This window comes from Puntigrus tetrazona, chromosome 7 (assembly GCF_018831695.1).
Source record: "Puntigrus tetrazona isolate hp1 chromosome 7, ASM1883169v1, whole genome shotgun sequence".
NCBI classification, from domain to species: domain Eukaryota; kingdom Metazoa; phylum Chordata; class Actinopteri; order Cypriniformes; family Cyprinidae; genus Puntigrus; species Puntigrus tetrazona.
Genome location: NC_056705.1, coordinates 19,681,013 through 19,816,757, shown reverse-complemented (window position 1 = coordinate 19,816,757; position 135,745 = coordinate 19,681,013). Strand labels below are relative to the sequence as shown.

Below are 135,745 nucleotides of genomic sequence, written 5' to 3'. Positions count from 1 at the left end.
ATGAATAACACATGCTTAACCTAACAGAAATCTTTTTAGAATTAAAGCAAAAAAGGGATACGATATAAGATATCATAAGATTACAAAAAAATTATTTCAAACAAATGCTGAAGTTTATGTTTATAGAAGAATCCTGGAAAAATGTATCAGTTTCCACAACAATAATAAGCAGCACAATGGCTTTCAACACCAATATGAAACTATTTCTTGAATACCAAATCAGCATATGCGATCAAATGTAGCATTGGTGAACAAATGACGCTTCCTTCAAAAACATTACATTTTTTTACAATATTATATAGCATTTTCACAAATAATAATATCTCTACATGTTCCCGAATGCTGGTTTATGTATTTAGCTCACTTCCAGGAAGTGCCAAAAGTATAGCTAGGTATAAAACACATTTCTTGTCTTTGTGACCAGTTCTTTCTATCAACTAGTTGCGTTTTGGCATGCCTATTATTAAAATCTTGTCTTTTTATTACTTACAAAGCACATATTCAGCATGAACATATTCCCTAACACCTAAATTGACCAACTACCTCATTAACTAATTATTAAGCGGCAAATTAGGAGTTTATTGAGTCATATTTAATGGTTTGTTGATAGTAAGGATTAAACCTTAAAATAAAATGTGACCGTGATTTTACACTGAAATGAAACCTTTAACATATAAACAAAAATGTATGCATATAAACAACACAGAGATCCCACCACGCACAAACACCGCTTCTCAGAGTTTCACAGAACTAGCTGTTGGCAGAAATATTTGTTTATCTTTCAGTATCTGTCACTCACAACATACTGTCACAAAGTCATCGCGCCAGACCTGTTTTCCGAAATGATTTAGTGGCATTTCTTTCCATCTGTCTTCTTCAGCAGTACACTTCATACGCAGCGTAGCTATCTTGTTAACAATGTCAGTGCAACAGAGAAAAACATGTGTTACACTAAAGAAATATTAAAAAGGCTTATATAGGTTTATTACTTAAAGAAAGAAAACAAATCAGTGCTGTTGTCCCGCTCTGTGCTGCTGTTTTCAGTTCTTCTGAACACGTACAGATGAAGCCGAGATCATTGCTTTCCTCCAGCTGTCCTTGATCGTACTGATACTAGTATTGTGTTAAACACTGTTGATTAGACATGAGCTTCATCTTATCACTCTAACACATGTCCTCCACTGGGACGTAGTTCTCCCCCTCCGACCCTCTTTACCACCTTGTAGCTCCCCAGGGTCTCTTGAGTCCAAGTATGCACAATACCCTCATCAGCCATCAGATTGTATAGGGCCATTACTCATTCACACAGCCTTCCCTTTGTGTGTGAGGCAATTCTTTAGACGAATGCACACACGCGCACACACACACACACACACACACAGACATATATACCCCCAAATCCCCCACTTCACATCCTTCTAGATCCCATCTGCCCCCTACCCCCACACATCCTCAACTACAAGCCCGCTAGGCTCTGGACTTCATCCCTTCCTACACCCCTGAACCAGCTGTCCAGGAGCCGAAGCCCCTGAGGGAATAAACAGGTGCTGAGCTCGTGCTGGCCACTGCAGTCAAGCTGCACATTTTAATACTGCCAGCCTCCATCCTGCCACACGCTGTCATGCAGATACACGATAAACATCATCACAAACGCACACACACACACACACACACACACACACACACACACACACACACACACACACACACACATGCAGGTTTGCTTGGCTAACTAGCTACATTAGGATTTATCATACAGACCTTTGTAAAACTATATACTACCATACCTTACCAAGGCAAACCTGAAACGTACACACCCATTACTCATTTATTTTTATTATAAATGGTGAAAATGGGTGCGCTGCCTAATATTTCTGTGTAAACTGCACACCTACATTTTTCAAGATGCTACGGTGAATAGAAAGTTCAAAGAATAACATTAGTTTGAAATTACTGAAACTGTTTTATATCATTACGTCTTTAATGTCACTTTTGAACAATTTACAGCGTCCTTATCGAAAAAAAGCATAAACATTATTTGCTGACCCCAAACTTTTGAATGGAAGTATGCATTGTAGATGCACATTTGTTAAATTGAATCGCACTGAATGAACGACGCAGTTTTTCAGCACACAATCTTTTAGATTCCTGAGGTTGTGTCATGCTGTGAACAAAAAGACTGTCTGTTTATACATCAGGTTTGAGTATATATTGACCATAAATGTGTAGGAGGGCAAAAAGAGAGGAAATTCTATAAAAATATACATAAGATATTCTTTAAAAAAGATAAAAGATAGAAGCAGTGCCACACTGAGCTGAGGACCAGGGTATTTTTAGCACAGCCAGTGAACAGTTTTAATAATATACTAAAGGTTGCTATAGATAAATGTAACAAAATGTGTGTGGCCAAACTCTATTGAAACTGAAATTGTAAAAAAGGCCTTGAAAATCTGGAAGTCTGTAAATCGAACCTGCACAATTCTTACTCAATGCTTTCTTCTTGCGTAATGTGTCTTGTGTAAAGGGACAAAAATCCTGGGCTCAATCTGATAAGGATAAATCAAATTTGACTAGTGCGGGCCATTGTGTTTTGATTTTGTATGTAACAGCTGGCCCCTTGGCTGCACACACACTTCTCTTGACACTCCTGACCCAAACTCCCACTAGCATATGCTCATGTGTTTGTGTGCTTGTGTTTGTGTGTGTGAATACCCAAAATGATGGCCAGTAATAACTATATTTACAACAGACACCAAACGAAGAAACATTTGTTTACACCGTCATAACCATAAAAAACATAAATAATTATGATAATGATAAAATATTAACACAAGGCCACACGAGAACTAAAAAGTGAGAGAAATGTTATAATATCGCATACAGTTGTTAGCTCATCTAGTATTAGCTAACTGTTAGCACAATAAAGTGCTGTAGACCTTCTGTTCAGAAGACCTATTTGTTGAGACTCATTTATTGTGCTTTCAGCGAGTCTGGTGCAATGTTTGTGTATATATGAGTTTACCGCTCATTAGGGACATGTATGATTGCATGTTGTTGTCGTCATGCAGAGGCAAGGCCGTTGCATACTCAGCGTTGTGTCTTTCATCCCCACTCCCTCACTAAAAAAGAAGCCCAGTATCAGATTAATTCATGTATACTCAGTTCGGTGGGATGCCTCCTTCACTCAGACTGACCTACGAGGAGAAAAAAAAATGGGGCTTGGAGAGTTAGAGAGAGTAAAAGAGAATTAAACTGCAGTCGCTTTCACTGATCTTGTGAATGATAAGGTTTTGTACAACCCGCTTCCTGTGTGTCACTGTCTAATAGTGGTTATAGGGCGGGTTTTTATGACCGTTTACAATAGCACAGAAGGAACAGACCTATAAAACTTCAGGAGGTTCAGCTTAGTCCTCAAATTAATGACACTGTTCCTAAATCTATGACATTCCGTACATAAGTCTTTGTGTATGTGAGTTTAGGAATGTGGCGTCAACGTGTAGCTCTCAATAACCATCATAAAAAGTGCTTTATCAATATACTGATATATGACTAAAGTCCTTGTTTCATGTGATTGTACACGATTTTAAACATTCATATTTACAAGTTCTACACGTTTCTTTTCGGGGTAAAACTTTTTGACGAGGAGAAATGACTAAGTGTACCTTTAAAAGTAATCGCAAAACGTCACAGAGAGCCGCAGCACACTGCAAAGCGGATGACATTCAACTTGAGTAAACCTAACGATTTAAACTGTGACTGCGCAAAAACATACACATGTACGCAGACACGTTTACTGCATTGGTCATTTTAATATATATGCATTTTTTTTTAGAAGAAAGTGTTGTTAATTTTGTCTAGTCGGGATGAAGGGAACTATTTCCTCGCGCGGAGTGATATGAATGGCCTGTGCAGTGGTGTGTGGCGCGCACTTATGCTTGATGATCTCGAGAGACAGACGGAGCGAAGCTGAGCGCTGAACTTGAGACCGTGTCTCGGTCACGTCTCAAGTGCCTCTCACTTTTCTCAATTTTACTATCGACCGCCGAGCAGTTTATTTTGATTTACCGCCTTCGGATTACGCGCGAGATAAAAAAAAAGTATCCCGAATTTCTCCGAGTTGCGTGAGGGACTGCGCAATAGAGAGGGACGCTGAACTGAATTCAACATGTCAATTTTACCGTTCACTCCGCCGATCGTGAAGAGGTTGCTGGGCTGGAAGAAGGGAGAGCAGAACGGACAGGAGGAGAAATGGTGCGAAAAGGCCGTCAAGAGTCTGGTGAAGAAGCTGAAGAAGACGGGACAGCTGGACGAGCTTGAGAAAGCCATCACAACTCAGAGTGTCAACACCAAGTGTATAACCATACCGCGGTGAGTGCATTTAAAAACACCCTCGACTCGGAAACATCGGCTCGTGGGCTGTTTTACTGTCGTGATTTTGGCACTAGTCCACATAGGCTTAAAGTGAAGCTAAAATGCCTTTGAAGTACACGGTAAAGTTGGAGGCAGTAGCAAAGCCCCCTTCTGTTGTTCGCTAATCAACTCTAGTCTTGTGCTTCCTGCAAAGATCATAAACGGCATCTCCATCCATGGTGCGCTAACTCGCATCTGTTTATATTGTCAGATCGCGACCTTCCTGTTGATTTATTATAACTTCATACTCTCCCCTGCTTTCACAAACCCACATTTGCCTCGCCTGGGGTTGTCGTTCGGGTTGTGATGAGGTTATATAACCCGACCTTAATCTGGGGAGCGCTGGAGCTGCTGTATCTGGGCTAAACGGTGTGTTATGAATTCAGCGCTTATATTGTGCACGGTGGGGTATATTTGGCGCAGGGCGTTTAGGTCTGCTGTTCTTTATGAATGAGCGAGCGTGCATGTGTGGATATAGGATGAAGGTTGTTGTCTGAAGTTGTTTTTCGTCTTAGTTTTTGCGTTGACTGGTTAATCTTGTTATGTCACAGTGCGATGCTGGCCAACTGCTCACAGGTCTCGCCTCTACGAGCCACATGAGGGTTGCCTACAAACCCTTACTCTCAGCAGATCTTCAGTCTCAGCACTTTAGTACAGAGAAACATGACATAAGCACTGGTTCTGTCAGCCTGTTTGTTGAGGTATTTAAACGTGCAAATCCAGAACTTGTTTATAGAGACCACTGAAGGGCTGTTGCAAATTGTGGTTTTCGTTTCTTGTGTTTTCTTATCGAAAGACTTTCCTGGTTTAGGCTTAGATTAGCAGATAAAGGTCTAGTCCTTAAATTGCGTTTGGTAATAATAAATTTGCATTCGAGTCAAAGTGACATATTTATAATATGATTATGTTGTAAATAAAGGCTGTCCTTTTGGCCGTTTCAGAAACAATGAGTATCCGTTTCCAGAAAAATAATAAGCAACTGAAATGTTCCCTGAGCAACAAATCTGCAGAATTGTTTCTGAAAGATCACATGACGCTAATCACTAGAGTAATGACTTCTGAAAATTAGAATCTGCCATCACAGGATTAATTTACATGCATTAAAAAAAAATCCAAACTCAAACTTTAGAACAGAAATCCAACCCAAGCTTTAGTGTATATTGTGATTATGTTGGTTTGGTAGTTATCATGATCTCTACATGTTGTCTCCAGCATATACATAAACCAAACAATATTTAGCAAATATTGAAAGCACATGAAAATTTCCAAATGATTTTGTCAGTCTGGTAAAGTAAAACCAATAAACTGTTGTACCACACAACCCTATTATAATTCTAACAGTTAACAGTGCTATGGAGATTAGATTTCGATTTTAGTGACAAAAAGGGAAGAAAGCTTCCTCTTCATGGACGGAGAGAGAGAGAGAGAGAGAGAGAGAAAGTGAAATAATTTATGGGATGTTGGTTTTTAAATCAGGTCACCAGATCGCAGTGTCTGTTGTCTTTTTCACATTATAAGATCAGAATGGTTGGAAAGATTAAATGAGCTCTTGAAAGAAAATCTTTTTATAATTTATCACATTAACAATGCAAGATTTGATAACTAGGAAGATAACTAGAGCATGATTTACCACCAAGTCTGTCAAACCGATGGATAATGGTTATATTTAAAGCAACCTCTGAATGTATTGCCATTGAAAATCTCATATTTGTGTAGATTGCAATTCAACACTTTCACTTCATAATTATTATGTTTTTTTTTCACAGTTTACAGACGATAAAGACAGATCTTATATATGTTGTAAAGGCCACAGATCTCACCTATCTGGAGTCTTCAGACTTATAATCACAGGTAGCTGTCTGAAATGGAACCAGATGCTATACTGGTAAATCTCTTAGGAGAGTTTATTCATGAGCTATATGCCATTGCTTGGACACATTTGGGTTGCTTGACTAAATTTACCATATTTACGAAATTGGGTTGCCTAACGGAATTTAATTCAAAACTAGAAGACGCAATGAAGAACTAGCCTACGTAACCTTATAGTCAACATTTACATTTATAGACATATAAAATAGACATAAATAGAGTCCCTTTGAGATTTCCTTTCCAAATTTGAAGTTTGCATAATTGTGTGGTGTTACAGGGCCGAGCAGCTGTTGTCCAAGCCTGCAGCGCTATTGTATTGGTTGTTGTTTCCAAACAACGGATCGCTCAGTAAAAGCAGGGCGCCCAGCCAGAGTTCAGACTGAGTCACCCCAGAGTGAGTGAGGGAGTTTGAGTCTGTGGCTTTGTGGTGTGACCCACTGGTGCTTCTCTGGTAGAGCTCGGTGGTGACAGAAAGCATTACAAATGAAGACTTCAGCTATTGGGATGTGTGTACCAGGTTAACTCGGATTGAATGCTTTTGTCCATCAAAACCGCTTATACTTCAGTTTTTTCCCCTTGTTGTTAGAGAAGTGTAACATGAATCAGCACAGCGTCCAGTCCAAGACTCTATTCTTGGCCAGATCTGTAGATGGTAGCCTACACAACACTCCGCCTCACCCTTCTGAAGGATCCAGATTCCTCAGACACCCTCGACTCGCTTCAGGCCACACAATCATGTTTTGCCCTCACATGCAGCTCACACTGGAAGCCTGTCCCGGCCTGCTGGAGATCCAGAGAAAGAGTGATAAAGAGATAGGAAATAGTAGAAGAGGACATGGAGTTCAAAAGAAACAGCGGAAAAAGGAGATAGAAGACAGATTGAAATGGTCCAAGACAGGATACGAAAAACATAATTATACCATGGTCACACTTCCTTCGCCTGCCATACACCTGTCGAAGCCCTATCGGAGTCTCCACATAGACTTCCTGAGAGGATGTCTGCTCTGCAGCGCGTCTGTGTTCTAGGATGCCTACTATATCTCAAGCCTAAGGTCTTTGTTTGCTTTTGCACTCCATGCACAATGACTTCAAAGGTATCTGAACTGTGAATAAAACCTGTTGTCCATTGTGTCTGCGCATTCAGCTGATTTCTCAAACAAGTCGCCTATCAGCTAAGAAATTATATGAGCCAAGGCGATGGAGTTTATTGTTGGCATTTGAAACTGAAAGTGTCTGCGCCTTGAAGAGATGTCTGGCTTTACGTCTGGCATCCTGAAACTCTATACAGTATACAGTGATTCAAAAGCGCTTTTGATAAAACATGGAGATTGGATGTCATTGGCTTGTAATTGATGTGCCGAGGGTTGTTTTGTTTCGGCTGGGGTAATGCCTTCAAAGCACCGCGCATCTGAGGGAAGTGAATCTGTCTGATGATTCAGAGTTATTATGTGGCAGCTGATGGAAAGAGAATGAAAGACAGGGTGACAGAGTTTCACAACTCTTTGAAGTCATGGCTGAAACTAACATAAATGTAAGCGCCATTGGCCTCAGACCTGTCATTGTCTTTAACACTTTTTATCTAAAGCAACTTTGCTGTACTCTTATTACAGGGACTGCCCCGGGGCGACCTGCGGTTAGGCTTAATAGTGATGATTCATGGTAGGGGTATGTAAAACTACATATTTTTAGTATTGATTAGTTTGTGGGTTCACTGAAGACTTGCCCTGAGGCCTATTAGTCTGGTTTGGGGTTTACCTGATCCTAATGTGCAACTGAATTCAGCCTCCAGTATGCTGGAGACCAGACACACTTTTTAAAACTGGGATTATTTTTATAAATGCAACATTTTGGTGAGGCACTGAGACACAAAACAACCCATGACACAACGCAAAGGCCAAAAACCTCTTGCCTGAATATATATATATATATATGGCTGTATAGGCAGTGCTTAACGTTAATGCAGCTCAAAAAGTAAAACATGATGCTAGTAATTCCAAGGTCATGATTTCAAGGGAATGCATGAACTGATAAATGTTTTATCTTAAGCGCAGTGCAAGTCACTTTGGATAAAATGCATTTACATAAATATAAAAGTTCATTACATGCAAATAACCGTCACAATGTGTTGAAGCACAGCTCCTATATTATAAAAATACACACATGTAGAATCTAGATAAACTGCTAGATAGTCCATCCAATGCAATCCATCCCTACTTTAGCAGCTAAAAATATAAAAAGTAAAAATTATGCACAATTGTTGAAAGAAATGTATACTTTTATTCCGCAAGGGTGCGTTAAATTAATCAAAAACCTTATAGGCCTCAAAAATGTCAACTTTTATTACTACATATGCTGAATCTACATATGCTATTCAACACCACTAATCAGTTGGTAGACAATTAATCAACTGTTCAGACCTACTCAATGCAGTTGGCTATTTAGTGTAAAATGTAATGCTGTGTGTACATGAAAGTTGCGTTTATATTTGTGTCTTGAATGAGTGATGGCGTGTCTATAGGTCTTCGTGGATTCCCTGAGGGTGTTTTGATGGCTGTAGCACCCAAGTGATGGAGAAAGCCAAGTGTGCCAAGTCTGACTGCGGTTGTGGTGAAGATTAGTGACACAGTTTGTCGTCTGTGAGTGTGTGCGCACTACAGTACGTGTTTGTGCGTTTCTATGTTCTGGAAGTGAGTGCCCTCATTGCGTGCTGTATGTGTATGCGTTGTTGTGTCTTAAGCAAGTCTGTGCATTGGGAGCAGGTATTTGAGCGTTAGCCTCATGTGTGCTTGTGTGCGTCTGTCCTGTGTGTGCGTGTTGTTTGAGGCGGGGTTAGTCAGCCCTCAGGAATGCTTCGTCTGCCCAGGGGAGGGCGTGGGCCGCTTCTGGGTTTGTGGCTCCTGCCGGGGTTGAAGGTTTAGAAAAGCTCTGTGCCGCCTCCGTATCTGCTGGAATAATAGACACTCTGTACAGCAGACAACAAGACTGCTTTGTGCTAGTCTGTCATCACTAACCCTACTGCTGACCCTCGGACAGCTTCTGACCACCGTGAGAAAATAACTGTCCTTCAGTCATGAACTCTGGGGTTTTTTTTTCTAAGACGAGCGCCTGTGTAGACTTTGCGCAGGATGTTTTGAAGTTTGTCTGAGACTTTTGAGAGACTTTAAAGTCTGCCATGAATGTACACTGACACTGATCCAACTTAATCGCTGTGGTCTCTAATTTTAAGACTGAGGTGTTTTATCTGAGGTGGTTTTGTAGACTTGGACCGGACTTAGGGCTGGGAGATATGGCAAAAGTAAAATTTAAAAATTAAATCGGCAATAACATCATTTACTCTAGTAACATTTTCATATCTAATTTTATTATATTATTTATGTAGACATTTATTAAAAGATTAATGGAATTTTAATACAGTATTTGTGGTTTAAGCTGTAGTGTTTTAGTGTAGTGTGTATTACTGTACTGTTTACTACTGAATACTGACTCAAGCTACTTCTATCAACTCAAGCTAATGTCAAATGTGCACTTTTTATAAAGAGATTGAAAAAAAAAATGATATTGCAGTTTGCACTGCAATTGTGTGTCATCAAAATCAAGCAACACAAACCTGTTTCATGATTTAAAATCATATCATTTTTTAGTACTCGCAGAAACTAAAAAAAAAATGAAGACGCTTTATTTTGTTAAAGAAAAATGACTGAAAAAGTGTGAAATGTTTGTCACGTTCCGACCATAAAGAGTAGTTTAAAACCACAATTAGGAGTCTGGTTTTGCCTTTAAAAATTAAAGAAATGTATTATTATAGTTTTTTATTATTATTTATTGTAATTGTTTTAGTAAATCATTATGTTAAGGGAAGAATATAAACACATTTGTTCAGGGTAAATGTGTCATGAGGATTGGGATCACAATTCTCTTACGCAATTCTCATTTTGAAAAATTTATTGCACTCAAGTACGAAAAAAAACAAACAACGAAAAAACATTCAGTATAGTAAAGTTCTGGAGTGACTAAAATAGTTATTTTAGACCCCTTCAAGTGAAATGTAAAAGCTTTTAAAATAAGTCGGTGAGCATAAGAGAACGTTAACAATACTAATTAAAAATAACTAAATAGAACCTGTGCTTTTTCCTCCAATTGGCACAGAACACAGAATTCTGGCACAGAATGTAGAGATTAGTGTTAAGGCCAAAGTATACTTCGGCTGTCCACGTCCATGCTGCGGACGTCCTGCAGCCCAACTGTATATGACTAGTAAAACTCTACGTTTACTTCAGTTTTGACATGAACATTTAGTGTATGCCTAAAGCTCCAGTGTGCAGAGATAGTAGTGCAGAGTTTTATCTGTACCCAGTACCTTCACTATTTCTTACAGTTTTGTGCAATTAAACATGTTGTACAACTGGTTGTACAAGAGTAGAACTTGCAATTAAAAACATTGGACAACCCCTTACATGCAACTCTATCCCCTTACACTAGTTCTCGTCACTGCATGTCTATTGGTTTTGCCATGTCTAGAATTGGTTGACTCCTCCATTTCTTTTATTGAAACAATGCGCAAGAGCCTGAAATTCAGTACTACTCATGACAATGTGAATAATCTGTTTTGCTGGCTCTTTGTCTTTATACTGTCTTCACTGTGCTCTGTGACATTTGGCGTTAAGCATCTAACCAGCTTTAGCTATGCGTTTTCAACAATTCTCATCACAATTTTGAAAAGGTGGAATGGGAGGATGTGAAGAATAGGCCGGACATAGCAGCTGTCTGTGGTCAAGCCACTTCGTAAGTGATGCAAAGGCTCTAATTGTCAAACTGCATTTGCAGCATTTTGTAAGAAATGCTTTCCACACTTACTTTACAGAGGTGTTGGTTACCAGTGGTCAGAGCCTAGTTCTGACAGGATCATAAGTGAAAAAGCATATCGCAGAAAATGTACCTGTCAAAAAGTAATGGTAAAGAATAATAATAATATGGACAGCTACACAAATAATGCTGGGGAGAGAGGTTCAGAATACATTGTCATCAAGTGACCTTTACTCCATTTTGATTTCAAACCTGGAAGAAAATATCTTTGTCCCCTTTAATGTTAATGTTGCTTTTAAGCTAAAGGCTACGTCCACATGAAGCCACACTTCCTCTATTCCTTTCTTCTCAAAAAATATCCGTGTCCACACACAACCACCAAACCAACACAAAACGATGTTGACCTACACATGCCAGACCATTGTATGGTGCTGTAATTCTTCTAGTTTTATAAAAAAGGATAAAGCAAAATTTTAAATGCTAAAAAAATAGATAAATATCTTGAAATGTTTAGATTTTCTTGCTTGCAGCGGCAGCATCATATACTTGCCAGTCTCACTGAAACACCCCCGTCACAAAGACGCATGGTGTTCTGGAGTTAATGACAACAAAGGAAAAAACTGTTGGCTTCCCTTTCCTATACTTATAATTTTCCACATATAATTTATTATACGACGCTTGGCAGTAACAGTTTTTTTTTTTTTTTTTTTTTTTTTCAGTAAGCCATCTGAATCCGTCTGATTCGATCGGTTCACTTTTACATTATTTTACACAGCCATTTAAACTGTGCAAGATAAGTGAATAACTAGAGTGTTAATTTGGGCCTGTGCTGCATTTGTATGATGGTGTTTCTGCTGTAGTCCCGCTCGCCTGCTGAGAACAGGCCCCCGTAACCACATCCAACCACCTGCACATGAGACCCCTGCAGGGCTCTGTTTACTTAGGGAAGGCCTTAATGACTTTAGCAGAGGGAGGAAAACCAAAGCCTTTCAAAAAATAATACAAGTTAAACGTGATATTTTACCCACACGCACATTACGAAATAAAGGACAAGCAGGTATACTTGGCTAAAAAAAAGGTTTCCATTTGAGTTGGATTTCCTTCAGATATTTAATGCAGTATTTTTACAGTCCGATTTTCTATATTATCAGCTTCCAGATGTTATCCCAATACAGATATTATGAGCAGTCAACCCACTGTTGAATTACTGTATGTTCAGACATAAAAAAGCGTAAGTTGGTTTAGCTTTTATCGTCAGCAGTAACTGTGCGATCAGGTATGCGTCTGTCATCACCGCACTGCACAGTGTCGTTTAGTATTAACTCTGTACCGCTGCGTGCCGTCTGGGTTTAGACTGGGGAAGGGGGGAATAGCAGTGGTCTTAAAGTGTTTTTAAAGGGGGGCTGTGGGGGCTGGGTTGGGGTACGTTCCACAGGGTGAAATGGTCCCACAGACAGTCTGGACTGATGTCGAAGTTGCTTTTGTCCGTCTCTCCCTCTGCATCAAATTTGCATGCATCACAGTTCACAGAGTTCATGTTTTGTCAAACTCAGTGATTTCAAACAGAGAGGCATGCGAGTTCAGCTTTACAAACAACCACGATAAAGGCCCTTTCACACCAAACGCAGCATGAAAAAGCAAAACGAAAGTCGAAAGATGGTTAGGAAACACGTTTGTCTTCTTGGGCGCCAAAAACAAATGCATCATGTAGAATCAGCTGTAGCTTGCCATTGGTGTTTTTGTTGCTCTGTTTAAATTTGTGTTTAAGCAAAACTTGTGAAAGTTCATGTGAAGTTAAGAGGCAGATGGGTAGAAATGATTCTGCTTGCTGTTATGCACTGAGCAACGCTCAGAAGCGGCTGGTAGTGTCACGGTCAAGTCAAGAGTGCATTGGCCGATCTTGAAATTGCCCACTGCAGCCCACGGCGTCTGTGTTTTACCCCCCAGATTAAATCTGCCCAGTGTGGTTCAGCCTGTGTCAGAGCCCTCCATCCCTCCAGCTCACCCCTCTGCTCTCTTTCTCTTCCTCACCCCCTCTGTTCCAGTCTCACCCCTCTCTCCACTCAAGTGACAGCCGGCATGCGGATGGGGGGGGGGCGGGTTAGACCCGCCCTCCAGGCTGTGTGTGTGTGTGTGTGTGTGTGTGTGTGAGAGTGCCGCATGTCTGTGTTTCTGTTGGTTGGATGTGCCTTGCTGCTGACCTAATTTGCCCTCTGTAGCTCAATCAATAGTCATTCAGTACTTCCTTTTCATATGTGGTCTGCCCACGCTGCAGCAAACACAGACTCGCTCTCCACTGAGCGCTGGAATGTAATAGAAAAGTGAAGAACTGATGGTGGATGCAATATTTTCAGACTGATACAGCTAATAAATGGCAGAACCCAAGGACTGATCTCATCGTAAACTTCTGTGCCATTTATTAAATTATCTTAATTGTAGTTACCTGTCATATTTCTTTTCGTCTATATTAGACTTTGTGTGTGTGTGTGTGTATATATATATATTTTGTTTCTGAAAGGACACATCAAAAATGTCAGTAAGTCATATTTATGTAATACATGCTGTTCTTTTAAGCTTTCTACTCATCAAAAAAAATCACAATTTATTTTCACAAAAATATTAAGTCTTTTAAGTCAATTCAGCACAACTGTTTTCAGTTCAATTAGCTATAAATGTTTCTTGAGCACCAAATCAGCATTTTAGAATGAGTTCTAAAGGATCATATGACTAAAGACTGGAAGCATTTTGCTTTGTCATCACAGGAATAAATTACATTTCAGCAAACAAAACGGCTTGAATTCTAATAATATTTCACTATATTTTTTGCTTAGGGTTAGGTCATGCGGCCAAAAGAAAATCCCAATATAATATTTAATATTTCAAGTTTAAAGACAGATTTCTTCTCCTCAGTAAAAGTTATAGAAACCAGATGAAGATTTCACAAATCTGAGTGAGGTGCAAATATTCAAAATATTTATAATAATAAAATGTTTTTCTACATCAAATCCAATTTTCTGTGTATTTGATTAAAAAAAGCAGCATAATAGGAGATCTTTCATAAAAAGAGTTTAGAATGAAAGCAGACTATAGAGAGCGAGTTTCAGAACTCCAAAAATCGTTAATTTCTAATGTGAGAAAACTGAATGTCATGGCACATGGCCGTTATTTTCACATGTCATTGACACCTATTTTGATAATTACGCCGTGGCCCACCTAGTCACTTTGCGGTCGCAAGGAGGAAGAGGGAAAGATATTATTCCTAAACACCAGATAAAGTGTTATTTACAACTGTCACAAAAATAAAAAAAGGTCAGTAGTGACTTAAATACTGTATACAAGTTGTTGCATGAACAGGACGTTTGGAGAGTCAGACCTGTTATTAGTATCAAAGACAGAATGAATACAGCTATAGAAATATTCAAGACACAAGTAAAAAAAAAAAAAAAAAAATGACCCATTTGATTCTAAGCATCAGAAAGAGGAAGGTCATGGAAACCGCATCATGATCTGTTTTTAAGTGCAGTACAACGAACAAAAACAAAATGATGTGAAATGTATTATATGACCCCTTTTAGAGGGGTCTGGTGAGGAAAGTTCACACCTCTTTTCTCCTTTCTTTTCATATCTCTGCTTTATGGAGTGTGTATAAGAGATGAAAAGGGTGTTATGAATGGTATCTGTGGCCTGGATTCCTCAAAGGGCTGACCTAGTGTACAGCCCTTCTCTCTCTCTTAGCACTTTGGCTGCTGTTGCATATTTCAAGTACACAATGTAGCAGTCATGTATAATAGAGTGCTCTGAGAGGTTTGGACCGTACTATACGGCCCCATTTTTCATCACATTGGAGCAGGGCGTCCGTTGCGTCGGCGTGTTTGATCTGATCTTAATCACGAATGTACCGTTATAGGAGGCTGCTACGATAGTCATCACCTTAAATGTAGGCGTAAAGAACGAGGCTAGTGTGAAAATGTGTTTTGATATGATGGTGTGCTCGATTGTGTCTGCAGAAGTCCTTTGTTTGGACCGGTGAACAACTCGCCTCAGATGTAAAAAGTTCACTGTGCGGTTGTTCTCTCTTGCTCGAGGCCTTCACTGCATTATTCTGAGATTATTATGCCTTTTTCCTTTTCCACATGGGGCCATCCAAAGAAAAGTCTGAGTTTATTTGCCTGCAGTTAAAAAGTGAAGCAGGTAAAAATACGATGCATACTGGAATGTTTTTGTTGTTCTGTTTGAATTCTCTCCTCTTCTTCCACTCTCTCTCGTCTCCTTTAGGCTTAATGTGTGTTTGACTGGTGGGTTGTGCATGTGTGAACTGAAGGAAGTGACTCTGTGTTATGCCTCTGCTGTGTGAGGCCCGCGTGAGCTTGTGTCGAAACCATAAAGCGAATTGTTTGTGCCTAAATATTCTTGTTTATTCTTCAGATTTTATTGCGTAATATCCTCTTTTTTTGGGGGGTGTCTGTGTTTTTTTTTTCTGTCTCTCTCTCTCTCTCTCTCTCTCTCTCTCTTTTTTTTGTAAACACACTTTCTCCATGGGGCGTCTGGATTTTACATCATTATTTTCCCTCTTGCAATCTGCCCGTGAAGCGAAAGCGCTGCAATGAAAAATTAAAAGCATATTTAGCTGCTGGGAGAGCCACAGAAGGCCTGGGGCAGGCCAGCCTGGCCCGTGCCGCTGTCTGGGCCCGGATCGGTGGGTGTAAAAAGAGGAGGGGAGGGGCTCTGACAGACATGCTTTAAAGAGCTTTTGGGATTTGCATTATTTGGCCAGCATTACATTTTTTTTGTGTGTGTGTGTGTGTGTGTGTGTGTATGTGAATCTACTGTTGCTTTCATATGGCTATATCATATGAAGCTGTTGTTAAACTAGAGCACACTCAACCCCCCTAAACACACAAACATTGTTTTGAAATACAGTTTTTTTTTTTTTTTTTTTTTTTGGACTTCCTCTTCCTCTTTCTTCACCTCATTCACATCGCATGTGACGTGTAAACGAAAGCACCACATTAACAGGAAATTGGGCCACTTTTACTTCATCTGCGGTCTCACATAATACCTTATCCCTGCAAGTCTTTGAGCAGTGAGTGTTTATATTTAGTAATTTAAGGTTTTGCACAATGTCCTTTACTCGAGCAATAATAACATTTCCTCTATTCCTGCTTTTGATTTTTGAGAATGAGCTGCCGGGGTTGTTTCTGCTGCAGTCATCATTATTAATGCCTATTCTTTTTCTCTCTTTCTCAGATCACTAGACGGTCGGTTGCAAGTATCTCACAGAAAAGGACTCCCTCATGTGATCTACTGTCGTCTTTGGCGCTGGCCTGACCTGCAGTCTCATCATGAGCTCAGAGCCATTGAACTCTGCGAGTTTGCCTTTCACATGAAAAAGGACGAGGTCTGCGTCAATCCCTACCATTACCAGCGAGTCGAGACGCCAGGTAATGCAGCCTGATATTTCTGAAAGCATTGAGCACACTGCTAGACAATATCATTTGTTTAGACCTGGGATGATCGTATTACTGTGGAGGTCTGCCAATTATTATACAATCTCAAACTTTTCGCTTTTCATGAAAAAATGAAATAAGGAGTGGTGACATTAGATTTTGAGAATTCAGAGATTTTTTGGAGAGTGTGCATCCGATGGGATATGACTTTTCAAATCTAAATTTAACTAACTGAGCATTGGAATGCTTTTTGCTTCTGATTTCCTGTATTTGTATGCGTAATCGGAGGAATGAAAAGTGTAATATGGCTACACAATTAAACCAAAAAAACATATGTAACGTATTTATCATTGGGACTATGTGATTAATTAACGAATAATGCATGATTTCTAAACCACAAAAGCATGATTTTGTATAAAGCCAAGTTCTAGTGCCATCATGAAAAAGACTTTTGGTTATGACTTTGAGAAAGCACAAAAACAGGGCACTTGTGTGCTGTCTGAGATGGTCTTCTGTGCACGCACCCCAAGCCCCTTTTCAGAATGTGTACATCAAATTTAGCTTTCTTTCGGAGCTTTCTCTGTTTAGGTCTTAAGCTAACATAAAGAGTTTAGTTCACCCAAAAGGAAAATTCTATAATTAATTACTCACCCTCATGTTGTTCCAAAACTGTAAGACAAATTATGATTTTTTTTCTTTAATAAATCCATGAGCCTTTTGACCATCCATAAGGAGCAATCTAACTGCAATGTTCCCAGACCCAGAAATGTAGTAAGGGCCTTGGTAAAAGTCCAATGTGACATCAGTGGTTCAACTGTAGTTTTACGAAGCTGTGAGAATACTTTTTGTGTGGGAAAAAAAATTAAAATAAAGACTTTATTCAATAATTGTTTTCCTCCTTTCCCAAATAATTCTTCTTCTAACTTCCGTTGTCATTGTTTCAATGCTAATCTCAAAAAAGACAGCAAGGAAAAACTCTCACTGCCCTTGACTGAACAACTTTTGTATCTTTTAATAGGGATTCATCTAAATTCATTTATACAGTGGAGACTATGCAGACTACGTTGTTTAACATTTGGTTATGTCATTTCTGTAAATGGTTTCTACTTTTAAGAGATCATCTGAAATATTTAAAGTTTTATTCATTTGTATCTTTACTCTATTGTTTGTTATTTCTTGTAATTTGTTTTGTTGTTTCTATTTTATGTTTTCTCTTCAGTTATGATAGAAATTCATACTAACTTGCCATCTAAAATGTTTTGTCACACATGTATGTATGTATATGTATATGTATATGTATGTTTCTCTCTTTCTAATTCTTTTTCCCTTTCTATCCTTCTCTAAAGTTCTTCCTCCTGTGCTGGTGCCTCGTCACACTGAAATCCCCAGTGAGTTTCCTCCTCTGGATGACTACAGTCACTCCATCCCAGAAAACACCATTTTCCCTGCTGGCATCGAACCCCAGAGCAACTACATACCAGGTAGGAGACAAAACCATAGGAGTAAAAAGACTCTTGGAGTTGATCATAGTCTTATAAAAACAGATTTGCCCTTAGATACCACAGAAAAAACAAACCAAGTAACATCAAGCTGCTTTTAAATTAATATATCGTCATCATTGGCCACAAAAAGGCACAATCTGAAGCGTTTTCCAGGTTTAATAGAGTAAGTTTAGTCTGTAGCTGTAGTCCCAGTGGTCTAGTGGGCTGTGGGTGGATCACTTTACTGGAAGGATGTAGGAGGAGGAAAGAGACCAAACACACAGATACAGCAACAGCCCTGTCCTCCATTCAGGCAGAAGCAATCACTACCTCATTGTGTTACAGGGCTGATGAAGCTCCAATGAAGAAAAGTAAATGCATGGATCAAAATAAATCTGAATTTTAATTAATGTCATTTTCATGCTAAATTATTTTAGATATTTATACCTGTATTTATTTATAACTTTAGATGTGCTTCAGTTGTAGTTTTGTGCTTTTACAAATGTGGTTGGGTGCTTATTTTCTATTGGAAATTTTAAAACCCTTGTTTTGTCTAAGTGGTTGATTTATCGGTCAGAAGGCAGTCACTGACTTTTGTCCTACACCTACATTATTAATAAAGTAGTCATATGCAGTTCTGACCTATATATATATATATACACACACACACCAATGTTTAGGGATAAATTTATTTTTAATTTTTTGTGAAGAAATTATGTTTTTCATAAAGGGCTTGATGTTTCATTTATAAGATGCAAAAGATGACTATTTTAAATAAATGCTGTTCGTTTGATCTCCTATGAATCAAAGAATCCTGAAAATATTAAGCAGCACAACAATTCTCAACATTGTTAGAATGATTTCTGAAGAATCATGTGACTCTGAAGAACAGAATAATGGCACACACTCGTGTTTTTAGACGCACACAGAGCACATGTGAAAGCTTGATTGTACACACAAGGAACTTGAAAGAGAAAAAGGGCGTAAACAATCACACACATTTATTACTTAATCATGTTAATCCCACCTAAAGGCCTGTTTTCTTCTTTTCCGACCAGTAAACAAGTGACTGCTTTGGCTCCGTTATTATATTTGCAGGACTAATCAAGAGACGTTTAACCGTTGTTGCATCAGGCAGGCAGACACAAAACCATTTATGCTAAAGTGATTTAAAGACTTGCTTTTGGCTACATATGGGGAAGATTATCCCATGGAGTATGTATGGAGTGGCTTTGGCTGGGATTAGTTCCATCAAAATGGTATTTGCGTTAGAGAGGCAGTCTGTTACTGTAAAATAGAGTGATGTGTGTTGTTTCATATCCTGCTGCTGAACTGAGCTGACCACAGCTTTCTAAATCAGGTGTCTTAATCTGAGGGGAAAAATAAAACCCTTGTGAGTCATTGTCTCTGTTGCACCTGCTAGATTTTGCCGGATGTGTTTGCTGGTGTTCCTAATCCTTCATCCATCAGCTGGGTCACTGTGTAACGAGTGTATATGAATTGTGTTTATGCAGGCTAACCCGCATGTTTATGTGTGTTACAGAGACGCCCCCTCCAGGCTACATCAGTGAGGATGGAGAGACCAGCGATCATCAGATGAACCGCAGTATGGACACAGGTGATGCCTGTTATACCACCACTGTGATGTTGGGTTCTTTGATTGGTTGACGTGTTGCCTGTGAAGTAGTTCCAGTTATGTTTGTGGTATTTCAGTTCCATATCACTTTTTCTGCATTGTTTTTGAGTGGCTTTCTGATGCTCAATCAGTGGTGTAAAAACGTGGATCAACGAAGAAGAACATTTAGGGATGGTAACCTAAAAAAGTTGATAAATGAAACAAACAAATGTGATTAATGTGATTAAATGGAAGTGGAATAAGTGACTTTGCACACTTGAATTATTCAAAATCTAATCGAAAGTGATTTAATCAAAATGTGCCGTGTACATTCATACAGCATTAAATAATTGATCTGTCCTTTTTGTTTCAGGGTCTCCAAATCTGTCACCAAACCCTGTTTCTCCAGCCCACAACAATTTAGGTAACTCTTCTTAAATATGAACATGATTTACTAACATTTGAGCATCAAATGGATTATTTTTATCTTTCTGTCTTTATCAGGGTTGTCGCTATATCTATCTGTCTGTCTGTCTATACAGAGAGAGAGAGCGTGAAAGAGAAAGACATTTTTGAAAAAGCAACAAAATTAAATAAAAGTTAAATTCACCTTTAACTTTGGTGTTTTCTATTTTTTTGTGAGTTTAGGAGTTACAGAGTTTGTAACCACAACTGGCCAGTAGTTTTTTATTGAAATGCTTATGAGTATTTTTCCAAGTTTTTGGGTTGCATTAACATTTCTTTCTCAAGATTCAGATGCTAATACAACAGAACAACTAAAACTGATAAAATACTAAAATGCCTAATGTTTCATACACTACTATCCGACAGAGCTGCATTGATGCTGAATCTACAGAGCCATGATAACAAAAAAAAAGATGCTAGCTGGGCAAAGACTGACCACTACATAATAAATAAACTACATACCTCACGAATACACAAACATACAGCACTGATGGTGTAGAATGACTTGAATCAGTCAAAACAGTCTTGAACTGATGAGTTAACTCTCAGAATCTGTCTAAGGACTAGAGTCACTAGTTCTCATTCGCTTTAGTAGATAGTTGGTAAAAATGTGTTTTCTCAGAGGAAATGGATTGCTGAAAGAATTATTTGTTTGTCACCAAAACAACTTGGATGAAAACCACCCACACTATACATCCTGTCAGTTACCATCTTACCAAGGGAGGGCCCTCAGTTGCTTTTGTATCAGATCCTGCTTTTACAGACAGCGCTCAGATCCCACAGCGATCTCACTTCTCCACAGCAGTGGTGTGTGCGTATGTGTCAGAGAGAAATGCCAGTGCCATAAGCCTGTAATTTTGAGTCCAAGTGATGATGGTATTTCCCAATTCAGCCTTTATTTCTGGGAAGTAACATTTACTCTTGACATCACAGTGTCGTCAGTTCCCAGCCCCCGTGCTCGGTCTCTACGGTTATCCCCACCCTGTTGTTTGTTTTTCTTTTTCCTGTCTTTTTTTTTTTCTATTTCTTTTCCGCTGCCTATTTGTGTACATGTCTGCGTCTTTCGGATTCTCTCTTTTTATAGTTCTTTATTTCTCTTTCTATCAGATCTACAGCCGGTGACGTACTGTGAACCAGCGTTCTGGTGCTCTATTTCTTACTATGAGCTGAACCAGAGAGTCGGTGAAACTTTCCATGCCTCTCAGCCCTCGTTAACAGTAGACGGCTTCACAGACCCGTCCAACTCGGAGCGCTTCTGCCTAGGCCTGCTGTCCAACGTGAATCGCAACGCTGCTGTGGAGCTCACACGCAGACACATCGGTACACTCAGTCATTCTAAATCGCTCATTCATTAGACAACGTTATTTAAGGATTCATATTTTATTTTTTCATCTACTTGCTTACGTGGATAATGTCTGTTTTTGCAGGCCGGGGTGTGCGTTTGTACTACATTGGTGGTGAGGTTTTTGCTGAGTGTCTAAGCGACAGCGCCATTTTCGTTCAGAGTCCCAACTGTAACCAGCGTTACGGCTGGCACCCCGCCACTGTTTGCAAAATCCCACCTGGTAAGACGAAATAAAAGACCCTCAACAAATAGCCCTCATTAAGAGAGAGTTCAACAAATGAGCTAGAGAAGAGCTCAACTAAATACAATTTAGCTTTAATTTAGCTCACTTCTTGATAGTTGCGTGACATTCAGTTAAATCCGTTTTTTCTTTGAATTTTACGAAATGCGTTTCCATTTGCTTTGTTTCCATCTAGGCTGTAATTTGAAGATTTTTAATAACCAGGAGTTCGCAGCTCTGTTGGCCCAGTCTGTGAATCAGGGTTTTGAGGCTGTGTACCAGCTCACCCGCATGTGCACCATTCGCATGAGCTTCGTGAAGGGCTGGGGAGCCGAGTACAGGTACAATTACTGCAATCACTTCACTCTTTCCATATCTATCAGCTCGCTTGCCACTCTTGGAATATGGCCTTTATTTGACTCGCTCAAAGATTTTGAATCACTTGTGAAGTGGTGTTACCCAAAACCACAGAAGCCACCCTCGCTTCCTGTTAAATTCTCTGAGTTTGATCGTCGTAATCAGCTTTTTGTTGAAAAGGATTATGAATACTGAAAAAACACTAAAAAATAAAAAAATGTAATGATGTAAATATTTTTAAACATTGACTTGTGAGTTTTAGAAGATGATATTTATATACAATAGGTTAAATAAACATGCACAATTACATTTTTATAATTGGCTGATATATCACCAATAAGGCTGCAAAATATATGTACTATATTTGTCATCAGCCAGAACTAAGAAATATTTGTTAATATATTGCTATTAGTTTATTGTTGGAAACTTTAATATACTTGTTCGTTTAAATTACTGATTTTAAGTGTCAGTTTTTTTGTTATTATAGAACAATAATATCATCCATAAGAATTCTCTGAAATGTATTAACTGAAAATGATCAGCTTTTTGGGATCAGCCAGTATTTGATTAATGTCAAACTGATAAAGATAAAGTAGAAAATCTCTAATATGAACAGATATAAATAGTAGTTGCTAATATAGGAAGCCCAAACCATTTTACGGCTCCATAGAACAATGGGAGGACATGTGGTGTTAAGACTATTTAAGTATAGACAGGGCTGCAGGGTCAAGGCAGGGTCTGACAGGCTGTGTTTTTCCTGCTCTGGTGAGGAGCTCTGACGTAGGAACACAACCCGGGGTCCACCAGCTTAGCGTGTCCGTCATATAAACTGTTAGGTCTGTGCTGGCAAATCATTCCACACCAAACAGACTCGCACATGGTGCGCTTCAAACCTCAGAGTTTCCTGGTCTCTCTCTCTCTCTCTCCCCCTCTTTTGCTTTTGAGTAACTTCATTGTTTGAGCGCAAGGAACCAAGACCCTAATCAGAAGCAGTTGTAGGTTTCGACCAGGGACATCTGTAACGAAAGCTTGAGAAGAAAGTAGGAAAGAGTAAGACTGGTGTGAGAGAGAGAGTGAGACTGTGGTTTCCAGACAGCTTGGCGTGTGGAGACACAATCTGAGCTGTGTCGGGTTTCGGCAGACACCCACCCACTCTTTCTCTCTCTCTCTCTCTCACTCTCCTCCACATCTCCCCACGTTCAGATTCACCTCTTTAAGTGCTGACAAACTGTCCCTGTTGCAGTTTAAAAATGCCATTTGAGCACTTTGGTTGGTTGGACCCTGTATTTACAATCACATCAGTGAACATCATGAAGTAGAATAGCACTGTGCCTTTGTCTAAGTTCAGCTTTATATGCTTTCAGTTGCCCCAGATTACTTGTTGAAAACGACACTTGATTTCAGTACTGCTCTTTTTTTTTTTTTTTTTTTTTTTTTTTTTTGAAAGCGTTTTCTGTGCTAATCATTTCACAGTATCTGCGTAGAAGAGGTGACTATTGAATTTTAAAAAAAGCCTTCCTCACTCTCCTCCTTTCTCTCTTGCGACTGCGGCCTGTGCTTGTGCTGTATTGCAGCACTAACCTTATAAACAGCCAGAGGTCTATTCATTTACTGAGAAACTTATGTTGAAGAAAGAGAGACAGTCAAACGATCAATACAAGAAGTTGCGAAGAAAGAAAACGGTGGGCGGACAAATCATTGTTGGAGCTGCGATGAAAAGGGTTTAAAATATAAAGGTTTGAAAAACAATATTACAATGAATTTTTGAACAAAATCTTTGAACGAAAGTATAGAAAATATTTTTTTTTCAGTAGAGATGCAGTAAATTGATCAAAAGTGACAGCAAAGATGTTTGTTGCAAATTTCTTTTTCGAATAAATGCTTTTATTTTTAACTTGCAGTGAAAAATTTACTGAGAAACTCATGTTGCAAAATGAGAGAGAGTCAAACGATCAATACAACAAGCTGCGAGGGAAGAAAAAAAGTGGGCAGACGCGTTATTGCTGGATAGGGCTAATGAAAAGAGTATGAAACACAATGTGGCAGAACAGTTTGAATCACCCAAGTAATTAAAAGAGTTCTCCAAGAACTCGCACTTTACTTTCTTTTTAATCACATTACGGAAAACATTAGATAAACATATATTCAACCATTTCCAGTGGATTTTTCAGTTATTTATAGCTTAACAAAGGATTTATTTTGAGCTTTCTATTTATGGTTTTAAGAAAGATATTACGTTTTTTACAATGATAATAATACATTTCTTTGGCTCCAAATCAGCACATTAGAACAATTTATTAAGGATCACGTGACACTGAAGACTGTAGTGATGGTAGTAAAACAGTGATTTCTAAATTGGTAATAATATTTCAGATGAGCCTATGAGACAAAATTTTATCAACCCCAAAGTTTGGAACGGTGAAGTAGGGTAGTCAGTGTTCATTGAAAACTTTTTTTGTTTAACAGTAAGTATTGTTTTCTTTTGCCCTCAAATTGATTGACACATATCTGCTCATTTGCTGTTATAAATATCTAACAACTAACAATTATATCTTATGTTTAACCGTAACATTTAAAAAATCTCCCCATCAATTTTCTTTGTTTTTTTACTGATTCAAACTATTTGAAGGTGGTTCACTCTCTTCAATGCAAAGATTTGTTGAATCGATATTGAATTAAATTGCTAGGTATTTTAATTATAGATTTAGCTGTCATTGTTTCTGAATTATTCTCTGAAGTGACTGTAACCCATGTGGGAGGACAGCGACTGAGGTTCAGGAGAGACTTACACACACGTGTGTGTGTGTGTGTGTGTGTGTGTGTGGGTGGAAGGATTAGAGGAAGTCCCATTGAGAAGTGGAGCAGTGTAAGGTGTTATGAAGAGTGGTTCGGAGACTGTGTCTGTTCACGTTTGTGTGAGCAGATGAGTATTGTGTAAGCATTGTGGAATGTACAAGAAGTGTGTCTGGCAGTGAATACCGTCCCTGTGAGAGACCAAAGCAGAGAACAGCAGAGTTTATACACATCATTCATAAGCAGACAAATCTGTGAACTCTGTGAACTCTGCAATCTCCTGCTAGTCTTTCACAGTGAAGGATGTTAGTGCTTGCTTGAAAAACTCTGTGATTAGTTTTAGAAACTAACCTTAAAATGTATATATATATTTTGATCACGCGGTGGAAACTTAAAGGGATAGTTCACCCACAATTTAAAATTGTTATCTTACTTAGCCTCATGTGTTCTTCTAAACCTGTATGACTCTATGTTTTACCGCAAAAGAAGGACCGTATGGACAACAGAAGCAAATTAGTAGACATTTCTCAAAGTATCTTCTTTGATGTTCGACCGAAGAAAGTAAATCATAGCGATATTAACCATGAGAGTATGAAAATGATGAGACTGTTTTAATTTTTGAGTGAACTATCCCTTTAAACATGTCTTAAGTCCCATGTGTTCCGCTTCATCAAGCTGTTTTAAATGCAAGAAAGCAGTTTTCGTGGCGTCAAAATATTTGTGATCCAAACAGAGACATGCAACAGATAATTACAATGAGCAATTACATTCAGTTGCCAATCATTAAACTTGCACATTGCTAAAGAAATGAAGTCTATATGCATACGAAGGATCTCCTGAGCAAAATACTGGAAACACTATGTACTGTGAGTTGCTTTAATCTCTTTTCTTTCTTTCTTCTCTCTCTCTCTCTCTATATAACGCTGTCAGGCGGCAGACAGTGACTAGCACCCCCTGCTGGATAGAACTGCACCTGAACGGTCCTCTTCAGTGGCTGGACAAAGTGCTCACTCAGATGGGCTCCCCCTCTATCCGCTGCTCCAGCGTGTCATAGGAAAAATCCTACACGTATACAACATATACAAACCACGAGATCTGGAAAAAGATGAAGTTCTATGGCTAAAGCCCTTCATACCCACCAACCTATTAGGTCTGCAGACGAGTTTGTCTCATGCTGGAGGAGTGTATTACAGTATATGTATATATTCGTTTTTTATGTTGTTGTTAGCCATTTTTATTGCCATTATTGATATAAAATATTGCCATTTATATGTTGTTACATAGCATGTATATGTACGATCTCTCCTGTGTCCTGTCTTTTACGATGCTGTGTTAGGTACATGCATTTACCATAACAGGTATGTGAAAGGCTTGATTATTTTTTTTTTTTTTTTGAAATATGAAAAAAGTGCTTTTTTTTTGTAAAGTGAAACTATGAAGTTTTTCAAATATCAGTTAAACTGTATTTTTGTTCTTTTTTTTGGGTTTGTCATAATAATAGAAACTTGGTCCGCGACGCTTTGTCTAGTACATATCAAGAGCTCTTGAAATTCCTCCTAAAATATGACACTTTTTATTTTAGCAGTGTTTTCAAACATCGAAAACCCAAGTCTTTTTAAGTTTTCCCCACAAAATTCAATTTCCATATCCTGATTTTCCCCAAGGCAGCGAAATGTTCTTTATAAAACATACATTAGCTGTTTAAATTTATATTCACCTTTTTAAATTTACCCTTTTAAAATTGGCTACACAGAATACTATATACACATCTCATATACGCACGCAACAGTTTACGCAAAACTTCCATATTTCTGTAATGTGTTGATAAGCCCGATACCCAGCAGTTTTCAGCTTTAGTGTTTTTTCTTCTCTCATCAAGCTAAACCTTTATATGGACATTATTTAATGATCCTCAATGAGCGTTGTGTAGTTTCTGGTCTAGTGTTGATTTCATCTTTGTCTGCAGTGAACCAGCCATCTGCTCTGTGTGAATGAATGTGAATCGTTGAGTTTCATAGGTTTCATCCCTCTTATAACTCCATGTGTTGTGTCACGCTTTCATTGTTACTCGCTCAGTGTCTTCAGTGAGTGAGCGAGTGAGGAGCTCTTCAAGGTCTGGTGAGGTCTTTCAGTTCTCCGCCTTGAAAGAAAAGTTTCTCTGCGTGTTGTGGTAATTTTAGAAAACTGGGCATTACATCATTTTGCGCACTAAGAAGTCGGCACGTCGTGTCTCATAATATCGGTCGTGTCTGATCTCACACACACCTGCGGGTCTTCATGTCCTCTCATCCTCCAGAAACAAAACTGAGTGAGCGTGCCTTCACAGCAACTTTCATAACAGAGTTTGTAAATAGTATATTGGAGACAGGTGTTGATCTGTGTCATTGAGTAAGTGGGTTGTCCAGTGTTGGACCACTCAGGGGTGTGATCTTTTCTCAGCTGAACCTGTAAATATGTTTAATAAATTAATTATGCATGCCTATTTTCTGAAATCCATGCCATTTGTACTGTAGACTCTATTTTGCTACCAAATATTTTTTCAGAAGTGGGAGGGGAAAGTAAATGCTCTTACCTCGGTGTTTGAAAGGTGGGGCTTGTACCGCTGGCAGGTTTTTGTAAGGTTAACCATGTATTTTTATACGTCAGATGCTCATAGGATATGGAGAAGGGCCTGATGAAGGGAAATGTCACGAGAGGCTTTGTGAAAGCCAGATCATGTACAGTACTTTCGGTTCGCCGCGGGTCAGTGTGACGCTCTTGCTATGAGGAGCTTTTTGCATGCCTTTTGAAATTCACTGGTCTCTCAATGTGTTGTACAGGAATCGTGGAAGAAAGTATAGAGTTTAGGTGCATTATGTACTCTGCAGACAGTAGAAAAGATGTGTGACATCTGTGTGCATAAATGTTCATAAGGACTGTCGGGGGTTTAGATGCTCTGCTTTGATAAAGTCAGAGCGTTATTGTGTTGATTAGGATTCCTTGAAATGTATTTAAACTTCTTGATGTCATCCGGAAAAAAAAGACTAAATAGAAGGTACTGAAATTATTCAGGAAATGATTTATTGTCCATTTAAGCAAACATAAACCCTCGGTTTCACAGGCAAGGCTTAAACCTGGTCCTAGACTAAAATGTAAATCTGAGCTGTTTTAACTCAAAGAAACATGCACTGACTGCTCTTAAAACATGTTAGTGCCTTTTATTTTGTCCTAAGATGGGCACCAATGATGTTTATTTTTTTTAATAAAAAGTACTTAAATGTTCTAATTGTGCTATGAGCTAATCCTGGCTTAGGTTAAGCCTCGTCTATGAAACCGGGCCTAAGTGTTTTCTTTGAGAGGAAAAAAAAAATCAAATCTCATTTTCTCAACAAATTGTTGAATATATTTTAAGTAACGTGCAGTTATTGTGCTTGTGTTAATCTTTCACACTCAGTGATGTTGTGGCTTAGTGGTGATTGTTGTGCTTGGCATTGTTAGAGTTCTTCTTTGTACAAGTATATAATCGTTATCATTTCTCTCCATCTTTAAAGTTTGTCAAAAGGAAAAAAAATGTTTGTTATTGTTGAACTTTTAATAAATATGTAAATGATAAATGCCTCCGTCGTCTGATCGCTTGGTCTTCACAAACATTTTCCTTTCTTCTCCTTAGTTTTATATGATTTCGGCGATGCAGTAAATGGTGCATTGCTAGGATACAGGTAACACAACCCTGGGCCGGGACCTGCTGCACACTTTTTTCCTTGCCAAAATGTGAAAGCTCTCATTGTTGAGAAGACCCTAAGGGCAGGGAGGCACTGGAATGCTTCTCAACCGCACATGTCTTCACAAAACGATTGCTCGTCAAATAAACATAGGCTAAACGGTATAGCAACGTTAAAGTAGTCCAGGTGTGTGGTGGCTTAGCAGATCACATGATGCAAATGACTTGATGATGAGCCTCAAACTTTATTCAAACGCAGATTCCTCTCAGTATGCAAACAATGGCGACCGTAACTCGGCATCACATAAATCATTTTAGGAAAATACTGAGATATCTACAACACCATCTAGCCCTCGCTGACGGATCAGACACACGCCAGACTAAGAGTTTAGCTGCTTAAACTCTCAACCCAGCTCTGCTGCTGAAAAATTAACGCTGAGGTTTGAGGGTCAAAACCTACTAACACCGAAGCTCATGAATCATTCACGGCTTCTCGAATGTGTAGGGCACTGGGTCATGGTTTGCTTCGGGTTCACGAGGCAGCTGAATTTGTTCCCTTCTTACAGATTTCAGGTAACGTGGGTTATTTCCGTCGCGCTGGCGCCCTCTGTGGGCAGATGAGAGTCGCGAGTGTATGTTTACTGAAGCTTCGCCTATCAATCTTCAATTTAAATGTCGCTATTTTTTTCCATTCATTATTAATGAGCAAGTTATAGTTGCTCCGGCTCCACTAACGCAACAGGCCTGGTTAGCTGTGTCTGATTTCAGTCTGTACTGAACGAACGAACGGGACTCCATTCATGAAAAGACTTACTGTCACATAATGCCATGAAGCTAGCCATGCGTCAAAGGTTAAAAAATAAAAACTGTGCAGGACTTAGCAGGTAAAAAAAAAAGTTTGTTTATTTTTTTGCTTGTATTCTCACTCTTTTATATGTATTACATGTGACCCTGGAACACAAAAACATATTGGGTAGTACACACAATTTTTCTTTTATGCAAAATGTCATTAGGAAATTAAGTAAAGATACTATTCTATTAATATATTTTTGTAAATATCCTAGTGTAGGAATATCAGCATTTAATGTCTGAAAATAAGCCTATGCATTGTCAAGAACTACATTTGGACATTGTTAAAGGTGATTTTTTTTTTTTCTTCTTCAATATTTTTATTCTACATTTTGAAATACATTTTGTATCTCAATTAAATATTGTTTTAGCCTAACAAATACATCAATGGAAAGCTTAAATTTGGCTTACATTTCAAAATATTGAGCCTTATGACTGTTGTATGAGTCACATAATAAGAAATATCATTTGTATGCTTCTCCTATGAGCTAATTTCGTATAAATGAATATGGGGAAGCTTTTAAAATGATGCCTAAAAAAATAGAAGCGTGAAAAATAAGAAAGCCGCAAAATGTGCTAATATTTGTAAATTATATTTCTTTTTGTGTGTGTGGTTGTTTTTTTATCTTGGGCTTTAGTTAGGCTTTTTGATTGTTCATATTTAAAAACAAAAAAAGTTGTATAAATGCAGCTAAAATCTTTTCTTTTCTTTTCAAATGCCAAATAAAATTGAAACAACTAAGTAAAAAAAGGGAAATACTAGTACGCTATTATAGTCATATAATCTAGGCCTGTAGTACTTTATCATTACTGTACAACAGTCTTTTAGCGTAAGTGGCCTTTGCTGGAGAGATGTCTTTACAGCTTTTGATGAAAGACTGACAGAGAAGATAAACGGAACAGATGACTCCACCAAACTCTCTCTCATCCGCCTGACAGCATCATGATCATCACCAGCCTCGTGACAGCCACTACCTTTGTTGGTAAACAAATTAATCTTCTTAAAGGTCACCATTTGCTGTAAGGCGCTGCTGTCCGTCCTCTGGTGATGAGCGCGGTGGAGGCTGTCAGATTGTCCCGCTATCAGCATTCTGCTCAGGTGACTCACACCTGATTGCTGCGCTACGCACTGCTGCGTCACAGCTGTCTCCGGACAGAAGATAAGACGGGCCTCTCGTCTCCAACTGCTGCGCACTGGAACTCTGCCCAACGGCCGATGCGTATCTCTACTACTGGCCAGCATTTCTTCCTTCAAGCCTTCTGTCCGCGACAAAGATAGACTCTCTGCCTCTCCTTAAAAACGTGAACACCTGTTCTACTTAAGATCTCGGCTCGGTCTCCAGAGAGCTGAGCCTCAGCGCTAAGCAAAAATGATCAGGAGCGCATGGACTAAGCTATGGGTGTTAGATGTAGGCATACTTACTGTTAAAAGAAAAGGGCCTATAGGCGAGTCACAGGACTTATGCTAAAATGTTCTGCTATTTCAAGTAGTAATTGTGTGTTACAAATGCATTTTTTCTACTAGCTTCATTTAGTATAGAAATACTACTGTACCTACCAGTTTAAAAAAATACCACATGTGTTAATATTTGTATGCGCCGCTCTAAAAATTGGGCCTGAACTAGCGCATGTCTCATTTTTCTTTACAAACTGTAACACTTTGCCCTTATGCTATCACCTGCTGTTTAACCCCCTAGAGCTAAAAACTGTTTAAATGTGTTTATTGTCAAGTTCAACTTTAGTTGAATTGTTTTATCAAAACTTTCCAACGGTCCATTGACAAATATGCCACATGGATTGTGGAAAAGGCCTATTGACTACGTTTTGAAAGCGATCACCTCCTGTTACACAGACTGCAAATCTAACAGCTTTAGTTTTAGTCCAGCAGCTGCCAGGCTTCTGATTAATGGCCGCTCAATCCCTGCCCAATGAAGAGTAGCCATTTGAGTGGGACAGAAATCAAGACAGCGACCCATTACTAATAACATTCTACTTGAGCAGTCTATTGAGCGCACAGACCACTAGTGGTTATTGTACTGGTTGATGGCTGTGTGAACCATATGTGAGGCAGGGCAGCAGGTTAATAATCTAACCTTTCAGTTTGACCATTCATATCCATGTCCACTGTATAAACGGACCTTGGTAATTTACTGCAGTATTGAAGTCTTGATCTTTTTTAGCTCTTGTCTCAAGACCAATTGGTAGTACATGATGTCACTATCAGTGCTGTCACAAGGTCTTACTCTTTGACGCTTTAGATTCTCAACGCTTTTTATTCTTTAAAAATGCTTTAGGTTATCAGTACATTATATACCGTGGGGAAAAAACTTGGCTTGCTTATTATAAATGTATAAAACAACCCTCCCCTCCTAATTGTGTTATGGTCATTTTGACCAATCAATAGCATTTTATTTAATTAGATTTAATTTGCATAATTGATATTTATATATAAAATATGTATGTGTACGTGTGTTTAATTTGTAATGTTTATATTATATTTTATAGAAAATATGTCAAATTTTATATATATATATATATATATATATATATATATATATATATATATATATATATACACACACACATACATACTTTTGAACTAAAATATGCATTTTATGCAGAAATTATATAAGTAATTGTTTTTGTTCTGGTTAATTAGAAAAAAAAGTCCATATAATACATGTTCAAAGCTGGTGCTTTCAAAAAAAAATTGAAATATAAGTTAAAAATACAAGTATTTCTCTAACCTACTCCCATTGTTTAACGTCATAGGTCATTGATTCATCAAATAGGGCTGTATGACTTACCATCATTTTCACTTTCTGCTGTTGGTTGAAGCATCAACTTTGTGGGTTTTAAGTGGTATTAGATGGATAATTAAAAAAAAAAAGGTGTATATCTGAAGAATGTCTGAAGATGGCATAATGCATGAGAGAATGTTCGTTGTGTCAGTTTAAAAAAGTGTAAATGCAGTCAGGGTCTGATCGCTGTGCTGGTTTGGGTCGTGGTCATGTGCAGATTTAATGTAGACAGATGGATTTCAATCAGAGCAACAGTTGCTGATGTGGAGAGAAAGACAAAATAATTTCTTCACCGTTATTAACTCACCAAATGTTGACAGCCAAGTCTCAAGCCAATTTGTTCATTCCAAATTTGTGTGGTATCTCTCTGTCAAAGCAGTTTAGCTGCAGGGAGGAGAGGAGCAGCATCTGGATACTAATGAAGCACTGAGGAGCTAGTGCTGTTCCTAGTTGTGCTGTCATGTCATGTTGTCCCCTTGTCAGCACCACACAGAAGGTTTTGTGTTCCAGTGTTCAAAAAGAAGTAAAAACAGCCCAGCTGGTGTCATGCAATTTGGTTCATGTAATTGATCAGTCTAATTTTGATTGGTTATGCTGTGCAATAATAATGGCGAAGAAATATTTAATAACTCAAATCTCATAACAGATGTGTTTGGATTTTAGAGAAAAGTTTTCCACATAGAGTAAATAGGTTGCTTTGGGTTTTGGATGCAGCAGCACTGATTTAATCTAAAAGTGTAAAATATATCAGTTTTATATGACATTTCTTACTTTTGTTACTTTTAGTTACTTTTGTCCTGTCACTCTTTCCTTTCATTTTCGTATATAGTATTTTAGTCCATATTTTCAATATACTGGTGTTCGTTCGAAAGTTGGTTTTGTGTTCCAGGGGTTTATTTTATTTCAAGTTATTTTTTCAACGCCTTTGTAATATATTTTTGCTACCTGTTAAATGTCTTTTATGCATATACATTTTCTAGAAAAGTCCTATAACAAATATAAATATCACCATAACAAAATATTAAATTATGCATAACTGCACTCAAGCATTTTTACGTATGATACATATAATGGTAGCTATAAAATTTGCCTTAGTACGACAAATAAGTTGGCCATTTTATTTCAACTGTTTATTTGTAAATTAAATTGTTTGAAATTAGTTGGAATTTTTAAATGACATTATGGTGAAATGACAAAAAATTCAGTTGTATCAGAATAAAAAAGAATTAAAAAACAACTAAATGAACTTGTGAGTGTGTAAAAAAAGTGTATTTTAATAGCGTCCCCACAGCCACAAGGGTTCTTAGTTAAGAAAACACCCATAAATAAATACAAATACAGTATATGGTGCAAGCATATTTGTGTAGTCAAAGATGGTATTTATTTACTTGTGAATTTCTGACAAAAAAAGAGGGAGAGTGAGAGAGTTTTGTCTCATTTACACATTAATACGTTGTTAATTACACCCATAATGTCCCCCTGCTAGCTACACCATGTTGCTGACTAATTGAATATATGAGTCGAAGATGTTTGAAAGCCTGTAACTGATTTAATTAATGCAGTTTTTGCTTTAAGCATCGCCCATTAAAAGCTGTGGTGTTCAGGTGTGTATGTCTGTGCGAAGCAGTGTTAATCCTCCTGTCAATGATCAGTGTTTGTCTTGATTTCTGGCAGCTGGCAGCCAACTGGAAACACATCAGGTCTTCCAGGAGGGCAATTCCCCAGCATCCCTCATTATGGATCTCGCTCTTTTTCTCTCTCGCCTGCAGGTCCGTCACACACACACAAACACACACACAACCATCACAGATTCGAAGCAGCCTTCTCGTCTTATTCAAATTGGTCTCGGCAGGAAAATGGGTTCATGATGATGGGGGTAATAACAGTGTAGAAAAGAGAGCGTCTTCAGCTTCAAACACCATTTAATTTGGAGATTAAGCTAATAAAAAGCCATTAAGGCCAATGCCTTGCTGTTGTAGCAGGCCGTAGTGATACACAGTAATTTCTTCTCATTTAACGCAAATGAGCTATAAAAGATTAGGACTGGGCGTGTTATTCTTTTTATGTTTATATGTTTCCCAAGGTTTTTGGAAAAGAATAATCAGTCTGTTTTAATGCGTCGCTTTTTCCTGACTATGGTTTTGCAAAACACATGGACCCTTTTTTTTTTCTTCAGAAAAACAAAAACTAGCCGGAATTATACGCAGGTTTTAATCAAATTTGCAGTCAAAATGATTAGCTATAATGTCTGATATTATTTAGCTCTAATTACCAGCAGATGGTGTCTTTATCTGCACTTAGGGCGCATGAGTCTTGGAAATGCTGCATGCACAAGAATAATTAAGAAGTTGACTTGAGCTGGGGGTTTTTTTTTTCGGGTCTACTTTTGTGAGCTTTAATAGTCCGACTCAGCACCCTAATGTTAATTAGTGCTAATTTGATAATTTGATTACATTTATTCCTTTAAATCCGAGCATTCTCGATTGTTGCTCAATGGGCTTTATTGGCATAACAAATAATGGTATGTTTGTGTTGCAGCAGCAGCAGTAGCTAGCTCTGTTTCCCTTTCTCTCTCTCTCTCTCTCTCTCTCTCTCTCTCTCTCTCTCTCCTCTAAATGCAATTATATTTATTATTCATGCAGGAGATCATCTTGTAAGATCATTTGCAGATCATACAATTCCACCTCACCTCTGGAGATAGATGGACACTTTTGTGCGCACGTGTGTGTTGTTGTCGTGAACACGGTGCTCACCTGTGGAGAGAGAAGCAGACCAGCTCACTGGGGTATTGATGGAGTCATGCGGAGTTAATCAGACTCAATGCCAGCACTGATTCCTTCATTTCCTGCGATGCAGAATTAGACGGTAATACAGTCCCTGTTGGAACTTTGGCAGCATATGGTCTTGTGTAATGTGCCTCTTCCGTCGAGTGTAGATGCATTCCATAGGACAGAACAGCATTGCCCAAAATGCTGCAGCGTGTTCTGGGATGTCCATTATGAACATGTACACAAAAGCTGAATGTTGACATTATATTTTTAATTGGTTTGTCGCAGGATTTCATGCGTGTTGTTCACTTAGGGCAGCGGATAAAGGCCTGCATCTATGACTGATTAATTCTGCTGGCGATGCATTCAAACATAATAATCACATCACACCATGGAGTATTTTGCTGTAAGTTGTAGAGCTGATGAAAAACAGGTCAAACAATCAGTTATTCCCACGCATTTTAGGGGAAGTCGCTTGATTGGCAACCTTGGAGAATAAAAGAAGGTTTTCAGGAATATTTTTGCTAACAACACAAAAATGTACAGTCCTCATAAGATCCCATACTATTCCAGCGCCTACAAAATGGAAATAACAATGTTAGACACCATACTGAGTTTTACATGGCATTTTACAATGGCCCTAAAAAGGCCCTAAATCATGTAATTTTTTTGTCTACTGAAAGACTTTTGAACACGCTGAACACCTGTCCTTCAAAATCTCATTTTCATTCCTGTCAAAAATGAAATTTGTCACTTCCCTGACAAAAGAAAACAATGCAAGCAATTCCTGATAGACAAAATCAAATCCCATCTTACCTTTTTCCTCATCTGAGACGCCATTTCATAGTGAGCAAAAACGAACTTCCTTTTATGCTGACATTATATTCTGAAAGAAATCAAATGACTTCTTTTTTTAGGTAGAAACATAATCAACATTTAACTAAAAATATTTCAAAAACTGTAATACAGCGTTCTCTTCAAATACTAATAGGCCAACACTAAATAAACGGGACGCTGTTTATTTGCATTGCGTTTATATACGAAAGAGTGCTTGATAGCTTGCGAGTATGAAGATCATAAAACCTTTTAGATATGTGGTATACATTCAGCATGCTTCTAGAGAATAGATGATTAGATGGGATAATTCAATTGAGTGGGATTTAGACTTAATTATAGAGGAATAAACGAAGGCCTCACTTTGAAGTTATTGTCTGCAGTGAGAGAAAGTGAGGCAAGCCCTTCATTCTGCTGCAATTACGGACCCTTCAGTGTAGGGCTTATTTGTGCTCGGCAGTTGGCAGTGCATTGATTTAATATGTAATCAGTACACATAAGCCTGAAATGTAAATTTTTCTGTCACACTTTCATTACTACGTTTTGCTGCTCGACGGGAACTTTTGTGAGCTACTTATGAGGTAATCAGATGTCCTGCGAGCACGTTGTTGATCACTGTTTAGAAGTATCCTATTTTATATATTTTTACAGTAGAATCGGCTGTGTTGCAGAACGAGCCGTTAGCTCACCCTAATTCTCAGGGCGACATAGTTAGTATCCATCCCATAATTGTAGTGGTATCTGCACTGTTAATTACTGAAGTAAATGGTTGAAATGCTGCCAAGGACCCATTGTGTTGGGGCTTTGAATTGTGTTTTTGCCATCTGTAGAATTGGGAAGAGGAGAGAGGGGAGCAGGGGAGCAGGGGGAGGCTTAAGAGCGAGCTCACAGCCTCGGGGTCTGAGGCCATATGGAGCCAGCACTTCGCCTGCGCTTTATTGCACACCTTGCTGTTTTAATCAATGGCAAGCCTGTTCACAGGACACAGGAAACAGAGGTTATTGCACTGTGTCAGTGAGCTTTTACTGCATTTTCCTTTCTTCAAGAAACTTTTGCACTTGACTTTACGTCTTTTACCTTGAGTTTGTCTTTATATGCCAATTGCATTTTTTAATATACTGTTTTATTTACATAGCACCTCACACTGCACTTTAAAAACACAGCAAAGAAGTTAATCTTTTAAAAAATGCTTCTCGAGACCTTGCATTTTTCCCTTACTACCCGTTTCCTTTTTTTGTCAGTACTAACAGGCATTCTGAGTGAATGGCCCTGTACTATTTTGCCAAACAAAGCTGCGGTAGAATTAATCACACCAAGTAAATAAAATAGTGGCGATCTTCCTGGATGAATCAGTGTAGTTGAACAAATCATTTGCATTATTCAGTGACTCGCTAATGACGATGCTTAATGACTCACTTAATATTTTTAATCAGTTCAACAGAGTGAGTGTCCCAGACCAGTACCCACATTTGCAGTCTTGGCCACTTAAAAGACTCCCAGGTCGACATCACGACCTTAAGACACATTGAATCCACACTCTAATTTCTAGGAATTGTCCAGGAAAGCTTTCCAGTGTCAGTAAAATTAATTCATTAGTACATTATTTTTTGTGTTGCACATTTTATTGGCACAGAGATGAGTGTGTGTAAAATGTTTGCAACTACTTTTTATCTCGTTACCACTAAAACCACTAAAACATGTCATTTTCGAAACGGCATAATAGAGAAATTTATTTTCAAGTAAAAAGCATTGAAAATCCAAATTAAGCTCTGCCAACATTTTACAACATGACACGTGTTCCATCTGCTAATCAAAATTCTTTACAAACTTGGGGCTTTCAGTAGTACAAGTGTCAAGTGCATTGATTGCAACTGTGGGTACAGACCCAAAGGGCTGTTTTGTTCCTGAAAGAATCAGTTGAATAAATAATTTAACAATAAAGAATCAAATGACTCCATTTTAGACCATTTACTGAAAACAATACAACCTGCAGAAGGAGTCATCTGAAAAGTCAAATTACCAACTGTTGTGTAGAATGGTAGTAAGAAGTAGAATTTAAATAAACTACAAACTTTGCATACTACTTTCAACCAGAGACAGGTTATACAAAGTCAAACAGCCACATCACAGTTTGGTGTGCTCATTCTCTGTTATTGGTTTAGTGCCGTCATTATGGCTGGTGAAACCTAATGTTGCAGCTTGTGGTAATGGTTACACTGTGTGTAATAGTGTGTTTGTGTGTGAAACTCTTCATTGTAATGTTATAGTTGTGTTAATGGGCCAGACAGCGTGATGTGTATGTGTGTAGGAGTGCGTGGCAGGTTCAGTCAAATGTTATAGTTTGTGTTAATGGTGCATTAAGAGTGTTAACTGCTACGGTCCCAGCTGTAGACACAGCTAGGCCCCCTTGCCCCAGTTATGCCCAACCCTCCTCAAAACTGAGAGGAACTCCTGCTATTCACCAGCCTGTGTGCATATTGTTTAATTATTGGCTGTTCTGGAAGCACCGCAGGAGGGAACGCACTGAAACTTGGCCAGATGAACACAAGGTTACTTCTTCTGTACTTTGCGAGGCAATCAAACCACATGTTTTATGATGGAGAGCACATCAAGGGTGTCTGTTGTTGAGGTGGCCGTATTAGGGGGCATATTTAGATTATTAGCCCGAGGCAAAGAGTATGTGTTTCAACCTCAGGCTGTTGTAATAGAGCTGACTTATGACTATAACTGTTATGGGCAGCAGCAGTGTCCTCAGTTGTATTCATTAATTGCACACTGACTCTGTACAGTATCAGCAGATGGAGACATCTTTCCAGATAAAAAAAAAAAATCAATTGTTCTGCTAAGATTGATCGAAGTGTGGTCTGTTCAAAAAGAGTGTAGGTCTGTCATTGCAAGTATGTGTATTTAAAAAAAGTTCACATAAAGACTGGAGACTGGAGTAATGGCTGCTGAAAATGCAGCTTTGCCATCAAAGGAACTACATTTTAAAATATATTGTAATACAAAACAGTTATTTTGAATTGTAGTTAAATTGTTTTTACTTTATTTTTGAATAAATAAAGATTTAAAATTTGGTAACAATAAGGTGTGATTGTTAAAATTGCTTAGATAATGTATTAACTAACATGAACGAACAATATATATATATATATATATATATATATATATATATATATATATATATATATATATATATATATATATATATTACCATTATATAAATATAATGTATTCAAATATATGCATTATTAATTTAAATATATAATATTTATATATAATTAAAAGGGCATATGTACTTTATAAATAGAAGAGTACTTTGTCTGTAATGTATTAACTGCCATGAACGAAGAATGATCAACACGTTACAGTATTTATTAATCTTTGTTAATGTTATTAAAATACAGTCATTCATTGTTAGCTCGTGTCATTTCACAGTGCATTAACTAATATTAACAAGCACAACTAGTGACATTAATATATTCTGAAATTAACTAATTTACTAAATTAACTAAGATTTATATATGATGCAGAAGTATAGTTTAATTTTAGTTCATGTTAACTAATGTAGTTAACTACTGTTAATGAACCTTATTATAAAGTGTTACCAAAAACGTCAACCACTTTTAAATTTACATTTACATTTGTTAAAAATTAATCAATTTCAAAGTGAGTTTTAAAAATTCCTTAAAAAGCAATGTAAATAAGATCTTAATCAACAATGTTCCCGAGGGCATGAAATCTCTCACAACACTCATCAAGCAATTTGCTGCGGGGGAATATCAGTATTTCCTATGAGAGTGGGTTAACAGTAAGGGCAGCAGCGTTTGAAAGCAGATGATCATTATCGCCTGACTCAAGTTATTGAATTGTGAATAAATGCAGCGTGCCTGGAGTCTGCAGGTGCGACCACCCTCAATTACTAACCTGAGGGACCTCCTGCAGAAATCTTAACACAGCAATTAACAACATAATTAAGTGGTAAAGTCATTGTGCCACTCTCCCACAGCAGAAACCAGAGTGCCATTGACCAGATGAAGGAGGGCTGGCCTCTGATTGATCGTCCGGTTGACTCGCTTGCACAGGCATTTATCACCCTCTCCAGGATAGAGCGAGAGAGAGAATATGTCTGTGTTTATAGGGTAGATGGGGTACTTAGTCTTGGTAAAGTGTCAGAGGCCTTGTTTTTCACATCATTAGACAATTGTGTGTTAATGAGCTGTCACATCCAGCTCTATGCTTTAAATGTTTGTGTATATCCACAGATGCAAAACCTGAAAAACAAATAGCTCTCCTCTTTCACATCCTCTGCTAAACTGGCTGTTTTATTTCCATCTCAGATCAGCTGTCATTACATGGAAATCCACCTTATTGAATGTCTGCTCATCTGATCGAACAGATGTAGGTGCACAGAAAAGGTTAAGCACTTTTCATTCTGCGCTCCAAGAACATAATGACTACAGATGTGTTTTTGCCAATGGCAAATATCTGCAACTGAAAGCTCAATATTCCCTATTGAAGTACTTGTTGTGAAATTGATTGATTCCTTTTTTACGATTCTTTGTCAAATGTTACATTCATATATAAATGCCATATAAATGCCTTGTTCATTCATTATACTGTGTAACTAAACTATTTATATTTGTAACTATTATTAAAGGTTTCTATAAAATTGATAATTAAATTGTTGTTATAATATAAATACTACAAAAAGTCACTAGTCTGGTAATTTAGGCAATGCATATTTAATAAAAAAATATTAAATGGAAAATATAATAACTTAACATAAGTTAACAACATTAGTTAACATGAACTAATAATAAACAGTAGTTCTACAGATTATTAACCTTACTTAATGCTAGTTTCAGGATTTGCTAACGCATTAAAATCACAAGCTGTGTTTGTTAACATTAGTTAATGCACTGTGAACTAACATGAACTAATAATGAATAGTTATATTTTTATGAAATAATGTTAACACAGATGAATAAATAGTGTAATAAATGTATTGTTAATTGTGTGTTCATGTTGGTTAATACAATAACTGATGTCATCAAATGACATTGTTACCAATATATAGAATATAAATAGAAATGTACTGTATCTATAATGTAAATAATTGTGCTTAATCACCAAAACCCATGTAATTAAATAGCTTCAGTTCAGTTTTAGTATTATTCAGTCAAATAGGAAATTGAACAAGTTCTCTATGATTACAGTATGAGGTACCTAAACCAGACTAGCCACTATGTGAACCGGACTCAGGTTCAAGGGACCTCAGAGCATGATAACACCGTGATAGATTTCTCATTTATATAGCTTCTGTTTCTCTCCTTCCCGTGGGATCTGTGAAATTGAGAGGCAAACATTAGGAAGGTTGGAACACTGTGTGATGGAACATCAAATAAACTGCCAGGTCTTATTGTGTCAATAAACTAATTTCTCTTTTAGAGTTTGACCTTTGACCTCTAGCGGCTGGACGATCCAGGGTTGTGACAGGACAGAAAATCTCTTGGGAAGGAGACGGGAGAATGAGAAACAAAGAGAGAGTGAGATTCGTATCCGTCAAGGATGTGTCAACACGGAATATCTCTCGCACATCGATTCTAGCAATCATAAAGTTCCTTCCTGTTTCCTCATGAGCTGCATGTTTTACAGATGGATCCCCTGCTACAAAGCAAGCACACCTAATGAGCCATCTCCATTTCCTTCCACACAGTCATGCCACGAGGTCTGCTCACAATGGCTTTGTTTGCCAAGACTGTTGTCTGTTTATACAGAACTATGGCCTCTTTAGCAGATTCGTCTGAGGTATGTTTTATTTTATTATGTCAGTGGCGCTCAAGTCAGTTCTACCACCAGAGGGCACTGTTATATGGACATAATGGGAAGGAACTCCATCAAGATCGTTTCTTTCACTTTGACTATGATTAGTACATGTTGGTTAAGATTAGTTTCTTCGGCTTGAAAATGACCCTCCGATTTCAGACAAAACACACACCGAGAACCATAAAGGCTAAGCGGCATTCATCAAATGTGCCGCCTCCGACCTGCGTACCTCAACAAGATTGAAGCGTGTGGCCTTTCTCCGTCACAGTCAGGGGTCACAAGACATGACAGTCAAACATTTCCTGTGTCATTTAGGGTTTTTATAGTCTGAACTTTTACCCTGTAATTACACAAAGGCTCAAGCTAGCGCTACACACATAAAGAAGCACAAAACACAGCATTGTAGCTTAGACAAGAGAACAACATCTGTTTAATGTGCCAGTTATAGATGTTTCCACACTATATTTACAGGCTACTTTAGAGTATGTAACATTAGCTGCTTATGCGTGGTGGTTCTCGCAGCGCTCTTTAGTGCACTAAATCAGCTTTCTGCACACAAAGGGAGCCAGAGTCTTTCTAAACATTAAAGAAACCCACAGACATAAAAGCCCAAATGTTGCGTGCCGGACAAACCCAGTTACATTCAATACTCCATTTACATTCAAGCCTTTCGCAAAAAACCCGGCTCAATTTATCTATTTATTTACTTCTTTTTTTATTTTTTGAAGGCTAGCGTCAGGTCCCGTGTGTTTGCCCTTGTGTTAGAGGGCTGCATTGTGGCTTTCCCTGAGGCTCAGCTGCAGGATTGTGGTTTTTAATGAAAAAGTGACGCTATAGAGCACAGGTACAGTCCAGGCTTGTATTTCAGTTGCTTTTGTTATGTTTTACAATGAGGCAGTGCGGTTGGATACTTACAGACGCTGTAAATGACCCTCTGGAGCCTGCTCATCATGCTGGCCGCTGGATTAAGCATACCAGACCTGCTTTAGGATCGATACCGGGCAGAATACCTCTGGTACTTTCGTACATTTGCCTGTAGTTCTGGCCATTAATTCTGTCTTCAAATATAACTGAGATGAGGAAGCTGGGATATTTGATCAGCCTGATAGAGGAGAACATTTACACCAGGATGTGAATGTTGTGAGAGACCAGACTCAGCTCTTGTTCTAATATCCAATCAAAATCCGAATTAAAATACAGATACATTTCTTAGCCACGTTTACACATTATTCTGATTGGTCCATGCCGCTTTAGTGGTCAAAAATGTCTTAATAAAGAACACTATATAATATATGTATATGTATGTATATATTGTATTGTGGAAAGTAATAGAACATTTTAAATAAAAGAATTTGTTTGATTTGTACGTCGCTTTGTACGTCGCTTTGGATAAAGGCGTCTGCTAAATGACTAAATGTAAATATAAAATGACATTACATTCAAATTCATATTATTATCATTAACATTATAAAGGTCTTTATTGTCATTAATTGTCTTGTGGAACGCAGAATGAGACAAAATAAGATGGATCCTTGTCAGTCTAATCACAGCTTTTGAACAGTAATGTATACATAATATACAGCACATGCGGTTCACCAAATATTTACGATGAGTATAATTATATATAATAATAGTGCATCATGTGCAACAGATAAAATCTAGAATCAATTTAGAGTAAGATGTATGCGAGTGTGCTTTGAAGACATTGATGGTACCACAGACATTACTAGATCTCATAACAGGATCGAGGGTGTCTAAAACAGTAGGAGCGGAGCACTTATTATGTCTTCTGTATAGGTCAGACCTAGAGGCAGTGGTGTGAGTACATTAGCATACACGCTGGCAGAACGTTTAAGGTGACGAATAGGATAAGCTGAGAGAGCTGTGCTACCTGGCTCAGAGCTATTACCAGACCCCCTCAGGCTTGATTTATCAACTCCCCTCTCGCAGTGTTTCTGCTCTGATATGACTGTGGAAATGGACTAGTTTAAACACAAAACCTTGATCCCACTGACCTCTTAATATGCTTATAATGATCCCATTTAACAAACAGATGTTAGGGCAGTCACGGCAAAGCCAGGCCACAACATGTGGTGTTGGCAGTAGATAGCGAGGCAGATTGTCAGTTAGCGCACGACATAACAATACATGCTTTTAGTAATTACTATTTTGGACAAATCGTACTTTCTTATACACATACTGATTTGGTAAAGCAAGTTTAGAACTCCTTTGTTTGAGATTCAACGTGTTGTCTTGAAGAGACTTATTACTGAACAATAAATGTGTTATACAAAAGGTAATACAAAAAGGTATTTAAAAGGATGTCCCTAATGACCTACTAATTAATACAAACAAGCAAATAAACTCTACTTAACTGCTTTTTTTAAATCACTTTCAGGATGTATGCAACCACTCAGAAGATGGGGTCAGGAAAGTTTTATGTTCACCAAGGCTGCTGATTAAAAATTGATCAAAATGTTCTGTTTTAATATATTTTAAAATGTGATTTATTCCTGCATGGCAAAGCTGGATTTACAACAGCCTTTACTTCAGTCTACAGTGTCCCATGATTCTTCAGAAATCATTTTAAAATGCTGATTAAACCATTCCTGATGAATGAAAGTGTGACTTTCCAAAAAAAAATTTAAGTATACATAAATTGCAGCTACAAAGTATATACAAAAATGGTAAAAATATGTAAAATTAATATGATGAAAAATATTCCATAATGTGAAATATATTATTTGGAAGATACTTGTTTGTGCAAAAAATTAAAACCCAACATCACATGTGCTAACTGTGTTTCTTTAATGCAAAGCGAGATGCAGATTCCTCCAGTACGGTGATAGATGAGCAAAATAAGCAGGTAATGAAATATTAACAAGCCAATTTAGTATGCATGTGCATCACTACTTTATGGAAGCAATGAGGACCTCATTTACATATTGCACACACTTTAGCCAGTCCAATCAGAGCGGTGGACACAATCCAGATGCAGTGGATCCCGTGGGTGAGAGGTGTGATGGTCAATACTTAGTGTAGTGCTGATCTTTTACAAATGTGTTCTAGAAATTGCATGATTTTGCATAATTTGGTCAAACTCTTCACCAAACCTTTTTCTGAATTTTTACAAACAATAATATCAGAAAATGTATGGGGGAAAAAACGATTTTGCTCTGATGGACACGTTCCCAGCTCGTCTTTTTTCCTATCCTTCTCCAGAGCAGAGAGTGAAACCCCAGAAGCGTATATGTCTGTAGTTAAACTGCTCCGTCTCAGCTAAGCAACTTGTCGATTGAGAGGAAGAGAGGGAAGATTGTTTGGGCTGATAAAATGTTTTTTAATTACCAGAGACTGCATTACAGCCCTCTCTCTCCACTCCATCCTATGCTCATCCTCATGGCTATAGGTCCAGTTTGATTTCTGATAATTGTGTTTGCTGATGTGGCATGTTTTTTTGTTTTTTGTTTTTTTTTAATACTGCACCAGACATTTACAGCAGGTCCACAGAGAGACGACAAACTGCAGTTACATCTCTCTTCTAATCAGCACTTTACAGCTAGATACATCGACTCCGGTACTCCATTTCTGTCGACAATTCAGCCTGTAAGTCTGCAACAATGAGACTCAGCCATTACTTATTGTGCTGTGTGACACACAATCAATGTCATGCAGGGCAGCTGATGACTCATTCAAAAAGACCTCAGAGCACGAAGGGTTAACCACTCATTAGGTTTGATTGTGTGTTTATGGGCCACTTGTGTATTCAGCTGTTTATACAAACTGTACATTTTAGAGCTATCAAAACTATTTGGCAATTGTAATACGAGTAATATAATCTGATCATTAAACAGAGCTCTTTGTGAGTTTTTACTAGTGGGTTAAAACCTGACTGTTTCAATTGTAGTTTGAGACGAGAACGATGTTCATTCAGCCAAAGTCAACCGTATTTAAACGTTTCGCTTTTGTCCTCTTACAAAGTGAGCAAAGAAAACATTTGAGGTGGCATTCTTTCATTGCTCTTTCAGACTGAAAATTTCTATTGACAGCTAGGGCAGCTTTAGGGCTGATAACAGGCCACGCTATCGAGAGGCCGGAATCACTATTGTTTTAAAGTTTGATGTGAGACCTGATCCTATTTGAAAGGCAGCGATCATATCATTGTAGATTTCAGCTGGCCATGGGTCAGACTTAGCTTTCAAAGCTGTTTATCATTACAAATCCTGCCTGTGGTCCAGGGTATCGAGGCTGCATTAGCTGGACTCTGAGGTCGCAAGAAACAAAACTCTACTTTGCTGAAGGATCAATGTCTGTTGAGGCTTTCGCAATCAGGCTGTGACCATGATTGAGCGAATGAGTCGTCCCCTAAGATAAGGCTGTAATCAACTGTGCACTAAATGTTTTTTGTTGTACATTCAATTACACACTAATGAGTTGTGCAAAGAGGAAATCTTTAAATACTAATGCAATTTAAATTGTATATAACTAAAGCTACAAAGAAGTAAATAATAGAGGTAAAATATGATCAAGTAATTAAATAAAAACCTTCTGGCTTTTGATCTAACTGCCTGTGTTTATTTTGTGATAATTGTACTGTTCATCCACTATTATGTGGGTACTTAAAATATTTAAATATAAAATCATTTATGTAAAGCAAATATTAGATTAGATTAGATTAGATTCAACTTTATTGTCATTACACATGTACAAGTACAAGGTAACGAAATGCAGTTTAGGTCTAACCAGGAGTGCAATAAGCAGCAAGTGCAGGATATAGGTACAAATATAAATATAAATTACAAAGATAAATATGTACAAATTAAATTACAGATGAGAAGGGGGAATTTACAGTGATTATGTGTAAACAATTTACAGATCGTTATGTACATAAGAAAGAAAGAGCAGGATATACAGGATATGTATAGACAATTTTACAAGAGTATGTACAGTGGATATGTACATACATTTACAAAGATATATACAGTGGAGTGCAATGAATGTTAACAGTGCATTAAATATTAACTTCAATTCAAAGATTTTTCAGCAAGAGAAAGATTTTGCAATGTGTTTAAAGCTGATTTATGACTAAAACAATGTGTGTGATTAAAATTATATAAAACAAATAGAAATAATTGATCTAAAGTCTTAAGTAGCTTCGTCAGTTTTTATTTTGTTAATGTAAGGATAGAATACAGAGTTGACATTTAAAAGATGTTTGTACATAATACACAAAGTATCAACAATATAAATTATGTCAACTGACAAAACAAAACAAAACAAGAAAACGTAGAAAAAGTTAAAAGACAAAAAAACATAAAAGCTTGAGGGTAGGATATTTAACAATCAGTTATAGTATAGTCATTGTAAAATTAAATAATTCTACTTGCTACTTATTTTCAATAAAATTGTGTTTATATCATGTTTAAAAAACAGGAAAATTAGGTTTGTTGTTGGTAAATGTGTATTTCTGTACAAGTTGGCCTACAAAATGACGTAATGACCCATTCTGTTATTATCTTTAATTAATAATTTAATAAATCATTTCATTTAGTTATATATATATATATATATATATATATATATATATATATATATATATATATATATATATATATATATATATATATATATATATATATATATTAAATAATACAATTACTTGCAGCAATACTTGATACAGAAACATCGCAAATAATGTCTAGCAGTCTGCGTGAGGCTTTTATGTGTATCGAATGGACGTTCAGCTTCCGGGTAAATGTCAAAACACTTCCGCTAAACTTCCTCTGGTTTACTTTCATTGTTGACAGTTTGTAAACTACCGAAAAAATAGCAAAAAATCGGGTTAACAGTAGTCAGCCCATCTGGAATGACACGCCGTTCGTTTATTAGACGAGTATCCGCAGTTGTGTGGGAAATATTCTCATGTTTTCTCCACTGTTAGTGAGCTAAGTTAAGCAGCTAGCCGTCTAGCTTGCTGTACAGCTGCTGTGTGTCTGGGAATCTGCACTGAAAGCCAAGAGTATGTTTCTCGATGTGCTTTTGTTATGCTTTTACTTGTTTTGAATAACCTGTACAGCATGGAATCTGAGGGAATCGTCATTCGGATAAAGACACCGGTGGGAGACATGGACTCATCAGTGGACTGTCCATCACATCTCAACTTCAATGATCTGCTGGTGAGTTGCTGTTTTAACTTTGCGCACATGTTTTTTTTTACGTGATATCTTGGTACATTTTAGAGCGAGAAACTATTCGTGGAGCGTGTCTTTCTCTGATGAGTCGTTGTCAGAATAGTGGCGCTGATTGACAGCTGTCAGTCAGATGTGTGATTGCTCAGTGATTCTCCTCTTGTTTGGCAGGCCGCGATCAGGGATGTCATGCCCGAGGCCACAGTCACAGCTTTTGAATGTGAGCATTGTTGTTGCGTTTAAATTACTTTGCTATGTTTTACGAAAGTTACTGTCAGTGTTTGTTGTAGAACGGTTAAAAAGAAAATATGAACAAATAACTACCGTCTTTTTCTCTTTGCAATGCTGATATCTTTATTTAACTAAAAATCAGTTGGCCAACATTTTCAAAAAAGTAAATATACAAATTTGCAGATGATTGATAAAAATGTTAGGCACGTGCATTAGCTGTTAGATTATTTAGATATGTTCTTGTTTATTTCAGATGAGGACGAAGTTGGCGACCGAATCACAGTTCGCAGTGATGAGGAGCTCAAAGCCATGCTGTCATATGTGAGTATGCCTGATGCATAAACACAGCTGAGACCTTTAATTGAGCTTTTAACAGCCTGATTTCAGCGTTCACTCAGCAGTATTTCTTATGTTTAATAGCCAAATTGGCAGTAAGGATCTACACTGCTTGTAACTGTAAACAAAACTCCACCGATTAGAGAAGTCACACACAACTCTTTGCACGAAGCTTTGCAAATTATGTAACTATGTCTGTCTCGCTGCACTTTTAAGGTACTTCTGTGTTTATATTAATATTACAAAAGAGTATTTTAAAAAAATATATGTGACTGTTTTATACCTGTTAATTACTTGAAAGTGTTTTGTATTTTTTGTATTCTTGTAACATGGGATTCATTCCAGTCTTGTACTTTTTTTTTTTTCTGATTCTGATTTTTTTTCAATATTTTGTTTACATAATATATATGTGTGTATTATGTGTATTAAATTTGTATATATATATATATATATACATACATACATACATACATACATACATGTATGTATATATTTAAGAAAAATATGTAATAGCCAGTAAATCACAATCAAGATAATTCTGGGGAGGTGGAGAGAGAGTTTGTAGTAGTTACTGGCACTAGTACAGTAGTTATATTGCAATAGCTTATTCCTGAGCTGATTGGTTCATAAGACTGTTCAGTCACCATGCTGTACTGAAATGCCTATGGAGAAAACACAATGAAAAGTACTTCCGGAACCAAGGCTGTTGAAAAGTGTGTGGTCACTGTTGTGCTCTATTACAGTCTGTTGTATTAGACTTTTGAATGCTGAGTGTTTTTGTTGGAAGGGAAAAGCTATTACAAATCTATTATTCCAGATCTATTCACCCTTGGGGAAAGTGTTCTCATTACTTTGCTGATTGGCAAGGATGACAAGTAGCTAGATATTTTCTTTTTTCTCCGCAATTTCTTCATCTATTTCCCTTTTCTGGCTGCACCTCTTGATGTTTCCATGGCAACGTGCGTCTCTGGCTCGAACCCCCTTTTAAATTATACAGGTGTTAACCAAGCAAGATTAGCAAAGGGAAAACTGTAATAATAAAATCCTGTTTATTTTTATTATTATTCATTATTTTTGTGTTGACTCAGGCAGTGGCCTCCCCCTGTGACCAGGCACAGATTAAAAATGCTGAAAATATTTGTGTCTCGCGCGTTCGATAAAAAGCTATCGCAAACTTTTCCCTGATTGCCTATCCAAACTGTTTTTCTTTTCGAGTCCAGGAATGTTGCTGCCTACTCTTGTTTCCTCTCTTCTTCGTCTCTCTCTCTGATTTAGTTTTTTAACGTTCTTCTTTTGAGGCCGCCGTAGAAGTGCTTTCAATACTTACTGCTCACATTGTGGACACCAAGCGTAATGACTCGTAATAGTTTTTCCCCCTGTGAAGTACAGTGGAAGTTAAATGAACTATCAACTTTTATTATTTATTATTCAATACTTAAAGTTTCGCCTCATTAGAAGCACAGCCCTCCTGGGTAGAGGAATTTTTCAAAATCCACTTTCAGCTGGTGTTGTCTTTTACCCCCCATCAGCTCTCAATGACTCTCGAGTAGCCATGGGCTTCAAAACCACCGCTTCTGCAGGAAATGAAATCACTTAGATTTCATATTTATTTATTTTTAGATGCTTTATCAAAGTTGTACCTCTCAAGGCCATTGCAGTCATTAGCCAGATTAGGCCAGAAGGTGACACACTGACAATGATGTCTCGCGGGTGTCCTGCGCTGCCTGAGTGTAATTCAACTTTTTTCCCCGTCTTGATTAATTCTGCGCTCTCGCCGTGTGGCTGGTTTTGAAACGCACGTTCTGACATTGGAGATATCCGCGGGAATGCGAGCATTCGCAACGATCTGCATAAATGCTTATGTACTTATGTTCCTCCTAAGAAACGTGCCATCGCACATCACCAAAGAATTCTTTGAGGCCATATTACTCTGACAGTGAATATTAGCGCGCGCTGCAGATTGCCTCCCCGTTGCATTTTGGTTAACAGCACAACCGAGTCCACTTTTTCTGAAAATGAGTTTTTCCTCCCATGATGCCGCTTGCTCCTCTGGGGAGAGCGCAAGCTGCTGAGAAGGGGGAATTTAATATGCGCGTAACATGTTCGGAAGCTCGCGCCTACGTTTAACCGATCATTGTGGTCATATTTCAAGCGTGTGCCCTTTGCCTCGGTGGCTCTTGGGGTCTCTGTGGGGACCTTTTATAAATTTGCTTCAATTAATTCCATGTGAAGGGTTCTAATGTTATGTAGACTTAATAGGGATTAAGAGATGACTTCTTGCTTTACAGGTGCGTAAGCTAATTCGCCGAGCTCTCTAGTGGAATCTGACCTTCAAACCGTCTTCGTTCACTTTTTAATTTTTTATTTTTTTTCCCCCCTCAATCCAGCAGCGATCATCAGTCCGAGGTCTCTGAGATGTTCTGGCTCCCCGGTGAGCTGCTGCTTACTGTCAGCCTTTCCAGGATGTTAGTTCAAAGTTAAAGACTGACCCATGTCAGATGTAGACACACACACACATACACACACACACACACACACACACACACACGCACAGGCACTGATCTCCCAGGCTGGGCAGGCTAATTACGGAGCGTTTTACTCGGGGTGTGTTAATGATCGGGGTCCAACAGAGCGGAGGTCCGACTCCTCTGTTCCCTCCAGCACTCAAGCTGCCTTCCTGTGATCAAACTGCCTTTAGTTATTGTCCAACAAAGGGAGGTTTCTTTTAATACACTGTTACAGATTAGTTAGGTAATTGCGGCCCTAATCGATAAAGCAACCGAGTGGAAAATTAAAGGTGTGTGTTTTGGTAGAGCTACATGGTTTTAGCGCCTGCAGGCAGTGCAGAGGGGTGACAGTGATAAATAGGGTATTTAATAACAGCTGCTCTAACACTGCTTCCTCTGCATGTCCTCGCGCACGCCCCGGCGTATTCATCACGCATTCGCACGCGGCGGAGGGACGTCGCTGTACCGCCGGCCCCTCGGTTAGGCTCGCTTTTGACCTTTGTCTTGTTCTGCCTTTGTCTCTCTTTCTTTCGGTCTCTGTCTTTCTTTCAAACACTGACATTCTCCCCTCCTCTCTTGTCCATCTGGATCTGTGGTTTTTAATGGCTTTATTGTGTGTGATGGGGGCTCTGTGTTTGGACACAAAGGTCTCGTGCTGGACTGAGAGAAGAGGACGAACGACCAGATGGTTCTGTTAAACGAAACATCAATTGAATGTTCTTTTGGCAGGAGACAAAAATCTCTGCACTGGTTCAAAAGAGAAAGTGCAAGATCATTTTTTTTATTAATATTGAATATTTATTATTTAAATATAATTATTATTATTTTTTTAAATATCAACGAAGTATATAATATTAAATTATATAATTATGTATATATTTAAGAAAAATACATTTATGTTAGTGCTGTGCAATTGTGATTAATCGCATCCAAAAATACATGTTTTTGTGAACAAAATGTGTGTGTTTGTACTGTGTATATTTACTATGTATTTATATAAAGACACACACATACAGCATATTTAGAAAATGTATGTATATTTATATAATTTATTTTTATGTAAATATGTAATATATCAAGATAACATAAATATACACAGTACACACACATATATTATGTTCACGAAAAGTTAATTGTTGCCCAGCTCTAGTTTATATATGAAATATATTTATGTATATACATAATATAATTTCTATGAATATAAATATATGTAAACATTTTCAAATGTGTGTATTTATATCTAAGTAATAAATATAATTTACAGAATAAACAGATATACAATATATTATGCAAAGAAAAATGTTTTTAATCACAATGAATGTTTTCACTAACACACACACACACACACACACACACACATGTATATGTATACACATATTTATATATAACACCTCAAAGGTCTCATGTAAGTAAAAGTACATTGTCATTACAAAACAAATCTTTACAAAACGTCAGAAAGCTACATTTCAGCCTCTTATGCAGTGTAATTAATTAATAAGCTGGCTTTATTGGCAGATTGCTTTTATGTCAGGCTGAGATGAGAAAACTCAGTGATTGGTCTGTGTCTGGCAGCCATTACAACGGATGAATTGATACAGAGGGAACCGGTGTTTCAAAAAGATTACCTGAGCAGGGTGCCCCATTCATTTAGATTCTTTTTTTTTTCTTCCTCCAAAAATGCAAGTGACTCTGAGAGACAGAGTCTTTTTTTTTTTGACATTAGATTGCTTTTATGCACTCCATGGGACTTTTTTTCTGAATTGTTTTCATTGAGCATAATATTGATTCTGTGTGTAATATACTGAAAAAATTAATCTGGCTCTTTTTAAGAGTTTTTTTTTATTCTCTTCAGTATTGCAACACAGTGATGGAGCAACGCATCAATGGACTGTTACCTGAGCCTTTACAGATATTTCCACGAGGTGTGTATCGTGTGTGTTAGTGTGCTGGTCCAAATTACAGTTCAACACTCCAACAATAAAAGTGCCCGAGGCCCACCTAGAGCCTAGATCACAGTTTAAAACCCCATGCTCAGCAATGCCCTGCTCACATGTGTTTGTATGTGAGCATTTTCTGTTAGCAAAATCCCACTTTATTTTATCCTCAGTGGCTTCTGTGAGAGTAATAAGGTTGGTATTAGTGAAGCAATCTCTTTCTGAATATGTACACATTCACCCAAGCAATATTCTTTATGATAGTTAAAGGCTCCCTAAGCTGTGTTTCAGTGTTTCTGTCATTTTACACGTTTAATGTATTCTGCTCATTTTCCTTTTTCTGTGGCCTCACGTGATCTACAATCTAGTCAATTTTCTTTTCAGCCGGTAAGACCCCAGGGATCCGCAACATACACGGCCTGAAGGTATGTGTCTCAATGATTGTTTCGGCAGAGTTGGGCATGGATTGGTTATGCTGTGTACCACTTATTGAAATGTCAATTGAAGTCAAGACTCTGTCTATCCGTCCCTTATTTTCTACCCCCTCAAGTGCATTTCATTTGTTTTTATCTGCTAAAATAGGAATGATTTGTTTCTGTTCCTGTAATTTGCTTCACAAATGATTCTAATATACTGATGTGATGATCGAGAAACATTTACTAATATTGAAAACATTTATGCTGCTTAATGTTTTTTGGTTTTAATACATTTTTGTCAGAAATCTTTGATTAAAAGAACGATCATCGGTTAATACAAAATAACACACTTTATTTCAAATAGTAATACTTGCGACAATGTAAATGTCTTTACTGTAACTTTTAAATAATGAATGCGTCCTTGCTGGATAAAAACATTAATTTGCTTTTAAAAAAAACCCTTACTAACCCCAGGCTTAGAGTGGTGTAGTTTCTGTTTGTTTAAATAGTATGATACGGACATCTTTTTCTTGTTTTGCAATGTTTTTTCCCATTCTGGATTAATTGGCTTGAAGAGAATAAAAAACCCCTGATAAACCGACCTAAATGAGGTCTTCATAGACACTAATTAAGAAGAGAATCGCTGCTTTACCACACGACACTATACGACCTATAGACCTCAATTAATCTACTTATTTATATAGAGACTCTCTTTGAGATTTTTCCTTCATTCTCCCACTGTGATCTGTTAGCATGGCTCTGACAAGCAGCTTCATGAATCCTCTTTAATGACAAATAAAGGACGTGATGTTGATTCATTCTTTTTTTTTTTTTTTCTTTTTTAAATTCAAGGATGTTTCCAGAGTTATATTTAATTTTGCCTGATAGATGGAGTGACCCCTTTCCTCAAGCCTCTCTCTTTATTTCTCTCCCTCTCTATATGTCTCCCTCACAAAAGCCAATTAACCTTGCGGCCAAACCAGGCAGTTTGCTGTTGAATCACAGGTTAATTAGCACAGGGCTCTGATTGTCTTTGTTTGCCCGCAGGTGAACACGCGGCCCGAATCCTCGAGTGGCAGGGGCTCCTCTGCGGCTGATTCCAGGTCCAATGATAGGTGAGTGATCCCAGATCATGCCTGCCCTCATTGAGAGAAAAATCTTATTACCAACGTTTCTTTTATTTATAAATATGGATCTATTTACAAATAATTCATTACAAATACCTTAACGAAATCAATAGTTGACTATAAAATATATTTGGATTAGTTTTGTTGGACACTATTAAACATACACTGAAATGCATTAAATATCAATGTCTATATAAAGTTTTCCTTACTGCTTGGTCAACACTTGAAATATATCACTAAGCAGTGGAATCTGATATTAGTAGCATTGTTTTCTTTTAACATTTACAGTGAAGTGAGTATCAAAGCAGAATATTCATACAAATCATGTGACACTGAAGACTGAATAATGAGTTAATAATGTGCTAAGAAAATTTAGCTTTGACATGAATATAATTTATATTAAAATGAATCTTATTTTTGAATACAAAGTTACTTTAAATTTTTCAAATATTTACCAATACTACTTTTTGTACCTTATTTTTCAAACATTTATTAACAAAAAGTCGCCTCTGTGATACTGCTTTTAAAAAATGTTCCTGACCTCAACATTTTGAGCAATGATGTATGTTACCAATTTAATTCCTGTTTATTTATAGGTGGTTTTGTCCCTTTATGTAGTCTTTGAGCTTTGGAAATCTGCCATGGTATAAGTGGAAAATGTATTAAAAGTAATTAAAGGAATAATTAACTTTTTTTTTTAAGGAAAATAAATATAAATCAATTGGGCCTTGTTGTGAATGGTTGCAGTTTGGCTTTTGAAAATATTTTTGAAGCTGAATTAAAAGTGATATTGATTTATATAGTCTCAATAATGTCATTCTCTTTACAAGAGAAAGAGAAACGCTAACAGGAGTTTGCGGTCTTCGTGCCCTGAACATACAGCAAACACAGTTTTTTCAGTATGAATTAGATTCTGTCTTAGAGAATGAAACCCCCTGGCACCGAACAAAGGCTTGCATTCTGAAGGCCAGCGTGCGTTATTCAGCTGTGATGTGGGGAAATGAAGTGCAGCAGATCATACTAGACAAATTATTCTCATCTTGCATTTCTAATGTGAAGTGACAACTCTAAACAATTTACTCATTCAAGGTTTTTGCAAAGCATTATTGAGTCATCTTTACAAAATGTTACACCTTGTCTTTTCACTTCAGCAGTTTAAAGAAATCTTCAGCTGAGCTTAAGAAGATTTTGACAAATGGACAGGTGTAGTAGCCCTCCCTTTACAACACAAACACTTTTTAAATTCTGCATACATTTTAATACAAGCATACTGTACTGTAATTGATTATCTTGTTTGTGATGCTGTTACCACTCGACCAGAGATGCTTGATATCGCTTATCCAAGTTCATTTGTCACCACAACTCATGTGTGCAAATGTGCAAAGGCTTCTATTGATTGCTCCTAAAGGGCTGCTTTCTGACCCTTTCTCTTCGGTAGGGTTGAGATCTTTATCTTGAGTGATCAGCGCTGTATCTGTGTGTCCTTCTCCTCACCCCTCCTCATTTTCCTGTCACATTTTCTCCTCCTTCCACAGGCCAGTCTGTCAACAAAAGTGTGTCAGATAGACAATTAAGACAGTCACATCCCCTGTGACACCTGTAACACTCACAGTTAATGGAGCACTAGCATCCTTCCTCACACACGCACACACACACACACACACGCACACACACACACACACACACACACACACACTTCAACCTAATCAGATAAACTGCACTGGGTCCCAATAGTCAGGGTGTGGCCCGTCAGCAGAGCTTTGACTTCACATCAGGGAATTACTACTCCTACAATAGGCACTTGATAAGGCATATAGTTCTTGATATATGGAAATAATATCATGTTACTTGGTAGAAAATATAATTAAATATAATAATATACTAATGAAAAATGCTGATGTAAATAATAATAATAATAGCATTGTTTATTTATAATAGCATTTATTATTATAAAATGTTTATAATTATAAAAAGTTTATAAATTTGACATCTAAAATGTTAGACATGAATTAAAAGGAAACAGCTGTTCTCAGTAGGAGTTGATTTGTTACATGCATGTATCAGTTCAAAGCTGAATGTAAAAAATAGTCCTTCATGGCTGGAATTATTAAATTAATTTACAGGTCAGGTCAGAATATTACCGGAGTGATCTTCACAGTATTTTTCTGCTTCGTCAGCCTCAGAGATACTCTGGCCCTATGGAATCTGCTATATTCAAATTAAGATTTAGAGGACATTTGCACATAAAACGTACCGGTCCCTCTGGCCACTTGGTGTCAAAATGGTCTGAATGACCATTTTGATGGCTTTTATCAAAGTTGAAGAAAGACAGCAGGCAAACAAATTGTCATTAAAATTACCATCACTTTCTGCTGTTGTCCTTTTCTAAATCAGACATTTATAAAATGTGACGCTGGACCACAGAACCAGTCAGAAGAGTAATTTTTTATCACCTGAAAACTTAATGAATAAATAAGCTTTCCACTGATATTTGGTTTGTTAGCATAGAACAATATGGGCTGAGATAGAACTATTTGAAAATCTAAGGGTTCAAAACGAGGGTGCAAAAAATCTGAATATTAAGAAAATCGCCAAATTGTCCAATCTAAGTCCTTATCTACACATATTACTAAACAAAAATTAAACGTTGATACATTTACAGTAGGAAATTTACAAAGCATCTTCATGGAATATTATCTTTAATTAAAATCCAAAACATTTTTTGCAGAAATTAAAAATGTAATTTTGGCCCACACAGTGTATGGTTGGCTGTTGGTTTTGTGGTTCAGGGTCACAATTGTAAATTGTCCACAGCCAACCCTTCGCAAAAACCCGCCCTTCTTAGTTACTGTTGCTATGTTTGACAAGCCAGTATGGTTTTGTGGGTCTTTAATGTGTGACAGATTGCTGTAGGACCTCAAGTGGTGCGCGAACCAATTGTCTTTTTTCAATTTTAACACAAAATAAACATAAATGCATAAGATAGTGGATTCGGCATTATTATTGGTCAGATTGCCTGTTAATCAAGCTCTTTGCTGAAGGGTCAATTGATCTTACACTACTTTTTTTTTTCTTTTTTTGTGGCCCTTGGTAGGTTTTTTTTTTTCCCCACTTAATATTGCTGTTACAACTGTAACATTTCTCTTGTTTTTGCCTTGCTTTCTATCTTCTGTCTTTCTTTGTTTCGTCTCTTAATTCATCAGCTTACTTCATTTTATAATAATATTTTACACATTGCGTTACTGCTGTAGTGTCAATCTCACAGAGATAAGTTTACAAATGCATGCGTACACATACCCACCAAAGAAATTCATCCCCTCCCCAAATTATTTAGAGTCTGTTCTCTTTGGATAACTGCAGAGTCTTTCTCTGTTTTTTCACTGTTTGTTTAGATAAATGAACATGACCTCCAGTACCAGGAGCAGCTTGGCCATGGAAATGGAGGAACAGTTTACAAGTGAGTGTTGCTCTCGTGGTTTTTACCTTGAGATTTAATTAGACTGATTGTGGTCAGCCTCTTCAAAGGCCTTCTTTACCCTTTAGCGCAATCTATAGGTTTTAACCAGAGCCAGCAAATTGAATCATGCGTATAACTGAAAAGGAAAAAGTGTTTTGTTGTCTGCACTCATGTTCTGATTAATTCTACACTGGTCTCACGTGTGCTCATCCTTCAATGACCTCCCAATATTATGATTCATTAAATGTCTTGAGACACGCCAGTTAAAGATGACACTGATTTAGTGCTCGTGAAGTTGAAGTGACTCTTTTTGATTTCTTTAAAACTCCTTTCTATGCCAAAGCTATATACCACAGCCTATACAGGACAGGGCAAGGTCATCGTCTTGCACTCACAATTCATTTCATTAATTTCTTGAACCTAGCGACTGTAGACAAGGCTCTGTGTGCTTTTGTGGATCACACAGACTGTCGTCTTACGCCTCTCTTACTGGAGGAGCACCTCTGGGTTGTTGGAAATTGTTCAACCATTTTAAAAAAGCCAATACTGCAACCCAGACAAGAATGCAGTCTGGCGAGCTCAGCACTAAATGTGTTTGCCTAGAATTATTTTTCCCCCTCAAACAAAAGAAACTGCTGAATTTTGCATTCATCTCCTAATTCAAACCTTTTTTCCTGTGTTTTTTTTTTTTTTTTGAGCCGTTCTGAACATAGGCAGTCTGTGTGGAACAGGCAATAAAACCAATGCAAAACTGTAATATCAAGAATTTTTTTGGTTTTGTATTCACTACATATTCATGATCTTTAAAGAAGGGTAACATTTGCTGTTATTGTGTTTCCTGCTCAGACTGACAGCTGCAGTGCTGTACAGGTAGCGGCAGGTGAAATGTAATATAATCTCTTATGTTGCTCGTAGGGAAATTTAGGCCAGTCTCCCATCCATCTCCACAGCTGTCCTCGATCACCTCTACTGTGCTCACTCACATACACGCACTCTCCTTTATGCAAAACACACACCTTTGTGACCATCAGACTGCATGCAGGATGGCGCCAAGGGTATTCACTTAAATTGCTTTTCTTAGGAATAAATACTTTTTTTCTGTAAGGCTTTCACCTAACCTGCACCCCTTGATATTGTGTTGCTGTGTTTGTAAGCATGTTTCTTGGTCACATATCCGAGAGAAGATAAAGTAAACAAAAACATTCTTAAATTCATACACTAGAATTCTGAACAAATATAGGCATAGATGCAAAAATATACCACATGACTGATGTAGACCAATGTCACTTTCTAAATTTCTCTTGAATTGGTTTCATGCTCTTGGCAACCAATAACCCACTGCTAAAAATGCATTGTGATCAGCACAAACCATGCGAACCATTATTTAATATATGTGTGTGTACTATGTATATTAGATAGACACATACATAAATACAAGCTTTTGCTTATTTGTGATTATTTGCCTTTGGCATTTTTTTGTCCCTACCATTTGTGATCCTATTAGAACTACTTACGGGTCACGACCCACCGGGTGAGAACCATTGCTGTGGGCTTTGTTTCTTCTCGCGCACATCTCTTTGTGGCTTTCTTTCAGGTGAGGTGATCATCTGGTCATCTCAGGTTAGATGGCATGGAGAAAGAGACTGAGAGAACTGTCTGGTCCGCATTGGCCGCTGTAACCGAAACCTGTTTGTGTGGTTGCGTGCGTGTGTGTTCGTCTGCAAACGCACATGCATGGGATGACTGTCTTCGAGAGATCCATGAATACTGCATGACAGAGCTTTCATTACCTCGGGCTCTGGAGTGTAAATAACAAACAGAGAATAGGGACACATTTACGGGGGTCAGGACCACACGTCACTACGTCACCTCGTCCTGACCACGCTCCTGTCAGTCTTAAGTCATCGCAGCATGACTTACTCGGCAGGGTCAAAGTTCAAGGACTTTAGCTGAACTTCACGGATGGGCTTAGTAGGATACATTACGGTTCAGAATGTCCTGAAGCAAACATTTAGACAACATCATTGGTTGAGTTGGCATTAGTAAGTAATTCAATTTAATTCAAGTTCATTTGGATAGTGCTTTTCATAATACCAATCGTTGCAAAGTAGCTTTACAGAAAATAGTGGTATTTAATAGTAGTAGTAAACAGTCATTAAGCAGACTCTTTTATCCAAAGCAACTTATAGCTTATATATTACACAGGCAATCCTTATGAAGAGACTTGGGGTTAAAAGTCTTGTTCAAGGGCGCAGTGGTGATGCTTATGACTCGCTACATGCGTAAAGTGAAACTAGTCACTTCCGATAGTTAGCCATGAGCCGTACCACCGCCATCAGATATAGCTGTTCTCATTTTTTATTTTGACTCTTCTGTTTTGTTTTTCTTCACAATTACTTGAACATTTAATTTTCCACTACATATTTCTTTTCTAATAACAATAAGCGTCTCACTGAGCATCTCAGAATGTTCCGGAGTGTAAAGTGTACCTGCGGAGGACACTGAGGTGAGATGGGATCGAGTGTCTTTGTCCTAAATGAGGGAAGTTAGCCGTCGCGTCACTTAGAGCGACATTAATTAAAGGCTTGCCGGAGTTACGAGGTGTCTGGAGCCGTAACCAGATCAGCCATCTATTTCCCATAAATCACATGCGCCGTCTCAAACACAAACCACTACCAATTTATTTACTGTAGGCGTATATGCACATACATACAGAGATTCTCATCATCAAATCAGTCTTTTTCTTGTTGTTTCTTTTCTCATTTACACAAACATGCATAATGTGCGTCTGTGTTGTTGAATCCACCCTCGTTTGGCAGCTGTCTGTTGTTATAGTATATTATCTGGTGGAATGGACCGTGTCGTGGGTTATTGTAACCCAACCCCTCTTCAGCACCTACTGCAGTAACCAGATCCACTGCTCGGAATGAGCAAGGATCATAATTAAATAATTGCGGCTTTGCCGTTAATTCGACCTGTAACAGGAGGCCTGTCTGGGAGAGCTCACGCTGAAACAGGAACGGAGCTGATAACGCTCCACAGCTCAGAATGTCTGAGGTTTCGCAGGTGACTGACTCAGGGTTGACCTCACCTGCATTTGACACTTGGGATGAGGACACCCCTCCTCCGAGCTCTTTTTTCGTAGCGATTAAACCTCTGATAATCTGTAAATAAATACAAATGTTTAAAAAGCACCTGAGGGTCTTACTTAGTCATATGGATGTACATCTCAGGTTGCTCTGACTTAAACAAAACCCTGAACATAGTTTCCACCCTTGGATGTCAATCATTAAATGTCTGTCCCAAATGTTTTTTTTTTTTTATTATTATTTTGCATACGGTGGCTACAAAAAGTGTTTGGATGCTTAAACAATGTTTTAAATGTTTAATTAAAAAATACAAATACAAATAACATAGCTTTTAAAAGTGACCCGCATGTCAAATATCACACACATAAATTTATGTGTGTGAGTCTGTTTGTGCGTTATGTCACATAATTTGGGGTCCGTAAGACACTGTGATGTTCTTAAAAGAAGTTGTCACATGATCCTTCAGAATTCAGTCTAATATGTCGATTTGGTGCTTAAGAAAAATTTCTTATACTTAATGTTGAAAACACTTCTGCTGCTTATTTTTGTGATTCTTTGATGAGTATAAAGTTCAAAAGAATAGCATTTATTTAAAATAGATTTTTTTTAACTATAACTGTCTTTACCTTTACTTTATAGCAGCGTACCTAAGCTTTTGAAGAGTAGAGTGCATATACATTTTGATGTGTTTGTTTGTACAATTTACAAAGGTACTGCTAAGAAAATTTGCATTGCCATTTATTGTACAATTCTTTTCATTCTGACAGAGCTTACCACTTGCTTGGGAAGAGAATTGTAGCAGTGAAGGTAAGAACATAAGTCACTGCATACAGGCTCTGGAACTGAAAGCAGTATCTTAACTTTTCAAATTCACTTATTTTCCTTAGTGCGCTTAATAAATCCTTAGATCTAACAATATATTGTAGATTACATATTGGTAGAGCTATTTGGCTCACATTAAAAAAAAAAAAAAACATGAGAACACATAAAGACCCAACATGTGATATTATAGCAGACATTGAACTAATGGGTAAGAAAATCATGCAGCCAGTTTGCTTTTTTAATAGAAAAGTATCTGCAGAGCAAAAGAGGTGAACTCAGGTGGCTCTGTTACAGGTGGACTTCACTGCGGCAAGATGCAATGAATAACCACTGGAGATGTTAATAGTGCTCTACTAATTGAAGAGCACAAAAGAGCAAATCCAGCACTCCTACACACATTGCCTCACTTAAGCATGATTGAGAACCTGTGGCCCTCGTACACCTGAGCGGCTCTTTCTTTTTCTATCTTAGCTGGTTTCTGTTCTGTCATTTCTTCCACTCTTTTCTTACTTTTTTTTCGCCTCCTCCCCTTTCCCATCGTTCTCATTGACATCTGTTTAGTTTACTTTTATCCTCTCACTTCTCTTCTGTCTTATCTCCTATCTGTCCTCCTCTCCTCTCGTTTCTTCTGCTGTGTCTGCTCATCTTTCTGTCTGCGCTCTGCCTAGGTCTGCTCGAGCAGGGCTATCTATTTGGCTAAGGCTGTAAGTGATCTCTGATGAGCTTTAACTGCGTGGCCTTGCCTTACTGCCTTACCTGTAATCAATTATTTCAGTGGGAGGCTGATAATCTAACCTTAACTAAAGAAGCATTTTAGCTAGTCGCTGCTTCGTTACAAAAGTGGAGAAGAGAGAGATCAAACACCTAGGTTGCAACAATAAACCAACTGTTTTTATTTCAAAACTTTGTAATATTATAGGCTGCCTTGGCCTTGGAACATCTCTTTGAGAGTTTAAATGCCTGCTTTTGATATTTTTAAGTGGTAGGTTGTTTAATTTTCTATTTAGCCTGTGCTGTCTGACGAGAAACTCTTTAAGCATGTTTCACAAGCTGAAACAAGTATTGATGCACAGAAAAGAATACTCGAATGACTGCTTATGTTTGCAAATTGTATTTACCTGATGTAAAATTGTTGGTGAAAAAAAGAATGTGAAGTGTCTAGCATTGCATGTGAGTTTGATATAACACATTTGCTAAAGAGTTTGGTTTGAGTGTAAATTCAGTTGATCATTTGATAGTTCAGAATGGTCATTGTGAATGTGTTTTTTGAAATGCTGGTCTTATGCTTCTAATGCAGGTTATTCCTCTCGACATCACTGTGGAGCTACAGAAGCAGATCATGTCAGAGCTTGAGATCCTTTATAAGGTCTGAACCTCTTTTTATCCCTGCTTGATTACTTAATCTGTAGCTATAGGATGGTACTATATTTGTATTTCATTCTTCTTTTCCAGAGGTAATTTTCAAAATGTGCTCTCCCAGTATGACCAGTGACTTATGATGCTTTGGTCATATCAGTTTTCTTACCTCCCTCTCAATAACTAAACTTTAGCATTTTGCACTCAAGTGTCACTTTGTTAGTCTCGAAAGTGTCTGTGAAAAGTAACACGTGAATACTCTCAATGTTCTTGGAAAAGTTTGGATCCACTTTCCAGGTAAAAACCAAATTCATTTAGACCTGTGTGTGGTTTCAGCTTTCAGATTAGGTGTATGACTGTGATAAATATAAAAGAAGTGTCATGAATTATTCAGGGATCAATGCCTATGTAGTTCAGTCCACCTGTTCCTGTAACCTGCTCTGACAACAGCTGCGGGATAGACCTTAATTTATTACAAATCACCCTTTGCAACAACGAGCCAGTCACACAGAATAATCAGCCAATTTCACATTCTGAATGAAATACTGCCACATTAGCATTACATGACTTTCTACAAATAACTATCAACCAAAGTCTTAATGAAGCAAATAATAACGACGTATCATTCAGAACCATTCAGTGAATCATTCAAAATTTCTCAAACTGTTATTCAAGTTTGGCCAATAAACTGAGGGCCAAAAAGTATACAGAAAAATAATTTTCTTCAAGTCATATTAAAGAATCCTAAAAGATGTTACAGTTTCCACAAAAATACTAAGCACCACAATCTTCCAAAGCATTTAAAAAAATCTTACAGAGCCCAAACTTTCCAGTGGTAATGTACATTAATGATAAAATGCTAAATGTGTTCTGGACATATAAAAGGTTTCACATAGTGAGATATATTGATATATTTGATTATCTTGTTTACAGTGTGATTCTCCATACATCATAAAGTTCTACAGTGCTTTCTTTGTGGAGAACAGAATATCGATATGCACTGAGTTTATGGATGGTAGGTCTCATCTGTTTTGACATTTGTAGGGCATCTGGGAGGCAACAATAACAAAAGAAAGCATCACTCCCAAAAAATGTGAAATTTAATTGTATTTATTTGTTTTTAACGTAGGTGGTTCTCTGGATGTCTACTGGAGAATCCCAGAGCATGTCTTGGGCAGAATTGCTGTGGCGGTGAGTCCTCTTCTAGTCATGAAACTGTTACCGAATAAGCTTATCAGGGAATTTTAGTATTTTTGGCGTGTCCAAGAATCTGTTACAACTCAGACCAGTGTGTATGTGTGCTTTGTCCTTGTAACATTTTATTAGTGCTGAATTGTCATTGCTCTCGGTTTTGACCCTCATTACCCTCTTCCTCACACTTTCTCACAATAATCAAAGATACTCCACTGTTCAGATAATTTACAGCTCTATCCTCTACAGACATAGCTCTCATACCCTTTTGAGTCTCTTCTGAGCTTGTTTTCAATGAGTGTGACTGTGTGTGTGTGTGTGTGTGTATGTGTGTGTGTCTATAGGTGGTAAAAGGATTAACGTACCTCTGGAGCCTGAAGATTTTACACAGAGGTGAGAAATCTGCTGTTTTGTTAAATGTGTAAAAATGCAATCATATTAAATAATATTACAATTTTTGATATTGACCATTATAAATCAACTAGCTGACCATTGATATAATTAATGTACAGGTTATTCGTTGAATTTGCCTAATAATAATAAAATACGCAATAAATAAAAACATCTGAACTCTTCATATTACAATAAAGGTGTTCAGTAATGTAGTTACATTTATAATGTCGACATATGTAATTTTAAGTCTCTGTGTAAATGCATTGTATCTCTGTGCAGATGTGAAACCCTCCAACATGCTGGTTAACACACGGGGTCAAGTTAAACTGTGTGACTTTGGAGTCAGCACACAGGTACATGTTCATTTGAATCCTGAAACTATTTGTGTGCATGTTTGTTTGTCTGCCTGAACATGCACAAGTGCCTCTCATGTGTACGTATGTTGTGAGCACCGTCAACTCAGATCAGCCATTGTCCCATCAGTCTCAAAGTCTCTATTCTTTTCTCGATCTTATTCCTCCAGGGATTTTTTGCCTTTGCTCCCCAACCCCTTAGATTGCTCCTCTCCTCTCAATTCCAGCTCTTTGTAATTACCACAGTGACCAGATATTCAGTGTATGTGTGAGTGTCGGCGTGTGCGTGCGTGTGGCTGGAGACAATAGCTCAGACTGAGAAAGTCAGCATCAGTCTCTCCACCTCTAATACACTCAGGAGTCCAACAATGGGACCCAATCACTCCAAACGGCCCTCTTTTAATTAATATTCATACCCATGTTCCCCGAAGAGATTCAAGCTGAAGCTGACCCCTGGATGAGGTGCGCGTGTCTGTTTTCCTCTGTGCCTGTCCAGACCATGACACTGTATAGTAAACCCATGTCTCTCTTATTCATTTACACACACGCGCACACAGATGCACGTCAGGGCACGGGGGAACGCTCCCATTATGTTTGTCCTGTCATTGCTGACATGTGCCATTGTGCCCAGATCTCACTGTCTCTCCCCTGTGAGAGTACAGACTAAAATTAAACCAGGCTGGCATTTCAATAACACTCCACAATAACACACTCTTTTCAGTAGATTTAAATCAGTTCCTCTTACTCTGTCCTTTAGCTTATGGAAGAGAGCTCAGGTCACTTGCTATATTTCAATGTTTAAACAGAGATGCTTCTATCAGAGGACCGAATGTGATGGCTTCTCCACATTATTTCTCACTGTCACAGAGGGGTAATGTTTCAACTTTAAGGTTGAAATGTGATGGTACTAGATATATAATACTGTCAATGCTAAGATCTACATCAGCTGTTAGGGTAAGTAAAAGGAATTTGTTTGTTAGTTAGTTTTGAAGATTTTTTTTCAGGTTTAGTTGCTAGTTAAGTGTTATGAATGACAATGGATATATTATCCTTTGACAGAATGTGTTAATGTATGAATGATTTCTTGTTACAGAATTTGTTAATTTATTAATGTTAAATAATGTTAACAAATCAAAATATATTATAAAGGGTTACTATTTTAAATGTATTTATCTGTCTGCTCATCATTTTAAGTGATTAATATTACTGTTCACGCTTGAGATTTGAAGAAACACTTAAAAATATTTTTTAGATGAATTTTATATTATAAGCATTTATAATATCTTTTTACTTGCTTATTCACTGCACTAGTGATTATATAGTGCTTGCTATCTGTATAAAGCATTGAAACATGAATAACAGGTCTATTTTTCATGCGGCACACAATGGCAAGTTTCAGGAGTTACAACCACATTCGTAACAATTGACTCCCCCCCCTCAAAATAGATTCATGAAGGCCATGTATAATTCTACTTTATTCCACAGTTGGTGAACTCAATCGCAAAAACATACGTCGGGACCAATGCTTACATGGCGGTAAGCTGCATTCATACCTGTAATAGTCTTTCTTTTCAGATGCTTTCGTGTTATATTACCTGAATAGAGAATGCATAGCTTGTACATATGTGGTTGTAAAGGCCCCCAGTCAAGTATGTATCTGTAAAGGACACAATACAGTCAAATGCTTTTATATGGAAAAAAGTATGCAGTGTGATATACACTTATGCACACACACATTTAGATAATAGAACTTGTTAAATAGCTTACACAGACGATTTGCTTGTATATATGGCCTTCAGTGCCACATTCTTACTCGTAAGTACAATCCATATGCAGAATTGTACACTGTATTGTCATGCTTCTTTATGTGTCTTTGCCTCTATAGCCAGAGCGGATATCAGGGGAACAGTATGGTATTCACTCGGACGTGTGGAGCGTAGCAATCTCTTTCATGGAGGTAAAACAGCCATATAATAATTTCTTATAAACACCAATGTATACATATAGCTCAGCATTCATAGATCGGGTGGACCAGTGTCAGTGTTTCTGCTGAGTGTAGTTGATAGTCCCTGCAGGCAGCCTGTCCAAACAGATGTTGGCCTACAGCTATGCATGGATCACACTCAAGATCTCCCACTGACTGCTACACACACACACACACACACACACACACATACACACACTGCTCTGCTATTGTTTTGGACCCTCTCCCTTCAAATTCACATGTGAGCATAAAGTAAGGAATAAGATTTTGTGTGCATGCATGTGGTTTCTATATATAAAAATGCGATTAATACAAGGGGATGGAATTAAAGCGCGTGTAGTAAAACATTAAAGAAAATGAATGTGTGTGTGTTCGTGTGTGCATGTAAAAGTGAAAGATTTGGAGTCAGTGTGGCAAAACGCTATCAATCACTCAGCCAGCAGAACGTCCAGTAATTAGAGTGCTGTGTTCTCTGTTCCAGAGGTGTGTGTGTGTGTGTGTGAGAGTGTTTGTTCCTGAAAAAGAGAGGAGAGGTGTATGAGTGTAGTGATTTTAGTTTTTTTTTTTTTGGAATGGATGTTTTTCTAAGCAGAATCCAACAGCAAGAACTGTACGTATGAGTGGATTAGATTTTAATATGGTGGTTTGACTCGTGTACTGAAAATGCCGTGCTGGTAGTTCTCATCGGCTTTATTGATTCCCATTTTGTAATTGTCAGCGCTTCTCATTGGCTGTGATGAATTGTTATTGTATCCCTCCACTCAGTCCCTTGATTGTATTTATCAATACTGTTAGATATTATCAGTGAGACGTTTAGGGAGGGAAATATCAAGGGTCATATGGATTGACATTATCATGAGTTGATGAACAGTATATTGATTTGATTATGATTTAGTATTGAACTTAGCATGTTGTTAGGGACGTGATCGATTCGGCTCGGCTGCTGGAATGTTTAAGCAATTTGGGTGAATTACTTCTATGTTCTGTTGGCAGAATTCTTAACTAATGAATTGAACTCATCTACTGAACTGAGATGAGCATGTTAGATTTAATAAATGAATGCGCTGCATGCAATTAAATGTAATTAAAGTAAGGTTTGAAAATAGTTTTATTTTTACTTTGACTTTTCCTTCTGGGTTTGCTGCATTTTCCACATCTGTTCTTTATTCCAACATGTGCTGTAGACTTCACAGAATAACACCTGCTGAAGCACATACACCTGCTGTGATGCTGGGATGTAGACAGGATTATAAATATTAGTGCTACTTGAACCCTTTTGAAAACTAAATGCAATTACTGTACTGTATTGATTGTGCACTCTATACTTTTTTGAAAATACATGATTATAAATAATTATATTAATTAAATAACAGGGCATCTTTTTTCATTCTTTAAAGAAGAACACTTAATCTGAAGTGTTCACTAACATACTAAAGTTTCTAAACAGTTCTTGACTATATATTGTACAGACTTACAGTTTCAAAAGACATGGCATTGAAGTTTTTTTTCTTTAGTTGATATAAATGAAAATTCTGAATTAACCCCTTAATTCTTACTTACAAAATAACTACTTAATTTCCACTTAAATATAAAACACTCTATTCAACAAAATGGATTTAATGTAAGTTTGTTATAAACAGTATATTCTTTCTAATTTAATTGCAATTAATATCCAATTGAATGGCCAAAAAATGAGTACAATGCATTATTAGGAATTGATTTTAGTATTTTCATGTTAGGCTTTGATTGTTCTGAAATCTTGTTTGAGACATCGTCCATCACAGCTGTATTGGTAAAAGCTCATGTGCTTAAGCGAGTTTGTGTGTGTGTGTGTGTGTGAGTGATTATGTGATTATTCCACTGTGCTTCCTTTTAACTTAACTTAACTTTTCCTCTGTTATTTCATTGGCAGTTGGCGCTGGGCTCTTTTCCATATCCACAGGTGAGTCTACGACATCAAATCAGACAGCATTTTAACCATTTTAGCTTTCAGCTCTCGAGCAGTTCTAAACGCTCTAGAGGCACAGCAGACCCTAATGTATGCCCACTTAATATATTGGCAGTAATTAATTGTCTGTTCACCCCACAACTGCTCATCCATGTGTACTCGCATTACATGACGTCACGTACAGTACTGCAGACTCGCTCTATTCCTCAATCCCAGCCACTCTGTAATCAGATTTCTTTCAGGGATTTAGCAAGATTATCCCATTGTAAGAATGGCAAACCCAGATTATAATCCAGATTCATTTTGAGGGTTCCCAGATTAAGAACCACATGGTACCCAGTGCACAAAACATGTCACCTTATGGTGCCTGCAGTATGACATGCTGTAGATTTATAGTGTGATTAGTATAGTTGCACGTTTAATTAGACTGCCAAACAGTTAATTTATATTGCAATTTATAGTTAGCTGTTTTTAGTATAGACCCCAAATTTTTGTTTTATATATCATTTGAAAGTATTATTTATTGTTTGTTTATAATACATTATGCAGTAACTAATGTTAATACATTTCATATAATTTTATTGTAAAGTGTTATTTTTTTTGGACGATTTTCAACACAGTGTATACAGTATACCCCAATCTGATTCAGTGCCCTAGTTTTCTCTAATCAGACTCTCTGCTTTTTAAAGTTCTGCATGTAAAGAGTGCAGTGAGTTTAATGAGGGAAATGTTGACTAATGCTCAATAAATTACTCCCAGCATGCCTGTTGGGTTAATTAGCATATTAAAACAAAGCAGCCACTCAGGGCATGCAGAGGAAATCAGAAAGGAACATTTTGAGGCTGCATCTAGAGCCAAAGCCTTGAGCATCGAACGGTCACGGAGGCTGGGCTTGGCACTGGTGTGTGTTTGTACTTTATCTCACACATCACTTGATGCAAAGCTTTTGTGCACAATGGCAAAAGTTACTAAATTAATGGAAGGATATGATCCATTTTTAGTCAGCGTTTTTTAATCAGCATAGAAGAGACAGACAAAATGTAAGATGAACAGTGTGAGATGATGAATATTAGACATTAGAACATGAGAAGGCTAGAGGCCAGGGTGGTTTCTGCATATGAGTGCATTCGTGCATTTGTGTGTGTGTGAATTACCCCGTGGCCTGGAGGCTTGTCTCATTTGAAATTGTTTTCCTCTGCTCTCCAGCATTATCTATTAACAGGGCCATTATCATGTTAATCCATGGAGTATTATTACATAAACTAATGAATTCACATGTACACACAAACGCTCCCTCATACACACAGAGTCTGGAACCGTGATTGGATCTGTTAATGTTAAATATTGTACAGCATTTCTTTTGCTCACAGAACTGCGGAGCTAAATTTGTGCTTTTTATGTTGGCCTGTATCTATCCCTTCAAAACAAAAACAAAAATCCCTTTTGACTGTGTGAAATGCAGTATATCTTTATCAGATAAAGCTATAACAGTTGAAATCAATGAATGGCAAAACTTTTGTTCTTGGCCCGTAGAGCCAGAGGCATTATACTGAAGCATTTCATGTATACACACCCCATTAATTTATTACTTCCTCCTTTAATCTCCCTTACTTTCCCTTTCCCTCTTCCTGCGTTTCTGAATTCGTATGGAATGGAAATAGAGAGAGAGAGAGAGAGAGAGAGAGAGAGAAGGCATGAAGGAGAAAGAGGAAGGGGGGTTAGTCAGTAAGAAAGAGAGGGAGAGCTAAACCTCCCACTGCTAGAGCGTTTTTGCTCTTGATGTTAATTTTCACAGCTCCATATGGTGCTGCAGACTCTTCACCTGCAGGCATCGCACACACACGCGTGCACACACCACCCAGCCAGCACACACGCTACCTCGGGCCTGGCCTGTCACTCACATCAGCCCAGGCATCTGTCTGTTTTCTTTCTCACACACACTCACACACACGTGCTCAAAGAGTCCATTGTGCTCTGAGATCTCGAGAGATGCCCGCTGTATTTCTGTATCGACTTCTGATGCCCTGCCCCGCTCCATTCGCTCTCAGAGCCGCAAATATGCTGCCGTTTTGTGTGTGTGCGAGCGCATGGGTGTGTGTATGTGTGTGTTTTCTATGTGTTATCTTGTCATTGATTATAAAAGGCTCTTTAATTTCGTCTCACCCCATGTTGGGATTAATTTGCATTCTTTGTCAGGAGTTAATGGCGTCTCCCGATGGCTCGCTCGGAAAATCTTTGAAGACTGCAGACTGGCTGGCGTGTGTATACAGCCTCCAGCGCTTTTCCTCCTGATTGATTTGTTGTTGCCTTTTCTGTTTTCCGGCTGTTTTGGTTTCAGCTCATTTTAAGCCTTGTATTCATCTGAATATACTGTATGATTTTGCTCTCCCAGCGCTTTAATGCTATATTTAAGCAATATCACCCTAGCAAGAGTGTTGTTGCTATTGAGGCTGCAGGTAATCACAGCCTTGCCAATATTTAATGTAACGGCACAGTTTTAAGTGCCGTATTACTTTTATACAATAGTTATGTAAACAAGAAGTTACTGTACAGTAACTTGCAGTTCAGAAAAAATTGGCCAAAATGTTGTGTAATCAATTTTACTCATTTCACTTTTCAATTTTTCCTCATATCCTCACTGGTAAAACCCAGCTCTGAAAACCCAGCTAAATCACTCTTCTTTGACTCAGACACAGACAGGTGGGGTGTTCCAACAAGGAGAAGCTAAAAAAATATCAGAACTAATTGCAAAGAAACATAAGATGCTGAAGCAGAAAGGAAAAAGCAGAAAGCAAGTCTTTAAACTGCTTAGGACATTGTATAAAAGGTAGCAGTAGGTGATGTGTTTAAAGTGGTCTTGATTGTTCAGTGGAGATCACATTGAAGTATTTTGTCTAACTCCAGTGGTTTAATTGGAAAACGCCGCATATAACAAATATTTATGCCTTTAATTGTCCTGTGACTGCCGTGCTTTGCAGTTTTAGCCAATGTGTTATTTAGTTCCTACATTATAGGTCCAGTGTCTCCAGGTATTTAAAGAGAGCTGGGCCGTGTTTAATTGAGAAAGAGAATCAATGACTAGCGTGATATGTCATCAGAGCGGTCTCACACCGTTAGCTGTTAGTTGAAACTATAAGGTCCAGGCAGGAGGTTTAGGCCAGATTGCATAAGCAGAGCTTTGCCCTGAAATTAGCATTTTAGTTCAAACAACAAAATATGTGTAACAAAGATCTCAGTCTACTTCCATCTAAGACCCTCCGTTAGAAGATTACTTGCATCCAGCTAGAGGGAAGTACAAAGCGGAACAGTACTGATTTTTATTTATTTATTTATTTATTTACCTTTAACTGGGACGTCCCTTTCCAATCAAAAAGCTATGCATAAAGCAGTATTTTATTGGTATTGCATGATTATGAATGTAAAATAATTCCTCTAAAACTAATTGCGTTGCCTTCAAAGAAAGAACCCACTATTTTATCTCCAGTCTGCTTTTCGAGATGTTTTTCCTGAGTGTACTTCTAGAGTCAAACATATAAACCTGGAGGTGAATAAAATGCAGGAGATATGAAATTAATGGAAAAAATGCTTGGTGAAGCTTATCCTAATTGAGGATCAGACTATTAGCAGCTGTGTTTTCATTATGTAAACGATGTTAACACATCATGCCCATATCTTGCCATCAGGGTTTTCCTATTCTTCCCCCCAGCGATCATAAACATGTCTTGGCGCAACGCTTGTGATTGCAACATGCTAATTACATGTTTTCGCTCTCGCTTACTCATTCTCACCTAAATCCCCTTCTCTGTTTTTTTTTTCTTTTTGCAGATTCAAAAGAACCAGGGCTCCTTAATGGTAAGTGTCTTTCATGTATTTTCAGAGATGTAGGCGGCTCCTCTCGCAACCCCTCGTAGTTTTCTCCTCACCTCGCATGGTTGCCTCCCTCTGAAGTTAATACCAGACAATAATACGCTCAGTCTTAACAGCCTGTATTCAGATTAGGTGCCATTAGAAATAAGAAAACATTACAGATCAAATGGCTTTTCTCGAGTCAGAGTGCATTTGATTAAGCTGTATTGCTACCTGTTTTATTGCATTAATGATTTTATTTCCTTTGCACTGTAAGGACGTTGTATGGGGTCTAATCTCTTTTTCTTCTACCCCCCTCTATCACAGCCTCTTCAGTTATTGCAGTGCATTGTTGATGAGGTGAGTCTGTGTCCCGTGTACGAAACTGTCTCTAATGGGGTGGAAAGCTGATATTTTGTTTCCTAATGAAGCGAGGTGCATTATCAGCTCTGCTCAGGGTTTGAGCTCTGAAGAGCTGGAGCTGTCAAGAGCTCGGCCGTGCTGATGTCAAGGCCTTGAACGGAACAATTGTCTTAACTCTGGATTTGGAAATTCAAGCTAATCTTGAAAATACATTGAGGAAGGTTGGACGAACAGTAAAACAATCACAGTTTAAAAAATAAAGACAAAAATGTTCTTATTTTTTTATATGCACAAACTAATTTAAAACTCAGTGGTTTTTAAATAACTCTATAAACTGTTTTATTTATTTTTTTATTTCTTTCTCTCTCGTTCTATCTCTCTTTTGCGCGTGTGTAAACATTCGCGCACACACATTTTGCTGGTTTAATGTAGCATGACAGGGCTCTGGACAACTGAGGGTTGTGGACCACAGAGTTGTTGCATTAACCTTGACATCCGTTAGGTGCTAAAATACACCCAGCTAAACTCTGACACATTTTCTCACCCTTATCTCTCTAAAGAGTTGGGTCAGGGTCAGTTAAACCCAGATATTCCTTGAAATAGATACAGCTTATGCGTTACACTCACTTCTCTGATATACACACCTTTCTGGTATATTTTGAAATGTAATTTGTTCCTTTGATGGCAAAACTGAATTTTCAGCAGCCATTACTCCAACCTTGAGTGCCAAATAATTAATCAGATATCATTCGTCAAATATATTTTTTTAAGACTTTCAATGTTGAAAATGGTTATAAGAACACAGGCAATTTAGCATATTAGAGTCATTTTTAATAGATGATGTCGATTGTACTATGAACAGTATTAAGGAATAATGGCTGGAAAATTTTTGTTGTGTCAAGTTTCAAACAGGGCTCCCAGTTCATAAAAATTTTTAACCTAATTAATTACATGATGTGTTAAATAATTAATATGATAACCTGGTGCTGGGCGGTATACCAGTTTGTATCGAATACCGGTAAGCAGTAATTGCAAATTATACCTTTCAAAAGAAATATTTCATTGATTCAACATAAAATTGAAAAGAAATTTTAAAGAAAGTCACTGGTAACCAAAACAGCTTTAAAATGCCTTCTTTTATGTTCCACAAAAGAAAGGTTTGAAATAACATGAGGGTGAGTAATATTTTTGATTAACTATCCTTTTCATGTTTTTTTTATATTATTATTATTAATAGTATTATTTTTAGCAAATGATGCTCTAAATAAGTAACTAAAACTGCCGGCATGTGGCGGTGAGTGTGGTACAAGAGGTCATCTTGTACCACACTCCACACTCAAACAATTGCCAAATTTGCATCAGTCTCCTCAGCATTTAGTTAAAGCCCGTAGGCCACGGTAACTCCGACATTTAAATGCGCTTTCCACCGCTATGTGAGTAATTAATAAGTAATTGTGTTAATTGTGTGTGTGGGGGGAGCCTCTCCCTTCTCTTCTCTGCTTGAGCTACTCACTGACACATGCTAATAACAGAACGCCACAGAGAGATGAAGGAGAGGGAAGCATAAACACACATTAAACATACCCAACGTGTCCTTTCTGCTATAGATTGCTGCACGTAATTAATAATTAAACGGCCGCTCATGTAATGAGTTGACCCGCTTGAACTGTTCATTACTCATCCGGCAGAGGCATCACTCAAACTATTTTCTGCCGTGCCCTTCGCTCCGTCTCCCTCAGGCCAAAGAGTGCACCGCCACGCCGCTGCCGACTGCATTCAGCTGACCAAGGCCTTATTACTCACTGCCACTGATTTACAACCTTAGGAGAGAGACAGTGAGAGAGAGAGAGAGAGAGAGCCCGAGACGGGAGTTGTGGGTAACTCCCCAGGACCTACTTTGAAGAGTAATCTAGTGCACAGGTCGAGAAAGAGATGGACTGAAAGAACAGGGGAAAGGAAACATTTAGAAACTGTACCTGAGAGAATATACGAAACAGGCTGAATAAAGAGGATATCTGCTCAAGAAGGACATCAAGACCAGTCAATTAGAAAAATGAGAAAGAATATTCTTTGATATTAATGTACGATCTGAGACCCATTAAATGTGTGTTTACCATCAGTAATTTTGAAAAGTTACTAGAAGGAAGAAAAAAGTGTCACAAATCATACGGGAGAAATTCAGGAAGGTCACAGGTGGTTGATGTAATAATCTGACCACTTTGAGGATGCATGAAATGATAGTCTGGCCGTCTGGTTCGAATCTTTATCTCAAGAACGCTTCATTCTTTTCCATTCCATTATGTTCTATTTTGATTTATTTGCTCTGCTCACTCGACAGCAGCTCTACACATTAACCTTTGGGCCACCAGGACATGCTTAGAGATTTTTTTTTTTTTTTTTTTTTTTTTTTTTCTCTAGTGAAACCAAAATTAGAATATCAAGAAAAGCAAAACATCAGTTCTAAACGACTGTACCTCAGTAAACCTCAGATAATTCATTTCTTAAATTAGTAGACCTAAGAGTCCTTTCACAAAGAATGCATTTTTCTCCTGCATTACGTCTAGAGTTTTTCTATTTATACGTGCTTGCTAGATGGACGTTTGACTGTTGCATTCACATCTCGTGCCTGTAGCAGCAGTTTGTGCTTGACAGCTTTCAAAAAACAATGTGTTTCGTGACATGTGTTACCGTCTATTGGCACCGTCTACCGTCTCAAGACTTTTGCATTTTTCCCCCATTCCACTACCTGTGTCTCACATTTTTGAAAGCAGAAACACATTCTGTGTGAATGGCCCCTAAGGAGGTTCGAGAGTTCATCTTTTACATCGCTTTGCACTCAAACAATCCCCAAATTCGCACCAGTCTCCTTGGTACTTTGTTAATACCAGTTTTTGGCCATGCTAATGACAAACATGAGCTTTCCATCAGAAATGACGAAGAGTCGCTGAAAATAAAGAAGTGTCATGAAGTAAATGGAAGGTTGCAGGTCGTTTATTTAATAATCTGACCACTTGGACTTCCAGAGGACACCAGTAATGACAGTCTAGCTTGTGTGAATGGCATTGTGTATGAATGTGTATGGCTGGTTTCCATGGTGACCGCAGTATATATATATATATATATAATCAGCCACAAGGCCTCGGCTAAATAATGTAAATCACGAAAGCTGTTTTTTTTTTGTTTGTTCTCTTGTTTACACTTTCACCTCTTATTTCTCTCCAGATCCCTCGATCAGGTCCAGCTCTACTTGGCGTCTTATAGTTATTGCTAGTGCACTAGGAGACACTCATTTTCAGAACGGCACTCTTGTCCATCTGCACGGCGGCTCGTTTTTTTAATTGTCCCTCTCTGGTCGTGTATTGAAACAACCCTGATGCTTCTAATAAGACTCGGGCTTAAATTCACCTCTGTAATTACTGATCTAATTTTGCCTGGTAATTGCTGCTGGGCAATTACATGTATATTTACTGCTGGTATTGTGGAGGAAGACGGGCCGTGGTCTGGCTCTGTTTGTAGTGTTGGATAATGGCAGCAAGCTGCATAATATAACAGTGCTTTCATCATCATCCTCATCATGCAGCCGCCACATCAAAGACCCTCAAATGAAGGTGTTTGTGCGTCCTCAAGTGTACATGCATCTGTTTGTGTACGTGTGTGAGGCTGTGTGCATCTCACTGTATTTATATGTGTGTTTTGGTCCAGACATGGTACATGTATGTGTACTGTGGCCCCTAGGCTGTTAGTCTTGGCTGTGTAATGATATATATATATAGCTGAACCTCTGGCATCAGCATGTTCATTTGATAAGGTGTGAGTTTCAAACTCTCTAGATCACAGAAGATGACTTGGAAGACATTGGCTTTTTTTTTTTTAAAAAAGGTTTTTCTAGTTAAATTTATTATAAATTAGTGTTATCTTTTTTTTGTGCGCCATTTAAGGAACATTTCTCTCTATTTGGGGAAAATAAATCTTGATTGCAGTTTAACATGTGCTTTTTGATACATTTGATTCAACTTGAAAATGGGATTTCATGCATTCAATTTTTGTTTAATGTTAGATTTAAAAAAATTGTAAAATACCGAATGTTGAAAAGACATTTGTCTTTAATTACGTGTTGTCAGTAATATCTCATGAACCTAAAGAATACATCACAGTGACAGTTTTTCATTTTAAATCATTTGTCAGTTTCTTTTTCAAAAAATTGTAACTGATAAATGACTTGTTTAATTATGGATTCAATTATGAACTTGGTAATGAATCACTGAATTAATCTGATTTAAACCACTGACTCCTGAGTGAGTTTAAGAGTTTTTTGAAAATATTATTAAAAAGAACCTTCATAAGAGTTTATTCAGACATTATGTTAAAAGCAAAAGCACAAACTCTAGATTGTCTCAACTTGATTTTTTTTCTTTAGTGTTTTCAGACTGCAAAAGATTGCTTGTATTGTGCAAAAAAGGCTTAATTTAATTCCGACCAAGCAGTTTCTTCTTCTCTTTGTCCCTCAGAAACAGACATATCTTAAAAGAAAATCTATTCACTTTGCCTTCCAATACACCAGTCCTTACCAAACACCTTGAATCTCAATTCTGTCTTTAACATCAAGGCTTTTGTGTCTGTGTGACACGTTGATGTCATCGATTATTTCCCCTGAGGTCATATTAATTCAAATTATGGTTATGGTTGTTATATAAATAATCTTTTCTCTAAAACAGACTGTATTTTTTTCCTTTCTTCTCTAGTCTTAGATGGGCGACAGAGAACTTAGAACAGGAACTCCAATTTTCTGAAAGTTATATTACACTGAAAATGTCTCAGAGGCGTCTGAATACATGCATGAAAGCAACAGTTACACAATTAGAAATTAACTTGTGAGTTTGACTTTATTTTTCTCGTTGCATTTGGTTTCAATTTGTCTTTTTTTTTTTTTGAAGTATCTGATTTAATTTCCTTACCCTGTTAACATCATTTGGAGGTTGAGGTCATAACTAAATGTTGTTGTGTGCCTTCTGCCTTATGAGCCTATGAATGGCTGATTGTAAGCTTTTTTGTCTGTTTGTGAGTGTCTGTCCCATGTTCTGTGTGTCAGCAGTCTTCCACTGTCCAACAAAAGAGGGGTTCAGGTGCTTCCAAAATTTAATATGCATGGCTTCTTTTGAATGTCCACACATAGAATATCTCATTATGGACTCTATCCCTTTTGCAAACTAGTCAAGGTCACACAAAATCTGTAAACTTTTTTTTTTTTTTTTTTTTTTTTTTTTTTTTTTTTTAATATAAACATCCTGTTACTTTTTTATTATATATTATGGATATTTTTGTAAATAATGATTTTGACAATATGTGTAATATATATATATACATTTTTTTTAGGATCCTCCGGTGCTTCCAATTGGTCAGTTCAGTGAGAAATTTGTCCACTTCATTACACAATGGTGAGTGTTTCCAATACCGACCGAACACCTGTTTCTTCTCTTCTACCTCTCATAAATAAATAAATCCTTATTATGTTGTAATGAATTTGCATTGATAATCCACAACACAAACTATAAAAAAAAACATGTTATTGTAGCAAATCAGCTCACTAAGGGAAATGTATATAAATAATTACAGTTAATTCTTATTAACTGCAATTATTTATATCAGCTGCCAGTAATAACAGAACTATATTGCCATCAACTAATCTTTCATTCAGCGAACATTCAGTGTAAGTTCATATAATTCTAAGAAAGGATATTTTCATGGCCACAGAAAATACCTTCCTACAGTATCAATGCATCAGATCATGCAGCAAAGGCCGAAATCATAAAGGGAAATTAATTTGCAAGGCAGAACCAGAAAATGATGTGATTTGTGCGTTTTATCAACTAAACACTAACTCACTTAACTGAAAACACAAGCATAAATACAAGTGATAAGACTAGAAGGTACACCATCAGGGAAAGCAGAGAAGGAAGCTATGAAAAGAGTCCGTTGCACCGGCTCTGGGCTCGTCACCCGGAGATGAGAGGGTGATGAGAGACCAGTGTGAATTAATAAGAGGAAAGCCCATTGTTGAGGACATTATGTGCCTTTCCAAAGTTAGAGTAGCCCTGTCCACATACCTTTAAGCAATAAACTAGTGTTATCAGATGGGTTGCCATGGAACCAGAGGTCTGTTCTGCCTTTCTGAGGTGTTAGCTGCATTTCGGGGGAAGGGTACCCAGACCCCTCATAGTTTCACTTTTAGTGGCCCTTTGGATGAGTGCATTAAAGATTATTTAATTATATATATATATTTCTGAATCATGTGACATTGAAGACTGGAGTAATGGTTGTCATTAAAATACAATTATACTAACTGTAATAATATTTCCCAATATTACTGTTTACTGAAGTAATTTGCAACCTCTCCTTTCTTCATGTCTTGTATAAAACACACAGTGATGAAACGCACAGTAGCCTTTCCTGGGTCTACACACCAGACCGTACAGTAGACTAGCTATGCACAACAGTAAATATTTACTCAACATCTGTCCCTAGTTTACCGACCTTGCTTTCTCAAACACATCCGCACTCAAATTCGCCTTCCACAGGTCATGCCCCAAGAAACCAGAATTCCCCACCAACCTCTTTTGCCTGAGGGCATGGTGGGTGAAGCCAGATGTTTTGGGATTTGTTTAGCAGCTGATGTTTACCTGCAACACGCTTTATTTACACAAACAGGTCACCCGGCTCACTTGTGCCACCCCTGCCTGGCACTGCTCTTCCAACATCCTTTTCTATTATTAGCCTGCTCTGAGTGTGTGTGTCATTCATCATGGTCCAAATGGGCCCCTCTGTAGGCCGCTCTGTCCCTGTAATCCCTCCCATTTCTTATCTGGGTCAGCTTGACTAATTTACTTGCACTTAGGTGTGATCTGTGCCAAGGAGAATTGATAATTACTTACCTCTCCCTTTATCACTTTGAGATGCAGTTATATTAACCTCAACAGTGCAATGATAAAGAGGGTGTGAAGATAAAGATGGTGTAGAAGATATAATAATCTGCATCTATTAAGAAATATGTGTTTTTATTTTGGTTGTTTATTGAATTTTTCCTTTTTCTTTAGTTTAAAAGAAGATTGACACTAAACTAAACTCGGCTTTTTCGCTTATTCCAGGGTTTCTCACATCAGAAACCTAAATTTAGGAACATGTTACATGATTTATGTGTGCATAGTCACAATCCTATTAAGAAAATGACAGCACATTTGCTGACTCCTGCGTCTTGTACGACGGTCACAGACATTATTTAGAGTTCATCCGGTCTCAAAAGTAAAACCTTGCAGAAAACCTAACAAATTGTTAGCTATATAGAGCATGCATGTGCAAATATTAAATATTATACTAGATTTGTTATAATAAAGGCCTTAAGATACACTGTATACTGTAACAGGATTAAAGTTGGTGTTTGTGGCAATACCAGGTACTTGAAAAAGTCCTTGAATCTGGTGTTCAGATAAAAGTCTGAAGCCTAAATTTGTCAAATCTTGTTCTGTTTCTAGCTGACTGTGTGCAGCACCTGCTGCTATAAAGTCATTCGATGCTCTTTCAAACACAGCGACTAAAGTTTATTTTTCACAAGGTCCCTGATCGCTTCAGTCTGACCTTAACAGTTTCAGTGGCACATTTTGACATGGATTGTTTTGTGAACTTGAGTTGAGGGATTGGTATTGAAGGGGATGCGCACTCGCAGTGCAAATATAGACACTGTCTATATGAGAGGCCTTAAAAGCACAGCAGGAAAAATGGCCCATCTAATTGTGATCCGTTTAAAAGGTCAAAATGAAGTTGAATAAAAATCAGGAAATTGAAATAGTTTTGTGCACAAAAACCTGATTAATGTTAAAAGTATTGAATGGGATAAAATTACAAAATATATTTTATATCAGTCCTTTAAAAGCCTGTGTAAAGATTAAATCCCTTAAATTGGCCAAAATTTGCTAAAAAACATACTGTTAGTGTAAATCTTTTAATTGGCACCGTATCACATTCATAGTAAGTATCACTGAAGCTTTAACCCATAAACCCTTGCTTTTTTAATACTGGGTTAAGAAAAACGATTCCGAATGAGTAGAGAAATTCTTTCTGCCCCCATTTGATGAGCAAAGCAGGTAAGTCAAGGTTTGGCCTCCTCATTCATATCTCAAGGAGTTCTGATATGTTTCTTTTGCATTCATTCTTTTGAATTAATAGAGGACGATTAAATACTACATGCAGAATCACATATAATGACCACTTCTGCCTTTGTTCCCGCAGTATGAGGAAGCAACCCAAAGAAAGACCAGCTCCAAACAATCTCATGGTGAGTCTCCTTTGCGCTCTTTCACATTTTCCCCCAAAGTCCATATCAGCCTTCAACAGGATTAGAACATGAAATGCCAATTATTGGAGTAAGTAAATGGGTGTATTTGATGGTAGGAAGGCCTTTGTTGGGACTCTGTGTAAGGCTTTGGGTAAAACCTTGACCTTTTTGTTTTTTGTTTGAAAACTTCATCTCTGTTGTGTTATATACTCTACCATGCAAGCATCTTCTAGAACCATCGGTCTATTGATTTGAATTTTTGAAGTGTTGTGTGACTCTGCTGTAAAATGCCAAAAAGCATCTTTGTGTTTTTCTTCTGCATTAATGGGAGAGTGCTATGTGTATTTGTGAAGGACACACTATTAGTTGCTATCAGATAAAAAGGGGCTTGAGCATTGTTATAATAATCGCCTCTAAATTTTTCAATTTAAATTACATTTGATTGTGCTTTTGGTATTCTATACACTTCTTGAGCCTTCTCCTATTAGGAGATATAAAAAGGGAACTTTCACCGTTTCATGAAGAGAACTTTTACCGATGCGAATCCGTAACTCCGCGTTCTCGTGGAAAATAACACGGGTCAGTTATTTATGTTATCATTTTAAATATATATAGGTATATAGTATAGGTTAATTTTACGTCACAGTACTTGCTGTTATACCTGATTTACGGAGTTTCAAAATAATGGCCGCTATCTACCAGCATTACCAAGCTTGGAAGAGCCAGGATAAATTTACACCTACGATAGCTTTGTGGTGAGTAAATTATGGGGTCATTTTAATTTTGGGTTCAGGAATTCAGTCCACAGCCTCTAATGCTTTTCGACTGCCTACACTGGACATGACTAAGCGACTGCTGCAGATCATTTGAACTTTGAGTCAGTAAATGGTCACTATATGTCATGAATAGAGCTGCTTACCGTCAGGGTTATGTCGTGGAACAACCACTGTAGACAGCATCGCTGATTATAATGGGTTCTACTGTATTGTGTCACATCGCGCTGCACCGCTCATGTCTGGTGTTGATGCGGCATTAATTCTGTTACTGTGCCATTTGAAACAACTCAAGTTTCCCAGCGCCTTGGCTGACTAGGTTGCGTGTCGGTTCACACTGTCACAGATGTTAGCACTCAGAGCCTTTAAAAGCTGTCGGCACAGCAGCTCCACGGACAGCGCAGTCCACAGAGATCTGACTGCTAATGCAGAGAGCATGAGTGTGATACCTGCGCTTCAGTCTGTGCTCACTCACTGTCCAGTTAAACTCTATCAGGAGGAAGATAGACAGACAGACTCCACTTAGCATGCAACTCATCGCTCTGGGAACAAATAAAAAAAAAAATCCGGTAACATCAGTTATTAAAACACATACCAGTGGGGTTTTTTTTAAATCAGTTCTTATTCATTTAGCAGGGATGTATTAAACAGATTAAGTGACATTTATAATTTTACATTTCTATTAAAATGTATATTCTATAAAAAAAATCTGTGTATTATCAAATATGATTTGCCACTGACCAAGTCAGCAAAATAATATAATTCCTGAAGACTGGTGTAATGCATGCTGATAATTCAGCTTTTGTATCATAGAAGTAAATTACATTTAAAAGTATATTTGATTAGAATACATTTCTTTTGAATTGTACAAATAGTTGAACTCCTACTCTATTATTGATTAGTCAAATGCAGCCGCTGAAACATCATATTCAAAGAAATGAATACATCTTACAGATCCTAAGCTTCTGAATCATTGTGTGTGTGTTTATATTTTTAGGGTCTTAATATTAGAAAAACAGGGTTTAAGTTAGACACGGTGCAGTGAGTGACATCTTTCATTCTCATTGTCACTCAACCTTTTAGCACCTTTTGTCCCCTCCTGGCCTCTGCCATCCCCCCTTCCCTGTGGGCTATCCAGGGGGCTCAGCTGCCGCAGATTTGAGCCTCAGCCAGAGACAAAAAGCTGAAAGAGTCCCACTAACTCGCCGAATCTGTCACAGAGCTCCTGGAGCCACCCCCACGTTTCCTGATTGTGTGGGCTGATGAGCTAAGCAGCGATTGCTTATGTTCATGTGTTTTAAGACCCATGGGAGCGGCCCTTAAAAAGACACGCAGTCTCGCTGAATGCCAGCGGCCCGTGCCGTGGGGATTCGGATGAGAACAGGCTTTGAAAGCCCTCTGACACTGCTCTGATGACTTGTTTACACATTAGCACGCTGAGGAGCTTCTTGAACTCCCCCGAGGGTAATCCTACCTTTTAGCTCTCTGACACTGTGTCTGTCTGCCATCCCTCTCTCTCTCTCTCTCGCCCACATCCCTGAGGATGGGGGTCTTCAAAGCTGCCGGACTCTTTTTGCCACAAAGACTTGATCAAATGTTAGAGATCAGATCGTCAGAATAAATCAATCAGTTCTAATTTAGCTTGGGCAGTTATCGGAGTTTGATAAGGCACTTTATATGCAGTTGTCCTTATAAAGAAATATTAGAAATATTCAACAGTTTCTATTCCGATTCCTCTTAATGATTCTATTTTACATTAGTGTAATCCAGTGACATTAAAGGAAATTGCTGACAAAATCAATAGTATTTACACTATCATTCAAACGTTTGAATGTTTTTAAAAGCAAGCTCTTATGCTCACCAAGGCTGCATTTATTTGATTAAAAAAACAGTAATACGGAAATATTGTGGTATTACAATTCCATAACTACTTAAAAAAATTATTTTATGGGTAATGAAGGGATCATATTTTGATATTTTGGTTCATATTATGGGAGTCCCCAACAACTTTGAAATGCATTCAGGGTCAATAAAACATTTTCATTGTCTTATAGGCGTTTTTCATGGAACGTAAAGTTACCCATTATGTTTACACATACACATAGGGAGGATGAGCATGAACTGAAAATAAATGAACATCTGTAAGTACTTTATTTCAGTAAATAAACACACCATATTAACTTTAATCCACCGAAGTTATTCTACTCTTTTGATTTGTGATTAAGGCTAGAAGGGATACAGCAGTCGTTATCCGTATTTTATCTTTTCGAAAGCGGCACCTAGTGGCCAAGAATGAAATCACATTTTCATTTAGACCAATGCAAAAAGACCAACAAGTGGGCGGGCAGTATTTTCAGATTTAAAACTTTTCATTCACTTATAGCTGTGTAACACACTGCATAAAAAGTCATATCCATAATAGGGTATATTTATATTTAATATATTTTAAAACGTCATTCATGTCTGTGATGGCAAAATAAAATTTTCAGGAGTCATTACTACGGCCTTCAGAAATCAAGAAATGTAACAAGATTTCTTCTAATCAATGCTTAAAAACAGTTGTGCTTCCTAATGTTTTTGTGAAAATTGTGAGAACTTTTTCTCAGAATTCTTTTTATGAATAGAAAGTTCAGAAGAAGAGCATTTAGTTCAATGTCCCGATCAAAGTCAAGATCAACTGAATACTATAATAATAAAAGTATTATTACATATAACTTACCCCAGCTTTTAACTACTTTACCAATGCTGATTTAAATCCTATAGTTCTAAGCTGTATGTTTTAATAAAACAAAAACCTAGACTATAAGTGTCAAGCAATATTTGTATCTGTTTAGTTTTTTTTGAAAACACCTGTTTTGGAGCTCTGTCTGAGAAATCAGTGGCTCTTGAGATGTTTGTTTGATAGGTGCCAGCTAACCACCCCGTCTCACTCACAGATGTAGTCTTAGCTTAACTATAATTGAAGCAGGCTCACCCTGCAGCTTTTTAATCCAGATAGATGGTCTGTCCCATGGTGACTGCTGAATTAAAAGATCAGCATTTATGAAATCTTAACATTGTCCAAGAGCTCATATACATCGTCTTGTATCCAGTGGGAGCGGGTCGTTAGTATGCAAATCTGAAAAGACTTTCACCTTCCTTAGTCTGTTTCTCTCTCTCGGCTTCAATATCGGCCCTGTGCACACACACACACACACACACACACACACACACACACACACACACACACACACAATGACACGCATTACGCAGAGCTGTCGCTGTTCGCCAACACATTCTAATGAGGTGATGACCAACCACTTGTTATAATTGCTTTGGACTCCTTTTAATTTTCAAGCTTATTAATCATATGTAGAGTTATTTAAAATTGCATAAATTAATCTTAGATTAAAAAGCCTTTAACAGACTCAAAACAATTAAAGAGAGAGGTGAGATTTCCCCTGGGTTTGGCAGTTTTACTTTAATAGAGAATTCAGGTGATTATCACACTTTGATATGGGGCTGTGATTAATGTAGCCACACTTTTAAATGAGATTTTCACATTTATTTATTTTTTTGTTCACGTGTCGGAAAGGTAAAGCCGGAAGACGATAATGACCTAACTAACAGAGTATTTATACGGCCTCTCCACTCGGCAAGTGTGCTAAGTTAGCAGCAGGTGGGTTAATTAATGGAGGTCCTGTTTCTGGCATGCTCCAGCACACACCCAACAGAGGGACACACAGGTGGTGTGGTTTGTGTGTTTGTGATCCGTCTCAGCACAGCCAAACAAGCAGGTGACCATCTAAGCTCTGATTTATTTCAGGTCAGCAGAGACGCATCCTAATGTATGCGTGTTTGCATTAGGTAGCGGACCTGCACATCAATTTGCTTTTTGCTAGATACACGGTTATTATAAAGCTCTTTTTTTTTCCATGAACCGAAATAAATAACTGTTGGCTTAAAAAATACAATAGTATATACAGGTAAAATAATGAAATAACGGCAATAGCAAAAATATCTCTATCTAGTTACTAAGGCTATATTTGTCATTGTAATAAGTTAATGTACTTTTTATACTAAAAAAATTTAAACAAATAAATATCAAATATAGAATAAAAACTGATTCAAAATATAAAAATAAAAATACATAAAAAATTATTGTCTTAGAAATACTAAAATGTTGCTAATGTGCTTAGACTAGTTTTCTTATTACCTTTTCAAATGCCTTATGTAATAATTGCATTATTTTACTAATTTCCCAGAAATATGAAAATTATATTTAAAATAATATATACAGCTGTGTTATCTTTTCCAATAAACAGCAATTTGGCCTTAAATTTTAAACGCTTTAAAATGTACTCTACGGCTTAAGAGTTTTTTTGAGTTGAGAAAACTCAAAAATCTGCTGAAACTGGTTGCTTTAAACGCAACTTGTCGATAGTTGACGAATTGTGAGATGAACTCTCTCCTCTGTGTGTCGTGGGGTCGCAGCCTCACCTGAGCAGGAGCGAGCAGAGCTGCTATGACTGCAGCGGGTCTGCTTGAGAAGCTGGCAGCGAGGCCGTGTGATTGATGAGATGGGTGGCTGGTAGAGTCGCCCCTCAGGACTGCCCTCTCCGGCACTCCAGCACTGAGAGTGATTAACCTCACTGTGGCACAGGCAGAGCTCACCATTAAGAGGACAGAACGATTGATGGTAGAGCGTTGTCCTCGTTGAGAGAGAAAGAAGGAAAGAACGAGAGAGGATGCTGTAGTGGTGAAGATCATCAAAGGTGTTCAGTCTGCGTCAAATGAACATCAGATTAAGAAACGGTTGTTTGTTTACTGACTTTCAAGCTTTTCAGTTCAGCTTGTATGTGTTCACAATTAAGGCTCCCTAATGTGTTTGGATCACTGTCCTTCAATTGTAAGCGGAACTATTTAATGCCAAGTTGGTACTTGAGATGCTTCGCGGCAGAAAAATCAGAAACATTTATGTTGCTCAATCTGTGACAGGTTTATCTCTGAATATAGAATAGAAAATCAGTTGTTATCACCTTGACATGAACATAACTGAAATCTCTAAACTGTATCTGTCTTTTTTATTTTTATGGCACACCACAGTAAGACGTATCATTTCAGAATGATGTGCTTTAAACAGGAACGTAATTGTTGTTCAGTCTCCATTAATAATTTATATTGCGTTTATGTATCAGTGAAGAATAATTTAGCTCATATAATGATTTTTTTTCTTTTCTCCCTTCAGGACCACCCCTTCATCATGCAATATAATGATGGCAACACGGAGGTGGTGTCCATGTGGGTGTGCCGCAGCCTAGAGGAGCGCAAAAGCCATCAAGCACAGAGACTCATGTGAACGGGCCGCGGCACCGGATGGAATTCTGGGATAATACGGTGTCCAGATTTCCTCACTTTACTCTTCCACTGAACCTAGAGAAGCAGCGGCTGATCTCACACACAGCACCTCTGTTAATGGTGCAAAGCGAGAGAACCGCTACGAGTCTAATGCAGATTATGCTAGCATCCTGCAGACGAGGATGTTGGTTTGCGTCGATGCAGATCTTTAACTTTGTTCTCCTGCACTTGGTTTCTTTTCACTTTCTGTGCAGATTCCAAAAGTAAATGTTTTGGCAGAAGATCCTTGCGGGGGGGCTGTTGCTTGCTCGACTCGGATTTAGTTCCTGTGGGTTTAGATATGAAAGAAAATATAGTCTCTGTCTATAGCTAAAGCAACAATCTGGCTTTGCCAAAACATTGTGGGCATGTCATAAATCATCTGGGTTTTTAAGCGCATGGGCTTGTGTCTAGCATTGCTCCTCGCTGCAGTGCAAGTCATGCTGCTGTTGTTTTAAAAGCCACTTTTTGTTGAGTTTCACAAATGGCCTGCCAGTTGTGGCAATAAACCATTGAAGATGTAAAGAATGTGATGCCTTGTTATGGTGGAAGGCTCATGTGGATGAGCTTCTAGATTAGTTTCCTACTGCTGCTGACTGTAATGATACAGTGGGTTTGGTTTTAGCCCTCATTCAGCATAAGCCCTCCTGTGAACTTTATTCAAGGGCTTCATGGAAATTGGTTTATTCTCTCTTTTAAGGTCATTTTATACACTTTTAGCTCTATGTACACTACCGTTTAAAAGTTTGTAATTCATACAATTTTTTTTTTTTGTATGCAGTAAGGAAGAATTACATTTTACAAAAATAACAGTAGAGACAATATTACAGAGGATTTCTGTTGCAAATAAATGTAAAAAAAAAGTACCCTGTTTGCCTCAAAGAAGCAGCACAACTGTTTTCAACACTGATAATAAGTCATTTTTGAAGAATCATGTGACACTGAAGACTAGAGCAATGCCTGCTGTAAATTCAGCTCTGCCGTTGCAGGAATAAGTTGTCTTTTAAAACATAAATGGTACTAATATTTCACAGCATTACAGTTTTACTATATTTGTGATCAGATAAATGATGCCACAGTGAACATAAGAGACCACTTTCAAAAATATTTAGAAATCTTACCAACCACAAACTCTTAAGCCGTAGAGTACGTTTTAAAGCGTCGGTCTCAAACTCGGTTCCTGGAAGATCACAGCTCTGTAGAGTTTAGCTCCAAGCAGTGCCAAATCACACCTGCTTGGAAGTTTCTAGTAATCCTAAAGACTTTGATTAGCTGGATCAGGTGTGTTTGATTAGGGTTGGAGCAAAACTGAGCCGTGGCCCTCCAGGAATAGGCCCTTTTCACATGACGTCATGCAACTTCCGTTCTGACTCGAAGCAGGGCATTCTTTCTTCCGTCAGCTTGAAGTCGAGGGAGGAGTTGGAGTCTTTATTGTAATTAGATGTGTTTCTCAAAATATAAACGTAAACAGAAAGCCTTTTCATTTAGTCATTTCTGTCCTGCTTTATTCAGCGCCTGTATGCCCAAGAATAGTTCAGCATTAGCTTGTACTATTAAAATATCAAAAAAATGTTGTGTATGATCACCGTAGCACCATTTTGGAGAGTATGCACTGAAGGCAAACTACACTCTAAGAAATAAAGGTACAAATGCTGTCACTGGGACTAATATTTTTGGGACTAATAAAATGCTGTAGCTTTTTAAAAGGTACACTTTTGTACCTATTAGGTTCAGATATGTATACTTATGTACCTTTTAAGTACTAATATGTACCAAAATGGACCCTTTAGGTACAAACATGTACCTTTTGAAAAGATACCTCCAGATACCTGACAGTTATTGTAGTTTTATTCTGAGAGTGTATGTACGCTCTTCTGTCAGCCGTCATTCACTTTCTATGTGTATTTACAAAAATATTAACATCCTTGTGGCTCGGCGGGCACAGCGTATTCTCCAAAATGGTGCTACAGTGATGGGGAGAGATACCAAGGAGACTAATTATTGCATAACAAATCATTATTTTCTTTTTGCTATTTGCATACAAAAAGTATTCTTCATAAAATTCAAGGTTGAACCACTGATGGCAGATGTTGACGATGTCTGCCGGACCTTTGGCGGTCCATAAGACAGTCTCAAGTCTCCCAGCCTTCATCTAAAATATCTTAAATTGTGCTCAGGACGAACAAAGATTTTATTTTGGAACGACAACATTTTCAATTTGGCGTAGACTGTCCCTTCAATATTACACAGCAAATCGATCTACTCAGTATTTTCTACATAAGTTTTTAATGAAAGAAAATCTCTAAAATGATCTTCAGGTTGGAAACCAGACGAAAGCCTGTGTATTCTTCGATCACATTAGCAGATGCAGATTAGCACAGCAGGTGCAAGAAGGACAGTAGTGACTCATAGCACCCTTTTCAACCTGAATTCCCGTTTCTCTTATGCTTTAAACTAGAAACTAATAAAACCGTGAACAATGTTTCATAGCAGCATGTGTATCTCAATTCACCGATTCAACTTACTGTTAAGTCTGCCTTCGGCAAATCAGCAAGCTCCTTACTTTAACCACATCAGGCCATCACATCTGACTTCCTTTTTTATATTTAAGCGCCACGTTAATGTCTTGTCAGTATTACCTTTCAAATGCAAGTGCCAGATATTTCATTTAGATACTGTGATTCATCCCTGCTTCTTGAAAAAATATCTGAAAACTATTACCCCAGTGGATATGACTGCCATCACACAGAAGAAGAGCATTTTATGTCATGGAGAATGTGTATCGTTCTGAAATGTAGTTGTCACGTACCGAAGCCAAATACATTATTACATTGTTGTTGTTTTTTGTTAAGCTGTATTGTAAGTTATATTGTTTGTTGCACCCGTTTCTTAATATGCACAGCTGTTTCGAATTCATTTCTTCGTGTTAATGACAACTGGCCAAAACTAAATCAGTCGAGGAACAAAAACAACCCTGTGACTAGCTGGGGTTTGCACATAAGTGATTTTTCCCAATAAAACCTTTCAGATCTCATCGCTTCTCTTGTCTTCATGTTTCAGGACAGCGCAAACTAGGTTTACATGAGACGGTACGTGGTGCTGGCTCTATGTTCTCTGAAAAAAATTCCCCGATGCAAGAGTGCACGGGTACGACCAGGCGTTCTTTGCCTAAATGTATTTACATGTTCCTGTCTGTATTCTAAGACCCGCTTAAGTTATTTATGAGATAAATAATTAAGTATACGGTATTATAAACATACTTCCATCTTCAAAGACGCTATTCGTTTAAAGATATACTCCTCTGGATTAAGTTTAGGCTTATCCCTCAGATGATTAGCATTACATAGTTTACACTTTGTGTGTTTTGAAAGCATGGTATTTGATTACACATAATTCATTAGCGGTCATGGGATGCAGTTTTGGTCCAGTGTTTTCCGAGTGTTGGGGTCCGTACAGGATGACTGCAATGAGGAGGACAGGAATCTGATACGGAGGTCGGAGTCACTCTCCTCTCCACATGAGTGCATATTGAACCGGATCACTGTTAGTGTTCACTTACACAGTCCAACCTTAATGTTTACAATAACACTGTGCATCGGATGTAACATTATGGTGATCAATACAAAAAGCATAATGAATATCCACACACACACACACACATTATATACACATAATGCCTGTGTGTATCTTTTACTTTAGTTGATAAATAGAAAAATAGATGATAATTGCATTTTAGGGTCAAACAACAGTCCAGTCCAGCCGCTTTGCAGGAGGAAGGTCTCATCTGAGCATCAGCCTACGGGCCCCAGCAGCTAAAGGCCCTCAGTCCTCCTCCTTCAGCTGTTGGGGCCCATATACCGGTGCTCTAATGCGACCTTTCTCCTGCAGTCCAGTTTGATTAGCGCGGGGGCCGGACGAGCACTGAAAGACCTGTTCACAGCCATTAGCGAGATTCCTTTATCAATGTCTAGTAATTAAAATGTCACCACTTAATTTTCAGGCCATGGTGAACCTCTTGTAGCAATCTTTTCCTAATAAAAACAGTAATCGAAACGCTATTTTCACTCGAAACAAAAAGGTTGCGGCAGGCGACTCGGGGGTGTCAAGGCGACAGGGATCAATATGAGAGAAGCTGATTGATCTCGCGCTAAAGTGAAATTTATTGGGGTCGCGCTTTATACTGCGCGGATATAACGGTGACTGTAGAACACCGCTTTTCAGCTGATGCGTTTATTAAACCTCTCTTGCTGAATTAGTCTGCCTTTGATTTATGTGCCAATCTTCGCAATGACCTCCAGGACAGCGTCTCGTATTTTTCTAAAACACTGGTTTAAATCTAAAGTGTTTCTTCTTTGTTGTTATCTGAACTTGTTAGTGCGCTAGCTCTCTCAATTGGGCTTCTTAGTGAGATAAAATGATTTGCAAAAAAATTACAGCATTTTATACTTATTTTTGTTACTCGCTTCAACATGCTGTTGTTTAAATAAAAGCGGTTATCTGGAAATCCGCCCACTCAAATAAATATAGGACGTCCCGGTCTTTTGAACATTTTCTTTCTCTAAAACGGCAAGCAGAGGGCATCAGTTCAAACTGTCCTGATAGGTGTCCAGGTCAGATGATGATGGCAGCAGCTTTTTTAAAGTGCCTTAAATATTTGTGGCTGACTCATTCCCATAACTGATTACTATAACCACGTCTGTTTGTTTATCTATTTAGTCTATTCTGTCCGAACTGACAGATTCAAAATAATAATAAAAAAAGAGTACGGTAAATAATTACCGGAAATAAATACCGAAATATTGCAACTTCATGTGCGATGCAACTAATTAAATCCTAAGAACGCGTTTTAATCCTAATTTTATGCAAAATAACATTTACGGTGCACTTTTTTAATGAAGACGTTTTGTTTTCTCCGATTTTTTTTCTTTCATACTCAGCGACTGGCCTATATAAAGTTTCTTTAATTAGTTTACTCGTGCCCGTGTAATATAATAGCTTGTATATTAATGAGCCAATAATGGCATATGTCGTGCTGAAACACAATATTTATCGTATTGATTCAACCGTTATGTAAAAACAATCATTGATTATTTAATAGCATGTCAGGGAGGTTACTAAGCACATCAAGTTTAACATAAAACAACCTGGTCGGCAGCCAAACGGATAGGGATAAATGCATGCAGCCGTTAAATGGCTACAAATTTATTTGCGTTAAAATGATTTCAGTATGTTGCGGTGGTGCATGAACGTGCACACTTTTTTTTTTTTTTACAAGGGGGTAGGCTATTCTTCTCACAGGTTTGCTCGGATGATGATGGCAGGGTGGCTTGTTTAAAGACGGCTGTTCGTGGGAGGATCCAGGCTCGTAGGACACGTGAGCCCCGTCTCCCCGCCATAAACACCAACAATGCTGCATTGAGTCTGACCTCTAAATAATTAACGGGAAAGGAATAATTACAGAATAAAATTGTAATTATTGTTGGGCCAGAACGAGGCTTCTTGGTTGTGAAAGAAGACACGTCCAGGCAGATCTGGTTAAAGTTTCCCTTCCTATTAATATTGAATTAGGTTAAGCCGGTGGCCCTTTGGTCACAGGGCATACCGAGCACCGCTTGACAGATTTTTAAACTTTCCCGTTCGTTTTCGATATAAGCGATAGCTATACTTCATGCTTTTAAATTGTATTTATTTACACTGTATGTAAATGTTTGAAGAGTTCATAATAGCAAGTCGTCAATTTAATCTACTTGAGTCAAGTGGTGCAGCCTGTCCTATAGATAGCCTGTTCACTTAACGCAAAACACAGTTTAGCTCGAAGGCAGTTCTCATGTAATGGCTCTGCTAAGAAGAATCATCCCTCTAAGGCATTTTTTTTGGACATTATTAACTAATTGATTCCGGGTAATTGTTAACATTTTATATAATTAACCACCGTTTAATCGGGTCTGTCGCGGCACCTCAGAGAGCGACGAAAGGTAGCCTAATAAAATAGACGGTGGCTGTGATAATTAAACGGTGCGCAAATACGCGACAAAACTGACAGGCGAACGTGTCGGCTGTTCGAGACGGTTATTTCGGTTGTTTCAAACGGGCTCCGGTGATTTTATCCGACGTCTGTCTTTGTGAACCGGGAGGCTCCGGCACTGAAGCGCGTGACCGGTGAAGCCTGCACACATCGCCAAAACATTTTCTGAGGGAATGACAATTTTCCACTGCCGAGTTTCAGAGTGGACAGCACAACTCTGCCCGCTTCGATATTGATATCTTTACGTCAAGACTTAGTGGGGTTAACTGAAGGTCATTGATCAGGTTTTAAATAGTTAATACGGCCCTATAAGGTTGCACCACTTACCTCAGTCCATTGCTCTGATATATCACTGTTTGTACACACTAGCCGCTCTCACTGGCTGGTGTGTTTAACAAATGTGCATCATTCACCGGGAGACATGTGACGTAAAATGCGATGACCACGAGCCTCTAATAGCCTCTATTTAGACTTCATGGCCTGCGGACGCGTAGCCCAGAGGAAATATCCAGTGCAAATTAATAATGATGTATTGCTTGCTTTCCGGCGTGTCGCTCAAACGTAAACATTAAGTTCTAAAATTCAAAGGACACTCATTCATTCAAAACAATAAGACGCAGGTGTGCGTGATATTAGTGGTTGGATAACAAATAATCAAAATGCACCGTTGTTCATTGTCTCTGTACTGCCTTATTCGTGCGCAATCGCACAAACAGCTAAAACTGCATTTTTGGTGGCATCTTTATTGATATTTGAGTTGATGATCTATCTATCTATCTATCTATCTATCTATCTATCTATCTATCTATCTATCTATCTATCTATCTATCTATCTATCGTACGTAGAAGCCGCTCCATTATAAATTGGCAGTGATCTTTGTTTTGGAGTAGTGGAAGCAAACGGTTAATACCAGAATCGGATTTGATCTCAGTGGGTGTGCCTTCTTATTCTTTTTGGCGTCCCCTCTCTTGAAGTAGATCGCGCACAACCTATTAAGAAGAGGCACGAGCTCCCGGATTGCCATGTGGTCACTCTCCTCGCGCTCCCGTCACCACGCACGAGGGCTGAGTGAAATGGAAACTCTAAAGCTGTTTTGAGAGAAGAGACTCTATAAAGCCTCGGAGTTCTCATCACGCACCACAGACGGACGTTTTGTCCTTGTTTCAGGCCTGTTAATTTGCCGCAAACACGCTCGCTCATCTGACTCCGTTTCCTGATAAAAAGGTAAGTTTCTTTTTATATCCGCAAGTTGGTCAAAATAATAATTAGCACGCGCATTTTCTTCAGTCGACGCGCTTGTTATTGCCAAAATTATTGTAGAAGAAAAGCTAGCCTGTGGCTAATGTTTAAAAACGCGCTGATCCTTTATTACGAAAGGGAATTTATTGCAATCGCTCGATGTAATGTAATATGACAAACCTATAGAATAATCGCGCATCGTAAACAGGTAAGGATTACGTGTACGTGTGGCAAACGAATATATGTAAATATAACAGCTCCCTGCGCGATGTTTTAATTATAAATGATAAGACTTTTATTAACAGATCAAAGTCGAACAACACAGGCTGTGTAATTACACAGAAAGCGGCTTACTGCTTCTTTTCCTTGTTGCTAAGCTCATTGGAGTAGCTAAAAGATTCTTCCCTTCTGCCCCTTTGCGTATTAGAGCCGTAAGAGGCCTTTAAGTAAATCGCTCCGGCTTCTGAGCCGATTTAGAGACATTAAGCAATGATGCAGACCTTCGGGTCAGAGAGTGCGAGCTTTTAAGGATAGCGTCGGAGCCGGCGATGTTATCAAACTGGAAAGCGAGGTATTCATCGCGGATATTAATTACCGGACCTAAAACTGTCATTTAAAACGTGAAGTGTTTAATTTAATATTATGATAACAGTACAGCCCGTAATAGAAAGTTAAAACAAATATTTAAATGATTGTAATTTTTTTTTTTTTTTAAATAGCACTTCTTATCATAGAAAAGTAATTTTAATGAGGATGAAAAATAAATGGGACGGAAAAAAACCAGAAGGAGACAATTAAAACAGAATGACCTTTTTACTGCCTTTTTATTGAAATACTGTTACCTACCTGTATTAACGATAATAAACAATAACACAATTATAATGAAAACCAAGCATCGTTATAATAACTACATAGTAATAATTATTATTATGAGATAGCGCTAAGGCTACACAAAGCACACGTTATTAATTGTAGATCGTCTCTCTCAAAAGTTGAGTTTTTGAATTGGGGTGTAATTTTACATTTCTGACTCGTTCTCCACAGACTTCCAGGAATGGAGTCGATACCCAGTCAGCTTTCCACGGGACGAGATGTTTGCTCTTCCCCCAACTCAAAGCAAGAACTGCAGCCTTACTCTAGCAGCAGCTCGCTGAAGCCAAACCAAGTAAGTGAGACTGTGCTGTACGGAGTGCCCATCGTCTCTTTGGTCATCGACGGTCAGGAGAGACTCTGCCTGGCGCAGATTTCCAACACTTTATTGAAGAACTACAGCTACAACGAAATACACAACAGACGCGTGGCGCTTGGAATTACGTGCGTCCAGTGCACACCGGTGCAGCTGGAGATCCTGAGGCGCGCGGGGGCAATGCCCATCTCCTCGCGCCGCTGCGGCATGATCACCAAACGCGAGGCCGAGCGCCTCTGCAAATCCTTCCTCGGGGCTCACAACCCTCCCAAACTGCCCGAGAATTTTGCATTCGACGTTTCCCACGAGTGCGCCTGGGGCTGCCGGGGAAGCTTCATACCTGCGAGGTACAACAGCTCCAGGGCGAAATGCATCAAGTGCACCTATTGCAATATGTATTTTTCACCCAACAAGTTTATATTTCACTCGCACCGCACGCCTGAGTCGAAATACACCCAGCCGGACGCGGCCAATTTTAATTCATGGAGACGCCATCTAAAACTCACCGACAAAAGTTTGTCAGACGACATCTGTCACGCGTGGGAGGACGTCAAGGCCATGTTTAACGGCGGGAGCCGGAAACGGGCAATGCCGGGGAACGGCTCAGAAATGTCCTCCCCGCTCAAACCGCAGGCCTCCGGAAACATCACGCAGACCGCTTCCCCTGATATTCCTCACAAGACTTTGCGCTGCGACGACGACCGTGGGAACCTTAGCTTGACCAGCGGCGTGCGTAACTACCCGGTCATCCCTGTGCCTAGTAAGAGTTTCGGCATGCTTCAGAAGATCCCGCCACCCATATTCCCGCATCCGTACAGTTTCCCGGCCTTTGGACTGTGTCAAAAGAAGGACGATGGAGTTGGCGAGCAGAATAAGACCGGTGTACCTGGCGTGTTTTGGCCCGGCGCGAAGGACGGCATCTATCCGTCGTTCCCCATGTTCTGGCCTACCGCGGGCAGCCTGCCGCTCTCGTCCTATCAACCAGCGCAACCAAAAACACACACGGAGCTCCTGGGCGGCCGGCAAACCGAAACGGACGTGTCAGAAAGCGAGCGTGGAGGAAACACACCTAGAGACAGCCTGTTCGACAGCGAGCGCTGCTCCAGCTCTCAGTCCCTCAGGAACGACGAGGACAAATCTGGGGACGAGGCCAGGTCAAGTGAGGGTCAGCCCAGCACCCCCAGAAAGCTGAGCTACATTTCTGCGTTTAGACCTGTCGTGAAAGACGCAGAGAGCATAGCCAAGCTCTACGGGAACAGGGACGCGTACAGCGGAGCTCATCCCGGACATCTGTCGCCGGACTTTGTGAGCGAGAGCTCCAGCTACAGATCGGCCTCTCCGTGCGTGGACAGCGGGGAAGAACCGGACGTCGACGTGGAGACTCACAGAATTCCGGAGGACGAGGAGTCTATACAACTTTCCGTGGACGACCGGCAAAGCCCCGTGAGGGAAAGCAGTCCAACTCCGCAGCCGGACGACGACCAGATAGCCACGTTTAGCGACGGGGGCTCTCCAGATCACAAGCAGGTGGCGAAAAAAAACGATGCCATTTCTTACGAAGTGAGTAACATAAAGCCATACTCAAATCTATTACATCTACATCTAGTACTGAAACGTCAAATAAATAGCTCCCTCTAAGTGTCGATTTATTTTGAATCAACAAAATGGCAGACTGAATTAAAGCAGGCATTGTTTAGAATAGCGCTTTCAAATCTAATAGCGCGTAATGACGCGTAATTGAGCCTGTAGCCTCTGCATTCATAGTTTTCTATTTGTGAACAATTCCCAATTTATGTTGTTATGGATACAGATCGTTTATACTCTATTTATTAGTGCAGAACGCTTTAAATAAAAGAAGCCAGCGGCGCGTAATTATAGTAAATTAAATGTTTAGAGTGAACGGTCATTTCTGTCTTCGCCCGAGGGCTATTGGTGCGTTGGTGTAAGGGCTCCCCCGTGGATACTGCGCAAATTATTCTCTTTGTCGGTCCATCTGACCGAATTTACCTTTTAATAAGAGTAATTTGGCTTGATGCTGCCAGATATTCGTAGATCGTTAGAAGAGTATAAACGCAGTCTGTTGTCCGACGCATGGCCGCGTAAGAAAAGATGAAAATTATACATAATTGGGATTGGATTTCCTTTTTTTTTTAAATGCTCGGTTATTTTTTGCAGGTGTACTCACATGAAAAGGAGGGAGCATCTCTTCAGAACACACCGCCTTGTTCGGCCCCTAAACCTCCTCGCTGCGCACCTGAAACAAACGGTAAGACAATTTAACAAACATTTGGGTAAACCAGGACATTGTGATGACGGGGGATGTCCCCAATAATGTCCCCTTTTATGCAGCATATACTTCACCTTTCAGCTTTAATTTCGTTGATTTCGAAGAAATTACAATTCTCAATGCGTGGCCTGCTAACAAGACTTTCTTTTAGATTCACACGCTTCAAACCACAGCCCCACCGACGACGAATGTGAATCACAAAAATCCTGTTCGGATCATATTAGTGTTAGCAAAGAGAGCCCGAGTGAGTAGCAAATACGTTTTGTCCGTTTTTGGTGTGCATTTTTAAAAACGACACTGTATGAAAATAAACGTACTTTAAAACTGAGTGTCTTGTTTTTGTTTTGTTTTTTTTGTGGCAGGCGACGCTACACTGAGAAACAACGATAACAGATTTAATTTCGAGAAAGACATCGAGAATATGGCGAAAGGTAAATATTTCGATATTTCATTGCCTATTTTGAGCGGTGTTATTTACTACACAAATGCGTTAGGGTGTTAAAATAACGACATAATGTGACAGAATACAAATAGAGGCTTTTATAGTTGTTTAAAAACCGACAAGGCGACGTCTGTTTTAAGACAAAGCCCTTTGTGCGCGTCCTTTCTCCGTTTTGCGCGCGTTTAAAAATGCGCGCGATATAAGTGAGAATTGTCCTTGAACTGCAGACGATCCACATTGCCAGGCTCGTTTTCCACACACCCCTCAGGCAACCGTCCTAATTATTTTGCAATGTCATGCTTGAGAACACGGGGACCGTGTGTTTAGCCTTAGTAACCTAAATAGCGCCATTAGACAAGAAAACCAAACAGAGAGTCAAAATACAAAAAAAAAAAAAAAAAATCAGATTTGCTAGGGATAATTTTCTCTAAAAGACCGTAGCTTACTCAAAAGCTATTGGGATATGTGTGGTGATTAAAAGTCACAGTGATATGATAAACGATGTGATTTCTGTGGGTTCCCACAGAGGAGCTCCAAAAGCAGCTCTTGGAGCAAGTGGAGCTAAGAAAAAAACTGGAACGAGAATTTCAAAGTTTGAAAGGTAATTAAGAGATGGATTTGTTCACAACGTGCTTTAAATTTGCTGCGCCGTTTCTTCTATTTATACCTTAAGTTAATAAAATACGTGTTGACTCTAACAGATAATTTTCAGGATCAAATGAAGAGGGAACTGTCTTATCGAGAGGAGATGGTCCAGCAGCTGCAGATCGTTCGAGGTAATGCACGTTTCGCCCTACAGTGAAGAGAAAAAGTAACACTTGCATATTTTCAGATAGATCGTTCAAGAAAATATTAGGTCGCAGGGAATCTGAAACATTTCGTGTTTTTGTGACCCACCCCAAGTGATTTATCAATTGCACTTTTCTTTTTATTTTATTTAGACACATTGTGCAACGAGTTGGATCAGGAGAGAAAGGCTCGTTATGCAATTCAGCAGAAGCTTAAAGGTAATTTAGAGACATGTACTTTTCCTGTTACCTTATTTTAAAAGGATTACGCAAGAAATATGCAAGTGCTACTTTTTTTCAACGAATGAGTGAACTGAAAAAGTGCACGGTAGAGATGATCAGAGAGGAGTTTGAGCTAACCCTCGTTCGCCGGACGGGCGGCAGCATTGCGTGTCACTGTGACAAGTTTTTTTTTTAGCTGTAGGCTTCCCGCGTGCTGTGATTCACGGAACTAAATCAACCTTTTCCCTAGAAGCTCACGACGCTCTTCATCATTTCTCCTGCAAAATGCTCACTCCGCGCCACTGCACAGGGACCTGCACGTTCAAGCCACCCCTCTTACCACCTTAACTTAAAGCGGCATCCCAGGATCCCGGCCACATCTGTAAAACGCCCCTGAAGGAATTCTCCACTTGCGCTCTGTTTGAGAGGTTCACGTTATGCACACCGAACACTGGGGCCTGAGGACTGCTGAATCGCTATCCAACCCAAGTAGGCTATTCACTGGCATTTGAACATTCCACCGCGGATGAAAGTGTCTAGGATTACTTTACGAAAACAGTAAAAACAAGCCAGAGGATGACGAGAAACATTCGAATAATTATGCTGTTACTTGTGTAAATATGTTGATTTTTTTTAAAAAAACAAGACAAATACATAATATGTGGCAATGTGCAATGAACCACTGTATAATGTGAAATTTCATAAACTGGAATTGTTGATTATTATTCTTATTATTTATGTATTTATGTGTTTTTACATGTATTTGTTTTTCTCGAAATGAATTCACTGATGTGCTATCCCAAATTAATTGTGTATCATCAATTTTACGCACTTTAAATTCAACGTTTAAGACCTATTTATCCAAAATTAATCTACCCAAAAATGATTGAAAATCAGCTGTACTTCATATTAACGTACAACAAACATGAGTTTGAACAAGCACTTATTTTATTCCCATATTTTCCAAAAAAAAAAAAAAAAACAATTGAGAAAAGCACAAAAGTTGTTATTCCACATGAAAGTGCTCAAACTAAATGTCATAAGACCTCTGGGGTGTCTCTCTCTCTCTCTCTCTCTCTCTCTCTCTCTCTCTGTCTTTCTCTCTCTCTCTTTTTTCCAAAATAATATTATCTCCTGTTTTATTCTTCAATAAAAGTTCAATTAAAGCCACAAGTACTGACTCATAAATTCAAAGTATCATAAATTCGTCACACAATCTTTCGAACATACTTTCGTTACTTTTAAATGATCTCAGATTAATTGTCTATTAAAACACGAATTCTAAAACTAATAATGAATTATTTATCTTACCTGAAATTCACGCATGGAAAAATAATAACGCCCCGATCGTTTATTTTGCTGTGGGCTGTCCTACGGACAAACAGCCTACACGAAACAGTACTGATTAAAAAAAACATTTTCTCATTAAAATGTACTGATCACTTTTCCACATTTTTCATTTTCTTTTTTAAGAAATAGGTCTAGCCTTTTTTTCTGCTAACACTGCAAACGTCTTCAGTGTTTTATTTAACGATTAGAAAACTATCCCAAAAATAAGTGTCCGCGCCTAATACTGTTGTGAAATACAACACTACCATCTAGTGGTAACAACAGGCATTGCACATTGCCGATGTGCTTATTCAGCGATATATAATGTTCTCTAATTGAGGACAGTGTATTCCATTTGATTATACCCTTATTTAAACATTGTGTGGCATGCACACTCACTCAAGACCTGGCAAAAAGCAGAATACAGCACAAAAATATTTCGTAGCTAATTAGTGATATTTTAACCATGCACTTGTTGTCATTTATAATTCCGAATAGGCAGTAAGTAAAACACCGTATTTTATGCGGTCTATTAAAAATGATTACCCTATGCTTTTTTTTCATGTTACACACTTTATTTATTTAAAACCACTTAAAACGATGACATTTCTACTTCATTCATTCATTTATTTATTTTACCTTGAAACCTAAATTGTGCATGTTTTGGATTTACTTATGTTAAAGTTACATTTCTGTATAAGATCTTCTCCTCTATGTTTTTAGCCGGAAGATACGCCTATGTAAAATGGTCTGTGTTTCGCCTGCACGTCTCCTTATTTAAAATAAAATCTATCTACTTCTTTGGATACTTTAGCAATTTTGTTCCTTTTGTTGGTTTTGAAAGGATGTGGACTGAGTGTAGCTACTTTAATATTTATTTGGATAAATATATACATACATAACTGTAGACGAGTGCCCAACAAATCTAACAATTAAAGAATATTTTTTTTGTTAATTCTGACCCAAAACAACAATAACTTAATAGATTTGAAAACTTTATTGTTTGCATACTAAAATATATAATTTTTGGGAGCTTTAAAAATCCCGGGGAAGTATGCTAAAACCCTAAAATAGGCATAGCCTTCCTATCCATGAATCTCTCAGTCGCGACGCTGTTTTTGGGGGACAGTAACCGTATTAACTTTTCCAATACATACAGGCTTTCGTCTCAAAAACGTAGAGCATCATATTTGGACACTACTGTTTGAAAAACGTGTGAACGGTTACGCCGGCAACGAGCTGCGCGTGCACACCACGTGACCCGATGGCGTCACGCCTGCGCTAGCAGTCACAAGATGGCGGAGAGTGCGGAACTAAAGGTAAAACGCTGCGCTCAATTTCCAGTCGGATAGTGTGCAGGGAGATCTTATTGTACCGTTAGAAGTACGCGTACTACTTATCTGCTGTATTAAGAGGCCTTTATAATGCATTTGACATCTCTTCTCGTGGCTAAAGTTGCACGAGAGATGGTTTTGCAGCGGAGGTGTTGTAGAAAGCTTTCAGCGTGTTATTGTTGATGTAGAGGGAGCTGTCTGACCACCGCTCTCCTCAGGGGAATTACTAACTTTAACTCTTTCTCCCTAAAAACTCACGTTAAGAGTGTCTGCTGAAAATTAGTCTCAGACTCGCGCTGTTTTAAAATGTACTGTTAGTTGACCGCATGTGCGTGTTTTTGATGGTTTGCGTGTGATGTAGTCGCCTGTACTTGTGGATTTGCTAGAAAGCTCCATCGCGTCGCGTGCAGGGCGCGAGCGCTGTTGACGAGCTGTCAATCAAGTGAGAGGAAGTGCACGAGCACCGTCACTCAGATTTCGGCAGATAAAAACTGAACTGATAATTACAGCTGATCGCCAAACTTAAGTCAGATGTCTTCACTTAAACACCGACGGAACATTTAAGTTCTCTAGTCGTTTGTTTCACTACCAGTGCTCATAGTTCTGTTCACAGAAGGATAAAAAAAGCTTTTCTTAAAAAAATAAATAATCAATAATCAATAATTATAAAACATTACATTACTGTTACTTAAAGTGTTCATTTAAAATTGGAGTTAAAATGAAGACAGAATTAGTCACTATTTGCTTATTGTTTTGAGTGGGCAAAAATTGAAAGTGAATGGTGACTGAAGCTATCATGCTGCATCTTTTTTGTTTCACACAAAAAAGTCATACAGTTTGAGCAATATTAATTTTTGTGTAAACTAACCCTGGTTTAATGTAGGATGTTAATAACAGGTGTTGCATGACTGATGCTCTGATTATTAGGGTCTGTGAGCTGGGCTTATAATTGTGTAACACTGGAAAATAACGATCCACAACGTGCTTAAGCATTTTTTTTTAGAAACTATGCATGTCTTTTTTTATTTTATGTTTCTATGGAATTTGAATTATGATAGATAGTCGACAGCCAGTTGCATAAACTTAACCTCTATGTTAAGACAGTTTCTTAAGAACTAGTTTGACCAACTAGCGCTTATCCAAATAATCAGTCTTATATTTAGGATTCAGCTTAGGCTAATCTACATTTTAATGTAACCAAACGTTAAACATTCGGACCAGTTTCAAAGAACAAAATTAGATGATAACTTCAAAGAATAAACCTTTTATGCAACTGGCCCCAGACTGAAAGAAGTTCATACTGTTTTAACTGTCTCCACGTTTTGGATCAGTGTGATGCTCTCTTATTTATTCTCATGCAAAGTTCTTTCATGTCTTTTTGCTTTCCGTAAATGTAGCCCTTTGTTCTTGTTTCACGTTTATTACTCATTTCTTACATACAGACATATTGTTTGCCCTTGTTCTGTGTCTTTGGCTGGTCCACCAGTGCAGAGAGAAAAGCCATAATTAGATTTGGCATCTAACCTGATATTTTACACCACCTCTATTCACTTTGCTTGCAGAAATATTTAATAGTTACTTTAAAGGCAGTAATCAGCCACTGTTCAAAATGTTACTTAAGGCTGGAATAACAGTGAGATTGGCAGAAGGTGTGGGTAGGGCGGATAAGAGAGATAGCCCACATGTTGCTTACTGGACTGATCTGCATCAGTTCAAGAGTTCAGGGGCTTGTGATGTGAAGACTCGTGTGTTCTCGGTAAGAACAATGAACTCGACTACATGCGTATCTTCACTAGAACCTCAGTGCTACGTGAGCTGGCATGTAACAGTATCTAGAAAACACCGGAACGCTATTTTTGATGGAGGGCCCCGTACTGATGAAAGAGTAGAAACGCACCTGATTAAAACATACAGTTTAGTAATGAGTTCCAGAATCTTTAGATAAAAGTGAATCATCAGTAACGCTTCGTTCTGTTGTCGGACACTTCCTCAGGATTAATTTTGTGCTCAGTTTTCTAAACCTTTCCATGCACTGCACTCTAAATGTGGAAGCCATTGTGCACAAATTAAATGACCTCATGAGTGATATGCTAGGTAGGTAGGATATGAGGTAGGTTGTAGCCAGGGGTATGAATTCAGCAGATCGCTGTTGTTGTCCTCCAAAAAACTCCAAAATTTTAAAAAAATAGGCTTGTTTCCCCAACTCTCCTATAGTCAAGTTTTTACCGTTTTCGAATCCATTCAGCCAGTCTCCGGGTCTGGCAGAGCACTTCTAGCTGTAGCTTAGCATAGGTCATTGAATCTGATTAGACCGTTAGCATCTCGCACAAAAAAGCTCGACACTTCTATAGTTACATCATGTGCTAAGACTGACAGAAAATGAAAATTTGCCATTTTCTATGCCGACATGGCTAGGACCTATACTCCTTTGCTGCCTTACCATGGGTGCATCAGGCGCAATGATTTGCAGCTCCTGAAAATAGTCCCCAGCATTTTATTACACCGGATTTAGAGTATAGTTCGTAGACATATTATAACGCTTTTGTCATTTTTGAGAGTGATGCTAACAGTTTACGGTAAGCTGCAGTTAGGAGATCAGCTGAATGGATTTGAAAACTATGTTTAACTCTGCGAGTTGGAAAATTAGCCTATTTCCAAAAATAGTGGAATGTTCCTTATGTTCCATAATTTTAATTACAATAAAATCTGAACTTTATTAATTCCAGAAAGGAAATTTAATTAATGGATCAGATTACTTTTTTATTATTACACCTCTTATTTAATTATACCTCTTTAAATGTTCAGTTGCAGTGATTCCCAGAGGAGCATGGATATTTGTCATATCATATTCATATCTGGTGTTGATTTATATAATAGTGATTAGATAAGAGATGATGTAACCTAAGCGGTTTTTGCAGCATGCGTAAGAGAATTAAATTGTCCTGTTGCTTACCTGCAGGAAAATATCAGTGTAGGTCCAGATGCTTTATTGTAGGGTTGTGGCTGTAAGAAAAAAAAAAATTTGAGTGTACACACGTTCGTAGTTTCATTATTTTGTGCATTTGATGGGATCTATTTTAACGCGCACATGCTTATACTGATGTGCTCATTCCCTCTCTCCGGCTTTAGCCAGCTATCTCTGGCCACACAAATAGCCTCCATCAACTGAGAGGTGATTAAGGTGGGGATTGTGGTTGTGGTTGTGTGTGTGTGTGTGCGCGTGCGTTTGTGTGTTTTATATCTCCCTTCAGCAGATGTTCTCTTACCTGGCTTTAGCTCCTGTACCAATTTCCTGGGCGTTTAGCTCACACCGCACGTTCTCTCACACAATGCAGCACATAACCAAATACCGGAATAAAGGAATTTCTTCCAGAACGCTGTGGAATCATTCTACTGTTCTGGGGTCATTTGCTGCTATTATGTCTTATAAATATGTGTAGTTGGCTCAGCACTCATGCTCTGTTTGGACAAGGACTGTAATCTTAATCATCTATTAAAGTCTCTGTGTCTGCTCTCGGCGTACTTCACACTACATCACAGCATTATAGTCCAATGAGGTTTAGATTTAAAACACAACGAGCTCATTTGGTCAACAAATTAGATTTTACGTTTTTTTAAAGCTGCCAAAAGACAGTGATGCACATCTAGACTGACTGAAGAAAGAGGATGCAGAGAAGCTCTCGTCCTCTCACTCTCTCTCTGTGATTTGTTTGTAATTGAGAGTGTTGTAGGCTTAGTTTTTTTTATATTTCATCAAAAAGCCGTAACTCAATATTTCTGAGAAACACAGGCTTATTTAGTGACATGTCAGACTTTTAGTCAGTTTAAACCACATCCCTCCACAACTGACTGCCAGCTCATATTTAGTTTTTTAATTCAACGGCCACTTTTCAAAGTCCAGTCAACAATTGATTTATAGAGCCAAGTTCGCACCAAGATCCATTTTTGTCTTTTCTGATAATCTGTCATAGTCAGATTTACATTACAATACAGAAAAAAATCTCTTGCCACTTTGATTCATCATGACTTTAAGGGCATGTGTGCATACAAGCTAATCACATAATAAATCGTAAAGTGCACTTATTTATTCCATTCTTAAACTGTCTTCAGTGTTTTGGCATTATATAGTGGTTTTGGAAATGCATTTAGTGATAAATATAATTTAATATGTTTCTCTGTGTGGACACGGGAACAATGATGACTTTCTCTTCCAGGAAATAAGGCTCAAGTGTGCTTTGGTCTCTGGTTTGCTGGTGTTTTGGATTCATGTTATCCTCTGAAGTCTGGTCTGAATTTTTCATTGTTTTTCCCACAGAAAGTCCTTTATAGTCTGGCTGTGTCCAGGCATTAGAGCATGAAGAGATGGGACACCTTAAGATCTGAATGTCTCGGACTCTGTAGGGAGAAAAGTTGTTGTTTGAGATGCAGTTTGAGTGAGATAGGGCCGACTGTTTATAAAGAGATTACACAATGACGCACATGCTCGCATCAGGAAAAGCTTTTTTCGATTTTATTAGTGATTGGTGCCTTTGCACCTGCTTCATCAACACATATTTGAAAGATTGCCAGGTGGGTTCAGAAAGCTGTCGTATTCTTGGTTTAACATGTTTGCCTATTTTTGAGCTTGCAAGTGGTAAGTGATTAAAGGAAAGCCCCCTCTCTGGCAAACGTTCCAAGGCCACCAGCTCCATTCTGCTGTTAGAAACGAATTATTTGAAAGTGTTTAAATCCAAACTGATGACTGATGTATTAAACGGGCTGATTTTATTGACTAGGCATGTCATGATATCAAAATCTGAAGATAAGGTAATATCTCAGTATAAAGTAGAAAAGGTATTATGTATAATATCAATTACCATGTTTTAAATATGGAAAAAAAGTAATATTTTGTACATTTTACAATTCAGTTATTCTATGTAATTTACTTTGAGAATTGAAAATGAACCCATGTTCATAAAAAGAAAATTTAAGTCACAAAGTCAGTGAATTAACTTGTAACTAAACCTTGTATTTGTTGTATACTGTCTCGGTCTAGTTTTAGGAAGCAAAATTAATTAGAATAAAATAATGAATTATATCAAAAACTTCATATTATTGTTATTCATATGTCAGAAATGGACATGTATTGTAAAACAGTTGCACTGTAAAATAAATGAAAATTTCATAGGTATATTATTTCTGATTTATGGAAACTACTGAAATATCTTTCCTTATTTCTACACTTGAAAGATAATTTGGACTGCAGCAACATTAACCATTTAAACCACTAGCTGTCAGTGATTCATATTACACTTTTAAAGAGATAATTCACCCAAAAATGAAAATTCTGTCATTAATTATATATATATTATATATATATATACACACAAATTAAGATATTTTTGATGGAATCTGAGATCTCTCTGACCCTCCATAGACAGATAGGGTACTATCACGATCAACGGACAGAAACATACGAGGACATAGGTAAAAGAGTCCATGTGACATCAACGGTTCAACAGAAATTTACGAAGTTAACATGCTTACAAAAATGCGTCTCACCACAAATCTACTGTAATCATCTGCTATGAAAATAAAACATAACTCGTGGCTGTTGCATTCCCAGACATGTGATAAACTCGCAGCAAATGCTACGAAGACATTCAGAGCCGTTCTGAGGCGCGGAAAATACCGGATCACAAGCGGCTTGCCTGAACAGACTTGAAGAAATTGTCATGTTGTGTTTTTGGTTTTAATTTGATTGACACATACTGTGCCAAAACATAATAGTTGCCTGAAACACAAGTTTAAAGATCTTTCATGTTACAATAAGAAGTATTTTATAAAGTACATTTTCATTTTGTCATGTGACCATGATGATATCGAGGCGGTTTTTCTATGGCGATATCACAGCATTCATATAGCCTTACCTTTTCATTTTTGTTGATACACATTATACTGACTCCAAGCTTTTGAATGGAATAGTGAATGATAAAAAAGGCTTCAGATCAGTTCTGATCTTTCGATCTTTCTGTTCATCAATGAATCCTGAAAAAAAAAATTAAAAACTGTTTTAAATATTGATGATCAGCAAATCAGAATATTAGAGCACACGAAACTGAAGTAATGATGCTGAAAATTCAGCTCCAATCACATTTTTAAATAGTAACATTTTTAAATATTTATTTATTTATTTATTTATTTATTTATTTATTTATTCTGTACTTTGGACCAAATAAATGCAGCAGGACATTGTACTGTTTAAAATTTTTTGACTGGTGGCGTAGAATGATTATTCTTATAGAATAAGGAAATGTGTTTCAGCCAGAAAGAAATGGTATAAAAGTGCTGCAGACAACAACAAAAACCAAAAAATGTTGCTGGAGAGAGGCTTATTGAAAATGCAGATTCATTCTCTGCCAGTAGGAGGCGATAAGTGTTAAAACTAGTGGTTTCTTCAGTAATCAAATCAGCGCCGCTCTTGAACGCTGCTTTATGAGATAAAAAATTAAAATGTCTTTGAAACTTTTCTAAAGACAGTTGGTTCCTTCAGATATACACTCATATAAATCCCCAGGTAAATTCTGATTTTGAAACGCGCAGTGCAATGCCACAAACAAATCAATGTATGGGAATCAATATCTACAGTATCAGAATTGTGTTTCAAATGCATTTCACCGTTACTGAACATAATTGTATCGCAATACATATTGATATTGAATTATTGTCCAGACCTACTCTAATGTAATTGTTAACTACTTTGTTTGTTACATTCAATGTATAATTACTCTTCTGAACTAGTTCTCTTTACTCTGTACCCTAATAAACAGCTCTTGAAAATTAATTAGTATATTAAGTTTATAGACTCCTTGTCATTTTTAATTTGAAAACATTACAGTCAGTTTAATTTGACCTATTGTTAATATTGTAGCTGCTGCTGCTGAAAAAAAAAAGTTTTTATTTTTGTCATATAAAGACTAAATACAAAAGTAAAATATTAATATTTTCAGTTGTAAAATATCAGCATTGCTCGATCTCCAGTACAATTGGCCTCTGGACTCTGTGGTGATCTCTGAAAGACGAATGTGTAATTCGTAATGTGATAAAATGCTAAAACAGAACACCTTCCTTTTGAAACAAAACAGCACCTGTTCATCGTATTTTGGGTTTATTTGGTCTGTACGCGTTTAGTCACTTTTCCCTTCTTTTGTGAATGAGCTCCATTGAGCAGTACAACATTTTTTAGTAGATAGTTGAGTGGCTCTGCTGAGGACTTTGCTATTTACTGCTGTCATATCTGAAGCCTTTAGATCATGCTATGATAGTATGGTTACATGCATGTGTGTGTGTGTGTGTGTGTGTGTGTGCGCACGCTCACCGCTGGAGCTGTGTTGGTGAAACACAAAGCACTGAGGTATGTGAGTGTTGATCTTCCGCCAGTGAGCTGCAGGGCTGGAGATGGTGGGGAAGGGGTGGATGGGAGAGAGAGAGAGAGAGAGAGAGAGAGAGAGAGAGAGTTGGAGGAAAAGCTGGCACACTAATTGTGTTCTGGGCTCTTAGCTAGAGAAAAAGAGTGTGTGCATGCAAGTAAAATTGGGAGTAGGTGTGTGTGTGTTTGTGACCCTTCAACTGTTTGTTGGCTCTCAGTCGCAGCATCACACAGACAGGCATGTGAAAAGATGGAGGGATTCTGTCACTGAATCATTTTTATCCTCTGAAATTACACTTCAAGAAAGGTAATCTTCATCACAGACTCGTGAGCACCTGAGCCCCAAAGACAGAACGCAAACGCACCTACACAAATGCTTCAATTAACACGCCTTACACCTGAGCCTGGAGAACAATTCTCTGTTTCAGCAGTGGAGAAACACACCAACACCTTCAGGTTTTGTGCTGGTGCATTTTTTGTTCTCCTTTCTGTTTTTAATAAGTAAAAATCTCCATGACCTTGAAGAATATTTGGCTCGATCACCCGCATCAGGTCATATTAGAGCATGTACCTGGCACAGATTTACCCCGAACAGCAGGAGTCAAAACACACACACATATACGTTTATGTATGCTGCAAAAAGAAAAAGAAATGTTTTGAATGTTTTTCAGAAGAAATGAGAAGTACTATTCCTTTCTTTTGCCCGACCCATAAATTTGCATTAGATAAGTAAATAATTTAGTTTTACTTGTATGCCGAGCAGTCATAACCTTTGTGCTGTTTAGTTGGGTGTATTCATCATTACACAGACCTCCACTAATGTGCACCTGTTTAATAAGCCTTTCACTAGATGGTCAGATTCCAGCTGCGTTCTGATTCAAAGGCTCCTCACACAGTCTTCGTTGCTCCTTACACACTGAGCAGGGGATTTGAGTAGAAGTTCATTTTGAAGTACATCAACCTCAGACAACACATGAGTCACATGGATTGGATTATTATGCTTTTATGTTTATGAAAATATTTGTATGTATTATTCATATAAACTTTCTCTTTGTATTTGTCAACCTAGGAGCTTTACATTACAAAAAAGTGCTTTTTTAATCTTTATTCTACTTTAAATTTGAAATATATATAAAAAGATTTTTTGTAATAATATTTCATAATATTACTATTTCTACAGTATTGTTGACCGAATAAAAGCAGCCTTGTTGAGTATGAGAGACTTCTTTAAAAAAGACCCCAACGTTTTGAATGATAGTGTGTCTTACAGTAATGATGATGATATTAAATGCTGTATAAGGAAATACAGCGCTTCAGTGAAATAGCCTAATGTGAAGCACATTTTTGCATTAATTATTTCCGGACTATGATGATGTAGTGCCTCACCATGCATGCTTTCTATGATTTGAAATTTTCATGAAATGGCGAGATGCCCTGTTAAGTCCACTTTACGGGGCCACATCAGGTGATTGGAATGGTGCGTGCTTGGAAGAACGAGCTAGCTTTGCAAACATTTTTAGCACTCTGCCTATTCATAGCGGTTTATTTTATTTGAATAAAGCCGGCTGACTCCGCGGACACCAGGTACACCTCTGCGTTTCTCCTCTCTGTGGGTTTTAGAGTGGTGTTGCTGTTGAACCACTTTGAAACTCGTATGACACAGTGTCGTGCAGGAAAACCTCAGCAGGGTGGCCGTATCTGACGTTGACACCGGCGCAACTAAGACCTTTACTTTCCGACATCTGGGATTTGATGCGTGTGAAATTGTGCTGTATTAGTTGGTTAGAAATGGCTTTGGGATAAAACATTGGAACCTCTGGGCTGTTATGAGGGAGAGGGGGTTGAGTGTAGGAGGGAGGTATGTGGGCGGTTGCCTTCAGTGAGAAAAGTCAGAGGAATAACATTCATCTGAACATAACATGCAGGTATACTCTTGAGCTTAAACAAAGTTGTTTGGCGAATACTATATTTTAAGCTTGTTTTTATCTCGATTTTCAAGGCTTAATACTGGAACTGTCAAGTGGTGCTGAATTATATGGAGGGTCTTAAAAGTGTCTCAAAATGCTCATTTTAAAAGCTTTGTTCTTATATGTCATCTATACAGGACTTTTCCAACAATGCTGAGGATTGTCTGAGCTGATGTGACGGCAGGGCTTGTACGCACATGACCTCCGGTTCAAACTACATTAAAATGTTAAATATATGTGTTAAACGTCCTGCTGTCTGTTTATGTACGCGTCAGTTTCAGGTTCAGTGTGGTTCTGTAAAATGCTTCACAGTGCGTCACAGTGCCTCACACCCTATGATATCCAATTCCTGGAATGTAATTTAACCACGGCTAACTCCTTTATTATGATTAAACCTGATTTTTTTTTGTTTTTTTTCAGTACTCTCATTATTTGATTGATAAAACAAGCCACTATTTGACACCCTGTGAAAAAGCGAGTGTGTCTCGGAGAGAGAACTGACAGACATGTGAAGTATTTGACAGATGCGGTGTGCGTGCTCATGGTCAGGAGCCTCCATCTCTCCTTCTCTTTTTTTCTGCTTTCAGTCGAGCTGTTCAGACTCATAAGCTCAATCATACATCTCTCATTCTGTTTCGTGCACGTGCACACACACACACACACACACACACACATCCATCTCTCTCTCCAGTGCTGTGTGAATATCCTGTGCTGTCAGTGTGTTGTTGTGTGAGACGTTCCTGACTAGTCTGCAATATTTCACCTGCTTTTTTACCCTTTGTTCTGAGTGTGTTCACCAGACCCAATGATTTGTCCGTAAATGAATGTCTGCATCTCTTTTTAGTTTGAATTTCTCCATCCCTTCACCTGAACAGCGTAATTATTGATTGTCATTTCTGCATTCTTTCAGACAATTATTGAAATATGATGGATCAGTAAGTGAATTAATGATGGATTGGATTGCTATTGGTCATTATAGGGGCAAATTAGAGTACTTCTTGTAAGCTGCAGTCAAGGCACCTTTGTCGGCAGACTCTGCTTTCAAACAGCATTATGCCTGCTGAGTATTTTTACTGGAGCCGTCTCTATGTGTATGTGCGTGCGTGTGCGTGTGTGTGTTCAATTTCATTTGTTTTGGAAGCCGAGCAGCTCATGTCTCTGCCCTTCCCCCATCTCTCTCTCTCTCTCTCTCTCTCTCTCTCTCTCTCTCTCTCTCTCTCTCTCTCTCTCTCTCTCTCTCTCTCTCTCTCTCTCTCTCTCATGCCCACTGTCATTCTCTCTTTTTTTTTTTCCTGAACCAACCTCTCTGCTCTCCTCTCCTCATTTTAAAGCAGAAATGCATCATGTGTTTTATTCAGGAATGTCTGGCAGGCTCCTGGATGTAAGAGCATCTGCTCTGATTTGTTCTTGTTTGCAGCATTGAGTTGTTAATCAGTGCATTGTTAGCTTTTTTATTATCTGGTTAATTCTAAACTAATATCTTGTCCAAAGGAGAAGTTAATATAAACTGTACGTATTTACAAATGAAAGAATACAAAGAAACATTATTTATGAATATAGCAGGTTCCGAGTTTAAATGGTTAAATGGATCGTTCTACTCAAAATTCTAATTCTGAATTCTTAATCATTCACTCACCCTCATGGCATCCCAAGCCTGTCTAACTTTTTTTGTTTGAAACACATTTTGAGACATATTTTGATACCTGCATATTGTGAAAGCCAGTGAAGTCTGAAAACATTGGGCACTATTGACTGACATTGTATAGACAGATAAGGGAACATTTTTAACTCAACTGGCCATCCCAGCACGTTTTAAATAGCAGGACAGCAGCACCCACTGCACATTATATAGCACGTAATAGATGCCTTCATACGATTTAAAAACATACACTTACATTATTTTGGATCTTTTTATGTTATTGTAAGTATTTGTAAATTGTGCACTGTCAATGGAAAGATTCTTTATAATTTGGCACTAAGAAGTGCTGCAGGCTTTTTTTATGTGGTTTTTGTCACTTTTTTTAAAATTAAAAACAACATTTACTTTTACAAGCCGTCATGCATTTGCATGCATGCAGCAGAAGGTTTAGAAGTAAAAAGGAATAGTTGGCCCCTCAAATAATTCAGTTATTTTGCTCACCCTCATGTCGTTCTGAACCTGTATAAGTCTTCCTTTTTATGATGAACATGAAAGAAGATATTTTGAAGAATGCTGGTAATCAAACAGTCATATAGGGGTTTAATAGCGATCATAGTCAATAGGGGTCTAACAACCAAACTATTTCTTTGACCTTCCATATACTGTTTATCCACAGTGTTTTTAACAGTTTTCTTTTATGAAGTCTGCACTTGCTGCATCTTCAATATTAAGACCACTTCTGGGAACTTTCATGGATGCCCTCTGTATTTGCGTTCTTGAGTATTGGAATCGAACATACTACAAAAACACAAGGATGCAAGATCGCATAAGAACACATACAGAAAATTGACCAAATTGTTAATTTTTTTGGTGAACCATCTCTTTAATCTTACCAGGAAACACATCAATCAAACTGGACAGCATGTGTTCATTTGCTGTCCTGGAGAAGAATGGTTTATTATTAAGAATGTTGGTGTGTACATTGCCCGTCTTTGCTCTGCATTGTTTGCCCTCTTCTGTTTGGTTTTTCCGTCTCGTTTTCAAGCCTTTGGAATGTGACACTTCCGTTGTGTTTGTGTGTGTTTGGGGCTGCTCCTGCATATTTCATAGCTTAGACCATTACTGAACTATCCTAGCCTGAGGGAAGCGCGTGTGTGAGAGATGTGTTTGTATTTGAGTGTGTGCCTTCAAACGTGTGTATCAGCGTCTGAGCTGCGAGTGTGTGTGTGTGTGTGTGTGTGTGTGTGTGTATGCATGTTTGCCCAGTAAACAGTTTGGCCTATGCAAATGAAGTGCGTTTGGCGCTGGAAGTGTGATGTTGTCATGGAGTTGGCTCAGAATGTGCGTGTTAATTTCTACCGCTCTCGTTCTTTCCTTCTCCTATAGCAAATGGTGATGAGCCTGCGGGTGTCAGAGCTGCAGGTTCTTCTGGGCTACGCGGGCAGAAACAAACATGGACGAAAGCACGAGCTCCTGACTAAAGCCTTACACCTCCTCAAAGCCGGCTGCAGCCCTGCCGTCCAGATGAAGATCAAAGAGCTCTACAGACGACGCTTCCCCACCAAACTGGTGTCCCCAGCAGAACTGGCCCTGCCTGGAGTCCACCCCGCCGCCGCCTCCTTGCCCCCCGGCCTCACACAGTTGGGATTTGATGGGCACGGAGCGCCCCCATCCCCTCTGCTCCCCATCTCTCTCCTCGGGCCCAAACACGAGCTGGGCCTGCCCCACCTCCCCACGAACCTGCACCCCGTACACCCCGATGTCAAACTGCAACGGCTGCCCTTCTACGACGTACTGGACGAGCTCATTAAGCCCACGAGTCTCGGTGAGTTTCTGAGATTCTAAGCAGTGAGTGTGTTTGTTTGTACACATTTTTAGAAGAGCGTGTATCTGTAGATCTGTGTGATGCACGGCAGCCGTAGAGATGAGCGGACCCGTTTTTCCCTACATTAGCATTTTAATGGTGTTGGCTGGTTTGGCATCAGCATGTTCGTTTGCCTGAGGAGTGTTGTTCAAATAGACTGCCAATCCCTACAACCAACCACAGTCTCTCTCTCTTTTCCTAAACCGTCTCTCTCACGCTCATTTGCATACAGTGTTAAAATCATGAGTACACACACTGTGGCACCAGACACCGTTGGAACACTCGCACAGAATTTTCTAGAGCACACATTGCAGTGGTCCTAACAGCCAGAGTCCAAAATTAACTTGTGAAAATGTATCTATTTACAGTTGTAGTCTGAATTTTACATACGCTTTACAGTGTCTGCAAAATGTTAATTAGTTTATCAAAACAAGCAGGATCATGTAAAATGCATGTTATTTTTTATTTAGTACTGACCTGTATTTCAAAAAGACTTAAAATAATCCACAAATAGTTGAATTCATTAAAATGACCCCATTCAAAAGATTACGGACATTTGATTTTTAATACTGTATTGTTATCTTCATGATCGCAGCTCTTTTATTTGGTTTTTCAGCATCTTTTGCATATTTGAACCCTTTCCAAACAATAAATATGGTTTTGAGGTCCATCGTTTCACAACTGTTCAGGACAAATAAGGGACATTAAATATGCAACAATGGTTTTCTTCCAGCATCACAAACGTCTGCTGAGACTGCACCTTGATGTATATTTGCTTTGGTAGCTTTGTTTCAAGAATGTCTTGCCACTATTCTGAAAAGTGGTGTAAAAGAATAAAAACTTCTGGTTTCAGAGCTATTTGTAACGATAAATCTTCAATTAAGGTGAAAGTTGCTAGAAGACATGTGACAGTCATTAAGCTTTTCTTTCGCTGAATCACTAGTGTTGCTCACTTCAGCACTTTTCGACTGTTCCTTTTGTTCCTCAGGAATAAGTTCTGAACAACAGCATACTTGCATAAGATAAGCATACTCATACTCAGATGAGTTCCAGACTGTGCTAGAGCACTCACTGCAAAAAGATTTTTAGAACCAGGTTATAGTAACAGCCTGCATATAGTGGCATGATTCTGTTGCAGCAAACAAACACTCATCTACTTCACTCTTAAATGCACAAACCTATTAAGCTTTCACCCTAAAAATGCATCCACCCCACAGCTCATGTATAAAATATCAGCCTGCTGATAGATAGACTTTTCAGGGTGTGTTGTGATAAAACATCTCAAGTCAGAGGAAAATGTCTGCTCTGGAGATTTCTTTAAGATGGAAGAACGTGTATAGTGTGTTTCTGACTGTGTGTATTTCAGCTTTGGCAAAGTAGCTATACTCAAGCTCTTACAACTTTTCAATTTAATGCTTTAGGTTATAATTAAATTGTTCATGCCCAATACGACGTTACTGTTAATATAGCCTTTTTTGCTTTCTTTCACTTCCTGTTTTTTAAAAGGCATTTGGCATTTGATTTTTGAATCAAACTCAATACATTTAAAAGGATAACTCCAGAGTCGTGTTTTCAGTGGCGTAAATACGTGCTTGGATCACACACCAACTGAAACTTTTCGCAGTTTGTTTCACAGTTGTATAGGTTTTGAAAGGTGATATGCAACTCAATCCCTGCAGTAGTAGCGTGACAGTATGGCTTTTTAAAGAGAGCAATATATTAGACTTGCTGTGTAAAAAAGTTAAGTGTAAAATTAGCAGTTTTGAATGGATAAGCAGACATATTAGATATGTGGTTAGTCATTAACGTTAACTAAATAAGCCTATACCTTCAGTTTGGGTAAAACAATGATGTGTTTGATCGGTTTGTGCATATTCAAATTTTTATTGAGCTTCATGGAAACGTAGATTGTATTCCAGTGCCATTCAGTCTCATTCATTGCAAGTACTTAAGACCATTTTAACAGCTGTGTGCTCATTAGTCACTTGGAACAGATGTGGAGGTTTGGTGTTAGCATGGTTAGACACCATTTTATTTAGTTTAGCTAATTTTGTTTCAAGCTAAATGTTTGTATGATGATTTGTCTATTTAGCATGTCTGTGTTTTGATTCTCTTATTTCCCTTTGCTTCGAGGCAGATAATGGTAGAATTAAGGCGAGACACTACAGGTGAATAGGGTAAATGTAACTAATAGTCATCGCCATCCTACTTCCAATTTTGGAAAATGTTTTGGTGATTTATTTTTTTTTTTTCTCGAAATACTATTATCTCAATGGACACTTTTCTCTGACCATACATGCACTTCCTATTTTTGGGGTTTACACATTTTTTTTTGTAATATGCTAAACAAAAACAACAAACAAATCTCTTTCGCTCACCAAGGCTGCATTTATGAAAAAATAACATTTTGATAATAATTCTAAAATGTATTCAATTTACGTACAATTTTGCTCCAGAAACATTTCGTAATATTATCATTGATATAGAAAGTTCAGAAGAACAGATCAATTTAATGTGTCCTTGCTGAATAAAAAAAAAGTTTAAAAAAAAAACAACAAAAAACTTTTAAACAGTAGCGTGGGTATAACGCAGGTGTGACATTATTATCTTTACGGTTCACGAAGAATGACGAATGTAGTCGTTTAAAATGAAAAGTGCGTTATACTGAAAGCTACTGCCATTTTTCATGTATAGCACACAAAATGTTCACAAACTAAATTGTTAGCTTTTTATATTGAGTTACACTTGTTCTCATAATCAATGAGAAGGTCCATGTGAAAGGAAACTTTTTTCCTGGATTATTTGTGCTTCATGTGATCATGTGTGTGATTCTCATTGTGCTTGAACAACATATTTATCTCTAACAACATAGCATTGCCCCCCTGCCTCATACGCCACAGGAAGCGAGTATTTATTTATTCGTCATAATCACATTATCATCCTTATTGTGCTCTCATATGAGCTATTCGTGCACTATGCATACATTAGTCATTATCTCAATCATTTTCTGGCATGCTGGCATATAGGAGCATTTAAAGAACTTGGACCCTTTTTAGATGTATTTCCGTCATAAAAAGGATGTCAGTGTCTTTTATTAATTAGCAGAGCTGTGTCTCTCTGCTGCTCACAGCATGAATGTACTCCCACACATTGAGAGCAATGCACTGAGCATCCTTCACTTATGAACCAAACAATGCAGTATATACTTTTTTTCTGAATACAGACCGCATCATAGACGATTTCAGCAATGTCAGAACAGTTTTGTAAAGGAAGTTAGTTAAACCGATTTAGACTGTGGAGGCCTATCAGCTCGATACTAGAAAACGTTTTGTCTCTCAGTTTAGTTCAAAATGAAATGAACTTTAATTACTGTAAACAATACAACATTGCCGAAGCTAAGATCGCATTTAAACAGAAGGTAACAGATTAGCAGATAATTCAGTATTAGTTACAGCTGTGCACAGTCTCTCTTTCTGTTTCGCTCTTTGTCTCTCCATTTCTTCGTGTTTCTCTTTCGCTCTTAGTGTTCTGCAGAAAGACTGAGAGGAATTTTTATTGGCGTGTATGTCGGGTTTAGAGTATCCTAGTGTTTTCATTAAGATGAATGATCTACAGAGGCTTAGTATGGGGCTGTGTATGTGTGTGGGCACACTAAAGCTACAGCGCAGTTTGTTCAGTCATACCCTCACAAGTTCGTGCCTTGTTGCCAGTTTGTGTCTTCTAAAATGCTCAGTCTAGGAGTATTACTTCCGCTATTGTCTTTAATCACGCTATTTTCTCTATGGCCAGATGGACATGCATCAGCTGTGATAGGTTGAAGTGGTCGGATTTTTATTTTTTAGTGGTCCTGTCTGTTTATGTTCGCTTCAAACATTGCTGACTGTGTTTACACGAATACCTAAATTGATCTCAGGCGCGCTATTAGCGGGTCGAGCATGTAAACAGATCCACTTTCAGTCATGTGGGTCTCGTGGATGTTGGTTTGCATGGTTTTCAAAGTGTTTGGCTTCCCATAAAGCTTGCGACTAAATAAAACAGATACTAATAGTAGTATGCAGTTTGATGTGCTGATGAGTGACTGCAGCATTGCTAAAATAAACACATACATGTAATATTAATTGCTCTTGCAATCAGTGCTGGGATGCTCGTTCCCGCTTTCCATTACCCCGCTCTCTAGTGTCGCATGATTCTTTAGAAACCATTCTAGTATGCTGATTGAATGTCTTGAAACATTTATTATTATCATCTCTATGTTGAAAAAAAAAAAGATAAATGTCATACCTGTCACTTTTGAATTTTAATGCGTCCCTGATAAATGTGAGCATTAATTTCTTCACCTACCTATCATGCAGCAATGATCAGAAAATATGCATTTCATTGAACATCCATGCTTCTAAATTAAAATAAAGCAAATTAAATAGTTCCGTTGCCATCTCATTGGAATTTTTATATTTGTGCATTCCTGAACTGGATTATCTGGATTATTACTCATGTTGTGATATGAGATTTTGGTTTGATTTTGCGCGAACTGAACACAAAGTTGTGCAGCTGCAGTGAGTGTCAGTCTAACTATTACTTAACTCAGTATCCAGAATCATGACTCAGCCAGCCTCTCTGAAGAATGGAAACACGGAGACATCGCTATCAATCACACAAAACACAGCCAGCCGTGGAGTCAACACAATAAAGAGTCTAATCCACACGACACCCTCGTGTGAAAGTGAAAACCGAATGCGTATTTAGCCCATTCTAATCTAAATTTACAAACAAATAACTTTAGCAATGACAAAATACTTATTAGAATAAGCACAGCGTTTTGTGATACATAAATACTCATGCATGTCTTTGGGTTTTTGGTTTGGCTTCACATTAGAATCGGATGCCAAGAAAGCTACACTCTTAGATACTGTTGCCCTCGCACATGGCTACAGAGCAGGATTTATGTCTGTGTTAATTAGGCGTGTGCAGATAAACGAGAAGGTTTGTCAGAAGCAAACTGTAACACACAGGCCTTCACGTCCACTTTGCATCCAACTGTTGAAGCAAATCAGATGATAAAGACTGCTGTGCTATTTTTAGATTGGACATGGGGGAGGGAACTTGTGCTTCTCTCTCTCTCTCTCTCTCTCTCTCTCTCTCTCTCTCTCTCTCTCTCTCTCTCTCTCTCTCTCTCTCTCTCTCTCTCTCTCTCTCTCTCTCTCTCTCTCTCTCTCTCTCTCTCTCTCTCTCTCTCTCTCTCTCTCTCTCTCTCTCTCTCTCATGCCCCGTCCGCCTCTCCCTGTCAATCTCCCTTTGTTTCCCTCCATCTCAACACCGTTATTTTCTCTGTCTCCCCCCTACCCATCGTCTCTAGCTCTCTCATCTTTTACCTCCCCAGTGTTGATTGTGAGAATAGAGATCAGGCTAATTATGTGTCGTCGAGTCGATTTTCCAGGTTTAATTGCACCCCTGCTGTTTCATGTTAAGGAAAGCGAGAGATTTGATGAAGGTGCAGGAGAGAACAAGAGACAGATTGAATACAAGCAAAGCAGGAAAGAAAGAGCCTGTGGAAGCAGGAAATGTAAGGTACGGTCTGTGAAAATGGGTAGGTGGGTGTTTAGCGGCACCTGTTTGGCCTTTCATCAGCACGGCCCTGGTCAATATTCATAGTTAAATGGAAAGTAATTAGCTCCATAACGATGCCTCATACACTCACATTCAGAGAACACTCTCTCTTTTTGGTGTATGCTGATGAAATAGAGTCAATAAGTCAATAGACCTGTCAACAGGATGATGTATTGTATGTGTACGAGAAGGGAAAAGACAAATGAAGGCAACGGAGAAAATAAAACGAATCAAGAATAAAAGCAGCCGGGAGGGGGAGAGCGTGCAGCAAGTGTCGAAAAGTAAAACGTTAAAAACATGGAAAAACAATTTCGCAAAGAAGCTGGAAATGAAAACATTTTGTGTAATTATTGAAGATGTTTACGTGTTTACATGATGACCTTTGACAAAATAACAACATGAAACCACATGCGAATCAGATATCCTATTAACAAATCAAGCTTTCTGTTAGGAAGATATTATACAAGCAAGAGTGCTGTGGTAAATGAAGGTACATTTAGTAATCATTTAGCTATCGCCGTTCTTACTTGAATAGTCAGATGCTGCGCTGCCATCTATCGGTGTGGTTCACTATCATTCCCTTGCCTTATCGTCAAAAAAAGAAGCTACTTGTTGGTGCTGATAGCCTTGTGGGCAGCAATCCATCACACAGCGCTGTTGCACTACAGGCGTCTCCAGTTCGAATTTCAATCAATTGGCCAATCAAATTAGAGGAGTGGAAGCATTGTATAAAAACAAAGTTAAGCTTTGCATCTATTTGTCTATTTGTCTTCGTTTTGTTATTTTTAAGTACATTACATATCTGTTGTGTCACTAGGCATGATTACTCCAGCTGAGTAAGAGATATCAAGAGGGAAATGAGCTGTGAGCGTATGGCTTGTGTTAGTTTTACATGACATGAAAAACAGAACCTCTGAGCTTAGAGACATTTAAATTACTGGTGTGATGATGTTTGGCTGTACTGAGCTTGTGTCAGTGTGTAGCAGTGAATGTTATTTTAGGGAAACCTTCTCTGGATGAGAGCACTTGCATTAGTTAGATTGTTCTTTATCTATGTTTGCGTTTAAGAGCGCAAAACAGCACAGTAGTTGACTCGCAGAGGTTTTCTTTCTTTCTTTGTCACATGATCAGCTTTTCTAGTGTTTACCAGTTCTCTCAGAAACCTCAGCTGGTTTAGGGCTGCCAGGATGCCAGATTTTCATTATATGAATTGGTGGCCAAAGGAATTCAAAATAACAGTGTTATTCCAAATCCGTAAAACCTTTGGAAAAGCAAAAATTCTATGAGCCAAATTCATCTTTAACTTAGTTTATTTTGTGTTTGATCATTTTTAGCCTATGAATCGCACAGAAAAAAACAAATGGTCTCCTACAACAGGTGCTAACTCATTTTGTAAGACAGCAGACAATAAGCTTGCTGCTCAACATTCAAATACTTGTCCTCCACCTTCCCCAGCTTCACCGGTATAGATGTTCTACGGGGTCATTTCATATATGCTATATATGCAGCAGCAGTACTTCTTAATGCTCACAGCAGCATGTCTGTGGATGTATTGGCAAGCAGTGTAGCATCTATTCCAGCAAATGCTCTCTAATCTCTAAACAGACTTGGCATTTTACCTTTATCAAAAAGTTGCAGACCTGTGATTTGCAGTCTGTTATTTTAGCATTCTTATTGTTACTGAGTGTAATTAACAGCACAGTCCCTTAAGACGTGCACGAACTGTTGCAGGCTGAATCTGGTAGCGCAACAACAAATGTTTTCAATCAGTAACAATCCTCACATAATCTTTATTAAGTTTTCAAACATGCACTCTATCATAGCAACCGTTTTAGACTGCCGCCTATAACCATAATGGTTTCTGACATATTGTTTATCTTGTCTTCAAACCTTTGGAAAAAAAAAACAGCTTGAGCCTCTCTTCAATGACAATGGAAATGAACTGAGTGGGAATAATACGAGCATTCCCAGAAAAAGTTTGTTTTGAAGGAATATTGATGTTATTTAAGCTGGACGTGGATCAGAGTTGGGGGAGAACACTGTAACGTTACTCTTTGAGCTTTGATTGTAGCCCCCTCACATATGGGTGGAATTATAAGGATAAGCATCTTGCTTTGCTATTGAGAATGAAACCTTAAAAAAGACTTTTATCTAAATAATTAGAACTGGTTGAAATACTTTGCATATTTAAACTTTTTCAGAGCTCACAAACCTTATATGAAATTTCCACTCAGCACTTTTATACTTCTGTTGGGTTTTTTTCACAGTAAGCATTGAATGTGAACTATGAAAATGTATGTTTTATGTAAGGTTGTTTTAGTGTAGTTATTTTTCTTCTCTGGATTTTTTTTGCAGCTTCAGATAACAGTCAGAGGTTTCAGGAAACATGTTTTGCATTTGCATTGACGCCACAGCAAGTCCAACAAGTCAGCAGCTCAATGTAAGGCTTTTTATTCTCTCCTTCAGAAATGATATAATGATGTTACAAAGCAAAATCCCAAAATAAAAAGAGGAGATGCCTACAAGGCAGTGATTGTGTGATGTCGTGTTGGACTCATTTATTATGTCAAATTAGTAGTTTTCTCTCTTTACAGGGACATATCGGGGAACAAATGTGACTTTACAGTGCAAGTGCAGTTACGGTAAGTTATTCACAATTTGGCACATTGAAAGTTTTGCATAAATATGATACTGTATGAAACTTCAGAGCACTAGACTGCTGTTTTCTGCTCAAACCAGGTTTTGTCTATCAGAGACAAGCTGCCCTCAGGAGGACCACTTCCCCCCTAATCTTTGCGTTAAAGTCAACGGGAAACCATGTAATCTCCCAGTAAGTTAAACTACAGTCCATTTGTCCATCTATCCATCATTCTAAACTGAGAAACATGGTCGAGGAACTGTTGGCATATTTTCACAACGCTGTTTGTTGAATTTTTTTTGTATTTTAAATATTTTTATTTGAATAAAACTCACAAGTTCATCATTTGTTGTGTTCCTGTTGTTTTTCACCAGGGATATCTGCCCCCTACCAAAAATGGCGTGGAACCAAAGAGGCCCAGCAGACCCATCAACATTACCTCATTGGTCAGACTGTCCACAACTGTCCCCAACACCATTGTAGTGTCCTGGACCTCGGAAATTGGACGGGTAAGTTAAGAATGATCCCTCCCTCTACTGATTCGTGAACACACGTAAGGTTTTTTTCACCTTTTATGGTAAAAGATAGAAAGTAATTTGTGGTCTAATAAGACAAATCAAGCAAGCCTCAACATTGAAATAAACATTTATTTTTAGCTTCCCATACTTGCAGTCATTTTGCAGTCACATGATGGCCAATTATAGCATTGGTTTTATACAGTTTGTTTGAAAAGGTCAGCATGTATGTAGTATTTTAGTGTTTTCTCAGAGTGGCATTTTAAGGCACAGCTAAAAAAAGAATGTCACATTAATGCTCTTGCAGATGCCCTCATTTCGGAAAAACAAAAGACTTTTTGCAGAGCATTGATGGATATGAAGTCAAGCAGATATTAATTAATTTGCATATTAGCAATTTAAATGCTTTATGCCTATTTTCTTTGTTGTGGTCTCTGCTAATCGTAAGTATTTCCCTGCAGTTTTTATACATTATGTGAAACAATCTGTGATCTTTGTGAATGCTCATCTACTTTTGATATGTTCTGGAAATGCATTTGTGATGGATGAATGCTTTTGTCCATTAGCAGTTAATGCATATTAAGAAAAAAAAAAAAAAAACAGTGACCGTTTTACTTTGAGACTACTCTAGGCAGACAGGAGTTCATTACTAATCCACAGATCCCTATATCTTATAAGCTAACATATTCATCTTCTTGCGCATAATACATCACTGCACTTACATATAATATTCAGCTTCATGAATGATGTCATTCCTTATCGTATAACTTGCCTCGGCAAGCAATGAGCAATCCTGGCGCGCTCTGTGGTAGATTCCTTAAATTTTTCACTCTTGCTCAGGAGTCGTGAAAATTATATGAGCTGTACCTTCTCACTGAATCTTAAGGGCTCTTTATTATAGAACCTATTCATATGGCACTGATAAAACGATGATGTAAGATCTGACCTAAAAATATAAATAAATGATGCCTAGAAGAAGCTTCTTCTATGCAGTAGGTTTTTGCACTCTGTTATATCCTAGCATTAGTATTGCATTGTCTCACTGTGATGTTACGTTGAATTATTACATAAATTATTTAGCACGTTAACTTACATTAAAATACGTATATAGACCGCATACTGTTTTATGTAGATGTTACTATGTAATGAAATGTTGCTTGGAAGCGAGTGTGTCTCTAGTAACGAATCTATTGTTGGATTGGTTTTCAGAGTTACTCTATGGCGGTGTACCTGGTCAAACAACTGTCATCTACAGTGCTATTGCAGAGGCTACGGGCCAAAGGCATCAGAAATCCAGATCACTCTAGAGCACTCAGTAAGCATGCACACTCCCAGGAGAAATAAAGCTGCTCTGTTTGTCGCTCTAAAACCTGGAGAAAATTGTCATTTTTGAGCTATGGGTTTCCACAGGAATTTCCAATGGGCTTTTAGAATAGCAGATTTACACTTTTGATTTATACTACTGTTATTTTATTCAGCAAGGATGCATTAAATTAAAAGTCGAGTAAAGACTTTGTTGCCAAAGACTTCTATTTCAAATAAATCCTGAAAAACAAAATGATTTTGAAATATATTTAACCAGTTATTTTAAATCGTAATAATTGCCTCGTCTAATGATGGTAGTGAAGATGGCTTTTTTTGTTGCTTTTTTTAATTCAAATAGAAATAGTATCGGTGTCCTCTTGTTCCTTCCTTACGGCAAAGATGGAATATGTTGGTATCTAATAATTATTTGGTGTATTATTTTATCTAAATTAAAACCTTAAACCATTAGTCCTTTTCATAAACCTATCAAGACTAAGTAGCCCTTGATTGTGTAAATATACTTTCACTCTAATCACTGACGGAAATCAAGGGCTAAAATCATTTTTTTCAGAAAAATAAACACTGGTAATGATTTGAGCTTAAGAAACGACATTCACGGGGCAGTTCATTTTAGAATATGTAATTTAGTCGCAAGTTCAGCGAGCCGTTTTTGAGATTTCAAGATTCCTTCCATTCATTTGGATAGGGCTTCATCTTTTTGAGCTGTGTTGGAAATATGGCGGTCGAGTGAATGGACTTTCCTTAAAAGAGACGTTGCATAAATGCAACATCCCTGTTCTGCTTTACATGGATTGCTCTTTCTTCTTGTCTGCTCTTCAAAATTTCAATGATACTTCAGAATTTTGTGTAGCAAACTGTCTGAAGAGGCTTGTTAATTCTAAAAGAATGCCCTGATGCCAGTGTTGTAAACAAGCTACAGCACAGCAGCCCGAGGCACCTCAACCAAATTCTGAATGACTAATATTTATTCACATGATTTGAGAAGTACAAACAACTGTTTTAGAAATATTTTCAAGTGTAATGGTGAAGATTATGGCTGTGAATATCATATTTGTTCATTGATAGCCCATTTAATAAATACACACAATGTTGGGGATTGTACAATTTTTTTCTTTTAATTTACCGCATCCAGGCTGAAATAATATTACAGTTTAAAATAATAATAATAATAGGCTAACAACAGCAACAATTTTCTATTTTAATGTATATTAAAAAGTAATTTATTACTCCAGTCTTTAGTATGACATGCTTTATCAAAAATAAATAGCATATGCTGATTTGGTGCTCAAGAAACATTTCTGCTTATTATTAATGTTGAAAACAACTGTGCATGTGATCCTGAATATTTAGTGGAAGTTGTAATATATTTCAGGATTCTTTGTTGAAATTTCAGAATAGAAAATTACCATTATTTATATTACAAAAATATTTAATGTAAATAAAAAAATCTTACTAATGCCATACTTCTTAATAGTTATATGTGTATGTATATTCCTTTATTATTGTCAGCTTAAATGTGATCATATTGTTGTTTTATTCCTTCAGTTGCATTAGTTACTCAAAGTCCTTCATTAATAGCAGTGCAGTTGTAAAGATCTTTTTGATTTGTTTTCTGCTGCTAATGTGTGTTTTTTTTAATGTCCTACAGTAAAGGAAAAGTTAACGGCAGACCCTGACAGTGAAATTGCAACCACCAGCCTAAGAGTTTCATTACTATGTCCGGTAAGCATCTTATTTGTCCAATCACTCATGCAAAATACAAACATGCAACAGCACACACACACACACACACACACACACACACACACAAATCAATTTTTGGTCTTTTTGTTAGCTTAAGCCCTAGGACCAGCTGCAACAAATCTCTTAAGCTAAGAAAATTCTTTATTACAATTCCAAACTAATTATCACTAAAGTTTCTATTTTTTTTCACTTGAAATGTTTGTTGCAACCAGCTATAGGATCGTACAAAGTCCCTATGAGAAGAGCTTTATAACATAGTTTAAGATTCTCATGTTTCAAAGTATAGATTCACGCAAAGCAAAGGCTGATGTTTTTTTATATTTTAAGCTCAAAAGAAATCAGATTCGGAGCGTTTTATATATTATGACTCATAAATCTGTCTAAAACAATTAGGCTGTTTAATGTCAGTTGTATGTTGCCATGATTATGTAAGTTTTGTTCATGTTTCTCTTTTCACTCTTTGGTCCGTCTCCAACATCTGTTTATGTATATGTGTTTGAGTTTGTCTGGATTTTTTCCATGTGTGTGTGTGTGTGTGTGTGTGTGTGTGTGTGTGTGTGTGTGTGTGTGTGTGTTAATTCCTTCATGCTTGTCTATGCTTTTGTTTGGTACCCAGTTGGGAAAGATGCGGCTGATGATTCCGTGTCGGGCATTGACGTGTTCACACCTGCAATGTTTTGATGCTACGCTCTACATCCAGATGAATGAAAAGAAGCCCACATGGGTGTGTCCTGTATGTGATAAAAAAGCACCCTATGAACATCTCATCATTGACGGGTATGCACAACAATTACAGAACAATAACGGAAAATGTTTTTACAATCCTAACCTATGTGATTTTTTTTTTAAAAAATAACTATACATAGAGTAGTCAACATAAAAAAAACATTTGGTTTATATATTTTGGTTATATATGTATATGTGATCCTGGAGCACAAAATCAGTCATAGCACGAGCATATTTTTAGCAATAGCCAACAAAACATTGTATGGGTCAAAGTTGTTGATTTATCTTTTATGCCAAAATCATTATGATATAAGTAAAGATCATGTTTCATGGAGGCATTTTGTATATTTCCTACAGTAAATATATCAAAACTAAATCTTTGATTACTAATATGAATTGCTAAGAACTTAATTTGTGCAAATTTAAAGATGATTTCTGCCATATATGGTCTTTTTTCATACATTAATGAAAATCTTCTTTTAGCTGAGGTATAAATCTCACTTTCAAAAAATATGGCTGTTTTTGTGCTCCAGCATCACATATAATTTACTATATATATATATATATATATATATATATATATATATATATATATATATATATATATATATATATATATATATATAGTTGTTGTACAAAATACTTGTATAAAAATATTAACTCACACATTTTTGTTTCTAATATAATTTTGATTTAGCATGACGTTTTCCAGACAGTGGATGATCCACTGAATCCACAAGTTCTGTCTTCTCTAATGTCTCCTTTGTGTATTTTTCCTTTCCTTTTTCCTGCCTGTTTCTCTGTCCATCCTTAGGTTGTTTATGGAGATTCTGAACAGCTGTTTAGATTGTGATGAAATCCAGTTCAAAGAAGATGGCAGCTGGGCCCCCATGAGGTCAAAAAAGGAAGTGCAGGAGGTGTCGGCTTCATACAATGGCATTGATGGTGAGTCCCGCTTACTGCTGATCATCTCCTCATATCGTTGAGGAACTGCTGCAGGAAGGGGTTTGGGTGCATTCTTGAAAGCTGACAATTGGTCTAAGGCATCTTGAGAATTTTTTCCAAACCTGCTGTCCTTAACTTTTGGCGCTCTAGTGACAATAAACCTGTTACTAAACAGAAGTGCCTGCATCTTGCGGAGGAACATTGTAGCCGGAGCTACTTCTCTCCGTTTATGTCTATGACTTCATGCAGGTACCGGGATACTCTGCAGCGATACCTACCAAAACCAGTCTAAAACAGTCTGAATATAAACACTCCTTATAGATGTAACAGTGATCCAGGACAAGCCCAAAACACGCTTTCTAAAATGGATTCATGGTTTACTCGCTTAGTATAGAAATTATGAAAATTTACTATTCATCAGTGTTTGTTCAAACCCGATAAGTGGCTTTCATGGTAGCTTTTCATTTTAATTTTGAGAATTTTTTCTTGAGTGCTTCTTGATTTGGACGGTCGTGGCAAACAACGAATGTGACATTAACCTTCCCCTGAGACATGTCATCCCACCCTGCCTTGCACGATTTTATGTAAACAGAAACGTACTCCCTGAAATGATCTGGTTCATAGTCTGCTGTATATGTGTGTGTCTGATCAGGTGGATGTCGTACGACAGTGTTGGAGCAGAACTCTCAAACAAACGGCAACAGCGGAGGCAACAGCAAAAAAGTAGAGGTGATTGATTTGACTCTCGACAGCTCATCTGAAGAAGAGGAAGATGAAGAGCCCCCTCAGAAGAAAAGCTGCCCCTCGCTGTCTAGCATCTCTCCTCAGATGGATAATGGGTACGTTTCGGTAAAACTAGCTTCTTAAAAATGCTCAGCTTTAACATTCCGTGTGTGGGTTTGCTAAAGGTTTTACTCAAGCTAGCTTGTTTGTTGCTGTGTTCACAGGGTACTAAATCTCCACAGACAAGCGTCTCCTGTGAGTCGAACTCCCAGCATGCCTCAGGTGGACACCAATTACATTCCCCCACCTCCTCCCCTCATTCAGGACTACCGCCACTACTACTCTACACCCACTGACCTGTCAGGTACGGCCCCCAAACATCATTAGCAGCCTGTTTAATGTGGAAAATTGGCTTGTTTAAGCTTTAACGTTTGTGCTGATTTATCTCTGTTTCTTTACAGATCTCAACTTTTTTCCTTTTTTACAAGGAGAGAATCATCAGGTAGCAATCCAAACTTTTCTTGGCCTTGCTGTTAAACTTAATGTAGCTAAACTAGACCGTCTTGTTTGCCTGACTTTTTTTTTTTTTGTATATGCCGTCTCTCCAGCACTACAACATGGTGATGGCAGCAGCCGCGTCAGCATCTGAAGATCACGACCTCCTCCTGAGTCGTTTCCTCCCATACGGCTCGTCCCAGCTCTTCCTGGACCCTCCCTCTACCCCCGTAAGCAACAACCTCCCTCCCATTAACGTCAACGGCAGCAGCACCGGCAGCAGCCTGGTGTCCTCCAGCAGCCTGCGGGAAAGCCTCGGACATCCACCCGCCCCACGACCCACCTCCGAATCGGCCCCCACGTCTGCCATCTATGGTCCCATCCCAGACGTCATCTCGTTAGACTGACACAGAACCGAAACTGACTGAAGAGACTTCCAAACATTGGGAGGAAAACAGGACATACAGGATGACTGAAGGGTGTTTTTGTAAACGATGATAATCGTTGCCGTGTACAGAGAACAAATATATTTTTTGTTTTACTTTTGTATATACCTATCTATCTAGCTATCTAATGTATATGTAAACTTGAAAGAGTTTTTTTTTCCCCTCTCTGGCTTGCTAAAATTACTTTGGGTTTTATCTCTTGGGAAACTGATGCTCTTTTTCCTTCACAGCTGTGTCTCAACCTCTTTAACATGATACGAACGCTTTTTATACCCTTTACCCATCATATCGCGTAATCGTCTATACTTTGTCTGATTCCACAGGGCACAATGGCTGCGATCGGACCGTCTGCTGGATTCTTGGTTCTTTTTCTCTTCCCAGCAAAACCTGTCCACAACATTTCCCGTAAACATGCAGGATATTTTATATAATGCTTTTAAAGGGAACGTTCACCCAAAAATGAACATTCTGTCATCGTTTACGCACCCCTCATATTGTATATTCTTCTGCGAAACGCAAAACAAGATATTTTCAGTATTTTTCCTCCGTCGTTGGGGGTCCAGTGTTGTTTTTGACCCCATTAAAACATTATTTTGTGTTGCACAGAAGAAAGTCGTAAAGGTTTAGATCAACATGAGAGTAAATGATGACTAAATCATTCTTTTGATGAACACTTCCTTTATTTCAATGGGCCGTTAAGAAGCATTCCTTTACATTCAGGTTAACAACTGGAAGTAATAGCATTGTTACAGATTGCCAATATCTGACCTCATGATTCTTATGTGAAATGTAATTCATGACTGTTTTTAAAACAATGTAATTCTCTAACAGTTTTGCATCCATATTTTCTTGCTCAATGCCAAAAGAACACTGTTCAGTGTTGAAGTTTCTAGAGTGAGAGCTTGTGAGTTCAGTGAACTTAAATGTACACTTCGAGTGGAAAGTAAGGATTTACTCTCTTTTTTTTTTTGTGGCTACCATGCTTGATTGTTTATTCTTTTTTTTTTCTCCTCTCCTTCCGTCCCTCTCCTATTGAATTCTTCAGAAGGAATGATTTGTTTGGAGGTTCTGCAGTGGCGTAGATGGTGAGGTTATGATGTCTTTGGTGTCGGCGTGTAATGTTTGCTTCATGAATGTCTCTGTTCGGTTGTTATCTGTAAGGTCATCCGTGTTTGGCACTGTACAGGAAAACTAAAGCCACTCATCATTTCTTCTGTTTTGTCACGTGTGCCTTGTTGTGAGTGTGTTTAGGGCATGAAAGACTGGACCTGTTATTATGTACTTCAGTTAGCCTGTATTACACTATGTTAACCATCAGATATGGAGCTCTTATCTACAGACTTGGTGTTTATAAGCAAATAATCCTATTGAGTAACCACATTTGGATGTCCTTTCAGGTGATTGGGATTAACACAAAGCGTTTATTGCAAAAGTAGAAGATTGGGGGAACAATTCTGTGTTCAAAAAGAAAATGGAAATTGTTTATTTAAAAATATTTTTTTATAAACTTAAATGACACAGGCTATCTAAGTGTGTGTGTGTGTGTGTGTGTGTGTGTGTTTGCAGATGTGGCTTTCTCAGTGTGTTGACCAGACCTCCTTTCAAAGCTTAATAGGATTTGAAGCTGGGGACGTGTGAAAGAATCTAGCTATTGCATTTTGTTGCTTCCTTCGACCTCTAAACCTCCTTTTAACCTACATTTCTTATTTTATCAGTTGATTTTTTTTCTTGGCTCTAGGATTGGTTAGAAATTGGTTAAGTGGGATAAATATGATGGAGACAAAAATACAATGATGTTATTGTAAAATCCTTAATACCAAATTAAGTACTTATTAGATCTCTAGTGTTAATGATTGACTCATCTGGACAGTTCTTGTCTTTTGATTCGGTGTGTCTGTCTCAGGACATTGTGTGACTGACAAGATTTTTTACCAGGGATACACAGGCAATGTTCAAAGACAAACACAATTCAAGTGTTCATTCATTTGTTGATTTTTGTTTGTGATTGATAAAGGGATGTGTGTGTGTGTGTGTGTGTGTGTGTGTGTGTGTGTGTGTGTGTGTGTGTGTGTGTGTGAATGTGCGTATGAAAGCGCGTGTGCATGTTTTTGTTGAAGTAAGGCAAACATTGTGCAAACTTGGATGTTCCAGTGATGTGCATTTATGTGTTAAAGTTGAATCCTCAACTTCACAACAAACTAATTTATATATTTTAGATGCAGAACTGTGTTATGAATGGACTTGGTGTCAAAGTCCAAGTTTTTTTTGTTTTTTTTTTAATTTTCCATTTCGGTAAGCTAACATCTATGCTCACTGCCTTAAATTTCATCCACTCTGTGTCTATGTGGCATGTTTTACGAAAAGAGAAAAAAAAAAAGATTTTTAAGATGTGGAAGACATATTGTACAGTAGACCAATGTCAGTTTGTATAAAGTACTAAGTGAAAAAAAATATTTATTACATGCATTGAAAGAAATTGTTTACCTATTGAATGTTACATGTTTATGTAGAGACATTTAGATGTAATAAAATGCATTGAGTTAACCTTGGCTTTTGTCTTGATTACAAAACATGCTGATGTGTATATATTTTTTCTTACAGTATATTTAAGAATTTGGACATGACCCTCCTTTACACTTGTGCTGAATAACTAGCGATGTAAGATGGACATAACCCGTTTGAGTTGAATGGCATACTGCTCTGTGATAAAGGTCAGACAAGCCTGAATCAATCTGTGGAAAGGTAAGGATTCTAAATCAAGAACTAACCAGGTGTCTGTTCATATTTCAGAAATAATCACAGCCACTGTATCTGGGGCAAAAAGCTTTAACCCATTTTCAGTTCACCCAGAGCTGATTTAAGATGATATTGAATGTTTTATTTACATTTATACATATATATATATATACTTGTCCAACTGCTCGTAAACGCAAATTTCTAATCAGCCAATCACATGGCAGCAACTCAATGCATTTAAGCATGTAGTCAAGATGATCTGCTGCATTTCAAACCAAGCATCAGAATGGGGAAGAAATGTGATTTAAGTGACTTTGAATGTGGCATGGTTGTTGGTGCCAGATGGGCTGGTCTAACTTTTTCAGAAATTGCTGATCTCCTGGGATTTTCACGCACAACCATCTCTAGGGTTTACAGAGAATGGTCCGAAATAGAGAAAATATCCAGTGAGCGGCAGTTCTGTGGGCGCAAATTCCTTGTTGATGTCAGAGGAGAAGGGCCAGACTGCTTTGAAAAGATAGAAAGGAAACAGTAACTCAAATAACCACTTGTTACAACTGAGGTATGCAGAAGAGCATCTCTAAATGCACAAGTTGAACCTTGAGGCGGATGGGCTACAGCAGCAGAAGGGTCAGAATTTGGTGTCAGCAACATGGAAGCATGGTTTCATCCTGCCTTGTATCAATGGTTCAGGCTGGTGGTGGTGGTGTAATGATGTGGGGGATATTTTCTTGGCACACTTTGTTCCCAAAAGTACCAACTGAGCATTGTGTCAGTGCCACAGCCTACCTGAGTATTGTTCCTGACCATGTTCATCCCTTTATGACCACAGTGTACCCATCTTCTGATGGCTACTTCCAGCAGGATAATGCGCCATGTCATAAAGCGTGAATCATCTCAGATTGGTTTCTTGAATATGACAGTGAGTTCACTGTACTCAAATGGCCTCCACAGTCACCAGATCTCAATCCAATAGAGCCTTTGGGATGTCGTGTCGCATCATGGATGTTCAGCCGACAAATCTGCAGCAACTGCGTGATGCTATGTCAATATGGACCAAAATCTCTGAGGAATGTTTCCTGTACCTTGTTGAATCTATGCCACGAAGGATTGAAGCAGTTATGAAGGCAAAAGGCGGTCCAACCCGGTACTAGTAAGGTGTACCTAATAAAGTGACCGGTGAGTGTATATTTACACACACACACACGGGTGCTGGTCATATAATTAGAAAAAATGTGATTTATTTCACTAATACCATTAAAAAAATTAAACTTGTATATTATATTAATTCATTACACACTGATATTTCAAATGTTTATTTATTTTAATTTTGATAATTATAACTGACAACTAATGAAAATCCCAGAAAATATCTCAGAAAATATTACTGTAATATTACTTAAGACCAATACAAAGAAAGGATTTTTTAGAAATGAAAAGAATGAACATGAAAAGTATGAGCATGTACAGCACTCAATATTTAGTTGGGGCTCCTTTTGCCTGAATTACTGCAGCAATGCGGCATGGCATGGAGTCCATCAGTCTGTGACCCTGCTTAGGTTAAGGTCAGTCGAGTTTGCTGGCCAATTAAGAACAGGGATACTATGATCCTTAAACCAGGTACTGGTAGCTTTGGCTCTGTGTGCATGTTCTACATCTTCATAAGGTCGGTCAGCAGCAGGCTGTGTTGATCTTGGACCTCAGAAAACCTGATGACATGGCACCCCAAATCATTACCCCAACCATATTTATTTATTTATTTATTTATTTGTATACTCTGCTTGTACTGATGAAATGTGCAGTCAGTGAAGTTTGGCCACCAACACATGAATCCTCCAACACTATACTGGCCAGTGTTTCAGTTTCATTGTCCAACCCCTATATATACTCGTCTTCATTTTATGCTTTATCCTAAAGCACCTCTCTCCACTAGGCCTTTTTTTCTTATTCTGTTTCTCAGTTTGTATCCAGACTAGATGGTGGATCAGCACCCAGAGATTATGTTCACCAGAGACCAGAACATCTAGATGCGCTCTGTGGACCGATCACCAGATCCTGATGCACACACACACACACACACACACACACACACACACAAGTCATTTACACTATCTGACACAGCTGCGTTTAAAATTGAACTGGAGGTTAAGTGCTGGGCGTCCGGTCAGAGGAGAACTGACCCCAACTGAGTCTGGTTTCTCCTAAGGTTTTTTTTCTCCATTCTGTATGCATGGGGTTTTGGTTCCTTGCCGCTGTCGCCTCTGGCTTGCTTTGTTGGGGACACGTAACTTCTAGTGACTATCGTCGAATTGATTGTCTTTGCATTAAATAACAAACTGTTCAATCTCGTCATTATACATCCCTGTCATTGTTTTCTTCTACTTTATACTGTTCACTGCTTTGATGCAACCTGTGTTGTTAAAAACACTATATAAATAAAAATGATTATGAATAATAAAACCCACAGACAAAGAGTGCAACTAACTCCTGTAAAATAGGGCTATGTTTGGTTTCT

The 135,745-nt window shown here is 38.1% G+C and overlaps 4 protein-coding genes across 14 annotated transcripts; all 4 read left to right on the top strand.

Annotated features, from left to right (window-relative positions):
- Positions 1-3,924: 3,924 nt before the first annotated feature.
- Positions 3,925-28,398, top strand: smad3a (SMAD family member 3a). Its single transcript, XM_043244694.1, has 9 exons — positions 3,925-4,368; positions 16,330-16,523; positions 17,876-18,010; positions 19,554-19,628; positions 19,999-20,049; positions 21,198-21,410; positions 21,518-21,655; positions 21,852-21,996; positions 25,736-28,398. The coding sequence occupies exons 1-9, from the start codon at positions 4,166-4,168 to the stop codon at positions 25,857-25,859; spliced, it is 1,278 nt and encodes a 425-aa protein (XP_043100629.1). The 5' UTR covers positions 3,925-4,165; the 3' UTR covers positions 25,860-28,398.
- Positions 28,399-47,352: 18,954 nt separating this feature from the next.
- On the top strand, positions 47,353-90,636 carry map2k5 (mitogen-activated protein kinase kinase 5). 4 transcript variants are annotated; one of them, XR_006251373.1, is made up of 22 exons: positions 47,353-47,762; positions 47,946-47,994; positions 48,259-48,326; positions 52,701-52,770; positions 53,167-53,207; positions 54,246-54,313; positions 55,477-55,528; positions 57,718-57,782; positions 61,639-61,678; positions 62,991-63,059; positions 63,983-64,064; positions 64,179-64,240; positions 64,585-64,633; positions 64,913-64,986; positions 66,472-66,522; positions 66,872-66,943; positions 68,883-68,912; positions 72,744-72,770; positions 73,092-73,124; positions 77,870-77,998; positions 78,501-78,562; positions 81,408-81,453. XR_006251373.1 is itself a non-coding variant. In XM_043244632.1 (22 exons), exons 1-22 carry the CDS (start codon positions 47,631-47,633, stop codon positions 87,562-87,564), a joined length of 1,350 nt encoding a protein of 449 aa, XP_043100567.1. In that variant the 5' UTR covers positions 47,353-47,630; the 3' UTR covers positions 87,565-90,636. The 4 variants fall into 4 exon arrangements, 3 of the variants coding, with proteins under 3 accessions (XP_043100567.1, XP_043100566.1, XP_043100568.1); XM_043244632.1 differs by lacking the exon at positions 77,870-77,998 and adding an exon at positions 87,454-90,636 and having other exon boundaries at positions 55,480-55,528; XM_043244631.1 differs by lacking the exon at positions 77,870-77,998 and adding an exon at positions 87,454-90,636.
- Positions 90,637-94,639: 4,003 nt separating this feature from the next.
- On the top strand, positions 94,640-101,899 carry skor1a (SKI family transcriptional corepressor 1a). 8 transcript variants are annotated; one of them, XM_043243576.1, is made up of 9 exons: positions 94,640-94,852; positions 95,912-97,613; positions 98,229-98,319; positions 98,492-98,584; positions 98,703-98,771; positions 99,309-99,383; positions 99,495-99,558; positions 99,724-99,789; positions 100,046-101,899. In XM_043243576.1, the coding sequence occupies exons 2-8, from the start codon at positions 95,922-95,924 to the stop codon at positions 99,785-99,787; spliced, it is 2,148 nt and encodes a 715-aa protein (XP_043099511.1). In that variant the 5' UTR covers positions 94,640-94,852; positions 95,912-95,921; the 3' UTR covers positions 99,788-99,789; positions 100,046-101,899. The 8 variants fall into 8 exon arrangements, with proteins under 8 accessions (XP_043099511.1, XP_043099510.1, XP_043099504.1 ...); XM_043243575.1 differs by having other exon boundaries at positions 100,043-101,899; XM_043243569.1 differs by having other exon boundaries at positions 99,484-99,558.
- Positions 101,900-102,394: 495 nt separating this feature from the next.
- Positions 102,395-133,038, top strand: pias1a (protein inhibitor of activated STAT, 1a). Its single transcript, XM_043245267.1, has 14 exons — positions 102,395-102,440; positions 114,856-115,294; positions 123,293-123,377; positions 123,532-123,579; positions 123,677-123,767; positions 123,950-124,084; positions 125,300-125,405; positions 127,065-127,138; positions 127,776-127,936; positions 128,700-128,830; positions 129,483-129,669; positions 129,778-129,917; positions 130,015-130,055; positions 130,162-133,038. Exons 1-14 carry the CDS (start codon positions 102,417-102,419, stop codon positions 130,453-130,455), a joined length of 1,956 nt encoding a protein of 651 aa, XP_043101202.1. The 5' UTR covers positions 102,395-102,416; the 3' UTR covers positions 130,456-133,038.
- Positions 133,039-135,745: the final 2,707 nt, after the last annotated feature.

Excerpts from the sequence above, each read along its gene's own strand:
- smad3a (XM_043244694.1), top strand. The coding sequence starts at position 4,166 with ATGTCAATTTTACCGTTCACTCCGCCGATCGTGAAGAGGTTGCTGGGC. Across the intron at positions 21,411-21,517 it reads GCTCACACGCAGACACATCG|GCCGGGGTGTGCGTTTGTAC; the intron begins GTACACTCAGTC and ends CTGTTTTTGCAG. Across the intron at positions 21,656-21,851 it reads TGTTTGCAAAATCCCACCTG|GCTGTAATTTGAAGATTTTT; the intron begins GTAAGACGAAAT and ends GTTTCCATCTAG.
- pias1a (XM_043245267.1), top strand. The coding sequence starts at position 102,417 with ATGGCGGAGAGTGCGGAACTAAAG. Across the intron at positions 123,768-123,949 it reads GGAAACCATGTAATCTCCCA|GGATATCTGCCCCCTACCAA; the intron begins GTAAGTTAAACT and ends GTTTTTCACCAG. Across the intron at positions 129,918-130,014 it reads TACACCCACTGACCTGTCAG|ATCTCAACTTTTTTCCTTTT; the intron begins GTACGGCCCCCA and ends GTTTCTTTACAG.
- skor1a (XM_043243568.1), top strand. The coding sequence starts at position 95,922 with ATGGAGTCGATACCCAGTCAGCTTTCCACGGGACGAGATGTTTGCTCT. Across the intron at positions 98,320-98,491 it reads CTGCGCACCTGAAACAAACG|ATTCACACGCTTCAAACCAC; the intron begins GTAAGACAATTT and ends ACTTTCTTTTAG. Across the intron at positions 98,585-98,702 it reads TGTTAGCAAAGAGAGCCCGA|GCGACGCTACACTGAGAAAC; the intron begins GTGAGTAGCAAA and ends TTTTTGTGGCAG.
- map2k5 (XM_043244631.1), top strand. The coding sequence starts at position 47,631 with ATGCTTTTACTTGTTTTGAATAACCTGTACAGCATGGAATCTGAGGGA. Across the intron at positions 48,327-52,700 it reads TCAAAGCCATGCTGTCATAT|TATTGCAACACAGTGATGGA; the intron begins GTGAGTATGCCT and ends TATTCTCTTCAG. Across the intron at positions 68,913-72,743 it reads GCTCTTTTCCATATCCACAG|ATTCAAAAGAACCAGGGCTC; the intron begins GTGAGTCTACGA and ends TTCTTTTTGCAG.